Source organism: Cydia amplana, chromosome Z (assembly GCF_948474715.1).
Source record: "Cydia amplana chromosome Z, ilCydAmpl1.1, whole genome shotgun sequence".
Classification (NCBI taxonomy): Eukaryota; Metazoa; Arthropoda; class Insecta; order Lepidoptera; family Tortricidae; genus Cydia; species Cydia amplana.
The window spans coordinates 36,763,917-36,894,774 of record NC_086096.1 but is presented as its reverse complement, the minus strand read 5'-3'; the positions used below and the strand labels follow the sequence as shown (position 1 = coordinate 36,894,774).

Genomic DNA, 130,858 nt, shown 5'->3' with positions numbered 1-130,858 from the left:
TTTCGAAGCCTGCTGAATAAGGCCATACTGTGTTTTTACAAAACGTTTATATTGTATAGATTAAAAAATATATACATATTTAAATACCAATTACATCGTTAGAATGAAAATAACTTTATTTTAAAGTGGTTTTCTATATTGACGATATGCACGTGTTTTTTGGCAATATTTAATATAAATAATATTATTGTAATAAATATAACTTATAGATAATAGTGTCTAATTCTCTCGTACGTGAATAAATGTAAATCAACACATTTTTAATACACTGTAAAGAAAATATAAGCGAATATAATAGTAATTTCAGATTTTCCTTTATAATATTTTGATATACATTTACTAACATTGTGCCAAAATAAAAGGTTTAAAAAGCTTTTTAATATACCGGCTTAGGTTTAGTAATTAAATTGTACCTGTTGTTGTGTACAACGCTTTGCGAATTATTTTTTTGATAAGTTAAGTACGTCAATTAGGCAGGCTGCCAACTACAAATAAGCAAATAATAGTAAAGTGATTCGAAGTTTACGTTACCCCTTTGTCCGCCAAAGACGTCCACTAACGCGTCGGTTTCAGTGTAATTTAGACCTTCATGCATTCCAATAAGGTTTACGATGGCGCGTTATAATAATAGGCGTGGCGTTCAAAGGGTTGAAGGATCTGACAACTAGACTTATATCGACCGGGATATCACGGTTCATATTATCCCGGTCGATACAAGTATAGTGAAACTAACCGTGAATCATTCAAATCTGTTTTACTATTTTGCATTATAAACTTAATGAAATGTGGTGTTTATTTTTTATAAAAGTTAGTTGTAAATATAATTTTAGAGGGATGTTTAAGACCTAGCAGTGGAGGCAAGTCGCCATAGTAAAATTTTGAGGTTATATGCATTTCGCGTCGACGGTTATGTCGTTTTAATACTTTTAATTAATGATAATATTTTTTTAGAAGAATTTATTATTATGTATCTTCTTATTTCCTTATCTTCATATATCTTACTTCCTTCATAAATCGGTTACAATTCTATTTTTTTTTCTCGTATGATCTCTGTATCAATAGCTATTTTATACTAAAATTATAATACTGCTATGGTATGCAGGGTAACGATATACAACAGAAAATAAATGCAAACAAAATATACATGTTTTCGTGATTTTGTTTTATCGAGCCAATTTTAACTTTTAAGGTATTGATTGGAGTCTGCCCTTGCAAATATAGTTTGAGGGCCTATCGCGAACCACGTTCGACGTGTTGCCTCCCTGTCACACTTACGTAGGAATTCACAAGTGCGACAGAGAGGCAAAAAGTCGAACGTGGTTCACGGTAAACTCTCTGGTTTCCGTATGACATTTTTTCATGGCATTGGACCTTGATTAGAACGCGTAAAAATTCAATCAAAAAGTGCGATTTTCGTCATACAAGGTCGGTATAAAGTCTTAGAAAAAATCTCTTGCATAGAATGTGTCAGCTGAAGTAGATGAGCAGCGCGCATGCATATTTCCTTTGTATTCTTGCCTCTGTTGCTACGTCGTATGGGTTGTGGAACAGTTAACGCAAGTTGTGCTCAATTGTGGTTGTAGGTGTTTTACACGCGGAATGTTGGACGCATTTTATATAAAAAAAAGATAAGCCTATTTTTGTCAAGGTCAGAGCACAGCGACTGCGTGTGCGTAGACGTGCACGTGCTTAAAACGCTGGAGCCATGCACGCACACGTCACGGAAGCGGTGTGCCGTCGCTTATAAGGCTCTGTATATTACAACGCTTACGTGCATAAATTCTCCGTTTTGGGTTTGCATAGTAAAATACGTCGAACAAATAAAGCTATATTACTTAGCCATTTATTTACAATTGTGAAAAATGGAGGAATCATGTGAAAAATGCGTTCGATGCTTCTCAATAAATATAAGGTTGTGTTACAAACACAAGTTTATATCACTAGAAACCGAACCGATCGTGTATAGTTAAATAAGGTTTTTGAATTCGATAGTTACATAAATATGGTCATTGGTAGACGTTCGAGTGCCCGTCACTGCCCCAGTACATGTCGTCTTTAAACGTAAGAGTGCCGAAACTGCCGCCAAAAAACCGCTCCCATACAATTGAAGTTACGCTCTCATTTAACCTCCTAAGTGTAAGGCCTGAGTGTACGCTCGAAGCGGAGCGTTCGGCGGGGCGTGCAGCGTGGCGTCGGGCTCACGCGTGATGTGAGCAGCGTGCACTAAGGCCGCTCCTATACCCTTGCATTTGTTTAACATGCACGCCGCACGCCCCGCCCCGCTGCACGCCCAATTCGAGCGTCCACTCATGCCTTACACTAAGGCCCAGCCATACAAAGGTAAAATCCGAATTTTGCTACTGAAATTTGAACCTGCGATGTAGGATAAGAATGACAGACTTTAATACCTGTCCATAGAGGTGAATATCATATCCGCCATATACATATGGCTTCGTAGGCGGTAAATTAAGTAACATAAGGTGGCAGTAGGGTGTCATCTTTTGGGCGTTAGCATGTCGAGCACGGGAACGTTTACCTTATATTTATCTACCTAAAGCCCAAATTGGCCGCTGAAATTTGAACCTATATTGCAGGGAATAGAGTTGGTTTTCATTTGTTTCAAAATTTCACGAAACAAGAAATGCAACTCTGAATTCAAAACTTCCAATTGAATATGGCGTTATAGGTGGACCTTAATGGGCCTTAGAAGCTTAAATTCGAAATGAATATTCTTGCAATCAGCTTAGCTGACATATTTAAATTCATTCCAATAGCTGTCATTGAGGTTTTTTGGTTTGAAATTAAATGTAATTAAGTTTTAAATACGGATTTTGATATATATTAATCAAGTGGTGCTACGAGACAATATGTTTACGGTTTAATTGTAGAATATTAACATTAACCTACTGATCGATTATTTTGGTAATCTTCAATATACGTACCTTAACAATTATTCACCGTGGTTTTATTTCTCTCCAGTCCCCTCGCTTTACTTTTAAGGGGCCCACTGATTAACAGTCCGCCGGACGATATCGGCCTGTCAGTTGTTCGGAGCTGTGAACTTTTTGTTCTAACTGACAGGCCGATATCGTCCGGCGGACTGTTAATCAGTGGGCCCCTTCAGTATATTGTTGGGCATGGAATGGGGTTGGCAACTGTCAAAGGTTTGCATAGATGGCGCCATCATAGCTTGCCCCTTTTTCTATGAGATTTGGCTTAAAGGGCTGGCATCCAGGGCATTAAACAAAAATTTGACACAATTCTAGGGATTGACAGGGCAAGCTATGATGGCGCCATCTGCTAAATACTTCGACCGGCTAACCCCATTAGGACATGGGGTGGGGGATCAAAATGGCTCCCGTCTAATGAGACATGCGATATGCAACGGCGAATAATGCATATCGCACTCAAATTCTCTTTGCTCAAACTATGCATAGCAATAGGTATATGTGTGTGGGGGTGGGGTTGATTTTCGCAAGTCTCTTCTCATCTCCGACTCAGTGGAAAGGCTGCCTAATTCACCTGGTGTAGTGTAGGTAATGAAACCATAAATAATTTAAGACGTTTATTTCCAAAATTCAAAACCAAAAATAAACGAAATAGGATGAAATGTAGACATTTTCGAGTAAGTATTAAACAATTAATACATTCGAGTCGTCCATAACAGTAGATGCATAACAGTTAGTCGCCGCTTGTAAACTGATGTGCTAGTTGCGAAAAGTTTCCAAAAAGTTAAAGGGAATTTCCGGAAAGGGTCTAGCCGCAATCCTATAGTGAAACTGCCCCTGGCTAAAGTGTATAATACCTTTCTTAGGTGCGTTTATTTGTCTTATTATAAGATATCGTTTTACCAAAAGAATTTTTCAGGTAAATTAAAAAAAAAACTTGAAAAATTATGAAAAATATAAATAAGTATATATTTTTTTAATAACTTATATATCATTTACAAATAATGTGAATACAACTACTTATATAAAAATCTAAAAAAAAAATATTTATTTTTGGATTTCATACAACGTTGAAAATTTTCAAAGAGGTTGAGCACCCCCTTGTAGTTGAGATAAAGTTACAAAACATGGTGTACATTATCAGCATAATAAGTGTAACCAAATAAGGGGGTGCCGCTTCTTCTAGCTAGAGTTTTAATTTTTCCCATACAAACGTGAACCACCCTAAAGTACGTAAGAAGGTTGGCCTGTATGCATTAGTAAGACATTTTTACCTTGTTGCTCCAAATGGATTTTTTTTACAAAAAATATATTTTATGCAATAGTATATTCTGCATTAAATAACAAAAAATTGAGGTTGTCACTATCTCACAAGTATAAAAAAAAGTTTAAAGAATTAAAAATATTTTTTTAAGCCGTTACAACCTTATAAACAAGTTACAACCTTGATTTTTTTTTATAAATATACTAATATTAGATGCAATTTACATCCAAATTTCAAAACAATCGAACCACTAGTTTAGCTACAAAAAAATAAAAACGATAAAAAAAAAATTGTTTAACCAAACCAAGGGGATTCTGGCCTTGAAATTTGCTAAAACGATATCTTATAATAAGACAAATAAACGCACCTAAGAAAGGTATACACTTTAGCCAGGGGCAGTTTCACTATAGGATTGCGGCTAGACCCTTTTGATAAGAAAAAATGTACCCATCTAGGAAACGGAATATTTCGCTATCCATACAAAAATATGGAAGTTTCTGAACGACGTGACGTGTGGAAATTTTGGAAATTTTTCGATGGCACAACAGTATTGTAGATAGAACTAGGACTCATCTAAATTTGACTAGGTCAGCTAATCGCTCGATGGGTCAAAATGCAGAAAATTACAATTTTCTAATGTTATTTCAACCAGGAGAATGGATTGGTTTTCGTACTAAAACTTTACAGAAAAATGTTCCGAAATTGGAACTGAGCTCGATTTTTACTTTACAAACAGATGTGCAAATTGCGGAAAGTTTCAAATAGTAATTTGTTAAAGTTCTCAGAAATTTCAAGAAAATCCTAACGAGAAGTTAGAAATTTTTCAAATTTTTTTTAATGTGGTAATTTCGAAACTTACCAACCGCACATCAGTAGGTACCTAGGTACCTACGATTAACCTCGTATATGCCCAGTTTATGCCATTTGGCAGTATACGCCATTATTGAACACAAAACAAAATTTGCTATCATAATTTTTATGAGAGAATCTGTAACCTTAACGGTTAACTTCTGGGAGCATATGATGTCAAACAAATTACTACAATGTGCCCAGTAACCAGGGTACATTTAATGTCTGACCATGTATTATTCTGACTTAGAGAGGTGAATAATATATTGTAGTTCATAATAAAGAACTCTAGGTAACACGAAAACACAAATATAACTTGGCTCTTCCATTCATATCGGTAAATCGTTTTTTAGCAGCTGGGTGTTTGACCCTATTGTGTAGTGACACTAGTGTCCTACAAATTCACCTGTCAGTATTATGGCCAGGCCCCAGTTTCGCCACATTAACAATTGTCGCCTGACAATCCTGACATTGACAATTCGCCGTACATCGCTGGTCCAAGAAGCAAACATTGTACCGTTGGTGTTGTTGTTGTTACTTACTGACCCAGAAATGTACCTACAGGAATTGTCAGTCTCAAGTGACAATTGTCAAGTTTGTGAAATAGACGCTAGACATAAAATGAACCTGTACCTATACTTAGTAATTTAATTTTATTACTTGTTCCATATTTGGAACATGTTTAAATGAAGAATCTATGAATTGATTTTAAGTATTTTGTATATAGTAAAAGTAGTTTGAACACCACAAAGCGTGTAACGTTTTTAGAGGCACTAGATGGCGCACGTGGTAGTTATTAATGTTATTATATTAAGTAATTATTTTCCATTTTAAAAACAATCAGCTTGCATTGCGTATAATTTTTATTTAAACCCCATGACCGCCAAAGACGTCAACCGAGGCGGGTTCCAGCCCAATATCAACCTTCGTGCATTCCAATAAGGTTTACAATGACTCCCGGCACACGGTAGACGTGGCGTTCAAAAAATTAAAGTTTTTTTTTCTTTTTTATAGCCTATATTGATCTAAGACACATTCTTATTACATAATATTAATATTAATACAGACATAAATTATAGCCTGTTTTTTTCGGACGACTTTTGGTCAGATTCCGCATTTGTCAGAATTTTCTGTTCCAAAAACATTTCCTGCACAACTTAACCATACGGAGCCCCGCGAACGGTGCTCCTATTTCTGGGCCCTTCGAGCATCTGAAGCTACCTAACGAACCTAACCTACCTACGCTTGTCTGACTTGTCTCTCCAGTGTAATGTTTTCACGAACGTCACACTAAATCAATAGGTAGGTAGGTTAGGTTCGTTAGGTAGCTTCAGATGCCCGAAAGGCAAAGCGCCCAGAAATAGGAGCCCCGCTGGTTAAGTTGTGAAGGAAATGTTTAAATTGTTCGATCCACTGGGATGCAAGTATTACAGGATAATTCCAAATCTTCCACATTATAGTTAAGTTTTTTTCTATCCAAAGAGTATTTCCGTTTTCGTCCGAAAAAAAAACAGGCTATAATTTATCCAGACGAAAAAAGGAATCTGACGAATGTGTCTTAGATCCCTATATTGTGTCTCACTGCTGGGCAAAGGCCTCCCCTGTCTTTCGCAACTCGTCACGGCTTTGTGTTAAAGAGTAAGATAATTATGTAAACTTAAATGAAATAATCGTTTACAAGCTTCATATTAAATTAAGTAGGTACTTATTGAGATAATCAATCCGGTATTTACAAAGATTCAAAATATTTAATCATTCGCTTGCCTTTATCCCATTAATAGTTATTTGTACAACAAGTGATCAAAGTTTGATATTTCTTCGAGTGCTTATTTAGAGTCCCGTGCAAGCGAAAGATTCTATAATAGATTCACGAGCGTAGCGAGTGAATCTAATTTAGAATCTTGAGCGTAGTAAGGGACTCAAAAGCGCACGAGATGTAAATAACTTTGATCTCGTGTAGTACACAACATTTTTCACCTCAGCGCAGTGAGAACATACCTATTAGACAACTTCAAAAATGTAATCCTTCTTCATCACTTAATACCTGAACTCATGTTTTCTTAAGATATACAAACAATTAAATTTAATTATCGCAATGGAACACAAAAACAAAACGTAATAATAAATTCCATTAAAATAATATAGAAATAACAAACATTAACTGACACTTCAATCGACAACTTTTTTTGTAAAAAAAATCTTTGTAAGATACGGTCCGAATTGCGGATACGTACTATTTGTCAACTATGGTAGAAATTCTTAAAAGTAAAATAATTAATTTTGCGTGATGGTCTGTGTATTTTTTTGTTTTCGTTATTTTAATTGTACAATAAAATACCTAAAATATAGTATTTTATCAGTTTTTATCAAATCTTAAACTTTATTTTTATTTATTAATTATTAAGAATTCATACTCGTACGTGGTTTGGAACGATGCGGTCTGAAGTTTTTCGGGGGTCTATTATAAACCGTGAATATACTGTTGAATGTCGTTTTAACTTTTTTTTGTCTGTTTCTTTTTGCTATCAGTGTGAAAGGGACAGAGATAATAGAACCCAAGTATTTCGAACTTTTATTAGACCCCGCATGTTGAAATGACATTTGACTATAAAGGTCACTTGAATGTCATTTTGTCTCACTCAGTGAGCAAAATCGCATTTTGCTCACTGTTTTTAAGAATCAAAGTACCCTTGTTCGAGCTGCTGAGGTGAAAAAAATATTGCAGAGACGGTACAACAAATTTTAAATTAAAGGATAGTTCTCAGACTCCTTTGCCTAAGATACTACTGACAAAGTCGGCTTATTAGATTACAATGTCCGAGAGTTCGCATTGCCCGAAGCATTTTTTTATCCAGATTCTAAAATCTTTTTCACAGACACATCAGGGGCCCTAGCACAGAATAAGTAATAGCCCTAGCTTAGATGCCAATCGTTTGCGCTACGTCAACGAAACGCTTTCTGTCTCTCTATGACTCTTACATATTAGTGCAATAAAGAGACAGATACATTAAGCTTAGCTAAATGAGCTCCCTCCGTTTTCAAAACGGGGTTTTTATTAGGACGGATGGCAGCTAAAAATTGTATGTGCAGATGAGCTTAGTGCTGCTAATATGCTGCCAATATAATAATTAATAAACCTAACTCTTAACAACACAAATGTTTATAGAAATAGACCACTAATGCCATCTAGCGAGTTTCGTCAAAAACAACAGTCAACGGCGCAGCGAGTTGAAATACATTTATCTAAAACGCAGAGTTTGACACTGACAATTATGACAACATTCTACGAAAATATATTTCTATAGCGTTTGGTAGACCGATTTAAAGCGAATCCGAAAATAAACAAACAAATATTCGTTGCATAAAAACAAGACACATTTTACTAGGATAGGTAACTCAATTATTTTAAGATGACAAAAACCCAGGTCTCAAGAAACAGTGATTGATAGTCTAGTGACAATTGTTAATCTGGCCACTGTTTCACCACGCTGACAATTGCCGCCAGACATGTCAATTTATCGTACCTACATTGCGGATCCGAAAAGTAAACATTGGCTCTACGTTCTGTCGATACTTACCGGCCCAGAAATGTACAGGACAGACTCAGTGTCAATTGTCAAATTGGTGAAATATGCGCCGAATAAAATTTGAGCATTTGTCAACATGACAATTATTATGTGAAGATGACAATTCGTCGTATTTTGGTACGGTGGCAGCTAGGTACCTTAAATAAACTATGACTTGTATCACACACAAATGTTGAAATTGTTAAATATGTATTGTAACGAGAATAAATATAGGGCACGCCAAATTATACAATTTGTAGCATTGTTCACTTTAAAGCTAGATCACAACCAAATTGTTAATAAAATTTGAACTCAGTTTCGGATTAGCAATAAATAAGTTTTTAGTAATATTCTAATAAAATATATAGGTACTAGATGCCACTTCTTTTGTCTGTGTAAAGAAATCCAGACCAGGACCGCTGCTCTATATATCTTCAATTGAGACAGACAATTTCCTGAAAACTTGTCTTTTCCTGTGCCGCAAAACTACAGTCCAGTACTACAACTGTGGTTATCAAGTTTAATACATAATCAAGTATCAATTCCAATGTCCTATTTGGTGTTGTCTATGTTTTTTCTTCCATTTATGAATATATTTTGCCTTAAAATTGCGACACATAGTCACAGATAATAGTCACAGATATTGAAGTAAATTTTGGACTATGGGAACTTTCAGAACTTAGTTGGGTGGTTTTGTTTATGTTTTTGTATCTTTCATATTCGTCAGCAGCCTGGCTTGTAAAGGAAATATCACATTCATATCACATTCAGCAAGTACTGACTCTCGTTATCCCACTTATCAGCAACCATTTCAGAATGATTATATTTACATTGGGAGCAAAAATAGTGGCATCTAACTGTTACTGGTTTCAATACAACATTCAAATGACAATAACATTGATATATTCTGTGTTAGGTAGGTATATGCTTGAATTCAACCACATTGGTACAGTCGCCATCAGATATATCGGAGCGGCCAAGGTTTTCACAATTTCTGAATAAGCAGTCTAACCCCTTGACAATAGAGGCGTGCTCAAATATTTGTGAGCACCTTGTATTTAATAGCGGTTGTACTAAGACACTGAGACACACTTTGCCTGAAGAAAAATCTCTGTTCGCTTTAAATTGACGTTACCAAATAGATGCATTTAACCTGTGATAAAAAGCTGATTTGTCTACATTTATAAATTATTATTTTAAATACCATGTTTTGTGTATTAAACAATTACTTTCGAACATGATTTTAGTTTAAAATTAATAAGCAGAATTACGACAATTAAAATGGACGTATTAAAATACAACATAGTGTGCGATTCGCGGCTTGTTTAAATATTTGAACAAATAACACTGACAAATATGCATCTACAACATTACCTTTGGTAAAATTGGTGTCTTTATGTGTTCCAGTGTTTTTACAATAGGTACCATGAATTGCATACGACAACAATTCCGTTAGTGATAATGGTAGGTACAATAAAATGAATAAACAAGTATATTATTAGGTGAACGATGAGTGATAGAACATTATGCATACACATTGGTGTTTTAGAGACATTTTTACTTTTTTTATACGAACTCCTTAAATAAGGAAGGTACATATTAACATATTTAAAAGACAAAAAAGATGACTCAACACAGCTTTACTCAGAAAGCGTAGAAATAAACGCAATAAATATTTGTTTTCAATTCTCTTCAAACAGTTTAACTTTAGTAATGATTTAAACATGTTCAAGCTAAAACACCATTTCACAAAAACTCCTTAGTGAACAGCAAAGGTCAATACTTAGAGCGTAAAATTTAAAATAGATAAAACACTTATATAATAGTAGGTACATCTATAATATCTATATCAAGCATTAATAGAAAATAGCGTTAAAATTCTAAATCCATTTAACTATGTACAGTTGAGAAACATTAAACCGTACTTTTTGTCATATTTACATCTACAAATAGCCCGAATAATCTATAAATTTATGTTACATAAGTCAGTGATCCCATTTTTACCACAATAATGAGGAAGTTACCTAAACAAAACTGCTTTGTTATTCGTACCTATGTAGTACTATACATAATACTACCTGTATATTATTTAAAAAATTACTATTGTTGTGGTTATCGGTTTACGCAGATTGTTGTATATGACATATGTCATTCAAATGAAAGACAGAAAGACAACTTCCTAATATAATACAAACAACTTGTTTTCAAATAACATTTTCACTTGTATTTCAACGAACATAATTATAATTATGTAATCTTATTAGAGTTATAAATATTTACAAACAAATAAGGTTTCTGGATATATAGCACGGTTTCCCTGCAATGCCAGTTGTTCCACATTCAGTACATACTTAACAAGATACATACGTAGGTATACAGTCCGCAGCAGAAGTTGCTAAGCGAGCGAGGTTTTCAAAATGATCTTGACACGACTTTATTGTTAAGAGAATAAGAACCTGGCAAGGTAATTTTGATCACCACACCCGCTTAGCAACTTCTGCTGCTGACTGTAAGTAAAAGTAACAGAATGTCTAAAGCACTTTAGATCTTTAGATGAATTCAAAAGACTGGGAAGAAGATGGATAGGTATCAAAGTTAAACATTTATACTTATTTAAATAGTCCTATTTAAATAGTTAGTCTCAATGTAGATAAAATAAAGGATCACTGACTAACATTAGATTCTATCTAAGATATGAGTTAGGTAGACGGGTCCCATGCGTCTCTATTTGGCATGTCATCTGGCAACAGTATCCTTAATAACTCTTAGGCTTTACATTTTCCGTAGAGTTACACCACCATACAATTAAACAAGCTTGTGACGAGTGGTATAATTATAGCCACATAATGTTACCAATCAATGTAGACTACACTTGACGTTAGACAATAAGGCAAAATTGAGTCGGTAAATTAAACACGACCTCAACTTATATATTAACAAGCTCGATTAATCGAGAAAATTACTTGGATCTAACGCTTTTTGACTCCAGGCTTGTATTATACCAACATGACAATTGTTACATGACAATGACAATTTGTGCTACATTCATATGAATAATATTATCACCTAAAATGTTTAGCTATTTCTAACCGGACTCATATTATAGGCATTTTTCCATGAAAGTGACTAGTGAGACAACAAACTTGTAATTATTTTTGAGGTTTACTCATTTTTGTCGCTTTAATGAAGCCATCACCTTTATTTCACGCCAGTACAGTATAACCACATTTAAAGTCACTTTTGACGTATAATGTTCGATGTGAACACTTAATCTACAACATGAACACTTTTTTAAACCGTACTAGTAGGTTGTTTCGCATAATTACGTTCATATTTGGCTAACGGAGCCTAGGGACTGTCGTCTTCTAGTGACTTGTTTCCAAAACCTTTTCTCGAATTGCTTCTCCTGTAATAATATTACGTAAAAACCATAAAATCAGTGATCGTCAATGAGTACATAATCCACTAAAAGTAATTTGCAGTCGTTATCACTTATATACACTTAGGTAATTATACCTTTTTAAGGCTTCTTCTCACCTGTGAGTGTTAAGTAAATTAAAATTACTTAAAGTCATCGAAAATGAAATCGTATGTATTTTATTGAAAAATGTTACGGATTTACAACGTAATATTACAACGAATTTACAGTATAATTATAGTACAACCATTTACTTAAATAGTGGACAATTTTAATAAAGTCGTATAAAAGGTACCTTTTAGGTAAAGGCAAATGTTAACTTTCAGTGAAATGTGTTAAAAAATTAGGTCCTTGTTTTAGTGACATTGGTGGTTGGCAGACTATAGGTACTTACACACTTTACTTTTGTGGATTTAGTACTTCTTGACGAACAAAAAAATTACATTAAGTATATTAGTTAAATAGGTACCTACCTACGTATAAAAAAAATATGCTTTGATCATCTTGCTAAGCTTTTGACGTGTAAGTTTAAGTTTAAAGGCCGGCGTCCACTAGACTCGCCGAGGCGAATCGAATCGAATCGCAATAATTCGCCTCCTATATTTTCTATGCAACTGCGTCCATTGACGAATAGCCGCGGCGCGCCGATTCGACTCTCCGCTCGTCAGACGAATTTCTGCGGCTACGCGTTTCGACTCGACTCGGCGAGTCTAGTGGACGCCAGCCTTAAAACTTACTTCTATTCAGAATCAATCATGTTTTTTTGCATGACGATCAAACATTTTCATAGTAAGGATATAATTAACTTACCTTTTAAAATAACTGATATTTATGTTAAATCTTTCCTGATGATTAAAAAGTATTCACCTAATAGCAATAATTTAATTGGTTTCTATATATTTTTATAAGAAAAATAGTTCTTACCTTTGAAATATTAAATTTAAATGCAAAGCAGAATTAAATTAGTTCCCACCAATTCTGGTTTGTTATATATATATTTTGTAATACTTATACCTTAGTAAATATCTGTAAAAATATTGCTATTTTATGGAAACATTTTACATTATGATTTAAAATCAAGTGCGTCAAGTTTAAACAATCTTGAACTTCTACCCATCGACAGTATACAGTGATCATATGCAACGTAGAAATCAAACAGACGAAATATACGGTCTATGATCCGTCTTGTCAAGGACTCAGTGAGAAGGTTGCGTGGCAACGGCTGCATTTGGACAAGGATCTCATTAAAAAACTAACCCAACAAAAAATATCATATAAGATAACGTACTGGTGCTCGACACGGACCCAGTATATGTCACCTTGTAACTATTGTCAATAGAGGTGACAGCAGGGTGTCATCTATTGGGCATTCGCATGTCGAGCAATAGTTTACCTTACACTCAATATGTAGACCATGACATGTTTCTAAACCATAAATATAGCCAACGTTCGCCTGTGATAATCTGATAACTGGCAAAGCTCTTAAAAATATATAAAGAATGAAAGAAAAAGGCGGTATCAATTATACGCGAATTTTGTAAGAATAGTCAAAAACATTCATAACAGCCTTGACGAATGCTCTTCACGATTAAAAAGATCCTTCTCCTTGCCAAAAGCGAGGTGCGGCTGAAATAATTATATAAGGCTATAGAGTTAGACCAAGCTAAGTTGGCAGCCATTTTGATAGCCCAGACCGTACAAGTGTATGAAATTATGATGTTCAAATAACACTTGCACTGTCTGGGTAACTTGGTCTAACCCTAACAAAACTGATGCCAGCACTGCACCAAATTTTCAGTTTTTTTGAAATATTTACAATATCTGTCATTTACACACCATATCCTTAAACTTTAGCCAACTGCCTTTCATAGCACGACCAGCGATAAAAGTGACAATGACAATACTCTGACAATAAGGCACTGAGTGCTTGATATTTTATATGAAATGTCTACTCCATATGAAATTACCGCTCGTCACGTTTGATAAAAGGTTGGCGCCTAATATACCAACATGACAATAGTCAAATGACAATGTAGTATATTTGTGGGTACAATGCGCTAAAAAATTCGCTAAAAAATTGTCAGATTAGTTGTCATCTAACAATTTTTTAGCGATTTTTTTTTGATAGTTGTATCAAGTTGATGAAATACTAATACTGGTTGGTGGTTTCAGATTGTATTCGTCTTAAACAAGGTATTCATTTGTGTTGTGCAGTGATAGCGCCAAGCTGCTGCGGTATGCGGTTATAGAGCTTTTGCAAGCTATTGCATATAAGTAGAAGTATATATGACGTGGCAAATGGTCATGGCAAATTAATTATAATTGTCAAAAGTAAAAAATAAACTCTTTTAGGTAGTTAGGTACTGTCTTGCTGAACTGAACGAACATTCGTTTCGCATCTAACAGAGCCGAGAACACTACTTATAGGAACGTCATTAAAATTGTGCGTAGGTATACTAGGTATTAGTAGTAACGAAAATTTAGCAAGACAGGTCCCGTAGACAACATGCCAATCGCTAACGCTCCATAGCGAACGAAACGCAAGTGTCACTGTCACACTAATATGGAAGAGTGATAGAGAGATACAAAGCGATTCGACGGCGAAGCGCAAGCGATTGTCACCTTGACTAGGCCGGCAATATTCTTTACGTTTGTTTAATTATAATGCCAATGTAAACGCCAAGAAGGAAACAAGGTATACTCAAATAATGAAAAGCTTAATGATTTCAATATAAATATATTTTTCGATCCTTTGAAGTAAAATGGACAGATTTCAATAAACAACAAAATTAAGCTGGATTGAAATTTAGCCTAAGCAAGAACAATTGACATGAGCGTTCAAGGACCCATAGACGATTCAATATTACAGCGCAATATCAAACATCTCACTATTTAATTTGACAAAAAGTTGCATATACAGTTGTTACATGAAATATTTGATCCGTCTGTCGCGAAACGTCAAGTTTAACAATTGACTAAGTAACCAATGCTTATATTCGAGGTTTAAAATTTTAATTATGCTTTATACGCCAGTAGGATAACGGATTAAGATTAAAGTTTTAAAGCACGCCTTCAAAAACGTCTACTTCGTATTTCTAATGCCAATATTGACTTGTTTTAAACAATAAACGATTGACTACGTCGAGTATCGATGATGCTATGTAATTAGGTAGATTCACGTTTCTATTAAATGATTATTGGGCTATGGTTTATGATGACAAATTGGTTTTAGTGATTCTTTTTTGGTACAATATTTCAATTGAGCTTCAATAACCAACGTAGCCAAGCGTCGTAGCAAATATCATCAGCTAACCAACAATAATTTCAAACTTTTACTTACAGTAAATTTATTTAATGAAAACAACCCCATGGTTTAACAATTTAAAATTTATCTAAGACATTGCTCAGTTGGCCGACACGTTTACCGTCGATTCACATTCGATCTCCGTCGCTTCAAGGCAGTATGGCGTTAAAGAAGAGGTAACGAAGACTAATGTATATATTAATTACAATTATATTTTAATTTTTACTTTACTAGTCAAATCCTGAAAACCTTTACAGGCTAAAAGTAAGCTAGAAACTTTATTTATTTTAAATCGTATCTAACCTTTTGGTGTGATGTGGCAAGTACCAACATTTTTACTTCAATTAACGTTAACGTTAAATACGATACTTAGTCCTATATTTTTCCGGACAGTATATATTTTTTTAACAACCCATGTCACAATCAAGCAATTTTTAATTCAGTTTATAGTTTTAATTTAAATAGGTATTCATATATGTATAACATTATGTTTTTTGTTTGTATTTAATATGAATAGTGAAAATGCAATGAATCTAATAACACATTTAAGTCGATGTAAGTGAAGTAAATATAGACAATAACCTGACTTAAATATTGATGAACATTTGAGGTTAATAAAGTAATAATAACGAATCACTAAAAATGTTAATAATCTTACAAAATTTCCTAACAAGCGCTTTCTGACAAGCAAACCTAGTAAGAGTAATGATCAATTTGACAAAAAGTTACAGTGATAATTCTGACAATCTGTAATTGTCACCCCAAATAAACATTCGAGCTTTATAGTTTGAATTACTTTTAATTAATTTATTACTTTTTCACTTGATATTTAAAATACGTGAGGTTATTGTCTTTTTCATAATAGGTACAGTTAATAAAAGGATAGCATAACGCCAATAAAAACGACTAGCTTATGACAGTTCTCAGTAAGGGACAAAGCTAAGCCAGTGCCTGGACAGGAGACCACACATCATGAAAACAATTAGGTACATATTTAGGAGTTTCCCTTTCTTTGTAGAGTGCAAGAACGTCGTGCCGTCGTGAACAACTAACTTTTAAGTGACCATCTTGAGACCCAACGATATTAATAAGGTTTTTAAAATGGTCAGTATGTTTTTGTTTGTGCAACTAATGGTACGTGTAAATCACAAATGGTGTCAACTACATATACGTGTATGAGAAAATTAATTTAAATAAAATATCAAGTATTAATCGTCAACAATTTTCTTCATTATAAATATGACAGAGACAAAATGATCGATGTTGATTTGAACCCTAGTGTGTAGTCTCCAAAAGAGTCATGAACGGCAAACAGATTGGTTTCTAATTAGCTTTTTCTGATAGTTACGGTAGATACCAAGCGTAGAGTGGCCATAAATTTGAAACCGGTCAAATGCTTCAATCTTAAAAAGCTTCAATGCCCGTAATACTTATTCAGAAAAAGGGACTTTTTTAGTTTTCCAGTCCGAATATGACTCGTAATGTCCTCCCATACAGGCACAAGCTAAAGGCGTGCAGGGAATCGCAAAGCTCTTAAAATATCGTCAGTTTCGCACGTCCGTTATGTCAGCCATGTTGATTTTAAACTGATTGATTTACCATTAAGGAACTCGAGGACTTGGACATGTATTAGTTATAATACAACCGCAACAACGAAAAACTATTTAAAGACTCTGTTGCTATTTGTCTAGACATAGTGTTGTAACTTGTAACTAAGTGTATTTTTCATGAATAGCCCTAAGGCGAAAACATTCAGGCCTTGATAAAACCTAAGTCAAGTTTTTCTAATAGTGCCAACAAGCCAGCTGACTATATTTCACCAATGACAGTAATATATTTACTTTAGATCCATTATTATACCGACATGACAATTGTCGCCTGACACTGGCCTAATACTACTCTGAACACGATACTGATTATGTCCTTACATGAATTGCTATTTTTCTTACACTCTGTACGAGTCTTACACTCTGTATGTATGTATATTTTTCGGCTGAAACCTTAATCTGTTAAACAAGAGGGTCGAGAGGCATTGTTTCTTTTATAAGTGCCGCGCGATTAGCTACGAATCCGTTATGAGTGACGCTACAAGCCCATTTAAAAAAGCAATATACTTAAAATGGTCGGACGTGCGACACTGACGTATCGTCCTGTCCCATTCACACATTGCCGTTGACAAAGCAAATCTTATAATAGCCATCATGGTTGCTCACTGTAGATCGTCGGGGGGAGAAGGGGCGAGTACCGAGCAGCAAGGGCTCCCGACGGGGGCTATCGGAGGAGGCTCGGCGGCGGAGGAAACCCAATCTGGAATCAGATTAAAAATGTAAAATTTAAAGCTAGGGTCGTAAACTCGTAAAGTACGTCCGAAATTAGGCAGCAGTATTTTTTTTCCCCTTTTTAATGAATACTCGTTTTAATTAAACCCTCGATTTCGGCTTCGGGCTTCAATTCACACCCGTTGGCGTTCCAAAATTGAAGCGCTTAAATTGCACAAATTGTTTATTGCACTTTTGATGATAAATTTGAATTATCCTGACAAACAAACCGTTAGGTGACAACCACTAAAAAACAATTTAACATAAATCAACCTTATTCAAGTGTGTCCACTAAAGTTATTAACTTGTGGTTGTAATTAGTGAGTTTTGGTTGTCACCTCACGATATAGAATTTAATTTTAGGCAATCAAAACTTTTAGTGGCCAACCATCTCAACTTTTTAATAACGAGAAATTATGTATTGGGTAATATTAAAAGCCACGGGCGGGGTAATTTAGGATACGTGTCCGATAAGTGTCATGTGGACTCACCCTTACCCGCCCCGTGCAAACGCGCCAGCTAGCGGACGCCCTGACAGCTGCGTCTATATTCCATCGGTGATGACGATACTTACAGCTCAAACGTTATCACCAGGCTAGGGGTCGTGGGGTTGGATAACCGCCGGTAGTGATAAAGCTGGCAAGCACCAGATTCACAGCCGTCCCCAAAACGACGGCGAACGACCGACAAGGTGGGGCGTGACCCGAAGCAGGCGTGGCTCACTCCGCGATTTCGTCGCTTTGCTACAGGTAGCTAAAAGTACATCCGCTCCACACCAATTTTGGTGGCTAGCTATAAGCCGCGCGTGGCGCTGTCGCAACCTAGCGGCCATATCTGTGCTGATCGTAACAGACGCGTTTTGTTAGAGAGTGAGTCTTCTGTACCTAGTACTATTATTTATTCTGTGCCCGAAGCAGGCTCCAAAGCAGGGATGCAGAAGAGCCCCCTCACACCCTCCCAAAAGGTTGTCGAATGAAGATACGGCGGCGATACTTACATCTTCCCGTTCTGGCATAGAGAGCGCGTCCGCGAACGCATCGTCTGAGCTTCCACTCGCGCCAGTTGCTCCATCTCCGAAAGTTTCTCGCTTTCTGGAACTGGCACGTGAAACATTACATTATTAGCATAAATGTATACACAAACAAAAACTACCTTATAGGTGGTTCTACCCAGAGGCGTAGCGTTAACTAATCTAATAGGCGTAGGCAAGGCCCTTTTATTTCATCGTGAATTCTCAAGGTGATAAAAACCGGACAAGTGCGAGTCGGTTTCGCCCACCGAGGGTTCCGTACTTTTTAGTATTTGTCGTTATAGTGGCAACAGAAATACATCATCTGTGAAAATTTCAACTGTCTAGCTATCACCGGAGATACAGCCTGGTGACAGACAGACGGACAGTGGAGTCTTAGTAATAGGGTCCTGTTTTTACCCTTTGGGTACGAAACCCTAATAAGGGTTGGCTTCCGCGAGGCCCTAATTAAGTGCGAAGTACCATACAGGGCAAAAGCGTTACGTAAGCGACATTCTAGTGGAATTTCCCTGTAGTGAATGCGATGCGGTGTGGCGTTGCTCGCACACAGAGACAGCACGATCAGTAAGATAATTCACCTTTCCAGGCATATACAGAATTGCGCGAAGTAGTATGCGGCGCGGTGCGGCGGGTTTGAGCGCGGCAGAGCGTCACCGCGTCCGCGCTCGCCACCCGACGGAGCAGCGACCGCTGACAGGCCGCGCGAAACGACCAGGGGTCTGACCCGCCAGCCTGTGGACAGGGGAACAGAGGATAACAACGTAATTTATATCAACGTCTGTGAAATCTAAGTACCTAGTAGTAGTAGTTTTATAAAGACAGCAAACTTCTCACACACCTTTTCGCGTCGAGGGTTAACAATTTGAAATTATAAAAAAGCTTGTTTGTTTGGACTAATATTTCCATTATTTACTTTCACGTATCCAAAAATAATTCAGAACTACTGCTCATAGATCCAGATCTATGAGCAGTAAGTTTTGAATTATTTTTGGATTCCGGAATCTAGATTTGGTAGAGGGCCAAAGTAATGTTTTGAAATCTCTTGTTCTTGGGTAGATCAAAAATTTGCTCTTGAAGGGGAAATTGCATAAAAGATCCCGATAGTTCGAAGAGTATCCGCTAGGGGTCCCGCGAAATAAGATAAGATGTTTTTAAACATAACTGACCTGTTTTCTCGCCTCCTGCTGCGCCAGTACATCCGTCCCCTGGTCCAAAGCGAGCCGCATCTCTGCGCGGGGGCTGAGTCGCTCCTCCGGTTGAGGGTCCGGCGCACGCTCCGATACTGTGACAAAGTTGTTTTATAAAATACTATGGTATTAACTATTGCACGCGTCGATCAATACATTCAATGAGACTGACTAGTGTACCCTAAATGATGTTAAATTTAGTCAGTATTATCCTCTCTCTCCTCGCATATTGTGGATGGCGGTGCACAGAAGGGCGTGCTGAGCTAACGTCGAATACCACTCGCATACACTTGTTTCGCTATTAGTCTTATCTAAAGATTGGTGTGGAATATTGGAAGATAGAAGAAGAGATGGCGTCGAATACAACTCACATACGCTTGTATAACTGTTGGCGTAACCTATACATTGATGAGGAATATTGTGGATCCGTTATTGTTCATGTCTTTATTATTACCTCGAGATGGATTGAGGATGGTAACCAGTGTTATAACAGAGGTTGTATGAAGACTTACGACACAGCCTTTCATTTGATGCTGGAACTGCTGGAATGCAGCGGAGTGGCTCCATACAGGGCAAAAGATCTCGAATCTCTGAGAGATCTCCCCGAGGTCCTACTCAACATCAGGCGTACCTTGAGGAGATAGGCTGGTTGAACTAATCTACCCCCCACCCCCTTCATGAAAAGTAGGCGCCAGTCGTCGAGTTGCAGAAATCTGTTCGTGCTTCAATATAATACAATAACCTGGAGATTGGTGCGGTATATTGTGTATGGCGGTGCGCTCGAGTGTGGAGGGCGTGCTTGCTGAGCTGGCTGAGCCCCGGCGTCCAGCAGCGGCACGCTCCGCATACTCTCTTGAAGCTGAAACACATTGCATGATTGTTATGTGATCTTGGCAGCCTTTCAGGAGTCTCCAGGATTTTATATATCTTTCTTACCAGATTGTAAGAGCGGTAAGGGCGCCTCGTTGGTGGGCGTCCGATCTGGACTCAGATCGGACGCGCCGGCACCTCGGCCCCCGCCAGCCCGCGCGCCACACCCGCCCTCTGCTTCTGTTGGAAAATATACCTTAAGTGCTGGATCATCATCATTATTCGCTTGCCCTTTTCAGAGTAGCATTTGTCTTTTTCCTCCATACTCGTTCGTCATCTCATCACTCACCTGTTTTCATAGCATTTCATCTCTCAGTCTCTCACGTCACCTTATGTGCTATCACATTCACATTATTGTGTGTCACATTGTAAAAGATTGAATTAAGGGTTTGTGTAATTATCATGTATTTATGACTAGAATTCGATTCTGCTAGCCTCGTAACTCTCGTAAGGCCCACCATACAAAAATTTCAGAACGTTTTAATTCGAACCTTGCTGTAGGTATTAAGTAAATTGGGATTAATTTCGTTTGTTTAAAAAGCAATGAAACAAAAGTACTGTTTATTTGGTTCATGAAATGTTCTCATTAGATTGCAACGAAACGTACATTGTTATGTACTCGTATTTATAAAGTATATTGAGCCTCACGAGGCTACGGATTGAAGACTCGACGTATCTATATTGTACTACTTACTTTTAAAAATATGATTGCATTCTTTTCTGTTCTGATAAAGTGTTTTTACAAAGTGATATTCGCCCAGTGTATCAAGTCCGTTCTCTCGGTTTCTATTCCGTGTATCGTGTTCGGTGTGTGTGTTGTGAAACTATTGTTCATGCTTGTTTAATGACTAAGATAGTGCTTTAACAATGTCTCAACGACCAATCACTTGCTTGATATTCATGTGAACTATATTGCTTAGGTAACAAAAGCAAGTGAGTGGTATGTGAATTTTGGATAAGGAGTTCATATCATTTAAAAATAAAATAGATAAAATAAAACTTAACTACCGAATTTACAGTACAGGGGTTCCCAATTTTTTTTATGAACCCTGTCCCTCTTTGGTGTAATATGTTTTTCGTATGATTCCGTGTTTTTTTTGTGCAAAGGAAGAAAATGTATGTGTTCTTCGGCTTTATTTTACAGTTACGTGGCCGAGGCCCAGAGTTTGGAAACTCCTGTAATATTTGTAATTGACATTTGTCATGCACTGTGTTCTCGGAAGTGTCTCACCTCTCTGTCAAGATGTCCATTTTGCTGCCAACATGTATTTCAATGTTAATATGTGTGTACACCACCAACGTGTGGTTAAATAATTAATAAAACTTTTGAAGTAAATATTAGTGATGCCCATACTTATGGACAAAGAATTATTAAGACGCTTAAAGCAAATGCTAAATATTATGCACAGTTTTTACAGCTAAAGTAGATGGTATTAGGAGTCGCAGGAGGGCTGAGGTGAATCGTTATTTCATTATATATATATACAGCTACTGATGCGCCGTCAGAACCACAGAAATTTCAAAAATTTCCAAAAATTCCAGAAACTTCTCATATTTTTATGCATGGGAATCTATAATTTCCATATCCAAGTTTTCTTTGTCCCCTGTAAATTTTTTCCTGAAATTTTCGAGAACTTTTTGGAAACTTTTTAGCACATTTGTATATTAATTGCAAGAAAGATAGAGTTAGATCAAGAAAAGTCTGCAGAGATTTTGACAGCACACGCTTTGCCAGTGTTATTTCTACGTCATAATTTCATAGATGTTTGACGATTAAACACTGCGTGTGCTGTCAAACTCTCTGCAGACTTTTCTTGGTTTAACTCTAGTGAATTATCGAATGAGTGGTCAAATGAGAATTTAAGTGCACGATATTTATTTGAATACCTGGATGAAACTTTTTGGTTAATCTCGCGTTTGGCTCTTGGACTTGCTATCGGTACGAAAAAAGAATACTAATTTCAGTATCCCGATGTCATGTTATTACATGACATGTTGTTGCTGTTGTTGTGATATGAGTATGACTTCAACTCTGGTGCCAATACATATACTGCCCAACGTATATTAAGCTGCCCAACGGTAACGTTTGACAATCGATTTAAGTAAGAACGCTAAGCACAAATAATTTCGTTCATTGACCCGCTGGTTCCTATATCTATCGCACGCGCGTAATTATATTGCTGTTCGCCTACCGCGAACCACGTTCGACGTGTTACCTCCCTGTCACACTTACGTACGAATTTACAAGTGCGACGGAGAGGCAACACGTCTAACGTGGTTCGCGGTAGGCCCTCAGGGGTCGATGACACTGTGCGTGCGAGACAGCAATATAATTATGCGCGGGCAATAGAGATAGGAACAGGCGGGTCTAACTACTTTGGTTTTTATAGCTACGGCTGCAATATTTTGCACTAGGTATTTCACGCGTCTTAATATTTCTTTAGCGATGAAATACGAAATAGGTTTATATCTGATATATACACGTTTGTGGTGATGTATGTTATGTATTGTGTTTAACGTTATTTGTGATAAAAATTTGGGCTTGAATAATAAAATAATATTATTTTCTCTAAACAAATTTTGTCGATTTTTTTAATGAATGGAGTTCATTTTTTTCCTTTTAGTAGGTATATTTTGTTAATATTGAACACAATAAGAAATTTATTAAGCAGAGTATGGAGGTAAATTTCGCTCTCCAATTCATTCTGCGTATTATCTCGGGAATACCTCACTCGAAAGAGTGTACCAGGTAAGGGATTTGGGACTTGCTCTGGATGTGGAGCTAGACTTTCGGGAGCATGTAACTAGCACTTGTAAAACGGCAACCAAAACCTTAGGATTTATAATGAGGGTATCAGCGGAATTTAAAAATACCACAGTGGCTATGATGCTCTACAATGCGTATATCCGGAGCAAGCTGGAGTTCGGAGCCCTTACTTGGGACCCCAGTGAGGAAAAGTATAGGCTGATGATCGAGAGGGTACAAAGACGGTTCGCGCGATATATCTACAAACGAATTTACGGGTACTACCCTTATATGTATCCCTCTCTTTTCGTGCTGGGTATGGTGGGACTCAGCACGCTTAACCTCAGACGCAAACTGCTGCTGTTGATCCATTATTATGGAATTCTCAATGGTGAAGTAAATAACCCCTGTGTGCTGGGGAGGTTGGGTTTATTTGTACCGAATGCGCGCCCCTGTCCTGCAGGGCTGAGCGCGCTGCCGGCGAGGCGCCCGCAGCGGCTCTTCGCGGCGAGCGCAGTGCGCACGCGCCGCGCAGGGAGCGCACCTACCGCGAGGGCCCTGTCTTTGCTTAATGCCATGTCCGTCGACGCCCCACATATAGACGTGTTTGCGGATAGTGTTGGTGGATTTGGTCGAAAACTTTTAATTTATTTAAATAATAACTTTGTATAGTTTATTACAAGGATTTGTTTTAATTCAAAAATGGTTTACAACTTTACTGATTTAATTATTTAAATTGTATATTTTGTGGCGTGTTACTTTTCTAGATTTTATGACATTTGTATTAAGTATTATTATATTTTTTGTGGTTAATTTTATCTAAATGATTAGTCCTAGTATATAAGCGACTTGGTTTCTTTGGACTGTAATGCTTATATATTTCGTAATAAATAATAAACAAATAAACAAATCTTTAACTAAATACTTTTACTTTGCTACATGATACAAATGTGTGTAATTATGAACTTATCAATCAGTGTAATATAATCAATTATGCAAATGAAATACACAAAAAAACATTAAAATCGGTAACATTTCTTTATATCTTTAAAGGGTAGGGTGGGGTTAAAAGAACCGCGAGTAACAAAACCCTCTTACGAGATCTATAAACTACCTTACCCTACTTAGACAACATATTATGTACTTAATATGCTTGGCATCAAAAGTTTACTTTCTGTATTATCATAGAGAAAAAAATACATGGAGTGCTCACTCCATACATCAGTTTTAGTACCAAAAATACTATTAGCATCTAGCATCGAGTAGCGGAACTATCAGTACTGCTATACTTGACAATAGATGTAGCCACCGACCGGAAAGTCTTATGCTGTTGAGATAAGACTTTCCGGTCGGTGCTACATCTATTGTCAAGTAGCAATACTGATAGTTCCGCTACTCGATGCTAGATGTAGACACTGAAATTAATAGTCTGAACTGATGTATGGAGTGAGCACTCTATGTATTTTTTTCTCTATGGTTTTATGTACTGGGAATCTACATTACCATTTTAAAGGGACATGAACATAAACCAAACTCTACTATTTGTGTCCATAGTAGATAACATATAATAAAGCTGTTAATACATATATTTGTGACTTTCCATCACAGAAGGGTCCTTACGCTCCATGTGCACAAGGACCCTTTTGTATTGGAAAGCCACATTTGACCGAAAGCAAAAGTCTTTGTTGCAAAAAAATACAGACGTAACGTTCGGTTACCTAGTTTTAGGGCTAATTTAGACGGCGCGCGAACTCGCGGAACTCGTATACGATTTTAGTTACATTGCGGAACATTGAGGTGACATCAATTCAGCCGACCGATCAAATGACGCAATGTAATGAAACTCGCATGCGATTTCTCGCACCGTCTAAATGAGTCCTTAAAGCTTAAATGCCGGTACAACTAAATTCAAAATTTTACAACGTAATTAAGTAGAAAAGTTTCGAAAAACAAAAGAATAATGCTTTCGGAGAAGACTTTTTAGATTGTGTAAAGTCGGACCAAGCTAACTCTGCATGGCGTTTGCAATGACATAGTGTGGCCATGTCATCATCATAAAACAAAAAACTATGAAAACATGACGCTTTATAATGACAATCCCTCACTTTGTTCTGTTCAAGTCGGTGCAAAGTTAGCCTAGTCGGGCTTTACGCGATTTTCACACTGATACAGATCCACACACCGCTCCAGCGTGTGAACTAAAACAGCGTAAGGTCAATGTGGCTAATTCCGTCAACTTTATAACACCTGTATGTAAAACCCTTTTTATGTGCAAATAAATGATTATGAATGAATGAATGAATGAATAGGGACTATTCCGTCTACCAGCGTTTTTCTCGATCAACGAACAATATTGATAATTTCATCGACAAAGCAGCGATTGCTTTTAGTTTCAGCAATCAAAAGCAGATGGTTTTTTCCTACGATTAAAAATCAAAGAAATATACGCTCGTGGACGGAATAGTCCCTATGATGGTATTAGCCACATTGACCTTATACAGTTTATAGGGTGTCGCTTCCGTATGGATCAAACGAAGACCAATGATTTGACGCTCATCTAATTTTCGCTCATCACATCGGTAGCTCTAATGGACCTCTGCCATTGGCTTTCGTTTCATACTCCGACACCGTGTATAGGATATCCAACCTGCGCTGACGCAGCGTACTACGTAGGCGAACAACACGCGAACGCGAAGTGAACCAATCCTTGTATACCTATAGAAGTGTCCTAGGTACGTGAGCGATCTTTTTGCGAACGCGAACGCCGTGCCGCGTTTCGCTCGCGTTCGCGAGCTGTTAGCTTACGTAAGACGCAGCGTGAGCGGTGTGCGGCTCCATGTGAGGACCACCACAGTAAAATATGAACAGTAAACTCACCTGACTCTAAAGCAGAGGGCGGCCGGCGCGCGTCGGAGCAGCCGTCAGCACCGAGCCCATGCGCGCTGCCCTGCGGCAATGGCCGCGTCAGCGGAACATTCAAATGTGAGACATCGCCTAGCTACCCTTTAGCCAATTAAATGGATTTTGGCCCCTGAGTGAACCCATGCGCGCTGTGCTCAATGTACCTAACGGTACCGGCGTTAGATGCGAGATTTTTGACCTAAAGTTGTTAAATGTGAGCCCGCGCTGCAGACTTTACGAGGCTAGTTGTCTTTGTCTTTTAAACAATGTAGCGGGGCGCCTAGAGATGCAGGGTTTTTGATCTCTTGTGCCCTCTAGCATTTCGGGGTGAGACGTCAGCCCCGGAGTTTTAAATGCGAGCCAATGCACGCTGAGATTTGCCATCAATTTTTGGCCTAAAGTTGTTGAATGCGAGCCCGCGCTGCAGACTTTACCAAGCTTCATTGTCTTTTAGAAAATGTAGCATGTGCCCTGAGCATTTCGGGGTGAGACGCCATTACGCGAAAAGTTTTTGGCCCCCTGAGTTATAGATGGGAGATTTCAATGCCATCAATCACCAATGTATTTAACGGGACGGACCGGCGTTAGATGAAAGATTATTGATCTCAAGTACTAAATAAATGTGAACCCATGCGAACTCCAAGGCTTTCAAGCTAGGTGTCTTTTAGACAATTTAGCGGTACGCATGCTTGCAGGGTTTTTGGTCACAAATAATGCGCCTTCTGGCATGTAAGGATTAGATGCAAGATTTTGGGCCTCAAACTATACAGACTATTGAAATCGTTTCAAATAAGGAGTAGGTAGGTTGCATTATTCAGGGTCGCCTGGTTTTTTATATTGATAATAGTAACATAATGATCTTGTTGATTCAATGTTCGTTACCTTGAAACTCGTTAAATAGGTACTGGAAAAACTATGAAATTCTCGGATTTTGAGAATGTTTCCTACTATTTAGTTATGTTACAGAGTAAGATTTTTTCAGATCTTGTCAAGATACTAATCGAGTTTGATAGCTGGAACTTTAGGTACCTCTACCTACGCATTTATTTTAATATAGTAATAAAATCATAATCATAATACATAGGCAAAGGGGTAGATAATACATAGGTAGGGTAGAAAAGGGGTTTCAATCGAACTTTATGGCCGTACTAAACCGGCATTCTTATTCATTAATATGGTTTTCGGCGTACTTTTGTCATTAAATGTACTTAACATCTAACGCCGGTTTTGACGAAAAGGAATTACGAAATATAAAAGGTCGGTTTGACGAGAGAGACCAAAAAGTAGTTTAAATACTCGTGATAATAAAAAGACTCGACTGGGTACTTAAAAGACTCGCAAGATTTTTAAGCGCTGAACCTCGTTAAAACGAGTCAAGTTCTTCAAACTTAGATTCACAAAACTCTAGTTTCTACAAAACTAACAGTCCTTCTTATCCGACCTTACTAAGTTGATAGTCCGGCACTCTGCCCCAATTTGATCAGTTACTAGCTAACCCCTCAACTGTACAGGTGTAAGGTTCTAGTAATTTGAACAGTAATGGATCATGCACAACGCATGCACCATTCCAGTCATGCTATTTGTGGGCCAGTGTATTAAATGACCATGTTTCAAAATGATTTTACTCTCAAGCTATACACTATAGATTTGAGATGCGTTGAATAACGCTTGCACAGTCTAAGTAGGCTATCAAAATCGCTGCCAAGTTGCCATAGCTTGGTCTAACTCTAGCGTGTTATACTACTTCTACTGAAAGGTCAATAAGACCCTCTGGACCCTCTCCTTTTTCACCTCTATATTATTGTTTATCTGAGGTAAAAATTACTCAAAATAAGCGAGGGTCGCACCATTCAAAATGTGACTGTTCTTGGCAAAGCTTTCCCATAAAATATTATTTTAGTTCTTTAAAATGATTATGGTTTCGTACCAGATATAAAATCAACCAGATTATTATAAATAATATGATTTACTTGTATACTGATAAAACAAAATTTTCGATTGATTTTTGTTTCTGTACCTACATACATACCTACATACCTTCTTATTCTTATTATTCTTATTATACTCGTAGAGCAACGTTATGAATCTTTAATACGTTACGCGCGTGCATATAAATATCATTTTCATTTTGAAACATGGTCCAGGGTTCAATCAATTAATATGAATTATAAACAGAGATACCTACTTAAATAATACGGGGAATTTCTCGGGCTTATTACGAGCTATAATAACATAGTTTTTTTGTAGCAGTCGACTAGATTTTTAATCTAAGACATTGTTACACTAGTACGGTTTATTAACCTGCGAAAGACTACTAGAACGATCTAGGTCCGGGCCGAGGCACCCGACACATCGTTTTCTATGACGGGTGATCGGTGATCACGTGATTTTTTCTATAAAAAACGAAGTGTCGGGCGCCTCAGCTCAGACCCTGACCGTTCTAGCGTGAGTCATCTAAAGGATGGCTAAGATGGAAAGCTACTAGTCGTCCAGTCGAAAAAAAAAAGATCAGTATTTTATTTGTATAACTTGTTCTAGCTATCAAAAGAATAATCAATAAACTGGCCATACTAATGCCTGGTAGTCTGAATTTACTTAAATAGTTGTACCACATTAATATAAGACAGTTTGCTGCAAAACGCATTAAAGGAAGGCAGTAACTCATTCGCAAGTTCATACACATCAAATATATTCATGTCTCTATGGATAAATGCAAAGTTTAGTGCCCTTTTTTATGGGATACCTACTTCATTTCGTGTTCACGGGACATTCTTGTGTCTCTAATAAGGATCTGGGGGTACAAGTCTCGCGCAGCCCAGCGGTGGCAACATGGTTCCATTTTTATCGCCTGTCACTATGCCTGTCACTTTCGCACTTACATACTTGTAGAACGTGATAGGCATGGCGACAGGTGATAAAAATGCGACGGTGCTACGGCCGCTGGTGAAAATGGGTATAAGTTCCATATAGTCTGTGCGGAAAGAGAAGAGTCGTAGAATGTATTGGATCCCATATATTTCACGACTCCATTCTTTCCGCACAGACTCTAACACTCACTCTTTTTCTGTGCTGCGATATATTTGTACCTCTCCTAGAGCCACATAACTTCTGTTTGAGAATCTGTGTATGACCCATAAGCGCTACTTGCACCATCCCATCGGTATTAACCGGTTAAACCGTTAACCCAGTGTAATTGTACTGGTATGGTAACTACAGGTTGAACCGGTTAACCCCGGGTTAGTCAATGGTGCAAGTGACCCTAAGCGCCACCCGCTTAACCCTGGGTTAGTGAGATGGAGCAAAGGGGCCTAAGTGTCTTAACTACTAAGATATTCACCTGGTCTTCTGAATTGGTGGGCGTCTGCTTGTTGTCCTCGCTGCCACTGTCCGAGCATTCCTCCTCCATCAGGGGTTCCAGTCTTCTCCTAAAAATATCCCTACGTTACGTTTCAAGGTTAGTATCTTGTGTAAAATTTTGTTCATCTGCCAATTGGGAGTGAGTAAAGTACCTAAAGTAATATTAATGGGTCTTCCAGCGGGCGCAGCATGGTTCAATTTTATCGCCTGTCACTATGTCCGTCACTTTCGCACCTATATACCTGGTGACAAGCGATAACAATGCAACCGTGCTACCGCCGCAGTACTACGAGTTGTTTAATACCCGTTGTCGGTTAATACCGGTTTTTTTATTCTGGTATCCAATACATAGTTCATTAGATAAACATTTCAGAAAAATATGAGGAAACTAGTAGTACTGTAAAATATTATCTCTTAATGAATGTGCTAATCTAACACAGAAGTAGGCATGCAGCTAGCTATTATAGTGTGACTCAAAGTGGGGACAAGAACAGACAAAAATCAAATTTGATTAAAGTTCACGCTTGGTTCAAGTGACCATCACAAAGACAGCGCTTTGAATTTGACAGCCTAATGTTATGTAGATAGAACTGCCGGCCTAGCCAAGGTGACAATCGCTATCGCTTCGCCATCGAATCGCTTTGTGTCTCTCTATCACTCTTCCTTATAAGTGTGACTGTGACAGTTGCGTTTCGTTCGCCACGTAGAGTTTGCGATTGGCATGTTGTCTACGGGGCCTGTATGGCTCCATACGCCTACCGCAAACTCTGGGTGTCAAAAGTTGACAATCACTATCAATCTGTACAGTGTATTACTTACTTCATCTGTCAAATTCTGAGGCACAGTTTTCCTTAAACTTTCTCTCTTTCACCATCTCTTTGTCTACGTAATGTCGTGTCCCGATCTTAGAATTTCATAATTTCATTAAATGGAATTTTAGAATTGATCTCTTCATGATGGTTAGGTTAGGTATGACTTTTTCATGACGTGGCCAACCGATCAGTTCATGAAATGATTGCCACATCATGAAATGATCAATACTAAGATCTGGCCATGACATCTATAGCGTGTCGTCGACTGTTGGGCTTTGAAAACTGAGCTACTTTTATTATGGCACCAATCCCGAAATCGTAAACGTTTTTTGGCCTCGACAAAAACATCGACATCTGATCAGCCTAAAGGCCTAAAGCCAGCTATGAAACCCTTAAAAGTAGCTCAGTTTAGCGAGCAAAATCCTGCACCTAAAACAGTGGAAGGCACATTGTATTTATATTAAGAACCATGGAATGTTGCGTATATTTACCTGGGTAGCAGCGGCCTCAGCGTCGTAGGTCCAGTGATGGTGGGCGCCATGAGGAGCTCATCCATCATCAGCTCCGTATCGTCGTCTCCGGCGTACGACGATGAAGACTTCGTGGGTGACTGTGAAAGTGAAAGGCTTTCTGTTCAAAAGGCATATGTACCACTGTTATAAAAGTGGAAGTTTCTTTGAAGATTTGTTCTACGTTCTCGCTTTTTTTGTAAATTAGTAAACACTTTGTTGCACAAAACGAATAAGTACACAAGGTAGTGCATGCCAACGAGTAAAAAGACGTACTAAAAGTTTGAACTATCTCTTCCAGTTACATTTCAGAGGTTTCCTTAGATTTTATTACCTTTTCGTAATTCAGAGATGGTGTCTCTCTGCTCAGAGTCCAGCAGATTATTGGACAGGTTCCGAGACGAGGGTATCCCCCACGCCTCCTCCCGTTCACCCCACTACCCCCCACTCCCCACTTAGGTACAGAGAGCGTGCCGTGCTCGGAGTCCGGCAGATTATCGGACAGGTCGCCAGAAGAGGGTGTTCCCCAAACCTCCTCCCCGCTTGCCCCACTGCCGCCAACACTTCTCTTCAACGTTCGACCTACGCCGTTCCACACTTACAGAGAGCGTGCCGTGCTCGGAGTCCGGCAGATTATCGGACAGGTCGCCAGACGAGGGCGTCCCCCACGCCTCCTCCCCGCTCGCCCCGCTGCCGCCAACACTTCTCTTCACCGTTCGACCTACGCCGTTCCACACTTACAGAGAGCGTGCCGTGCTCGGAGTCCGGCAGATTATCGGACAGGTCGCCAGACGAGGGCGTCCCCCACGCCTCCTCCCCGCTCGCCCCGCTGCCGCCAACACTTCTCTTCACCGTTCGACCTACGCCGTTCCACACTTACAGAGAGCGTGCCGTGCTCGGAGTCCGGCATGTTATCGGACAGGTCGCCAGACGAGGGCGTCCCCCACGCCTCCTCCCCGCTCGCCCCGCTGCCGTCGCCCGTCTCCGCCGTGCCGTCCTCCACCGCTGACTTCCACTCGCTGACGCCCAAGCATCTGTGGTTTGAGGTTTTTTAGTCCTTGATTAAACTGGGATGTTTAATATTGTGGAACCGAGTGTTTATCGTGGCTGTGTGCAAGAAGAAGTATATAGGTACGAGTGTTTTATATTTTATATCAAAATGAAAATTTAGAGATTACTTTACAATATTTCTTCTATTGAGGTCAATTAATAAAATCGTGTATAACAGAACAGGCTTAGTATTTATCTAAAAGATAATAAATAACTAAAATAGTTTTCAAAGAACGCTGCCAGTTTCAAATATTTTATATAAACTCTCTAAATTATTAGGACTATCTACTGATATAAACTTTTTGTTTACATTTAAAGTACATAAAGTTTAAAGGCTGTCTAGCAGATATTTATCTATTTCATAATTTGGTCACTTTTCTATGTTGTTAGAGTTAGGTACATAATAATAACGCTATTCTAAAGTTACATTAGACAGTAAATATTTAAAAAACTTCATTGTATGAACATATTACAATTCTAAGACTATGTATGTACCTATTGAACATGTATTTGACAAATTAATAATTCGATTAGGTACTTGTATTAAATTTAATATTAAAATAATAAAAACCCCACATAACCACTTGCATCCTTGCATACTTGAAACGAATATCTACAAAATTTTAATTTATAATTACATGTCTAGATTGCAAGTACAATAGTCTCACATTAATTGACTAAATTTTTAAACTATCAATTGATACTTGACAAAGACTAGCAAAATATTGTCTCTACAATTATTAATGGTTGTCCGTCATAAATATCTTCTCTACAAAATAGCTACAATAGAAAACGGTATCACTAAAAAACGATTTTTAAAATATTATAAAATATATTTCTACAATTATTCAGGGTTGTCCGTCATAAACATCTTCTCTACAAAACAGCTACATTAGAAAACGGTATCGCTCACAAAACGTTTAGTTAAAACATTATTAATAAAATATGTTTTCTACAATTATTCCTGGCCGTCACATAAATATCTTCTCTACAAAATGGCTACAATAGAAAACGGTCTCACTAAGAACACGTTTTTTAATATATTACAAAATATTTATTCCTGGCTGGCCGTCATAAATAGGTGTCTTCTCTACAAAATAGCTACAATGCAAAACGGTATAACTAAATAAACTTTTTGTAACGTTACCTATATTATTATTTTTTCTACAATTATTCCTAGCCGTCATATAATATTCTCTACAAAATAGCTACAATAGAAAACGGTATCACAAAAAAACGTTTAGTTTTACCATACTCATCGTTTCTGCTTCTGCGTTATTCCACCTAGTTGTTAAGGAAAAAGAAGGTTAGTAAGGGAAGTGTATAAACGGGGGACATACAGCGTGGCTGTTTTAAAACAACCGTAAGCTCCCATTTGTTAGATTTAAATTTGTAATAAAACCATTTAAAAAGTATCATTATTTCCAATTTTGGAGCATTTATATGAATAAATAGACATCGGATTTTAAGAAGAAAATTTTAATGACAGGAGTGTAAGTATATCGATAAACTCAACTATCAATGCTTTTCACAAATATTAGTGTTTTACAGGTAGAGAAACTACCTGTCATTAAATTATGGCCCGTAAATTGACATCTGTGTCAGTTTTTTTAAACAACCAAGCAGCGTAGAGTGTTAATACTGGTATAAAGTTCTGCACATTCTAATATATACCTACTTAATACTTACCCTATAACTTAGAACAGGACAACTCACTGGATTCAACAGAAAGTTTAAAATCATTTGACCGCCAAATACGTCAAGTGACGCGTGCCTAACCCAATATTTGTATTTGTTACATTCCGACCAGGTTCACGATATGCATGAACTGTAGACGGCAGTTCAGAAGTCCATTTTTAGATTTAAGCCACTAGATGGCAGCCTACTATACCAAATAGAGCCAGCGTCAAGGGGGCAGCACCTGCTTAGAGGCATGAATTGTTTTCGCTTTTTATTCAGGTCACGAGATGGCAGACCCTCCAGCCAACACGCACGGTTTCTATTGGCAAGGTGCGAAGTCGGTGGAGGGAGAAGTGGCGCTGGTTGTCACAAACACAGGTAATCTTACGGAATGTCTCACATTAGTACTAGCGGCAGCCGCTTGAACTAATTTTACTCCACAAGATTGAACGTAGAAAAGCCGGCAAAATGAGGGCAGCACCAGTAGTGCCTAGCGAATAGGGGTGGCGTTAAACATGTGTGTAAGGGATCCTTCATACCTTTCTAGGAAAGATGGCTGCTTGTGCGCAAGCGCTGTGCTGGGAACGCTCTCCGTGTAGCTGAATATGTTCATCTTCTCGACCACGAAGGAGCCTGCTCTGGCCGTCCAGCCCATTATGCCGCCTGCCGCTCCTGACACTGAAACGGGGTCTTTATTCCAGCGTCTTGCCAACGTAGCCAACCTACCAATCGCTTACGCTTCGTAGCCATCGAAACGCAACTGTCACTGTCGCACTATGGAAGAGTGATAGAGAGACAAAGCGTTTCGTTGTCGTAGCGATAGCGATTGTCACCTTGGCTAGGCCGGCTGATCCGATTCATGTATCGAAATCAAAAATAGTTTTTTGATACAATAAAACTTATGAAAAAAACCGCTAATTAATTAAATATATTCGAGTTTAACACTGCTATATGTTAATGTAAGGATATACAAACAGCCTGTGAAAACTGCACTAGGATTCTCGGATATAATTATTACTATAATATGTACCTAGTTATATCAATGGCATTTGCACATTTTTGCATAAAGTGGCAGCTGGTCTTTACTAAACGAAAATATTAACTAAATCATTTTTAAGTGCGAAAAGTTATTGACGGCATACTTAAATAGTTATCTGAGAAGTATGGGCCCTTTCTTAATTCTTTCTGTCAGTAAATTATCAGCATTTAAAAAAGTGGTATTCGATTTTGATGACGTTTCCAGCTGCTAATTCACTACTAGGAGATAAAGTCCTGTTTTTCGTTACGAATCCATATAGTTATAAAATACTTAATAAATACTGGTCTTACCCGTATTATACGCCTTCGTCGGCTCCGGCTCCGTCCTCACGTTTCCGTCATCCGTCTCGTCGGACGGCAGACGCTCCAGACTCGACATCGTGCCGTACCTGAAATCAATGTTGCCGGATCTAAATCAGACGTAGGTTAGTTGTGTGGGGAAACAGAGGTCGCCATTACGCACGGTGGTAGCCATATGAGGTGCACTGACTGAGGTTAAAAACTATCATAGCTTTCTGTATGACCGTGGACTTTAGATACATGCGACTAGCGGCGTGGCAAGTGGCAAATCAAGGCCATTTATTCGCTGGCCAACTCTATTGTAACGCCTGCAAAAGAGTCTTCAAGACCAAGTTCGACCTGGCCAGTCACATTCGGGCCCATAATAGGCGTAATCCATAATAACTGAGGTCGCCGTCATCGAAATCGATTAGGAGGAATATACTGGTTCTGCTCTAATTTTGTGGGTTTTCTACGTGTGTGTAAACTTGTAAAGGATCCTTCATACCTTTCTAGGAAAAATGGCTGCTTGGCCCTCATTTTGTGTTTTCTACGTTAAATGTTATGGAGTAAAATTAGTTCCAACGGCTGCATTAATGTGCGACATTCCATAAGGTTACGTGTGTGATCAGCCCCACTTTCTACACGCCACCGACTTCGCACCTTGCTAATACATTGCGTTGCGCTCTATCAAATGAACAGCCTTGATTTGCCGGTCGCCGCCGCCGGTTTAGTGAATCCAGACCGCGCTCTTAAGGGGCCCGCTGATTGACAGTCCGCCGGACGACATCGGCCTGTCAGTTAGAACAAAAAGTTGACAGTTCCGAACAACTGACAGGCCGATATCGCCCGGCGGACTGTTAATCAGTGGGACCCTTCAAAGATACGGTTCCACAGATCTTTAGTCCGTATATTAAATATGACTCACGCTTTCGGCAGGGCCGAGGTGTCCTACACTTCGATTTCTGTGATGGGTGATCACGTGTTGCTATAGAAAACGTAGTGCCGGACGCCCCGGCCCGGACCCGGACCGCTCTAGCGTGAGTCATCCTTTATGTAGCGTCCTAATAACCTGCGTTGATCTCTGAGTTTTTAACCTTTTTCTGTTACTGGTGGGTGGTGTGGAGTAGGCGATGTGGAGTGAATAGGAAGTGACATTTGGCTTTGCAGGTGGTAACGATTAGGTATTGATTAATAGTCTGATTATTTATGACCAACAGGACTCAACTTAACTATAGGTTGTGTTGATGTATAATTAACTAATTATTCAATATGTTTTGAATAGAGAGAGGTTGTAAAGTGTATATGTAACAACAAACAACAACAACCTAAGTGCGACATAGATGGGTTACAGGTATCTATTTATTAATTCGTCGAGAGGCAATCATGTTACCGGCGCAAATACTTCTGTTAGACACTCAAAAAATATTATATGGGATATAAACAGAATAATAGGGATTTAAGATGGGTTTTCATTTAGGTTTATTCTTTTTTTTTTTCTCTTAGTCTTATTTAGATACTCCAGGAATTTTCTTTATAAATACCGTAAATTCACCCAACTATTAGTCCATTAAGTTCATTACGTTATCAAGCAGGTTTACGTTATTAAGTAGGCCTTTTGGTGTTGTCTGAGTTTTTTTATTCTATCCATGATACTCCTAATAGCTTGCTTTCTAAATACGACATCCAGATAATTCCTGAACAAAGATATTCGAGTTAGTTTTGAGCCATAGGAGCTTTTCGACTAGCTAGAAAAACTAGTGCCCACGCCAATTACTGGGATTAGTTGCCAAGCGGACCCCAGGCTCCCACGAGCCGTGGCAAAATGCCGGGACAACGCGAGGAAGATGATGAAGATGAGGAGCTTTTCGACTACAGTTGGGTGGTATAATGGTACACGATTCTTCAAAAGCTTTATGGTACAAGCAGGGTTCTACATGGTTCTTCATGACTAAGGATCGGGCAGTGCGTAATGGCTTTCAATATTGGATACAACAGACCTCTTGAGTGACACGTACGGCAGGTCTTCCGGCGCGTCCGGCGATTCGGGAGATTCATCTATTGTATCCTGGAAAATTATTAGAATTTATTGTTTGGTTCAGGACTGTCTCATTTCAAACATAGACAGAGGACAGAGAATCATTTGTCTTTGTCTTGCGCTAGTACTAGCACCCAAAAGAAAGGGATGAACATGATTTTTCTGATTCTTACTGTCAGACAAGTTGTGTTGGCCAGACTAAGTAGGTATAGTAGCCAATGCTACTAGAAATAAAGGCGAAAAATTGTGGAAACACTAATTATTGTATTGTCACAACAATCATATTTTGTGAGCTTTTTGTAAACATGATTTTTATTTTAAAATATTTTTTGATCAAATATTGCATCGAAATGAATGAAACAAAACGTAAACAAGATAACATAAAGCGTGCTTCAAAGGCGCTTTGCCAAAATTTCAAGTTAGAGGATTGTGACTTAGATTAAAGGTGTACCTATGAACAAGAAAGGAAAATTAAAGCTGAATCCGTGTCTGATCTATTAATTCGTGAACAAAAATAATCAATGATTTATTAAGGTCTGCTTCTTGATCAACTTACAGTCTTATCAACAGAATTGTAGTCGGGAGTCGGCGGCACCACCGAGATGTTGACCGGGGATTCACATTTTAAGGAGCCCAGGCTTTCCGGCCTCGAGCTAACGTTTAAGCTAGTCGCAGACGCCTTCTTAAAGGGCTCAACTCGCATGAGATGCGCCGCTGGATTTATCGCCGACAGCCCCATCAACATCAGAGGACCCAGCTCCAAATCATCGTCTGATGCATCATTAGCGTCTTCAGTCTTTTTATTTATATCACCGTTCATTTTCGTAACCGCCGATATACCCATCCTAGGAGACCGTCTTAATCCCCTTTCAATTTTAAAATCATCATCTTCATGCACTGAATCGTCATCTAAAAACACCGATGACGTTTTAAGACACGTTCCAACGTTTTCTCTCTTAGTTATAATGTTCATACCTAAAACTTTATTAAGCACATTTTCAGCCTTTTGTCTTGTTATTTGTTCTTTTCTTATGCTTGCCGGGGATGGATAGTTTGCGTTGTTGTTTGTCTTTGACAATGTTACACTTTCAACGCATTTCACTTCGTTCAGGTATCTCTCTTGGGCTATAACGCATTGGACTTGGTTAGAAATGTTAGAGTTAGACATTCTTAAATCATTAGAGCTAGAATTGAACACCATCGAGCTACAAGTAGTATGGCTAGTGGATAAAGGACTATTATTTCTAGAGCCAGAGGAGGGACTAGGGGATCTAATAGAAGTATCTTTCCTTAACTCTAGTTGGCTCTTATTTGTTGAGTGAATACTTCTGCTAAGTAAGGGGGATTCAGTTTTTAGGTCATAGGACGTAGATTTGAGCATTCTTTGACTTTGCTCTATGGAGTCTATGACTCTCATGGCTGCTTTAGGAGCATCTTCTGGACGTATCTTGATAGCACCTTTACGCTCTAAATGCATGGAGAAGGTTTTCGGCTTCCTGTAATCAAAATGACGTTGTTAAGACATGTCCTTATGAGTAACTTTAATTGTCAACTTTCATCGAGTTAATTGGATTGCAGGTAGAATGAAAAGGAACTATGTTTACTATAATATTATATTATGGCCAGTTTTCGTGAACGTTTTTGACTCAGTCAATGTTATGTAGAATTTTTAATCTTGGACTTAATCCACGGGCTCTTCAAATGATAAAATAAAGAGCGACAACAGCTTCGACTTTGAAAATACAATAATAGTTGAATTAAAAATTTCGTTTGCGTTTTCTATGGACATTACGAAATTTAACGATTTCGCTACATTTTACTGAGGCTCCAATCATACAGCATCTTAAGTAAGTAAGTAAGTAAGTGTTTTATTTGTAAATATAGATAGAATTACAGTGGTGGTCAGTTTATAATATGTACAGTTTCACTATATTTTGCCAAACGGTGTACAAAAAAGTAAAGTAGGGAGTAAAAGACTGAAACATACGAATAACTAACTACCCATTAAGGGTCCGGCGAGTAAATTAGACTTAAAAATCCATTATTTTTATAACGTCCACACAGGAAAGTATACCGTTAACTCATTCTATAATAGTTTTTATCATAATTGGCTTAGGTACCTGTTACCGCAGTTGGCACTGCACGTAGGACTTTTACTCGACGAGTTCTGCGGCGAGGGTGCCTCCTTGGGCTTCGGAGGCTCCTTCTGCGATATGAGGGGGCTGTTGGGCTTCGAGAGGCACTTCTTGTGGCACTGACGGCAAACCGGGATCGTGTCTACGACCACTGGACTTGTGCGGACTGTGATCTAAAGTAGAAGCGTTTGAGGCGTTAGTTGAAAATACTTAGGGCGTCCAGTTTTTTATGCCCAGTATTTAGTCAATCGCCTAGTTCATTTTAGATTCCATCAACTCTCAATCGTCTTTACACCCTGGCGGGTACTGCCTCAGCGTGCGTCCCATGACACGGGAAAGGGCAGCATCCGCTCGGTGTCTACGACCCCTAACATCTCATTAAAATGTCAAAAGAGCCTCTACTCGTCCCATATACGTGCTACTGCTGGTCACAGGCTTCACGCTGAACCAATGCGAGTTGGACACTTCACATACACCTTTCAATTTCTTCGCCGATGTGTGCAGATTTCCTCACGATGTTTTCCTTCGTCGAAAAGCTAACAACCAAGCAAGCAAGCATAGTGGAACTAACAAAGTAATACTTACTTGACTCCCAGAGTTACTGCTCTTGGAGGGGCTGTGGTCCGTCTCCTTCTTCTCGCTCGGTGAACTCTTGTCTCCGTTCATGGTGATCACCTCAGCCACCTCTAAAAGGTTCAGCTCTTTCGACCGTTTCCTCAGTTCTTCTACGCTCCACATCTGCATAATAGATAAATGGAACAGGAACGTGTTATTATCGAGATCCAAAATTGTTTTGTTGTTGTATTTGTAAAGTTGAATTATTAAATAGAGTAAGTGTAGCTTGAGTGGACGCTCGAAGCGGAGCGTTCGGCGGGGCGTGCAGTGGTGTCGGGCTCACAAGTGATGTGAGCAGCGTGCACTAAGGCCGCTCCTATACGCTTGCATTTGTTTAACATGCACGCCGCACGCCCCGCCCCGCTGCACGCTCGAGCGTCCACTCAGGCCTTACACTAAATACGAGTAATATAAGTAACGATATTAAATACAGCATCCAAAAATTTGACTGCTGAAATAAATAATATGGCCCTTCAGCTTCTGGTACTTGCGTCACCATCGTCAGGTGCAGCATCGAGCCCCGATTGCTAGATCTATCTATATGCATGGGGGTTCCTTTGTTTCCCATAAAGTTTGAAGTCATAATGTAATTTTTGTCATATTATGATTAGTCCTAATACTGAAACCGTTAACTTTTCAGGATTTTCTTAAGGTTATCCTATAGGTTAGGTTAGGTTTGTTTTATGGCATAGATACCCATATATATGACTCAAGACTTGCATACCTAAGTGTCTCAATTTACCTCCATGTCAGGCTCAGGTGGGTCCAACTCTTCAGCCTCTGGTAGTTGTGTCATCCACTTCTGGAGATGCAGCGTGGAGCCCCGACTGCGGGAGCTTCGGGCGCCTTCTGTGGCGCTCGCAGCGCCGGTCTGCGTCTCGGCTGAGCTGCGGCGAGTCTATACAAGTAGCCGGGTGGACTTAGTCAAGGCCATACAAGTAAAGAAAGAATGGTAACTCCATACATCTCCTTCTGCTTATAATATTAGTTGTAAATTGTTTTAGTAGTACATTTTTCGTCAGTAGCGAATCTTATGCCATCTGGTGTCAAGTAGCGGTACTGATAGTTCCACTACCTTGACGTAAGATGTCGACTAACTCGCGTAACTCTAACTCGCGTTTTGGTAAGAAAACTGATGTACCTATGGAGTTTATATGGAGTTATATGAAAGAGTGGTTTCTTTACTTATATTTCTCTATGGTCAAGGCTCAAGCTGTTGCGGTCGTTAAAAAAACACACTTTATCAAAAGATGTAAGACTAGTTTGGCAACCTTTCTGATGAAACATTTCAAAGTCTACAGGCAATCGTTAAGATGTGCCCATGAAAGTGAGGCGGTTCAAATGCTATTTTCGTATCATAACTCGATAGGTTAAACTAGTACCTATCGATTGTACGAACTCGAATGGTCCTGGCCGACCGTACAGATGTAGTGCCTTATTGTTTTCCATCGTATTTTCTCGGAAACGTTACTATTTGTCATGCTACTTCAGTCAACCTCAGTACTTTTTGTATCGAGACTGACTGAAATAGCAAGACACGTTCGTACGTTTCCGTGAAAATACGATGGAAAATAATTATGCACTACAGCTGTAATATTGTACGCCCATGTACGATATATTGTACTTACTCGCTGAGCGATCATTGTGATCTGTCCGGCGACCGTGTACAGTTATTTTACTTACTTCAGAAGCTGTATAGGTATAGCAGCTTCTTTTTAGTATAGTTGAAATTTTCCGAGATGTTTTTTGTTCGGGCCCTAGCAGAGCCGTCTTCTTCACGCGCCAAAACAAAAATGTCGTTTAAAAACATAGAAGGTAGCATCCTACGAGGGTGAATCAAAAAGTCCTTAGAACTGGCTGTTTATAAAAAGTTTTTAAATGAAGTTTTTTTTTTTATTTTGAACTGTCATTATAACGTAATATTTGACAGTTGGTTTCATTCGAATTGTTCCCGCCGTTACATGGTAAATCAATATTTTGCGAAATAAGTCGACTAAAACGTCCCATTATGGAAAAAAATGAGTTACGTGCCGTGATAAAGTACTTGTGTATGAAAAAAATGACTACCAAGGAATTTTTTTTGGATATTCAGCAAACCGTAGGCACTAGTGCTGTACCCTATTCCACCGTCGCTTTCTGGGTTGCCGAGTTTAAAAGAGGCAGATCTAGCTGCGAAGACGACCCCCGCTCCGGCCGGCCATCTACCTCAGTTAACGCAAAAACCGTTGAAAAAATTGAGAAAATGGTTTTGGACGACCGGCGACTAACAATTAAATACATAGCAGAGACTCTAAAGATTTCATTTGGTAGCGTACATTCAATACTAACCGATGTTTTGGGTTTTAAAAAAGTGTCAGCAAGATGGGTTCCGCGAATGTTAACGCAGGCTAACAAAGACTTGCGTTTAGAAGTTTCGAAACGGAATCTAAAGAAAATCTTACATGATCCGGACACTTTTTATCGTCGTTTCGTAACAATGGACGAAACATGGGTTCACCATTTTGACCCTGAAACAAAAAAGCAAAGCATGTCCTGGAAACGGCCATCCTCCCCTCCAATAAAGAAATTTAGAGTATTTCCGACAGCAGGTAAAGTTATGGCCTCAGTTTTCTGGGATGCAGAAGGAATCCTTTTTATTGATTATCTGCCTAAAGGAAAAACCATTACAGGTGCCTATTACACCGATTTGATACCAAAAGTGCGTCAAGCAATCAAAGAAAAACGTCGAGGAAAATTGAGTGCGGGAGTGCTTTTTCACCATGATAATGCTCCGGCTCATCGATCACAAATGGCTCTCACTGCAATCCGCCAAGCTGGTTTTGAGATCTTTGATCATCCGCCCTACTCGCCAGACTTAGCTCCTAGTGATTTCCACTTGTTTCCGAAACTAAAGGAGCACATTCGCGGAACTAAATTTGACGACAACAACGCGGTCATGGGTGCCGTAGAGGAGTTTTTTGAGGCTCAAGAAAAATCGTTTTTTTATGATGGATTAAAAAAACTTGAAAAACGGTATAATAAATGTATAGAACAAGAAGGAAATTATGTAGAAAAGTAAAAAAAATAAAAATGATATTCGTTTGTTTTTGACCCTATTTCTAAGGACTTTTTGATTCACCCTCGTATCAGAAGTGGTCTACGCGTGCCTCCGTGAGGGACAAACCATACGCAATGTGACGCTATGATTGGTCGAATTTATTTGTTGCCCACCATAATCCATACTAATTTATGGTGGGGAATAAAAAAATGTGAGACTGTGACAAGGACAAACAATAATAGCGCTTTCGCTGCTACTCCTACTGAAAGATACATAAGACTATCCCGTTCTGTCAGTTATCCCCACCACTCATGCCTAACCCAGTTTAATACTAGATTCATGTTTAGAAAGCAACTATTGTGCTAGTATTAAGGTTCGAATCTATGTAAACTGTTATGTGTGTTGCTTATGTGTGTTGTGTGTGTGTGTGTAATGAGCTGTCATTCGGAGAACAATCAGCAACGTAATTTTTTTGGAGATAATAAAACGTGTTATGTCCGAATGGGGTGTTATAATGAATTGGAACCATGTAAATAGGATGGTAAAATTGGTATTTAACGGGCATGTTCTCGTTCACTTATGACGAGGTTATTAGCAGCGGTAACCACAGAACAAGTAGATTGGCGATGCGAGCAGGGTACGTGTCGCCGCCGGTTATGAGCAAACGCTCGCATGCTAGTACTCGCCCGCGCTGACCGAAAAACGTAAACATGCCTTTTGCGCCACAATTACGTTCAGATTAAGAAGCCAGACATCAAATCTGACACGGACCAATCACGGCACGGGATTGACTCGAAGATGGAGTAACGCTACCGTATGTGTGGCAGAGGGGGTAGCGCGACTATGCTATGTCTAGAGGTTGGATTGTCTGTGTGTGGCGGTAACCACTGCATAAAGGATGACTCACGCTAGACTGGGCCGGGGCCGGGACGGAGCTTCCGACGCTTCGTTTACTTTGGAAAGCGTCTCGTGATCACCGATCAGCCGTCATAGAAGATGACATGTCGGACGCCCCGGCCCGGGCATGGCCCGGTCTTGCGTGAGTCATCTTTAAAGGAATACATATCTACCTTTTGTTTAACAGATTAGGGGTTAAGAAATCACCTCAGAAAATTCCAACTATAATTCACGGGGAATAAATGCGGTCGAGGTGTTTCAAGAAGTTTCATTTACTTTCGCAGTGAAATCTGAGGCACGAATTTGTTTTAAGTATATGTATTTAACTGATCTTTTAGTCTTTGTCTTTTAGGCTTTACACGCGGCACACGCCATCTTGTGGCCTAAATCGGAAGCTTGTAACTTGACATTCACACTTCGCACTCCAGTAAAGCGGGGGCTAGTTTGCTGCCCCATACAGTTCACGCACGGTCCCTATACCCAGTTCAGTTGCACTCAGATATATAGGAGCGGTCAAGGTGCTCAAAAATATCTGAACACGCACTCCAACGCCTAGTCAATAGAGGCGTGTTCAGATAGAGCAAGACAATACTTTTTGGCTAATGTAACGCGATTAGGGCATGAATACCGGATTTGTAGAGGATCAATATCGAAATACCGGTATTGGAACTTTTTAGTGTACAAACTGTGATATTATGACGAAACCTGTAAAACAAAATATGAAAAAGAAGACGATTGTTGGTTTCAATACCGGTATTGAGAACGGTCCGACTCGAACGATACCAGACGGCGACCTTGGTCCGGTCCAAGGCCTGTTCTGTGATCCGCCGTACGTCCGTTAAGGACGCAGAAGCTATACGTGAGAGCGAGATAGAGATACGCCCATGTAATACCTATTAAGTAGACGCGAACGAACGAAACGCGCACGAATGCGTTCGCCTAAAGGGTATTTGACTGTATTTAAAATAAATTATTTTACACCATGCATGAAATAAAGCACCAGAAGATTAATAGGGAAACGTAGACTGGAGTTAATTTTAGACACAATATCTATTTTAAAACCCGCATAAAACTAAAAGAGTAGGTAATTTGATTGTGACGTCACATGCTTGTGTTTCATATAAATTCCATAGTAGCAAAATCGTTTTGACAGTTCGAAAAAAGACGCTGATTTGACTAGTAGTCAAACACCCTATATGGCACCCTACACAGAGCTGACACTTTGACTGCATTCAGAACCGCCAGTGCTACACAGAAAAATGGTAAGTCGGTACAAATAATTCGTTAGCTTCGCAAAATGGGTGTCAAACAAATAAAATTATCTCTCACCATTGACAAACGTCTTTATTTATGACATCCGGTGTAAACACAAAGATACATCTGCGCACTCTACAGGGGACCCAGTCAAAAACTTTTTTTCTCAAAATTATTTGCATTTTTCTTTTATAAGTAATTATTAAAAATTTACACACAGCCGAAAACACCGAAAGATTTCTAGCTAGGATTCTTTTGTAAAAAATTCTCTTTAGCTTAGACATAACAGGACCGGGTAAAGGAGGTTATGTGAACATTTTGCTTTTGCGATGCCAGCGATATTTCGGGTATTGAGGAACTCAAAATACTTTATTATAAATACTATTAGCTACTAACAAAAAAACTATAACTATATTTGTACAATCGACTACCATTTTTCGTTGTAAACACATTTATTCTACGTATAAAGGCGCCAGTGCTTTACATTAATTTCTACAGTTTTATTCGGATTTCGTTTCACTCGTAGTTCAAATTCAATCGTTAACATATACAAACTGTCAGTTTTGTTACAATTAACAATAAAGGTCTCCTTTAAGAGAAAAAAGTGAGTTACGACCTCGTTCTTCGAAGCGACAGTTGAACATACGATCAGTTTTATAACATTAGTTAAGTCCAAAAGGCAATAGTCAAAATTTGAAGCTCGATTTTATCTTAGTCATAAGTCATAAGACATCAGAAAGCAACGATTACTTGAACTAGGAGTTGAAACGTTTAGTAATCCAAACAAAACAGTTAAAACAAAAAGCTTGCTAAACAAAAATGCCAACAAAATATAAGGTTAGTGAAGTTAGTGTCGCGACGCAAATCGCCAAATATCCACATGACCTGTACAATGACTGTAAGGCTATGTACAGACAAGTTACACATTACAAAGACCTATAATTTCTGCACAATATATCTTTCTAATATTAACAACACGATAAATTTGGGGCTATTACGTAAACATTCGTTAAACCATCCCATAAGTCACAAAATCGAGGGACAGTCGTGTCTAACAACGTCGAAATACGTCATAAGAGAAGGACGGAAGACTTACGAAGCCAAATTAAACTCCTGAAACCCCTAGGAATGAGTCCGTATATAAATATTTGCTACTGTTGGTACCCTATTGTTACATCTTTGACACTTAGGCTACCCGGTAAAATATATTGGCATATCTAGACACCTTTCCACATCTCTTAAGCATTGTACAAGGGTTTATCAGTTCTGTAAAATTTAACTACCAGATTTGTCACACCCTAGAAGATAGAGATCGAACACCGAACTAAAATAGGTCAGACTTATAGTATTGATGAAAATACTAAATCACTTCAATACTGCTAATCGAAAATATGTCTCTCAAAAATGTACCACAACCTTATTCTCAACTATAAGCAAATTTTATAACAATCAACAAACGCTCGGGTCTACACGACGAAAGCCTTCTACACCATCCAACACCATCTATCGGGAACGAAGCCGAAACAAAGCTACCCCCAGTCGCTATCACACTTCCGGGGCAAGCAGCTCTCCAAGGCCTTCGCCTCCGTATCGGAGTCAGGGGATCAGAGCTCCAGGTACGCTGGGGGGGTAGGCCGCTCCGGTAGCATCATACACGGGAAAAGCGGGTCGTCAGGTAGGAATATACGCTCTTCAACAGCGTGCTTATAAGACGGGTCCACGTCCAAATCCGCCATGGCTAGATCGGCTTCGAAAGACTCCCATCTACAGGGTGACAAGTCGGAATAATTTTCACCGGCATCCGGTGTTAATTGAGCGCTAGGAGAAGTGGCTTCGCCATTCTTCTCCATGGAAGAAGTGGACACGAAATGGGATGAGAAAGTTTGTGAATCAGCTGGGGAGAGATTGGCCGATGGGGTTTCTGGCGTGGGTGCCGTTCGCCAGACTGAGCTTAATGGTCCTCTAGCAGGTTGGGGAACAGGCGACATGGAATTGGTCCGGACATCGAAGCTAACCCTGACTTCTTTCTCGGGGCGCTCCTCGACAAGCATGTTGAGGTGAGATCGGTAGCTGCTGGCGGGCAGGAGTGCTAGGCTGGAGACCCGCTGGAAGCTGGATGCGGATACCTGGCGCTGCTGCGAGTCCAGCGTGGCCAGGGAGAATGTGAGCTGTGGGTCTGGCGAGTCCAGCGGTGAGCCCAGGGGAGTGCCGGACATCGTGTTTGCTCGGTATCTGAAAGAGATAAATAAGTCTTATTTTATACGATGGACAAGGTGGGTATACTTCTTTTTTATTTATTATTATGATACTAAAATGAACTAAAAGCTTAGGCATTACCTAAATGTTAACTATAGGTAAATTCTACTACAATACAATCAAATCACTAATATGGCTATCTTTGATAATTCATAAAAAATAGGACCCCTACCACAACTAATGAAACACTAGTGATCACTACACAGACTGATGTCTTTATTAATTAACTTTTGTATCATTGGAATAAACTCTTTAGGTTGTTCTATTACAGGAAGTTAAGTACTCACATCTGACGCTGAAGAAGACTCTGCCACACCGCCTTGAGGTCTATCGAAGGAGCCCGCAGCACCACTGTCCTGGTTCGACCAGGAGTGCGGGGTGCGCAGGAGACGAGAGGGCTTTCTCCCCCTGTTCTTCCTAGGATCAGCCTGAATTCTGTTGCTGTAACAAAGAGGCAGGTCAGAAATTAAAATTGATAAGCATTAGGCAAACATTGAAATGTATCATTTTTTGATTGACTCTTGGTGGTAATTGCAGAAATTTTCCAAAAAGCTGATAATGTTCTTGGAAAATTCAGAGTTTTGGAAGGAATTTTGAGGTTTCTCTATTTTGGAAACCTTCTGTCAGCCATCAATAGGCTAAGCAAGAATACGCCTCGTCAGTATCCCTGGTGCAAGATATAGATAACCTCTAATTTTTTTAAACAGTTACAAAGCTGCAAAGCCTACCAGTCGTAGAAGTTTGATAAGTTTCCAAACAACAGGTATACCTTTTTTCCTAAGATTGAACTGAGCATCAGACACAGTAGCCAGCAGCACCGGCTCTTCCGTGACGAAAAGCACCCGATCCCTGGAGACAGTGGCGAAGAGTAGAAGGTCGCTGAACAGCAGAGCCCAGTATGGACGGACGGCGCGCCCCTCCACCCTGGACAGCTCGCCTCCGAAGATCCATTGCCGGCCGGTTGTGCTTAGGATGAAGGGCTGGAAGGAAAACGACAAATCAAGCTATTGTCTTCAACACAGAACAAGTTACAATGGCGATGCGAGCAGGGTGCGTGTCGCCGCCGGTTTTGAGCAAACGCTCGCATGCTACTCGCCGCCGCTGACCGAAAACGAAGTAAATATGCCTTTTTGCGCTACAATAACCTTCAGATTAAGAAGCCAGACATCAAATCTGTCTAAAGGAGGCGTATCCATTCACCAGGCACACAAGTTTTTACTACCGTTGCGCGAGTGTTAGTAAACTTATTATTTTTAAATTTATAATGTAATTTTTGACGATCATGATGAGAAGATAAACATAATTTTGACGAATGTAGCAAATTTATAGTGTAATTTTCATCTTGAAATAAATAAATCTAAAAATCTAAAATCTAAAATCTAAATGTGGAGAGGAACGAGCGGCGACACCGGTTCCGATACTAACTGCGCGCGATAGCCATTCTAACCTCTTTAATAATGTTCTGCGGTCTTCGACCACAGTTCTTATACGGAAGGTAAAGACGGGGTAAATAAGGGAAACAATCTTATGATAGTCTACAAGTTTAGGGTTTACTTTACATTGGACATTTCATACCGTTAGTATTGACAACCGAATTAGCTTGAACCTTAGATGGATCAACAATTAAAGTCTGTGACCGTACCCTCATACAAAAATGATGAATGAAGAAGGTTTTTAAGATCGTAGCATGGGAATATGCCCGCTCTTTGTGGACTTCTCAGGGAAACAGATCTGATTACGTAAGGTGAAATAGAAACCATAACACTGTTCGTAGTCAGTTTCCTGTACAAAGCGGGAAAACGCTGGAATCGGCTACGAGCGTAGCGCTACGATAATGTTGGTAGTGAATGTGTTAACTGTTAACTGACATGTCCGTTTTGTTAAAGTGCAGATTTTACTGTAAGATGTTTTCCATATTTCCCTTAATTTTCTCATATTCGCTTGGGAATCTTTATCTTACCTTACACCTAGTGAAGACGAGTCTACTCTCAAGGTCGGCAACGGAGAGAAGCGGTTTGCCGTCGCCAGCCAATCCCATGAGTCCCGAGCCCGCTGTCACGTCTTGGTATGCGCTCTGTGGAAATTTAAATGCAATGTACAGAGTGCGTTTAAGATATTGAATGGAAGCTGCATGCCTATACTGCTCAGTATTTATACTCTCTCGAAGTAATGATTCATCTATTTCGAATACGCCTTTGAGGCATGGACTGCCATGTATGTACAGACTACAGATTGAGCTGTACGACGCATTTAGATGGTCATTCTCAAAAAATATGTCTGTGGTCTAAATACGAGTAATTGCCGCAACCCATACAAAATGTATGAAAAGAGTCGTGGCAATTAGACGCAAAGGCAGACATATTCTCAGAGAATGACCCCACAAAGACCGTTATTTTACTTAAAATAGAATTTCACGCCATTTTATCGTTACCCCTAGCACTAAATAATATGCTTGTCGATATTTTATAATGGTACAGTACAGTTAGTAAGAGCTAAATATCGGAGAGCCAGTGTATGGTGACCGCGATGAATCTTAAGTACTCGTAGATGACCACACAATACATGAAACATATTAAGACGTACTTTGATTTTGTACCTATCGGATTCAAAAGTACAAATCTGTGGCCTTAGTGACTTGTACTCACGGGTAGCGCAGTTGTAAAAGGGCGTAAGTTCCACGAAACACTGCCCTTTTAGACCTAACCTGCGAGAGACTTGTACCCCTTTTCACTAGGGCCACAGAAATATCGAGGATAACACACCTGCAACTGGTCCACAATAACTTGCAACTGTTTTTTCTCGAGCTGATCATACGGCCCCGCGCCCGCCGACGCCGCAGCCGCCCTCATCAGCCTCAGCAGCTCCCGGAACTGCTCCAGCGGCTTGTGGACCAGGGAGGTGATGTCGGGCCTCCGCCGGGGGATCGGAGGGCTGGTGCAGAAGCGCGAGAAGGCGCCGCTGGGGTCTTTTGACTTTTTTACCTGAAAAATAATATAATCGAATTTATCTTAAACGATTTTACTTACGTATTCCTCGTTCTGTTACTACGCGTGACTCATGTCTCTCTCATGGCGCTCTCATGAGCGTAGTTCTCAATTGAGTCCACGGAAATGCCGCCAACTCGAACCTATATCAGGGGCCTTATCATAATAATAACTTGCTGTCGCTGGTGTGCTCGCAAGTGGCTTTCCTTATTGCGATTTGGTTAGGACCTAAACTGAGTTTCTAAGCGACTTATTATATAGCTCCGTCCTTCAGCAATTCAGTCTAGGTTTTAAACAGAATCGCAATAAGGATATCATGGTAAGGCCCCAGAATTCTCAGTGCTTTAAAAAGGAAATCTACGCTCTCCTTCCCTTCCTATATATATAGGCTTAATTTAAGGAGCGAAGAAAGCAAGAACAAATTTGATTAAAATGATATAGACAGACTGTGTTCGTTTTCGGTAACACCCAAAAATATAGAAGGAGCTGTAAAATGCCTAAACGCTTATGGAAGCCATCTTGAATCAGACAGATCTTGGTTTCAGATCTTAGTCACCGAAATCAAATGTACAAACTCGTAGAGATACTTACAAGTACACAGTCCGCCCTCTTCAACCCGAGGCAGTACTTCTTGTACAGGCTGAGGAACACAGGCGCCTTCTGCAGGTAGACCGCCACCACCGTCGACGTTTGGATCTCGCCATCATCCTGCACTACTTGGTCTAGTATATCCTCGGATAGCCTTAGAATCTGGAAGCAGGTAATTTTATTTTATTAACATATTAACTGCCAATGTTTTTGCAGCGCTACGCTCATAGCCGATCCCAGCGTTTTCCCGCTTTGTTGAGGAAAGCGACTACTAACAGAGAACCTGATGTATACAAAGCAATGTGTTAATCCGTTCTTGACTAATGAGGCAGACTAAAAGTTTTTCTCACTGTTCTACTCCTTTTTGCTCCATCTTTGACATTATTCTTGTTAATAGAAAGCAGTGTTGGCCGAAAGTTAATGCGAATTGAAAATGTTGGCCATTAACCATTATAAATTGAACCTTAAACCGTATCGGACGATTATAGTTTACGATTCAATTTATAATGGTTAATGGCCAGCATTTTCAATTTGCATTAACTTTCGGCCAACACTGATAGAAAGTGATACAGGTTGATGTGCTGTCGGAAAGTTTCCACAATTGTGAAATGTCCAAATGGAAAACATTCGGAAAATTCTCTTTGTTTAGTAGTATGGGGGTCGAAAATTTCCGAAAGTCTCCTGAAATTCCCGAGAATTTTTGCAACTTTGTGGAAACTTTACCAGCTTGCACATCTGCAGATACAACATTCCTTATAATAAGCTGTGCCACAACTGTTCCTCCATGAAACCTAGCAGTGTCTTCAGGTTGCTAACTGCCTTCGTTGTCCTTACCTCTTCTAAGTTCTGAAATAACAGCTGATGGTCGTTCGGGGCTATGAGGTCGGCTCTCTCAGCCAAAGGTGACACGAAGCGAACCAAGCCGAATTGAAGACATGTGGCATAATGCTGTTCACGGGCCACCACGGCTAGGAGGGCGCGCTTCCTGCTGTCTGCTGTGGGGGCCTGGGGGTAGAGAGCCTGTTGTCATTATAGGCTGCCCTTAAGATCGCTCAATAAGATAAGATACAGGCCGCGTAGCCATCATGAGAATCGCTTACGCTCCGTAGCAGTACCTATTGTATTATTTGCTCCGTAGCGAACGAAACGCAACTGTCACTGTTGCACTAATATGGAAGAGTGATAGAGACACAACGCGTTTCTTTGTCGTACTGCAAGCGAATGTCACCTTGGCTAGGCCGGAAGGGTGTTTAGTACATCAATGGCCAAATTAAAATGGGGATTAGGTTAAGGCATTTGCTATCTTCTCATGTCTAGAAAAAACATTTTTCCCACGTTTAATTTTAATAATTCAATAATCCCAATTTTCAATAATCCCCTTTTCTTGACGATAAAAGATTTGGCTTTTTGTGATTTCAAGTATGTAGTTTAGTTCTACTACTCGTCACCGGATGTCGCTAGGTATACCTATGTATCTGTTCTATAAGTCGTTTTACTATGCACCACTAGATGGCAGTAGCAGGTATCTGACATTAATGATAATTGTTAGGTAATTTCATGTAATTTATACACTTATATTTTTTTCCTCGACCGTACTTTCCTTTAACGGTCATAAGATACACTATCTAATTGTGGCAGTTCTGACAAACCTAACCCAAAGTCAACGAGGTTGCGTTGTTTTTTATCACCTATTCCTAAGGCCACACTGACCCTTCGGTTTCCATCATCAGAGCAGCTCGATGCCATGATGGTGGATCAGTATAATAATGCATTGTTACCATTTTATAATTTTGTAATAGTTCTCTTTCAAAATTATTTGCACCAGTCTATTGTTCTGCATATGGGCATTTTCACCAGTTAGCAATCGTTACAAAACTGACGGTCAATGTCAGATCCCATACATTTTGTCAGGAATGTAACGGTTAGACGTTACTGAAACACGACTTAAGTCGCGCTTTAAGGCGCACAGTTAAGTGAAAATGCCCATATACATACGGTCTCTTTTTGGTTATCTTAGTTATGTAGGTTACAGAATGGCAGATAGTTTTGACACGACTGCACTGTCAAGGGGCCCACAGATTACTAGTCCGCCGGACGATATCGGCCAATAGTTGACATTTCCGAACAACTGACAGGCTGATATCGTCCGGCGAACTGCGGCGACGCGGCGGCGGTGTGTGCACGACTGCGCGTTATTTGGTCTAGGACGGCAGCCGCCAGACCAGAGGGCCTACCGCGAACCACGTTCGACGTGTTGCCTCCCTGTCACACTTACGTACGAATTCACAAGTGCGACAGAGAGGCAACACGTCGAACGTGGTTCGCGGTAGGCCCTCAGAGACTGCTGGCGGACTGGTTATCAGCGGGCCTATATGTATAGGTGTTAGTGTAGGTGTGGAAAAATGAATGAGGTGTAAAAAATAAGAAATTAAATAAAAGCAATAAATTTATTTGCACTAACACAAAGGAACATAAATCAGAAACAAAATAAAAATAACAGGAACCAAATTTTTTAAATACACAAGTAAAATAAATTAAATTATAAAAATGTTCACTACGTAAGGTTGTACACACAACGTTATGAAGTTTATTTAAAAAAACTGCTTCAGTTACGCGAGGCATTCGGAGAATTTTCGAGAACTTAGTAAAAATATTATGCATTAGATATTTTTGAGCATGAACCCATTTTCATAATTAGGTAAGGCCGCGTTCTCACTATGTCGTAACGACAGATCATCGTCAATAAATAAACAAGCCACGACAGGTCCATTACCGTTCTATATGTGACCACCTCCATTAAAATGTACCTACAGCGGGCGCAGCATGGTTCCATTTTTATCGCTTGTCATTATGCCCGTCACTTTCGCACTTACATAGGTACTTGTTAGAACGAGACAGGCATGGTGACACGCGATAAAAATGCGACCGTGCTACCGCCACAGGATACGACGCACGACTATCTGTCGTTACGACATAGATAGTGGGAAGGTGACAGTTTATAGACTTATATTTCAAGATTTTGAGCAAGCTAGCAAGATATTCACATTGTTCGATCCTATATCGGTGTTGGATACGACCACAAGGAAGCAAAAAGTAAAAACAAAAAAGTTGTTACTTGTAGGTACCTACATAAAGTGAAGTTCTACAACTTGCAAATATTAAATCGGTACGTAACAAGATTCTGGAAAAATTCTCGTTAGTGCAACGCATAACGAAATGCCTGTACATAATCAAGACATACGTAAAAATGTCTCGAGTAGGTATATTTTATTGTAACACACATAAAAGTATCTATAGTAATCTATAGTTTCAATAGAAAGTTAACACACAAATTATAGAATGCAGAAAAAAAAACAAATGAATAACAATAAAGGTGCTTAAGGCGTAAACGTAACGATTCCCCGTTATAATAACTTAAATACTAATAATAATTTAATTTATTCTTTGTCATTATTTCATATAAACACAAGTTTGCTACGAACATAAATATACATCAAATATCCGTATTACTAATAGGATATTAAAAACAGAAAAAAAAACAACTAATAAAAAAGAGTCGAAAGCACACGCTGTTTTGTTTGCAAGAAATAATTACAAGACAATCATACTAATCTAACTAAACTACCTATACAAAACACGCCCTTAAAATCTACGAAATTACTATTGTTTAATGGAATGTATGAAGATTACATCTAATTTATACAAATAAATTATAGTTACAAAACTACTGTACAAAAGTAACATAATAATGAAATAAATTACAAAAAAAACACAATGCACACAAAATCAAAACTACACTAGCACCTTCCATTAAAATTACAATATTTAAAAATATTTGTCATCATGATTTAAAAAAAAATCCAAAATTACCCCTATAATAAATTCGATCAGAAATTTTACTAACATTTGACTAGTTTGCCACAAAATCAAATTAAATTTATCACGTTTTAGAAGAATATAGAGATACAACATCATGGAATGGAATGGTCGAATTTGTGAGTGCAGAAGTTGTTAGTATTGTTTCTAAAGTAACAAATTAGAATAACAAAAACTATGCTCATCTTCGCATTTGGAATGAAATAGCGATTGTGAAATATTGTACTTTAGTTCATTTTGAATAAGTACTTCATTCAATTACAAGCTATTCAATGATTGTGATACTTAGCATTACTTTTATAACTGTTGTATAATGCGTATTATTCATTATTAGTAAATAATACGAATACCTACGTATATTCTCTATGACAAACTATTGACCCGGACTATAGTGTATAGGTGGCCTTAACTAGATATAATTGGTCAAGCAAATCTTGTCAGTAGAAAAAGGCGACAAATTTGAAAAATGTCGGCGGGAAGGGATATCTTCCCATAGAAAATTTGAATTTCTCGCCTTTTTTACTGACAAGGTTTGGTTGACCAGACCAGTTATCATGGTCGCATTTTTATCACTTGTCATGCTATGCGTCACTTTCGCACTTACATATTTGTTAGAATGTGACAGCCATGGTGACAAATGATAAAGAGCCGGCCATCTTAGCGCTACAGCTATAGTTTTAATATCGCGCAGTACAGCGCCACCTACAGTCAAAATTGTGCGACCAGAATATTGTGACGACTCTTATTATACGTCCATACCGGTGTCAGTTCTATAGTACGTCAAGCAAATCTTGTCAGTAGCAATGTACTGCAAATTAAAGTAGGGTAACACCATGTAACACTCAAAGAGCAGAATTGCGCTAAGAAAAGCAGCAATGTACATCGAACCAAAACATGTTTATTTTTCCGCCCTTCATACGTCAGTTCGAATGAATTATCATAACCTCAAATTTTAGTAATGTTTACCGTCAACGAGCATGATTGTACATTGTAGGCACCTTAGCTTTGCTTGAGGTCATGCATAATCTTGGTATTTAATGGTGACAGCAGAAATTTCTCTTGAAATAGAAACGATTCAGAATGTAAACAATAAGATGATGGCTGTCATTCACGATCCACATTCCACAGATAACACACAGATGACACGCGATTTTGGAATTATTCGAACACAGTGTTGCTAACCCGCGATTTTTCAAATTTGCCGCCTTTTACTACTGACAAGATTTGGTTGATCCAGTATATCTTCAGACCTTTCAAACAATGATCCCACTACCAACCTCTTTCGAGAACGTCACTTGGGGCAGCTGCAGTTTGCGTCGGTCGAGACTCTGACTGGTGGACGAGCAGGCGGTCGGTGGTCGGGCGACGGGCGCGGGCGACGCGGGGGCGACGCGGGGGGAGCGCGGGGCGGGCGGGGGCGTGGACTCCGGGAACGGGATCGTCACTTGTGCTAGGCGAGGTCGCGCCCCTACTCCGTTCTGCGGGACTCTTCGGAAGGTTTCGAGCTGGAGAGTTTGGCCGGCCGATCTGGGTGACAAAAGTTAAATAATGAGAACAGCGAAAATATTAACTGGCTAAAGATTTAAGTTGGTTCAAATAACGGCGAAGAAGAGCATAATGATTAGTTTTATTATTTTTAGTTACTAGTTTCGTTAGTTATGAAAAATGCCTAGCACGGGAATTCACTAAAATGTCCGATAACACTCTACTGCCAATACACGAAGACATGGACAGCCTCAAAAACACCCGACTGAAGTCCCGAAACGCCCCAGCGAAATCCTTTCATACCCATGACCCGACATGGAAGGCCAGTCAAGCTTGGATGAGGGACTGGGAAGCCCAGCAGCACAAAAACGCAGTAAACCCCTTCTTTGAGCTCAGCACACAGGAGCGGCCCAAAGGGTTTAAAGAAAGCCGCCAAATATGGTGCAGGCTTAACCGTCTGAGAACCGGTGTGGGCAACTGTGCGTACCTCTGGCACAAATGGGGGTGGAGCGAATCGGCGGCGTGCGACTGTGGAGATCCGAAACAGACCATACATCATATAGTTTTTGATTGCCCCATCACTAGATACAACGGATCTGTCGAAGATTTTAAAGAACTGACAAAGGACGCGAGTGTATATCTGCAAAACTGTAAATTTTAATTTGATGTAATCATTATTGTAAAAACCAGTGTGTAAACGCCATACGATAAATAAATAATAGTTATGTTACTGGTTTAGCGTACATCAGGCGCTGTGAGTCTTCCGTCTCTGGTAACTGTGATATCCATCTTCTTCCTCGCGTTATCCCAGCATTTTCATCACGGCTCATGGGAACCAGGGGTCCGCTTGACAACTAATCCCAATTTTCCAACCCAGAGGATAAATTAGGCCTTATCGGGATTAGTCCAGTTTCCTCACGATGTTTCCCTTCACCGAAAAGCGCATGGTACCTAAATATCAAATGATATTTCGTACATAAGTTTGAACCCGCGACCTTCGGATTGAAAGTCGCACGCAAGAACCGCTATGCCACCAGCGCTCGTAACTATGATATCCAGATTTTTTTGGCATTATGGAAAGTCCATCACGTTTGCTATACTCACTTGACCAATCCCCGGACTTCGTCCTCACTGGACGTGACAACGTTCTTGTTTCCGACGAACACTATGTAATCCCCCGCTCGGAGGCCAGCGCGTTCGGCCGAGCCGCCGGCAGCAACGCGTTCGACACGCGGCGGACGCGTCCACACCACAGTGAAGCCGAAGCCGCCGTTCGTGCCGCGGGTCAGTCTGCGGAAGCATAGAGAAAAAAACACATAGAGTGCTCACTCCATACATCAGTTTTAGTACCAAAAAGACTATTAGCATCTAGCATCGAGTAGCGGAACTATCAGTACCGCTACTTGACAAATTGACAATAGATGTAGCACCGACCGGAAAGTCTTATGCTGTTGAGATAAGACTTTCCGGTCGGTGCTACATCTATTGTCAAGTAGCAGTACTCATAGGAACTATAGCTACTCGATGCTAGATGTAGACACTGAAATTAATAGTCTGAACTGATGTATGCAGTGAGCACTCTTGTCTTACTATATTTCTCTATGGCGGAAGGAGTTTGGTTATTTAAGAGCCACGTACACCATCCTACTAACCCAAGGTTAAGCAGTTAAACCATTAACTCAGTTTCAAATTGTACTGGTATAACCATGGTAACTCCATGGTAAACTCTGCCAACCCAGGGTTAGTGGAATGGTGCAAGTGGCACTAAGACGTGATAGCCTTCTTTAGAATGTTAGGAATGAATTTTGATGGACGGAGAGTGGATGGTAGACCTAACAAACGATGGATGATGTGAAAGAGGATATGAGAAAGAAAGGAGTGAGTGCTGAGGTGGCGAAAGATAGAGGAGAACAGAAGAGAAAAACATGTTGTTCCGACCTCACATAACGTGCGAAAATGGTAGGAAGAAGAAGACGCCTATGTTACGGTCTACCGCCATCTTAATTTTGATAAGTACCTAATCATCATAGGAGAAAACGACCCATATGAAAGCAAATTAAACAATTATACGGTCAAGGACCATAATTTTCAAGTTTTCCCTCAAGTTCTAGCTTCTGCTTTGCTAATTTAGTGTATCGAGACTAGGCCACAGTTGCTATTGGTAGATTGGGCGGGGCAGTGACCATGTTCAAGAATACCTTTACCTACATGTTTCTCGTATTATCAAATACTCTTCTACTTCCACCATCTGTCCTGTAGGACCATTGAAACCTTGAGAATTGCTTGTTTGGTTGGTCTTGGTCCTGTACTTACTTCCTAGAGGTGGTGAAGGGAGTCCTGCCGTTCCTCTGAGCCCTCCTTGGCGCAGCAGCATCCTCCGGAGGGTCCAGCTCCAAGTATCTGAGGAACAGGTGCTCGTCTGCCTCGCGTTGGAGGGCGGCCGCCACCGCCGTCTGCCCCGACGGGCCGTTAAGGGCTCCTGTACAAAATAAAGGTGTTCAAATAATTGAAAACATGAGTACTGTCTCTTATAATTATAGATTAACGGATTAAGATATCCAGATCTAGATGTACATACGCGCTGCGCGTTGTAAACAGCAACACTCTTAACTGTGTATCGGTGGACCTTATGCCTTTTGTAATATGGTCTACTAACTGTCAGTTAACAGTATGGGCGATGGTACGAAAGACACGCGAACAGTTAGCGATCCTTTCGCGAATGGTTCGCGAATGGCGCACTAGCGTTCGCATTTTCCTGATCTGCCCTAGTAGCACGGTCGCATTTTTATCATTTATCACCATGCCTGTCACGTTCTAACAAGTAGGTAAGTGCGAAAGTGACGGGCATAGTGATAGTGGATAAAAATGGATCCGTGCTGAGCCCGCTGGACGCACCGCACCAAGTTAAAGTCGCCATGAGTAATGTTGTATATTTGTGACTTTCCATCAAAGAAGGGTCCTTATGCGTAAGCACCCTTTAGGCAATTAAACAGTTTTGTATTGTAATGTCTTGCTTATTATGCCCAACTTTATGGACGGATAGCACAGATGTCTTTGTAATAAGGTGCACCCATATTATTACTGTTAACTTTTGTGGTAAGTAACCAGGTAAGTTACCTAATGTTACCATGTTGCACAGTGTTGTTACACAAAAGTTAACTGCGATGTGCATGCACCTGTAGAATTTAAAGTGACCAAGAAATACAATAACCGCAATGCACATATCTAGAATATGAATAAATTCGCTGTAGCATGAGTCAGCCAAGCAAACTGAAATATAGTAAAAAATAACTAAAATGCCTCGCATTTGAAAAGACAGATTCGGCAAAATAATCGGCAATAATGCACATAAAACATGTTGTCTCGCCAAATTGGTCAAAATACATATAAGAATGAATACCACACATCTCTCAGAACACCTTTCCTTTCAAAGTGATTTATCTTTTGATTTAGACATACTGATGGATACCTACATCATCCTCACCTTTCATCTAGCTTAGATATCTCTTTTCTGTTTAAGTTACCTGTTACGTTAATTTAAATGTAATTTTAATCTTAAGTTATATTTTTGTTTCTTTTAACTGTTGCTTTGTTATTGACGTTATTGTACTTAGCAAACCAGTAAGGAAGAGCGGTGTCTCTTGACACAGTTATCTTGTATGCTTAAAAAGAGACACCAACCTGCATATTGTTAAGCTATTAAGTTACTGAATAAATCATTTTTAAATAGATGTTTGTAAATAGTGTAGCTTAGTATTACTTAGTTTTTAGTTTTCAATAATCACGGAAGAGCGGTGCCTCCCAACACAGGCATATACTGCTTACCGGGAGACACCATCTCTCAAATTATATGAAAAGGTTTTGTATGAAATAAAGAATTTTGTATTTTGTATCTTTTTTTGTATTTTTTACCTTTATCATTGCAATTCTCCTTCTCCTCTGTGCTAGTATCAATGTTGTCGGTGGCCATCTTGCTCAGTTCTCTAGCGCATGGAGGCGCGGGCGCCGGCCGCTGCAGGTAGAAGGACCCGGAGACGTCGGCCTTAGCAGCATCTTTTAGCGGGAACGAGACACATCCTAGGAACTCGCTCCGGCTGGAACAAGACAGAAAATATCATTATAACGTGTTCAGGTGTTAAGAGTTCCAGGAGTGTTCATGCCGGAGCAGGCCGGCTGCGCGTCTGTAGATGTGCACGTGCGGTATAATGTTGGAGCCGTGCAAGCACACTTCACGCATGCTGTGTGCTGTCTCTCATAAGCATTTGTATTACAACGGGAACGTGCACGTCTACGCATGCGCATCCGGGGTGCACAATCCTTCAATCCAGGTGTGGACATTTGAGGTTAGAACGTGAGCAGACCTGAAGAATTTTACTGCGGATTTTGAGGTATACAGATGTACGGCGTTATTCATAAACGTCTCTAAATTAATTAGCTGATGATCGTCGTTTGTCCCTCTCTATGGCATAACGACAGATAGGGACAAACGATGATCATCAACTGATTAAGTTAGCACCCGTTTATGAATAACGTCAATAGACTATTCGCCTGGTGTGGACACATCCAGTCCAGTCCGATAAACGTTTACCTACGTTATTTGCCAGTGAGGCAGTGGAAAACATTTGTAGGGACGACTTGTCTGAACTACCGTAGGGAAACCACCCTACTATAGGCCAAAAGCTCCCACTTATGGTCCAAAACTAACTCGAATACCTATCCTATTTTGTATGATTATGTATGGTTTTGTATTTGAATGACGCATTTTCAAGGCACGTTACTGTCATAAATGGAAGAAAAAACACCCAAGATAAATATGCTAGACCGGCTTCGTTTTCTATGGATAGCATCACGTGATCACCGATCAGCCGTCATAGAAAATGGCACATCGGACCGATCGGACGCCTCGGCCCGGACACGGCCCGGTCTAGCGTGAGACATCCTTTATTGAAAACCCATTAATTTACCTTATGCTTGATATTAACATTTTGTTGAAATAAACTCGTTATTTGATCTATTCCTGCCTTTTAATAAGACTGGAATCGCTAACCGAACAAAATACCTACAGTTTGTGGCAGAACATTGTAATATGTACAGTCAAGATCCGTTTGCTGTGTGTACTTTCACGTTCAAACTCGGATTAATTTCTATTCAATCTGATATTGATCTCAATCTTAATGGTTATTAGATTAAGAATAATGCCTTATACACCAATTCCATTTTGAACTTTAACCCGACTAGCTTAAAGTAAATTGTCGAATGGTAAGATTTAGTATTGTAAAGAAGGACATCTTTCAAGGTGTAGATTCCTAGCTCTTACTTCAGTTGCATTCTAGTTGTAATATCTATAGCCATAAGGTACAAATTACGTTGGTCAGTTTTATAGTAGGTGTAGTTCGGAAATAAGGGAGGGAAGTGAACTTTGGGTAGCAGTGATAGCACAAATAATAAGAAGGTACCCGATTGTGTACTGTTTCAATATAGCGGGTCTCTACCTGGTCCGTTGTATTGTTGATTCTAACTATTCTAAGACCTTTGGTTATTACATTTTAGAAGTTATACAATTTCATAAGTCGCTTTTAACATGTAACATGTTACGAATAACGTTTTTTGACATCAAAAATTTGGTATAGAATATATTATTAGTTTTAGAAACCCAGTATGTCATAATGATAAGCTACTGAGTTACTTTAATTGGAGTGGTAATGTTTAAAACAATGTGTTTCTTATAAAGTGACAAATGTTATCGGTATGGGAGTGATAGATTTTGGAATTTTACAAAATTGATCATGAAGTGATTAGGGTAACAATTGATAAACTATATTTACTATAATTTAAGTTATTTTATTTAACTGAGGTCTTGACATAATCTTTAACAGAGTAGATTAAATTGAAAACCAAAACTCACTAGTTTTAGTTTAAAACTGTGTTTTTCTCGTATCACTCATAAGCAAAAACTTTATTTCTTACCTAATTGGTAACTTAATTAAAACATACAATAAGAGGCTGAAATAAAATTAGGCAACGAATAAATTACAATGGTGCTTAGGGTTGTCGTTTACACTATGCACTAGCATTTATTTTATATCTAGGTACAGGTTTATATCTATAAGTGTTCGGGTGTCACAACTAAACATCGAGTTTTGGTGATTTAAGCTTGGTTGATACATTGCGTTATTGGCATATAAGTTATAATATGTATAGACCTGGGTCTAAAAATCGGAGAAATAGGAGACATAAAGCTGCCTAAAATTGTAAGAATAGAAATTTCTGCATTAGATATTCCGCGTTCTTTTGCAGCAAAATAGTCAGATACATTCTTTCTTCTAGCTTAAAGAACTCATCAAATCATACGACGCCTTTCAAAGTCATCTCTAGTTCAAAATGTTTATGTTGTCAAGGATTAATAATTCAATTCAATTCAATATATTTATTTCAGAGCATGTCCATGTACACTTACTTACGATTTTTCTAAGCAAAATAAAATGTTATTTGAAGTAGGTATATGTGTGTAAGATTCTTAGAGAAAATTGTATTTTGAAGACTGACTGTATTTTATCTATGTTGCCCCTTTTTCAATCGTTAGGTACATCAATAGATTCAATAGTTATTGGAGTACCTAGTTTCAAAATCATCATAAATAAGTATGGGTCTCATTTCTACGACCTTATGACTCAACAGTCCATAGGTACACATTTTAAAAAGTAAATCATAAAACGACGTATATCATCATCATAATCCCAATGTTCCTCAAAAATCTTCAAAATGGTGAGTCGTGCCATGTCCATTATCGGTTAAATCAGATGATTGGTCCTCCTTGTTTAACGTTCCGTCTTTGCTTCTCTTGACAGGTAAATAAGGTGTTTATGTCCAGTATTTAATAGCAAATTGTCATCATTATCATATTGTATGTGATGTATGGAACAAGCCGATATCCAAAAAAACTCGTGTTTTCTTTTGTTACCTGCCGCGTGAAACAGTGCATGGCCTCTTTATGAATAAATTCTATTTATCTGTATCCACATCGCAAGATTATTTTCAAGTCAAGTCATGGGGTCAAGGTAGACGTAGTTCCTTCAGTTTATTTTAGTACTGACATGTCTAAGACAACCCGGCCGTGAGTTTTACCTGTACGCTAAACGAAGTCACGCAAGCAGTCTAGCGATTACCAAAGGCAGGGCGGTAATATATTTAAGTGATGTTTATAAATAGAAGAAGAAATTTTCCACAAGTTTGTAATCTAGGTCTTGATGTTTGTTTGTTTCCAATTGTCACCGAAATTGAATAGGATAAGATAACCATATTAGAAGTCTGATGAGAGCTCAGAAATGATCCCATTCCGCGGGAACGTGCCGCGAGCGTCTTAAATAACTGTTTACCACTACCCACTACCCACTGCGCGCAGCTTGGCAACGACAAATACTGTACAAATGTAGTGCATAACTATTTTCCATCGTATTTTCACGGAAACGTCCGAACGTGTCTAAGTGCTATTTCAGTCAGTCACGGTACAAAAAGTACTGAGGTTGACTGAGGTAGCATGACTAATACGAACGTGGCCGGGAAAATACGATGAATTTTTTTTATTCTATTCTAAATACAAATTACCTATGCACTACATCTGTACCGCGCAAGATATTTGACATAGATACATTATTTTATTTTTACCAATTAAAACTATTTTAATAGCGGATATTGTGTGATACCTACTCAAAGCTGCGGGCGGGGCATATTTAATAAGGGATTAACTTTCAGTGATTGTATTAGATAAGTGTCATATAATAAATAAATAAATATTATAGGATAATCTTACACAGATTGACTAAGTCCCACAGTAAGCTCAAGAAGGCTTGTGTTGTGGGTACTCAGATAACAATATATATAATATACAAATACATAAATACATAGAAAACACCCAAGACTCAGGAACAAATATCTGTGTTAATCACACAAATAAATGCCCTTAACCAGGATTCGAACCCAGGACCGCGGCTTAACAGGCAGGGTCACTACCCACTAGGCCAGACCAGTCGTCATATGAACAGTTTTTCGTTCGTTGCTGCTAATAGCAATGTTCGATTGAGAAATTAAACTTCCTTCACATATATTTCTTGGATTAAGAATAATCGCAGCGGCATTTGGAAAATGTCGATATGTCTGTGGGCAACTTTGCGGTGGTTTTCCTTATAAGTGTGTCCTACTGAGTGAGATCTAACGCAATCGACATAATTAAGATCATATACTTTTAGCATGCGTTGGTTTCTCGGATTTTATCGACAGGGGAAGAAAAAGTTATGTTCTTGGAGTAGATAATTTATGTCTTAATCTTTGTGCCAGCAGTGTGATGGTTTTTGACGTATAAGTACAATAGGTACATTTAACATAAAAACGGTGATTCTTAAAGTTCGATGAAATGCACTTGCTTTTTGGTCTTTCAAAATGTCTCGTCTATTTCATCCACCTTCTTCAAACTTCACTCATTTTTTTTAATTCTTCTCAATTAAATTTCCAACATATTATTTGAAGATCGTAATGTTACTTAACATTACTTCAGTTGTCAAAACATTATTTTCGTTGTCTTCCTTTGTGTTTGGAAATATGTAAATACAGTGTATACCAGGATTGTGTTTCTTTCGTATGACGTTGTTCTCAATATCCTTCTTCCCACTGTTCCCATCGCGTCACCCTATAACAATTATATACAAAACACAAAACTAGGAAACGTGCAGGTCTCCTAAGCTAACATGCAAGACCGTCTCAAGATCTCTTCAAGTGCGGGGCCATGCCAGAGGGTACACCAACATCACTTACGGCGGCGACTGTCACTGGTCTTCAGCCACCGTATCCAGAATGTTAATGGGTAGGCTGTTCTTTCTGGCGCGGGTGGGGGGGTCCCATTCGGGCAGGCTGTTTTTTCTGGTCAGCTGTAACTTGGCCTGGGGACAGTATTGGCGGGGGGGTGCGGGGAGCTCTTCCCGCCGTGGCTTACTTAGTCCCGCGACTGTTTGGGACACGAATGACATCCCTTTTGGATGGCTGAAAAAGATGCCTCGGGGTTTAATAGGATTGCGCTTTTACAACTATCTTAACTCTTGCTAAAGGGTTTTTTCTCATTTCTAAAAATTGCCATTTGAATGATGATGCCATCGTACTGGCCAGATAAAGCATTAAACACATTTTTTCCTACCACTGCAGTGGCATAAAAATTGGCCTCATAGTCCTTAATAGCCCTACGTTATACTATAGTAGATAGTTGTACAATGTACATGCAGGTATCTAGAAATAGATAGACGGACGCGTAAATGTCATGAATAATGAATATAGGAGGTCCCTGGTTCGATCCTCAAATCTCAGGGCTATTTTTGACAAAAAAGGCTGAGTTAAAATGGCAACCTGGTTTCTAAAATAGGATGCTGATAATCACTATTATTAGTACGTCTACATTACTAAGCGTCGCATATTACTTTTTTCGTTGAAATTACTTAATTGCAGCTGACATTACTTTGTGAGAATCGTAGGCATCTTAAATTCCCAATCATTGAATCACGACGACATATACACAACAATACCAAAAACCAAAATAGAATATTATTACAAACTACTGCTATGTCGAAACAGCAAAACATTTTACACGGAATTGTTGGTTTCCCGCTTTTCTGCTTGTTTTCATCAACAGTGGTAACAGAAACGAAAATTTTCATTGTCAGTTCAAATTCATGACAGCTTAAAGCGCAGCATACAACTTGTGTCGGCGTACATATATCGGTGCGGCCGAGGTGCTCAAACACATCTAAACACGCACACGCAATTATTTTTATCTAAGCGGAATTAATACGAAACTAAAACTTGTGCCGAAAAAACGTATGTAATTTTCCGTAAGGTTATAAAAATACAGAATAGGGAATTTTAAAAAGTATCAAATTAATCAATTTAACGAATAAGCAAATTGCGCTCTAACTGTCACTGTCACAGAAATTGAAATGTAAATTAAGCCAACCTGACCTTAAATTCCCTAGTCTAGCCGCCAAGGTTAAATAATGGATATCTGGGTGACCGAGCTTCGCTCGGAAAACATATAATAACTCGGAAATGCGCGTTTTCCCAGAGATAAGACCTAGCTAGATCGATTTTTCGCCCCCGAAAACCCCTATATACCAAATTTCATCGAAATCGTTAGAGCCGTTTCCGAGATCCCCGAAATATATATATATATATATATATATATATATATATATATATAAATAAACAAGGATTGCTCGTTTAAAGGTATTAGATTAGATAGATTTAAAAAAATAAGTAGGTAAGTACTAAAAAATTTAAAGCCTGAAAGGAAAGTACTTGTTTTATTAAAACCACCTACTCAAAAATCGTCCATAATAGATGACGTAATTTATGAACAGCCCCTATGTACATTTTTAAATTTTAGACACATCATTATAGAGCGACATAAATAATAGAAATTAAATAAAATGGAAAAAAACATACTAGATTGTACATGTTTAAGTATTGTATGTCAAAAATGAGACAGTTGCGAAAGTGGCGCCCTCATTTAATTTCTACTACCTATTTTATGTTGCATTGTAAGTCTAGGCAATTTTTTCTAGATACGTGCGACAACATGACAAGCGCGAGAAACGCAAATAGTCTCATAATTTCAAACTCATTCCAATTTACATAAACGAAAACAGTTAGACGACCCACAACCGACTGCATTAGCGCGGGCAAATATCAGAGAAAAACCAACTGACTTGTCATTGTGCCAACATTACGATTTGCAATTCAAATTTTAATCCCTGGCAAAACCGACCCCGCAGGGTTTTGAAATATGAACGATATTCCTAATAGACGAAAGCTTTCCGTAGGCGTAAATGAAGTAATGAACCATTGAGGTATATCAAGAGACGACATCTCGAACAAAATGTTTCCGCGCCTCAGAGAAGTGCATGCATGCATGCGAAGCCGAAAATTGTTAATAAAGACGCCACGAGTATTTTTGACTCAGTTAAACAACGTTGCATACAATACTTTTTTTACGACCAAACATTTACTTTGAAAACTAAGTAAATCAACAGTTATTTCATTGCTTACCGGTGAAATGTTATTCCATCCCTTATATTATATTTTCTTGTGCTATTGTTGCAACTTTTTAACACGCACGAAGGCATTTTTTAATTTTTAATTTTTTTTTTAAGTTTTCTGTACATGTGTGGCATCTCGTCAGTGGTCGGTGACGTACTAAAAGCAAAGAAGTGCATGCACTTCTCTGAGGTGCGGAAACATTTTGTTCGAGATGTCGTCTCTTGTATATACCTCAATGAAATGAACCAATGTTACTCGTAGTGTGATACTAGGCCGGATATATGGTTGGTAAATTCAAATTTTAATCCCTGGCAACACCGACCCGCAGCGTTTTGAAATACGAACGATATTCCTAATAGACGAACGCTTTCCGTAGGCGTAAATGAACTAATGTTAGTGTGATATTAGGCCGGATATATGGTTGGTCAAACCAATTTGTCAGTCAGTAAGAACCAGGAATACCATACTCATCTTTTTCTTTTGGGTGCTAGTACTAGTGTAAGACAAATATAGTATGATCCTCTCTGTCTATGTTTGAAATGAGACAGTCCTTTGACAAACTATAGTTTCGTAGTTGGAAGTCCGTCTAAGTTAACTCTGCACCAACATTGACAGAACAAAGCGTAACTATATACTTAAGTGTCATTATAAACTTCGCTTCATAGCAATTTTAAGTTTATGATGACACTCCCATAAACTGAAATAGATGTCTTATAAGAAAAATTGTGACAAGTAGAATAGAATGGTTTGTATCTCCTATTCGAATCAACTATGGCGAGAGAGACGGCGCTCAAAATAATTTGATTTGTTTCCTAGTAACACTGGAAGTAGACAACTTTGGGAACAAATCAAATTATTTTATTAAATATTTTGGTTTGTGTTGTGTGGTTTGTGTGTGTGAGTTGAGAGTTACGTCACTTTTTCTTTAATATATGACATCTATTTCAGTTTATACAACTGGAAGTACTTAGATATTGCAAAGTCCGATTCTTAGGTTGGTTTGTTAAACGATAGCTCTCAAAGCTACATGAACATCAGGTCGAATGTCGAGTAAGACTTACTGTTCCAATTTCAAAAAGCGAACGTACGCCGGCAGCCGAAGGTCCGTACGACTTTTTAAACATCGAAGCCAGTTGGCGTTCGAAATTTAAATTGGAGGCGTTAGCTCGGCGCGCTCTTTTTGTTCCGTCTGATTGAAACAGTTTTGTTCGTTATTTTGATTTCTGTTGTTTTATTTCTTGACAATTTTCTTTCACCCACTAATTAACGTTTTTGCAGTAGTTTTACTACAAAGTGTTAGAATGAATTTTTAACAGACTTTTTAAAATACTCTCAATTCGGCGGATCGGATTTTTTTATTATAGGTATATATATTTTTCTCAAACATGCAATGAAATGTCGTCGCTCCGGGCGTTATATCAGACTTCGAAGTATCACGTTTAGGGCGGAGCAACTCCAGAGAACTGTAAAGGAATTTCATACGAAATTGAAGGCCTAGGCCGGGAAGTAATTTTTTTTTTAATTCTAATGTAAGCATGGGGTCTGTGTCCATGAACAGGCTAAACAGCCGATTTTTTTTTTTTTGTAAATGAATGGTTATCGGATCAAAATATCCGTGTTAACGCCTGTTATACACGAACGTACTGATATTAAGAATACTTACGAATCTGTATGAATCAATGTGTTAATGAATAAATTTAAAATCTTGTCTATACGTAAGTCACCAGAGACCATAGACAATATTTAAAATCCTCTGCATTTATTTTATTTATTGAAATTGAGATTCTTATTATCAGGTTGTGTATAATGGCCCTAATAGGGTCTATTCGAACACTACACACGCGAAATACGGACGACTTCCATAAAAAAAAAGTCATTATGGCAGGATTGGAAGGAAAATTAAAAAACTTTTATCGTGTAGCTATTTGTGGTTGATATTTATAATTTGTTTTTTGAGTGGTGATTTTTTTTATTTCATTGCATATGTTTGAGAAAAGCACTATACATGCCTAGCCGTGAAAAGGTCTTGCCGACTTCGTATCACTATCCGGCCTCCCTACGGTCGGCCGTCTATACCTACTCACCCGGCAAGCCCTTCTTTCCCGGCGTCTGCAGTAATGTACTATACTTGTTGATCTGAGCTGCAAACAAGGGCGATATTGTGGTCGAGGGTAAAATGGGTTTATGACCAAGGACCAAGTCACTGAGATTAGTACAGTCGCCATCAGATATATTATATCGGAGCGGTCAAGGTGCCCAAAAATATCTGAACATGTTACTTTAACAGCTTTGTTCAGTTATTTGTGAACACCTTGGCCGCTGCGATATACCTGATGGCGACTGTGCCCCGTCAATACCTATTTAATATAAATTTGTAGTTATCATTTACGTACCTAATATATGCTTTTCACAAATAAATTCATCTGTGGCTAACCTGTTGTTTCCCGACTAATAATAACCCTAATTAATAGAACGACCCGTCCATTTATAACTGCATTCATTTAAAATTAAATCTAATTGTGTTCAATATTTGCATCGAAATGATACCGTTATTTTGAGTTCACTTCCTAATACAGACCCCTATAGTGTAGGTACACAGGTGATTTTGAACAGCGCGCCAAGTGGGAATTTGGAAACTCAAAATCTCATACAAAATGACACGTAACACAAACGCGTACGTCACGTCACGCTATCGAATGAAATTTACACTAGGGGTACGTGTTAAAAGAATGCGCCAATATCAAATCGCTAGAGAGAATGTCAAAAAGATATACCACAAGTCGCCCTAGCTTGCTTTCAAATGCCTCAATTACCTCCCTAGAAGGTAAAGCAAAGCTTTCCACACACGCGTCTAAACCAAATGCAAAATTATCGATAGTTATATGAAGACAGCGCTTGTTTCTCACGGATCTGACGCAACTCACACTGTCACACTAATATGAAAGAGTGATAGAGAAACACAAAGAGAGCCTGATCTAATATTGAAGAATTAATCGACAAAGTGGTCTGCAATTTTAGATTACTGCGCACAGATACAGAATTACAGACAACGCATTATGAAGACGTATTTACGAAGACAAGGTCACCTAAATAAGGTGTAAAACTTGTAAAATGCTATGCTATGAACAGTATGAACGGTAGATACAGATGTAGTGCATAATTATTTTCCATCGTATTTTGGTAATAACAGTGCGTAAAACGGTATGAGAACCAACTATTATTTGCTTCCAAAAATATTAAACACCCTTCCGAAACATTTACAAGATTTATACCTAACCAATCCTGAATCAAATAAAGATGTAAAAAAATACCTGTTATCGTCAAGTAATTATGAATATATTTTATAAAACGTAACTTTAATGTAACATGTGTACAATTTTATAACATAAGTACCTATGTAGTGCATTTAGTCCGAACTCTAGCTGTAAACAAGCCATTTTTGGCTTAGCAGTTAAGAAACATGAAACTCTGCGATTCATTTAATTGTTTAAAACTTTAATAAATGAAAAAAATATATATTTGTATGTTTATATTCAGCGCCGATTCGAGTTCCAGTTCCATGAATTCAACGCAACGGAACACGGATTAATTCATACATGCATAGGTATAGGTGCACGTTTGGGCCAATTAGCTATCAATTAAGCTTCGACAGACGCGGCTCAACAATTTCAACAACGTCACAGTGACCGGTCACAGGAGGATATTAAGGGGAAACCAGGAATTATAGAATGTATGATATGGTATTGCTCTTAGTATCCACGATGAACAATTTGGAAATATAATAGGTACTTAGTAACAATCATTTTGATGATTTTCAAAAAAATGGAACCGTTTTGTGGAATAATTAAATGTGTCTCCAAAGAAAAGTAAATTTCATCTTTCGTTATCATGTTAACTAAATAATATTGTCTCTAAAATAATAGTCCCGAGAGGTTAATATCATTAAGTAAATTACTCGAAGTACTGAATCGAGTCAGTTCCATGAACTCGACGCTACGGAACACGGGCTAATTAGTACATGCACGCCGAAACGTGTGGCTAATCAGCAGGTAATTAACATTTGATGATCGCCTGATCAATAAGTACATCAAACAATGACACTGTAATATAGTTAATATTTTTAACAGAGAGGAGAGCGTTTGATCATGACGATAACAATGGGACCAACTATGAATTAAAAATTAAAAAGAATTTTCCATTAACAAATCGAGAGATTTCGCAATAAAAATAAATCTTTATTTACGGAACAGTATCTAAATATTATCATGTAGGTACTTAACTTACAAAAAAAATATTATCATATTTTTGGCCTTAGTTACAAAAAAAGAGAGTAGAAGTTAAATAAAATGGAACTAAACAATTTCCATACAAAATTGTTGCCATGTTTTTTGTGACAGTTACGAAGAAAGTGGCGCCCTCATTTAGCTTCCACTATTTTATGTCGCACTGTACATTTAATATGGATTTTACCCACGTAAAGCAAAAAAATACAAATCTTTACTAAAATACAGCTACATTTCAATGATAGAAGTCCAGTGAACTGACGTTTAACCTAATTTTGCGCGCTCAATTACCGTTCAAACATGCGCTTTAATGCCAAAGAACAAGGTTTACAATCGAATGACCGGAACATACGAATGCTGTGCATCCAGTGCTACATAGCTCAATTAACTCCGCAACTAACCAATTTGAAACCCTATTCCAATAACATAAGGTCTACTTCAAGTCAATTACGTATATTGGTGTTAGTACAAATGTTTTCCACGCAGCAATTTTAGGCTTTGTCGCTTATTCAGAATTTGATTCGATTATTAAACGGATTGTAAGTTGCCAAAATTGGGATGTTGGGATTGGGTTTAATGTTTTTAATTTCCTTCTAAAATCTACCTCTAGAAATGAAAAATGCTCGCGTAAAAGCCCGGCCTTTTTTTGAAACTAGTTGTTTCCAGAACTTTTCACGAGGACAGATGATGTGCAAACAAAACAGAGCAAAACCATATAAAGGGAAACCTCAAAGCCGGGAGTTTATTAAATAACTGGAAAGCCTGCCACTTGGCATATAAACTTTTATACCTAATAGGTATATAACAGTTTATATGCCGAGTTTATAATGTCACTGGGGATAGTAGGGAATGTAGGGATATATTTTAAGTAAAATAAAAGCTTGTAAAACAAGAACACATCAGAAACAAAACAAGAAACATAGAAAAACAGTGTTTACGGACATAAAGTAGGTCAAATGTGTACAGAACACTATTTGTATAATTTAGGGGGGCGCGGGGAACGCCCTGCATGGAACTTCGGCAATAAAGGAGTGCGGGGGTAGAGGGCGTTATTTTTAACGTAGAACATACAGTACTCGGCTATTCGCTAGGTGCACGACTGGTGCTGCCCTCATTTTGGCAGACTTTCTACGTTAAATCTTATGGAGTAAAATTAGTTCAAGCGGCTGCCGCTAGTACTAATGGCGGCCATTCCATAAGATTACCTGTGTTTGTGACGATCAGCGCCACTTCCCCCTCCACCGGCTTCGCACCTTGCCAATAATTATTGCACATAGGTAGGTCTTGGGAGAACAATGGGGGGTATTATTGCAATGTTCTGCCGCCAGAGTGCAGCACTAGCGCCCATCGTAAACCATAGACTAACTTATACATACTGTGCCTTAAATTGTTTTTGACAAGTTTTCACAGATAATAAAATATTACATGAATACATTAAGGCGGTTTGTTTACAAAGGCCCTACCGGGAAACGCAAAAATCTAAACTCAGCTATCCGCCTCTTTATCGCTCGAATATGCAAGAGTGATAGAGAGAGAGAATATGCAAGAACAAAATTTCGACTCTCTCGTTTGCGGTAGACACTTAGATTGTGACGGATTGTGGAAGTGGCGCCCCCTAACCCCCTACACAGAGTTTCGCATAATATTGTCTGTTTACGACGAAAACAACAGCGTTACAGCTGAGTTTTTTAACCGACTTCCAAATCTAAAAGGAGGAGGTTATCAATTCGGTTGTATGTTTTTTTTTATTTTTTTTATTTTTTTTTATGTTTGTTACTCCATATCTCCGTCATTACTGGACCGATTTTGAAATTTTTTTTTTGATTGTATGTATATGCATACAGATTGGTCCCGTTTTTGTCAAAACCCAGTTCTGATGATGGGATCCATGAGGAATCGAGGGAACTCCTCAAATCTTAAAGGCATACATATAGTGATTTTTGTGTTTTTATCAACAAATCAAGCATATACATTTAAAAAAGTGACATTTGATGAAGTGGGACTGCTGATGATGATCAGAACGGAACTCTTCAACGACGCATAGTACACGTTTGACGATTTGTCCTCTTCGTTATGTTTGTTAAGCAAGTTAAGTTTTTAAGCCACATTTTTGTCAAGCTCGAGTTCTGATGATGGGATCCATGAGGAATCGAGGGAACTCCTCAAATCTTAAAGGCATGCATATAGAGATTTTTGTATTTTCATCAAAAAATTAAGCATTTTCATTAAAAACTGTCGCATTTGATGCAGTGGAACTGCTGATGATGATCATAACGGAACTCTTCAACGACGCATAGCTCGCATTTGGCGATTTGTCCTTTTCGTTATGTTTGTTAAGCAAGTTAGGTTTTTAGGCACATTTATGTCAATCTCAAGTCCTGAACATGGGATCCATGAGGAATTGAGGGAACTCCTCAAATCTTAAAGGCATACGTATATAATTTTATATATTTTCATCAGAAAATCAAGCATTTACATTACAAACTGTGGCATTTGATGAAGCGGAACTGCTGATGATGATCAGAACAGAACTCTTCAACGACGCATAGTACACGTTTTGTGATTCTGAATTTCGATTTTGACTTGGACTGGGCCCGCCTCGGCCGGACTCGGACCCGTACTCGGACTCGGACCCGTACTCGGACTCGGACCCGGATCCGGACACGGACCCGGACCTTGATCCGGAAAACCACTATGATACCTAAACTAAACAAACCACTATGATTACCATAAAATGTATACATATTACCAAATAAAGTATAAGCGCCGTTAAGTGGGTCCAGGCTAGTAGTTAGAGAAGTCGGTTTTTTTCTATTAAAGATTATTTATAAAACAACTTAGATAGGTACACGAAGGTAGAAAACAACAAATGATAATCTTGGTATGTGTGTTCAATAATATTGACAATTGCAATTTTATCTTAACATCTACTAAGAAGATACTTACCACTGTGTAAAGTCGAATCCTATTAGGTTTTTTTTCATATCCATTTACTAAATATATGCGATGATAAGACGTCATAACGTCAACAAAAAACAACGGGTTGCACTCCGGGAGTACCGACAAAAGTGAAAACTCAATGACATCTTACGTCTTACGTCTTACGGTCACGTGATCGTCTTACGCTGTCTCGAGTTTAAAAAATTTTCCCCACCTCAAAAAGTGCACAGCGCTGCTAAAGAAGTTTTCACATCAAAAACCCACTTATTACTACCACAAGTTTTCAGAGCCATAGTAATAAAACCTTACTAGTAATAAGACAACGATGTTTAATTATCTTTTTGCTATTAGTGACATTTGGCTAACCCCTGACGATAATAATTAGGTAATAAGTAGTGTCGTTAGAAGATCTGTAGTAGTTCGCTATCCATTGCGCTGAAACTTCACAAACATATATGTATAAGTCGGGTGACAATGCAATACTATGGTACCATCGAGGGTCTGATCTGACAGGTGGCCATATTAGGAACTCTGTGATAAAACGACTCAACCTACGGTGGCAGCATGTGTTTCCATTATTATCGCCTCGCCTGTAACTATGCGTGTCACTTTCGCACTTACATACTTGTTAGAGCGTGACAGGTATGTTGACAGGTGATATAAATGTATAAAAAAGTACAGTCAGCTAAAAGCTACAGTTTCAGGACTTTATGTACGGTTCCAAGGCTGGCCCCCGTAGAAGCCAAATACCCACTAACACGAGTTTTAGTATCAAAACACTCTGATAGGTTTACCTATAAGTAGTACTATGCAAACCAAACTGTCGATCGGGGTCATATCTCTATCTCTCTCACCCTACCTACGACCGCGCGAGTGTGAATGAGACGTTTTACGACCCCGGCCGTCCGTTTGGTTTGCGTCTACTAATAGTGGTCACCAGCAAATAAGGGGAGACGTGCTAAGATATATTCGACCCTATCAATATACGTATGAGTTCAAATTGTCTTGAACGAAATTCGGCAGTAACTTTTATGACAGAACAAATGAACTACTAGTTGTCAAAGTAAGTGTTTGTCGGGTGAAGGCGGAAATTTTTGGACTGTGTATTTTATTGTTTGTAGCAAATTTTCCTAATTATTTATTTGCTACGGTGCTCTCACACTGGCTGTTGTGAGTGTGACCGAGACGACATGATAGTATTGATAGTGTTACAACTGTTACATTATTTGCCCCTGTCACACGATGTTATATAACGTTATATAAGTAAAGTGTCGCTTATCGGAGCACGAATAGCACGATTATAATAACTGTTGTGATAATATGTGATAACCTACAATAGTTATTTACGATACAAGTGCGGAAAAGAGGAAATTCGAAACGAGTGGCGAAAAACACGAGATGCAAATTACGCACGCTATTCGCACGTGTAGCGTACTGCGTACAACGTTTTACAGTAATTACATATGGCACTTTAAACTTTCGACATACGCACGGAAAGTGCTCATTCCCGCACTAGTTCGGGAAAGTGGCACCATATGTACTGTAAAGAATATTCCAGCATAGTGATAAAAAAAAATTATGTAGGTATAAGTATTGACGAAGAAAGTATAATTAAAATACCTTCAAAATGACGACCGGTCTGGCCTAGTGGGGTGTAGTGACCCTGTCTATGAAGCCGATGGTCCTGGGTTCGAACCCCGGTAAGGGCATTTATTTGTGTGATGAACACAAATATTTGTTCCTGAGTCATGGATGTTTTCTATGTATATAAGTATATATTTATCTAGGTATATAAGTATGTGTATCGTCGCCTAGCACCCATAGTACAAGCTTTGCTTAATTTGAGGCTAAGTTGATCTGTGTAAGATGTCGCCTAATATTTATTTAAATCTAAATTCAATTCCATTGATTTTATAGCAGTTGGCAAGAAATGAGGCACTAAAAACATTATCATGGACAAATGCCAACTTTTATAAACTTATTCTTTAATGTACTGGAGAAAAATCCATAGTTTTTGATAGATACCTAGTCATTTATAGTCAATATATCGGAGAGTTATAACTTAAAAAACTTTAAGAGTCCCCGATTAAGCACAGACACAAAGACTGATACTTTTAAAACTGACGTCAAATTCAAAGAGGAACACTAAAAAGGAACATAAAACACTACATAAACTGGGGCACTCCTTAAGTTTTTGGACTGAAATGTGTTAATAAAATCCTTTTTATTAACACATTACAACAGTCCAAAAAGCTAGCTATAACAAAAGTAAAAATCATGAAAATTGGCGAGAATTAAACTTAGTGATTTTAAATTGTATAAAATAATACAAAGCTTTTGCGGCAGCAGTTTGTAGATGATATGTATTAACAAATCGCATGGCAGCTAAAGTAAAACATTCGCGTAGCTTAAAATGGTAAATATACCTAATTTATTTATAATAAATTCCAGCCATAAATACTATTGTATATTATAGGAAAAGTCTTAGTGCTCAATATGATAATGCCTAATAGATAGCACCCTAATGTCACCTTTATTGACAATGACTAAAGTTTAAAGATAAAATTGTACTCGGAGGTCTAAATACTTTAGGTATGCCTCAATTTGTAGTAGAGGCTTTATAATTAATTTACAATTTAAGTTAAATTTATTTTTTATTTATGGCTGAATGTTGAAAATCCTACGTACAGTCATCTGCAATAATATGTTACACAACGAAGATGGCAATTTAATATTTGACACGATCTTGTTTATAGAGCCATAAGAGCGTGTCACAGATGTTTGCGGCCTTCGAAAAGTATCATATTATTGCAGGGAACTGTGCTAGCTTAACGGAAATGTCAGTATTTTACAGCAAGAGGTTTGTACCTATAGCTTACCGTAAAACGGGGTGAGTAGGTTTCGCGGGGAGAGGTGGGTTATGAATGGGGAGATAAGATTTGAGAGGGGGGTGAGAAGGGATTTTAAGGCTACTGCTACAAAAATAATGTATTCCAATTTAAATTGGAGCTATAGTAATACGCTTATTAAAAAAAATCGATCCAACAATCTTCCAAAATCACCTTTGTATGAAAACCCCTCTCTCACCCCAAATACGAGGCACTACGGGGTGAGGTGGGTTTTCCTCTTTATCGTCAAAGTTATGAAATGGAACTACCCAAAATAAAATAAAAACTAAAATACAAACGTCCGGAACTCTTATTATATATGTCACCGTAAAATTGTAAACACTCGTCATATTATAATCTCGCTAGTTACATTATAAACTGACGGTAGGGAGATTATAATCTAACCTAACTTACGTTAGATTATAAACTAACGGGTTCACAATCTTACGGTGTCATATATATCGGCGGCCGATCGTAAGATCAGACAGATCGTAATGTTCCTGTGTAATGTTTTGACGATAGTGACATTAAACCAATATATACGTAGGAAGGTTCGTTAGGTTGCTTTAGATGCCCGAAGGGCAAACTGCCCAGAAATAGGAGCCCCGCGTAGCGTAGCGGGGCTCCGTCGACTCAGGGAACGGGTCAAAATTTCACGTTTCACGATATGCCTAGGAATTTCACGATATGCCTGATCTTACGATCGGCCGCCGACATATACACCATTCAGTTTTCATATGTAAAAATAAAATGTTATCGAGGTTCGAATTTCAGTTTTGACCCTACTCACCCCATTTAACGGTACTGGATAAAATTTGTAATAATGATAAACTCGAAACAAAAGACGAACTAAGCGCTAAGAACAACGTAGTTCTCAAACTTTGTTCGTCTATTGTTACACCGCATCCCAAAGTTTTAACTAAAAACAGGCGGTAATCCGATCTGATCTGGTTTCTTGGAACTAAATGCAATTCATTAAATTAAGACCCGGGTTTGCGCAAATTTGTAGTTTTCATAATGTTTTTTTTTATTAATCAAAGGCAAATATCATGAAAAAATTAACACTATATTTGTTACTACTAATTTCCTGGCTTATCACCCTCTTAACCCTTCGTGACGCATATAAAATACCTACTTATACTTATATATATTTTTTTACAATACTCGGGTTCTTCACTGTCTCGATTTGTACGGACTATGTATTACTTATGATTCTTATGAAACCAAAATGTTAATATATTGTCCTTGTGACTTATTTCTTAAAAACGATTTTTAATAAAGACACGGCAAAATTGTGTACCGTTTTTCCAATGCTAAAAAAAATGGTATAACTATTTCCAGTGTTCCATTCATTCTTCATTCGTTCCTGCGTCTTTCTCCCATTATGTTAAACTACTTCAGAAGAAAAGAAATATTTTAAGCATAAAGATAAAATGATATATCATTCTATTGGCAGCTCAACTACATACTTAGTCTGTATCGTCTGTATAAAAACTATGGAGATGTAAATAATATAGTGGACCGGAGCCAAAAATATCAGTCAATCAATACTCCCACTCCTTTAAGCGAACTGATGTATGAGGCTTCGTGTAGACGTCAACTCATAATGAATTGTACATTATTGTCGAGGTTCGGAAGTAGCTACTTGCAGGCTGAGGATTCGTTTTAAACGGACGACCTTGGGAGTCCGTTTAATTGAATCCGAAGCCAGCAAGTAGCCTTCCAGCCGAGTCATATATAGTGCTTTTCTCAAAAATGGTGCAAGAAATAGAAATATTTTACAGAAGCAACGTTCTAATTTTCACAGAAAAAAGTATTTTTCTGCTGATAATACGCCAACGTATTTGAGACACCTAAATAGTCGCGGTACCAACATTATAATAATAAGTGCTGCGGGCTCAGCACGGTTCCATTTTTATTTGACTATCACTATATGCCCGTCACTTACGCACTTACATACTTGTTAGAACGTGACAGGCATGGCGATAAACGATAAAAATGCGACCGTGCTACTAGGGCTGATCATCTGTTTGGCTGTTTAATGGACCTATGCCTTCATTTGATATGGCCATTTAAAGATTTAAAAAGTTTGGAACTCGTTAAATAATGGAATTTGTATGCAACATTGCAGTCCCGAAATCGAGACTGCAATGTTTTTAACTTTTTAATTTTTTTAATGACCATAAACTATAACGCACTTCGTGACCTATTTTTTAACCGGCAACGTCGACTTTGCCGTCCATTTTTGAGAAAAATAATATTATTTATTTTATGGTAATTTTTGTAGACAAATAAGGTAAAAGGTGACTTATAGATATTGTATAAACCTTGGCTTCTAAAATGTAACTTGCAATTGTATTTAAAAAATCGGCCTTTAGATATGTTTTATCTACACACATACATATTTATTAGTGATGTACCGACTATGGTTTTGGCCGAGTAGCCGACTAATCGGCGCTCGGATGGCCGATTAGTCGGCTAGTCGGCCAAGTTCATAAACTTCCCGATAAAGATTGCATTCGTATGGCAACTGAAGTATCTTTATTCAAGTTCGGATGCATTAGAAATACATTTTTTTTGCTCCTTGCGTCGTCACGCTTTCAATATCTACTGAAAGATGTTCTGTGCTACTGCGTCGATACACCCACATAATTACCTATACATTAATTTAATATGAACACAAACTCATTTTGTACTATAATACGTATTTGAGTAAAATGGGCATGTAACATTTGATGTCCTGCTTTCTGTAATAAATAATAGGCCGACTAATCGGCCTTTTTTGCCGACTAGTCGCCGACTACAAATGTGGCCGGATAGTCGGCTTTCCCGACTAGTCGGCGACTAGTCGGTACATCCCTAATATTTATTTATTTGGCCTAGTTTACCCCCTGGGTTGGAAGGTCAGATGGCAATCGCTTTCGTAAACATGAGTGCCTATGCCAATTCTTGGGATGAGTTGCCAAGAGGACCACAGGGTCCACAGGCTCCCATGAGCCGTGGTTAAATACCGGGACAACGCGAGGAAAATGATAAAGATGATGATTTATTTATTAATTAATAGTAACGTAACGGTACGATTGATATAATAATAAGCTCTCTATGGTGTGTTTAGGAGCTGCATGTTACGACCGCCATTGCTATATTTGATTATACACTATAAAATGTCATCTCGACTCATACTAGAAATAAGGTCAAATAAATTTTTTTAGAGCTGTTCGAAATTTGAATGTCATCATAATCGATATCGAACTTATTATTACGCAATAATAACATTTTCACCTCAGCAGCTCGAACAAGGGTACTTTGCTACTTAAAAACAGTGAGCAAAATCGCATTTTGCTCACTGTTTTTAAGTAGCAAAGTACCCTTGCTCGAGCTGCTGAGGTGAAAACTTAATTGCTGGTATATCTTAAGAAAACATGAGTGAATAGGTAAGTGATGAAAAAGGAATACATTTTTCGGGTTCTCTAATATGTTCTCACTGCTGAGGTGAAAAGTTTTGTGAACTACACGAGATCAAAGTTATTTACATCTCGTGCGCTTTTGTGTCCCTTACTACGCTCAAGTTTCTAAGCGAGTGAATCTAGTATAGAATCTTTCGCTTGCACGGGACTCAAAATAAGCACTCGAAGAAATATCAAACTTTGATCTCTTATTGTACAAATAACTATTTCACAGGTAAGAAATTTGTTGTTATAATAGTTTATATCTATATGTTGGCCGTATTTAGGGTAGGTACTACTAATTTGGTTATTCAACACTAAAACCATAAACCGTCGAATATAAAGAGAATCATGGCTTAAAAAAGATGGACATAAACATTTCCTCTTTTTTTAAGCCTTTGCGAGTCCCAAGAAACTTTAATTGTTCTTTAATAGATCGTTAAGAGTGGAACGAAGCTCGAAGCAGCGTTTGCAAGAAGAAAATTCCAACATTCATTTATTTGTGACGTTATCTATGAAAAGGGACCTTATTGTCGATGGCGCTTACGCCATTATTAACGATGCTCCGATATAAATACAATTTCGCGCGACGCTGTGCGGCGTAAGCGCCATCGACAATTAGGTCCCTTTTCATAGATAATGCCCCATTTGTTCTCTTCCCAGATATTGATAATGAAACATCATTATCAATATCTGGGAGACCGAGCTTACCTCGGAAAACATAAAAACTCCAAAATGCGCATTTTCCCAGAGATAAGACCTAGCTAGATCGATTTTCCGCTCCCGAAAATCCCCATATAGCAAATTTCATCGAAATCGTTAGAGCCGTTTCCGAGATACCCGATATAATATACAAACATTGCTCGTATAAAGGCATAAGATTTCCTCATTTTAACTAGAGTAAAACCACAGTTTCGAAACTAACTCTAATATCGTCGTACATGTATAGCTCAGTACGGCTACCATCAGTTTGGCACTGACATAAACGCCGTCGAGAACGTAATTTACTTTCTATACCTACATCTCGCTCGTACTCGCATTTAGTGCAAAGGAGATGTATATGTAGAAAGTAAATTACGTTCTTGATAGCGTAAATGTCAGTTTTGACACTGTCAGTGACTCATGGTACGGGCTCTAGTGTAAATTTCATTCGATAGCGTGACGAGCGTTCGCGTTTGCGTAATGCTTGTTTTTGTATGGGATTTTAGAACACCCTTCATTTTTAGGGTTCCGTAGCCAAATGGCAAAAAACGGAACCCTTATAGATTCGTCATGTCTGTCTGTCTGTCCGTCTGTCCGTCTGTCCGTCTGTCCGTCTGTCCGTCTGTCCGTCTGTCTGTCCGTCCGTATGTCACAGCCACTTTTCTCCGAAACTATAAGAACTATACTGTTGAAACTTGGTAAGTAGATGTATTCTGTGAACCGCATTAAGATTTTCACACAAAAATAGAAAAAAAACAATAAATTTTTGGGGTTCCCCATACTTCGAACTGAATCTCAAAAATTTTTTTTTCATCAAACCCATACGTGTGGGGTATCTATGGATAGGTCTTCAAAAATGATATTGAGGTTTCTAATATAATTTTTTTCTAAACTGAATAGTTTGCGCGAGAGACACTTCCAAAGTGGTAAAATGTGTGTCCCCCCCCCCTGTAACTTCTAAAATAAGAGAATGATAAAACTAAAAAAAATATATGATGTACATTACCATGTAAACTTCCACCGAAAATTGGTTTGAACGAGATCTAGTAAGTAGTTTTTTTTTATACGTCATAAATCGCCTAAATACGGAACCCTTCATGGGCGAGTCCGACTCGCACTTGGCCGCTTTTTTTTAGAAGTTTTGCACAAGACAATTTTGATAGAGATTATTATGTGTTTAGGGTTCCGTACTCATAGGGTAAAAAATGGGACCCTATTACTAAGACTTCGCTGTCCGTCCGTCCGTCCGTCTGTCATCTCATGAATCGCGATAACTAGAGATATTTTCCACAAAGACGTACTTACCTACTTTTTTTTAGTATTACACGAAACAAAAATATAATGCTACGGCCATGGTTGGGCAGTATTTCAATTACATGTATTTGAAATACAAATTAGTATTTTATATTTGTATTTCAAATACTACCTGGTAAAGTATTTTATATTTGGTATTTCAAATACTGCTCTCACATGTATTTCGTATTTTGTATTTCAAATACTCGAAGCTTCCTGCAAAATACATTTTATTAAATTCTATAATCCTAAAATGGAACGTTTTTTTATTAAATACGACTTGTAGGAGGGCATATACAATGCGTGAGCAGGGTTGGGCAAAATACTGGCTTCCACGTATTTCAAATACAAATAATACATTTTTAAAAGTATTTGAAATACAAAATACAAACTACTTTGGTAACGGGTATCGTAAGCTGACTAAAAAGGAAAATTTTGTCTATGAACACCAAACATAGGTTACATCGTACATTGATCACTGGCTACTATAAAAAAAATGTCTTCAGCACAACGGAAAAAAGCGAAAGTTCCTTCTGTCATACTCTATATCGGTTGAATAAAATTAAGATTCCAATTTCGAATTGTCGAGAAAAGATCGCGATGTATCTAATACCGGGCGTGTGAGGTTATTTCATTTATTCTAATAAATACATTTTCAGTAAAACATTGAAAAGTGAAATTCATTTACACATCGGTGGCAAGTAAAATTTTACTTTCCATTAAATAGGTCACAACGTTCAGGGCCAATAATTTAAAGTAGCAGTTTTACACTGCTATAAATTGTAATTAGTTTAAACAATGCGTGACACACTTAATTGTGACAGAAAAAAGTTAAACACAATGCTTAAAATATAACCTTACCGTTCGGTTTGGTCTGACACTGGCACTAAAGAATCGAAATCAATGCGTATTTTTACTTTTAATTTTTTTTACGCACAGACGCTTGCCACGGGAGCAACGGTGCCACACTGCCTGGGCTTGCGGTGAATCGATCCTTTTGCGCATGTGCAATTCGGCGCGTCGGTACCGATATCTTATGTATGAGCATGCTTAGCCAGCTTCTTTTTTTCCTAAAATCCCCAAGAGGACCAAAAAATCCACACAATAAACCCCATTTTTGACGGGCCAACGTTTTAATCGCTCGGTTAACATATTCTGCGGCTTTTTACTTTTTCTTTTTGAATTTGATGGGATGTTGAAAAATGGCGTTCTATTGTTTACTTGCATAATGCATCGGTATTGTTAGCCTTCTCGTCATCTGACGATATTGTGCTCCGATATTGTGCTGCACAATAGGTTTAATTACTTGGCCTTTCTGGAATGACACTTTGATATGGCTATTTCCGCGCATTTCCCAGATTTTCAGTAGCTTATGGATTATTAGTAGTACTTATGATCATTATATAACCACACAGTTTTCCATTCGGATATTATCCCTCAAGGGTATAAAGTTAAGCTCTCTTGAAGTCTATACATACATATACATATACTGAATATAATGTAGCTTTTATTTTATCATATTATACTTCTTTAGTACCTACGTCTACATGTTATACCTATTATTTCTCGTGTTAATAGTTCACAATAAATTGAAAACTAAAGTAAATTTCGTAATCTCTAACTCTGTCTTCTCAGATGCATTCGAAGGATTGATACGACAGTACCCTCTATATATTTAGGTCGCTAGAACTGAAAATTTGTTAAATGCGACCTGCATATTTATTTAAAAGCATGTGCAACCTAAAAGTGTACGGGGACCCACAAGAATCAGGATGCCCGAGTGTAAAAAAAAACTCACCGATATTTCTTGTCTCTATGCCACATGGAGACGTGGAGCATCTGGTTGTCGTAGACTGAAGAAGGGAGGGGCGGTTTCAAGTGCCTCTGGGATAACCGTGCAACCTAAAAGCGTACGGGCACCAACAAGAATCCGGATGCCCGGGTGTTTAAAAATACTCACCGATATTTCTTGTCTCTATGCCACACGGAGACGTGGAGCATCTGGTTGTCGTAGACAGAGGAAGGGAGAGGCAGTTTCAAGTGCCTCTGGAATTCGGGCTCTCTTTTTCCATAGAGCACAGACGTCCGTTGGAAAATTGACCTCTGCGATGGGACGGATTGGCTCTCTGAAGCTCCCCCGATGACCACCTACATAAAAGTGAGATTATAATGTGTATAATTAGTTATCCTAAAAAAGTGAAGCCGAAACTAAGAAATATGAGATGGCGAAATGATCTGGACTCATTTTGTGGCGACTCCCGGGCATGCACAAAGCCGTGCCGAGTTGTGAAAGACTGAGTTTCTACTGAGTTTCTGTGGTACCTAATATTTTCTTAATTAATAAATGCAGCTTATGTATATTGGTGAGCAGTCAACGTGCAGTTATCATACAAAATGCAGTCGGGTTGCAGTCCGTCTGTATCTTGTCGAATTTTTTTTTCTTAGATTTGGATAAAACATTTCTGGTTTGAAAAGCTCTTCATTCTTGGGGAATAAATACGAGATCAAAACTTGTCCCAAAAAAATGTATATACCTACTTTTCCGTTGAGTTACGAAAATATCATACCTGACGTTGTCGTAACTTCTTTTTAGTCATATTTTGAAAGTTTGCTTATAATGTTCAAAATAGGGAACTGAACCAAAGTCTATTAAAAAAAATTACAACAAACTAAACAAAAAACTAAACAAACTAAAGAAAGACAGGAGAGCAGTGGGACACAATATAGGCTATTAAAAAAAAAACAATTATGCAATACATCTGTATAATTGAAAGTTTTGATATTCTAATCGCACCATGCTGAGCCTAAATAAATTAATAAATTAGCATCGTCCCAGTATTCAATACTTCTAAAATATATACATAGTTTAACTGAGAATGGATTTCAAAACCACAGTTCCTTTCTATTAAAATTAAAATAAAATGAAATGCTTACCTTTGCATATGCATTTATGTTTTCCGTGCTCCCGCACGCTCTGCGAAGGTCTCGACAACGAATAACTGGAAATAAAGCGTAATATCAAAATCAAATCTGTATAGTTTTCGATTTTGACAGCATCCAATAAATGTGCTTATTCCTGTCCAATGCTTTTTACAGAATAAAGTGTAACTGATGTTTATTTTAGCGGTTTCATGGGGCACAAATTTTTGAAAATATAACTAAGCCTTGCCGTCCCCTTGCGTCATCGTGAACCTCATCGGGATGCACGAAGGTTAGTCTTTGGTGGCCAAAGGGTTAATGGTATTAATTTAAATTTTATTGTGAAAATATTGTAAACTTTAAATATAATTTTAAAAGAATGTCCATCTGAATTGTTAAATAAAGAAAAAACGGGCGTTTCGATAGTCACCACTCACCGTGGACGTCAATAACGTCATCCTTTGTAATGATTTCCAAATCAATTGTCCCTTTAGGCGCGTTCAATCTTTGACTACTACTGTCCATAGGATTGCTGGCCACACTTCTTCTCTTCTCTTCACTGCTGTTTATACTGCCCTCTTCAGGAGAATACGTTAAACATCTTCTAGAAGACTTGTGTTCTATGACTGGAGTGAACACGTCAAGCGGCTCATCTAGTTTACTAGTTTTATGTGCCCTTTCTTCACTTAAAACATTGCTTGGCCGCTTTAAATTAGGTACTGGAGTGATAGGACTTGGGATCCCATTTTCAAGTGTAAGTCCGAACATTTCTTGTGATCTTCTAGGCTCAACTGTAGATTTTAGACTACTATGCGATACGTTAGACCTTATTGATTTATTCGGTTCAAAGTCTAATCTAAAGGATTCAGTAGATACGCTGTGAAGATCTAACGCTGGACTAGGTATGTCTAACTGCGTTAACGCTGATCTAGAATCCTTTAGTTTCCATTGACTGTCGTTGCTGACTGTTGATTTTTTCCTACGGATGCACCTTTGCCTCTTTAATCTCAGCTTTGAACTCTCTCTAGATATATCTGGCGTTGATTCGGAATTTGTTCGATGTAATTTTGCAGTATCCAGTGACGCTGCGTTCATGGACTGTGACCTGCATAGCGTTCTGCTAAAATTCTCACTAATCCGTATTCTTGACTTAGATTCTATAGCGTTATCTGGTGTACACACTTCTCTTTCATTATAACCGTCACCGTCATCTAGAATGAAGCACCCAATAGGAAGGTTTTTCAGTAGTTTCTCGTTTACCCTATGTACGGGCATTAATTTCTTAGTGGGTGTACTTTTTGGTGACACTGAGTTTTCCCGCGACAGATTCACGTATCGCGCCTCTTTTATTAAATTGGCCTTGTTTTCAGCTTGAGGATTCACGAATAGGTCTTTTACGCACTCTAGTGGCGGAATCTCTTCTTCGATAGATACTTGTATATCTTTATTCAATACTCTTCTCTTAGATTTAATAATTTTAGTACTCTTTATAATATCTTCGATCATTCTTTCTAGAGTCACGTCTCCCATTTGCGTTGTCGATACAGTTGACTCTGTGTTATTTGTTATAGAGTCTTTGCCTAATAAAAATTTGTATTCCATTTCAGTTGCGCTTTCTTCATCTTTTAATGCAATAGGGAACGGATTTTCCACTTTAGGAAAATATTCCGTATCGTCATTTGTAAAAGGAACCCTTTTTGACTTGCTATGGGTGCTTAAAGCGCTAAACCTTAAAGCGGCCAATTTCATTGACAAAGGAGTAACCGAGACAGGTGAGCATGCATCCCTTACGAGTGTATGCGTGTCTCTTTTATCCACACATGGCGATTTGAAGGAGCTTTCGAATTCGTTTGATTTCTTTCTCGTGCGTTTCAAAGGTATACTAAAGCCGTTATCGTTTTTGTTAAAATACAGTGGATTATCTGTGAATATATGATGACCGAAAATCGGCAGCGTTGTTTTTTCTATAACCTTATTTTCGATAGGTTTTTCTACACAGTTGAGGACTAAATCTTCATCGTATACTATTTCGACTATACCTTCACTGGCAGTTTTCGTTGTGCTGATAGGTCCATTATTCTTCGGTAGTTTATTGGCCGCAAAGGAAAACCTACTGCTAGTCAAACTAAGTCTATCAGAAAGTTCGTTAAGAGAAGGTTCCGAGGAGCAGTGGGATAAACCTGAACTTAGTAGGCTTTTGTCAATAGGTCTGATCCTTCTTTCTGATTTGTAAACGGTACTGTCTCTTCTAAAGTTTTCTTGGGACATCTCTAGTTTCCTCTTTTTCGCTTCTCTTACTCTCCTACTATACGTAGGAGGAGTCGGAGGTAAATTGGGAGGGATGTCATCTTTAGAGCCGTTTACATAATAACGTCTTCTATCGAAATTTTTGACAGGTGTTCCATTGGTCGGGGTTATGTTGCTGACGTCCTTGAGAGCAAGGATTTCTGTTTTCTTGACGAAGCCTTCTTTGAAATAGTTGGGAGTGTTTCCTATGTAGTTGAGGTTTTCTTTGTCGACAGTTTTGATGTTTTTCCTAGCTGCGGAAGGTCCTAGTGATCGCCTCTGGTATCGGCTGGGTTTTTTGCTTTTCTTGATGGATTGGGCGTCGAGGGAACGTCTTACTGTATTGTTGTAAGGTCCATCGTATTCTTTTTCTTCTGATTCGGCGTCGCTTTTCACTTCTTGATTCTTTTTGTAAACCGCCCATTTAAGCATTTTTGGTCTGCAACAAATAATTTAACTGTTAACAACACTTACTGCAATAGCTCTGTGTTACGGATTAAATCAATATTGTAAACAGACAATCCTATTGAGAATTACATTAAATTGCCTTCACAAAATATCGCAGTAAATCAATATTTGGCAGTTTAATTAATATCGTCAACAACATCCGTTGACAATTTTCCATTGACAAATAATAGAATAAGGGCCAGTTGCACCCATGAAGTTATATTTTTTAAACTGGAGCGAGTTGTCACTTTTTTTGCCATACTAATTTGAACCTTATCACCGAGACAGAAAGTTGTTCGTACCAGACTAGAGAAAACGGTCCACTTGAGATAGAAAAACCCGAGCCCTGTGTCTCACTCGCACATGTTGCCAATGTTAAAAAGATACCATTATGGTAGAAATTATATCAATAAACTACTGAATTTAATTACCTTCTTATACAATTTTAGTGCTATATTCAGACTACAGTTCTGATATCTTTTAAGTAATTTGTAAATAATTATGATGCCAATATTATTAACTGATTAAACCAAGCGCATACACAGCAAAAAAAAAACTAAATTTTAGTATGGTAGAAGTTGTAGTAACTTTAAATATTAATTGGTATCCCCAACTTGATGACATTTCTTTAAAACACGTGAATGCGAAATTTCTTAAAAATTGTGAAGAAATGTTGTGTTAAAGGTTGTTGGAGTGAAATAATTGCTAATTGTGGAATATTGTTTCACAAGAAAGCCACAATTATTACATTTTACTATAAAAATACAAGACAACATTGTCAAACTCATTAGCAGGCCTCGGAGTTTTTTTAGCACGGTAAGACTAAGGAGAGCTATGGAGTCTTTGTTAACATTAAAATTAAATTCATACTCATACTCATCCTCATTAATTAAGTTCGTCCGAATCGTTTTATAAATACTTAGACTACTTATATGTAATTAATTCTGTTTACATATATTTAATTAAATGTTATATTATAAAAAAGTAATAATATGTATATGTGTATGTTAATATTATTATATTACCCATATTGCAGTGTCATCGCTCCAATATTTTATTTAAGTACTTAACGTACCTACATACTATAATTACTGTTAAGATATCCTTATCTTGGTGTCTTGAAAATGATGCCCAATAATATAATATGTATATGTGTATGTTAATATTATTATATTACCCATATTGCAGTGTCATCGCTCCAATATTTTATTTAAGTACTTAAGGTACCTACATACTATAATTACTGTTAAGATATTGATATTGGTGTCTTGAAAATGATGCCCATGAATGCGACTTACGACGTTTATACTGCCCATTATGTGTGAACGAACTAAGGAAGAGTAACGCATAACTATTCTAAAATATTGTAGCTCTATATCAACCTTAATGAATAATAAACAGTTTTAATATCTATGGAATATCGTTTTAATATGTCGAATACGTATTACCAATGTTTATAATCATAGGTTGCATGTCTTAAGTACTTTTTTAAGTGATAGGCCACTTATGATTAAACCTCTTTACCTAAATATGTGTATGAGTAAATCAGATGTCACATTATGTCATGAATATATAGTTACGTATTTCGTTATTGTGATGATCGCTGATATTTATTAGGTCTAGAGCTGTACATAATTTACTTGTACTTAATTAATGAGGATGAGTATGAGTATGAACTTAATTTTAATGTTAACAAAGACTCCATAGCTCTCCTTAGTCTTACCGTGCTAAAAAAACTCCGAGGCCTGCTCATTAGGGTGACTATGATGTCGGCACGTTTTGAATCGGTCTCACAGAATTCTTATTAGTTATTATTAACGTCTCTCATTGAGAGACATTCTAAAAAACCAAGATTTACCATTGTCTTGCAAATCAAAGGTATTTGATATGTGTGTTCTACCATGTATGACGTACGGATGTCAAACCTGGGCAGTAACTAAGAAAGATCTCCAAAAGTTAAAAGTTTGCCAACACAACATGGAAAGATCAATCTTATCTGTAAAAAGGAAAGACAAAGTAAGACTCACAGATATTAGAAAGAAAACTAAAATTAAGGATATATCAGCGACTGTAAAAATGTTAAAATGGAAATGGGCTGGACATATGGCAAGAGAAGGTAAAAATAAGTGGGACAGAGGTAGTGGAATGGTATCCTAGAGATGGAAAGAGGAGAAGAGGGAAACCAATAAGGAGGTGGTCGGATGACATCAAGAAGCATGCGGGAGTAAACTGGATTGGGACAGCACAGAATAGAGAGCTATGGAGAGAGCTGGAGGAGGCCTATGCCAAGAAGGCAGACTAAATAAGTAATAAAAAAAAAAAAAACAATAACATTAAAAAATATATTTATTAAAATTACTTAACAAAAATGTTAAATGAAATGTGAATCAATTTAAATGTAATGTAATGAATTTTATTTTTTTTGGTCAATAAAGGCTATTCTTATTCTTATTCTTATTATTAACGTAGGTAATGTAAAAGTAAGTTTAACATAATAGGTACCTTATGTCTTTATTTCGGCATGTTTAATTTAAGATTTGTTGTAGAACAATTGAAGGGATGTTTACAAAAACAACATAACTGCTTAGACCGGTTGACACTTTTTTAAGAACATTGTTAATCGTTTCAGGTGTCAACCAGTGTAGTCAGGTATGTTGTTTTTGTAAACATCCCTTCAATTGCCAAAATTTAAAACCAAAGTGCTTAACTCCTTAAACATTACAGACTCTCATTTATACATAATATTTTGTTAGGTGTGTTAAACTGTTTATATATGACATCGATTCTTTATAGGTAGGACACATTTCCGTCAATAGAAAAAAGGCACCAACTTTAAAAAAAAGCGGCCAAGTGCGAGTCGGACTCGCCCATGAAGGGTTCCGTATTTAGGCGATTTATGACGTATTAAAAAAAACTACTTGCTAGATCTCGTTCAAACCAATTTTCGGTGGAAGTTTACATGGTAATGTACATCATATATTTTTTTTAGTTTTATCATTCTCTTATTTTAGAAGTTAGGGGGGGGGGGACACACATTTTACCACTTTGGAAGTGTCTCTCGCGCAAACTATTCAGTTTAGAAAAAAATGATATTAAAAACCTCAATATCATTTTTGAAGACCTATCCATAGATACCCCACACGTATGGGTTTGATGAAAAAAAAATTTTTGAGTTTCAGTTCGAAGTATGGGGAACCCCAAAAATTTATTGTTTTTTTTCTATTTTTGTGTGAAAATCTTAATGCGGTTCACAGAATACATCTACTTACCAAGTTTCAACAGTATAGTTCTTATAGTTTCGGAGAAAAGTGGCTGTGACATACGGACGGACAGACAGACGGACAGACAGACATGACGAATCTATAAGGGTTCCGTTTTTGCCATTTGGCTACGGAACCCTAAAAACGTCATATTTGCTAAACAGATCTTCAATGACGCTTATACTTAAAAAAACTGAAGTGGACAAAAGGGAAGCCTACCTTTATGAACATACCATGAGTGAGTGCGAAAGAGGCCGACTACAAATGAAAAAAAAACCTGACCACTTAAAATTTCACTTTATTTAGAAACTGACACACCCTATTGATATATTCCATGTTATCCTAATATCCCACATACAGATGTCTTATGGTCACCCTAATTAGAACGAGATGCAGGGCTCTAGTTTGACTTCTCATGTGGACACACTTTTTGGTCAATGTACTCGATCCAGTTTATTAACTCTAAATCCGTGGTTGCACCATCCGCACTTGACAGACTGATCAACGTCACTCAGCAGTGAACTATGAAACTTCCCATACAATAAAATTAAACGAGCGATTTAACGGTGACAGGCGGTTTGGAGCAACTGACACTAAATAGGTTAGTAAAGAATTTAAATACAACCGATGATTTGAGGTTTATTCTATTTAAATAATATTGTATAAGTTTAAGTAGTAAATATGAGGTATTTTATGTCTAGCCGTGAGGAACGGGTATTACGTGTAGAGTCTGTGCGGAAAGAGAAGAGTCGTGGAATTTATGGGGCCCAATACAATCCACGATTCTTCTCTTTCCGCACAGACTAAAACTAAATCTTTCAGACTTATTTATAGATTTTTTTATTAACTTGTATTATATTGCTCTTTACTCGATTTAAAAAATAGGCAGATGTCAAAACTGACAAACTGAAAGTCTATGGAAAGTCTTTATATTCCTGACAATCTCGGCCTAGCATAGATTTTTTATTTAGCATTTAATAGTCGGATTAAGATTCATATTCAGTTATTTAGTATTAAAAATACGTTACACACTATGTTCTTACATTTGCAAAGCTATTCAAAGGTGCGTGTGAAGACCCAAACCCTTATAGGGCTAGCGCGGGACTATAGTCCAAATCCTTGTACAAGGAACCCTATGCCCACTAGTGGGACATGTGTCGGGACGTTGAAAAGCTCGTGGTGATAATGATAGTGATATTGATGTTTGTGTGGTGTTACTGGTGTCATTAGTACGATATAAAGTTACAGGCGTTTTAACATCGTTCCTTGAGAATATTTGAGCTACGATATGTACGATGGTATCTGTAAGTAATCTGATCTCTATAGGGACCGTGCGCGTTGGAGGGTCTGCCATCTTGTGGCCTGAATCGCTAACATATGTGCATGTGCATGTGCACATGTGTACATTGCCAAAGCAAGCAATCTACCGTTCTCGTCGGTATGTTTCCTTGTGCATATCAGGTTCTGCCATCTTGTGGGCTACATCGGAAGCATAAACGGCACATTTACGCCCCGCGCCAAAAATCTGACAGCTCCTATGCTGCCCTCTATAGTTCATGCACGGGGCCTTTAGCTTGAAGGCACTTCAAGTGTATCCAACAACAAGATTAAATTAGTATACAAGTAGGAATAATGTTAACCACTAAAATGTTCCAAACTCGCCAAAGAGTACTTGTACCTGACGATAAACAAGATTAAGGCATTTATGTACAACTATGATGAAGTAGAAGTAGGAATGTGTGTAAACAAAAGTTAGTTTATTAAGACGGTATCGGTAATCTCGTGAAATAGGTATTAGGTAAATACACGCCTGCAATGGGCTACATGACATTTTCAACAAGACAAAATTAGTCCAAATAAGTAACATACCTACGCATTATTTGTTTCTTTTTCGTAAATGGATTTGAGTACCTAGACGTAACATTTTAAGAATTTATTTATTGCCCAAATGTATAATTATGCTGTCAGTTTACTATTTCCAATTCCATGTACATACATACCATAACACTTTGTCACGATTTGAATCGTCATAACCAAGTACTCATTAACACAAAAGCTGCCATCTCCAATACCGTACATTATGGCTGGTCATTTTATGTGAACAATCGGGTATGTAGGCTGCCAACGGTATAGATATAGCTTGTAGCCAAACGGTCAAGTTTCACACTAGTTAAAATGGAACGCGTTTCTAATGACGTGACGGTGACGACTGCTTATGTGTATTAACAGTTACAGGCGTATTCTAATTTTAATTGTAGGATATGAATTCGATCTGGATTACATGTGGATCGGATCTGCCAGTGTCAAGAGATATTTCTTCAACCAATTACGTCACTTTTGACACTGACAGATCCGATCCATATCTATAGGTAAACCAGAACTTTGGGAGTATTGTCAAGAGGGCGCTCGTTTTGAATTTTATATAGCAACAATTTGTATAGTGGGGACAATGGAAATTGGCAGATGATTTTTGTTTTATTCCGACAACTTTAATAAGTGCGAAGTTTGATGTTTGGATATTTCTTCGGTTTTTACGCTTAAATGGCTGACTCGATTTAGATAAAATGAATAGCGTAAAGTCAATTTTCTTTTTTTTGTTTTCTTTTTTTTAGGTTTGGTCGTTTAATTCCGCCCTAACGCCCTTCGCTAGCAATCCGTGATACCGATGCATGCGATACACCTAATACACAAATCAAATGATTACAAGACATCAACCAAATCGTGACGACCTGACTATAGTGACATTTGTCCATAAGTTTGAAACTTACCCGTCAATTCAGATGCTAATTTCGTTATGTTTTCTAATGGAAGAAATTTCTCTCCCGCACGTTTTTTTTTCCAATAAATAACTATATACACTATTTACAACTTTTTTCTCTGTAAAATCTAAAACTTTCGGCATGATTATTGCAGTCTAATAATAATTCACACGAAACTAGACAAAGCAATGTTTACATTGTCAATATTGACAACTATCATAGAGAAAATTGTTGCCATTGCTAGAAATTAGTACCAACAAATTTCCGTAACATGGCGCACCCTCAATAGATCCTGGTTCACCTATAATCCAGATCGAATTCAAATCCTATAATTAAAATTGGAATAGATAGGCTTAATTGCTTGTGAGTATTTAAGCGAGGCGAACGCAAAATTGTTGTTTTTGATATAGACTTTTTACACGTTTTAATCAATCACTTAGAACGTACCTACTTTAACTATGCAAGAGTATAGACTTCAATCAAAAAAGTTGGAAAATTCTAAAAATTTTCAGAAACAGTTACTTAATAGAAATCAAAGGAATCTTTCATTTTGGAAATGGAAAATTTCGATTCCCATACAAAAATGAGAGGATTCCGAAATTTTACCATGTGTAAATTTCGCCATTCTGGAAACTTTTCTTCATTGTGCGAACTGTTCCACCGTAGCAACTTTTGAACGTGTTAGATTCTTTAAGTCACCTCAGAAAATCTCACTTCCTGGCCAAGGCAAGACGTAAAACGACAAACCACGGGCGGTAATTCGTAAAGCCCCAGATCGCATATTTATGGCCCTCACCTTCGGTTCGGGCCACAAACACCTGCGATCTGGAGCATCCACGAATTCACCTCCCTAGGTATGTAATGTATTATTTCAACGGGAACTTTTGTAATTTCCTATTCGTAAAACTATTACACCGTAACAGATACTTTTTGCACGTTGTTCCATGGGACACTATTGATTCTGACTATACCTTTGTAATGATTAACAGCGCGTATTTGACCTACTAATTCTTTACCAAGTAGGCTATTCTTTTCACAAATCGACTTCACATTGTCGATAGCCACTTGCAATCCACTCGTAACGGTAGCCGAGTCGAGAAACGTGTCGATTTGATTCTTGACACGCCTGTCGAAAGCCTATGACACGGTGCTATATATGCCGTTACCATCTCATCTACACTGTTAATTGACCAGTTTTGAACCTTATAGCAACGATATAAGATACATAAGTGGTCAGGTACGATTGTTGCTGCATTAAGATGAAATTTGGAGTACCGCAAGGAACTGTAATGGGGCTGAATTACTACATTATTTAATATTGCAAAAAATGAGTACCTACTATCATCAATAAATCTTAAGGGAAATTTGAAGAGTCCCACTAAATTAAAGTAAAATGTATTGTCCTATTTAAACTGCAAAAATAACATCGTCTCTCTTCAGGTGTCACAAGTGCACTGTTTACATTTATTATTTAAGTTTAATAAAGGTAAAAACTTCGTGAAATTTCGTGAAAAGTTTGAAGCGAGAATTTGTGGGGAAAACCCAAAGGGGCGGTTACGGTAAGAAGATCTTCTAGCCGAGGTTTGAACCCACGATTTTTGAGCACCACACAAATCTGAAAGGTTAGAAGTTATTATATAAAGGGGCCCACTGATTAACAGTCCGCCGGACGATATCGGCCTGTCGGTTGTTCGGAACTGTCAACTTTTTGTTCTAACTGACAGGCCGATACCGTCCGGCGGACTGTTAATCAGTGGGCCCCTTAAGTAAGTTATTGGGTGACGTATACGTAGAAAATTCACAAGAGGGCCGTCTAAAATTAGCTTTTACCTTCTGTAACTATGTCCAAGTGTGTTAAATGTCAATAAAGGCCACTAATTATGGCCAAGCCGTGGTAACACGGGCCAAGCAAACAGGTAAAATAAACTAAATAATTCATGAAGCCACCTGCCGTATTAGGAATTCCATTATACATTTCCCTATTACTAGCCCTGTTTTTGGGGAAATGGGTGTATACCACACCCATGCCATATTTGTATGGCATATTTACACACATTACTTATTACATTATTTTATTTTTCGCGTCTTGGTAGACATCGCAAAGTTAAGGGGATCCTTGGGTACTTAATTTTTTGCGAATAGTTATTTTCGATACAAATGCGAAAAAAAGGAAATTCGAAACGAGTGGCGATAAATGCGAGTTACCTATTCGCATGTGTATCGAACAACGTTTTACAGTACATATGGCACTTTAACGTTTCGACATACGCACGAAAAGTGCTATTTTACGCACTAGTGCGGAAAAGTAGCCCCCATATGTACTGTAAACATTTTTTTAGACTCAAATAAGTATAAGTTTTTGGCTATCTGTAAAATACTTCGATCGGCTAATCCCATTCCACTTTTTCTTTAATAAACAGATCGGCGTTTGGCTCTAGTCACACCATCAGCTATAGTAGCACGGTCGCATTTTTATCATTTATCACCATGGCTGTCACGTTCTAACAAGTATGTAAGTGCGAAAGTGACGGGCTTAGTGATAGTCGATAAAAATGGAACCGTGCTGAGGCTCAGCTGAGCCCGCTGAAGACAGAGCCTAAGATGGAGCTTTCTTTCACCGCGACCAAAATTGTCTATTACAAGGAACAAAACGTATATTTTTCTAGACGTGTTAAGAAAAAGTTACTAACTAGACGTAAACAATACTATAATGTACTAATTGCATAATTAGTGCGTTTAAAACACGCAGCTGCGTAAAACGACATATTGACTCCATTTGCATTTCCACGTCTGAAATACGACTTTATCACTATAATGTTAAGGTTGGAATTAAGTTACGTTTTAAGCAAAGGTGGTGAGGGTGGGTATGTTGTATTTATAATGCGTTTTATTAACAGTTAACACTTTTTAAGTGTTTTATTGGAGGAATATTTAGTACTATAGTTAAACTGTTTTACGGTGAAATTTTATTCCTATTATAGGATCGAAAAAGCTCGTGATTCTGAATAGTTATAACATAATAGTTATTTACGATACAAGTGCGAAGAACAGGAAATTCGTACGTGTACGTGTATAACTGTGTATCGTACAACGTTTTACAATACATATGGCCCTTTAAGTTTTCGACGTAATAGTTACATAATGAATGTGCTTATTATATTAGCACAGGGTGTCATAATTGAGCACCATTATGTACTGTAAAAATTAAAAAAAGTGTACTTAGTGCAAGACTAAATAAATGGGGTCGTACATAGGTGGATAAGTAAAAACATCCAAGTCAGGAACTTTCAAATCCGACCTAACAAAAACTCAGGAACAAACGTTTGCTCTCGTCACACACCCTTACCGGGATTTGAACCCGAACTTTGTATAAACATGGAACTACTATTCAGAACGACTTAAAAAAATCTGGTTACAGTACTTACAGTGGTCATGTTCAAAGGAAGATTAGTGTGTAACTTATTAATAATAGGTAGGTAACTATCATTGCAATTTGAACCATAACAGCTAAACAATAAGGTATGTATTTAATAATAGGTTTTACGTGAAATCTTCATCAATTTCGAGTATGTGAAAAACTTTCTTTAACTCATAGCAATTTCTATCTTTTTAGTAAGTCAATAAAGTTCGTACTTGAATACCTACTGCTATAGGGACTAATGGGAAAAATAAATACCTACTATTAATGTAATTTTCATCTTGTTATCTAAGCAGCAAGGTTGGTATTTAGTTTGATCTGATATTTGCGGCTTAGTTGTATTTAATAATTGTTGATATGTTTTTTTTTGCTGTATGTAAAGTCCATGTTGACGTGTAAAAGGGCCTATTTGCTGAATAAATGTTGATGTTTGATGTTTGGTATTTGAATAAGCAACTATGAGAAAAATCTTTAAATAAATTTCGAGCCTGAAAAAAATAAAAACTCATTGTAATTTGTACCTTATCAGCTAAGTAGTGAGGTTGATATTGGAATATATATACCTATATTATCCCCTGAAAAATCTTCGTCAATTTGAGTAAGCAACAAACAAAACTTGTCGTTGCAATTTGAATCCTCCAAGCTTAAAAATAAGGTTGAGTTTTGATTAGACCTAATTCCCTAACTCCACGGTGTGACGCTTCTTTCAGAATCGCGTGCTACACCAGTCATTCGAATCCATTTAGTACACATAATCTTTATGCCAATTTCTAAAGAACACTAACAATAAGAACTGGAACTCAGGTCCCCTAGACCAGTTCCCGACAATAAAAAAAACGTTGATGTCTGAGATTTGCTCGCAATGAAATTGCGGAGCTTTTGAAAGGACCCTCGGAAGAGGTTAGTTTTTGGGGTTCCGTGTCTGAATTGATGGCGCCATAATATCCCGTAGACAACATGCCAATCGCTAACGCTCCATAGTGAACGAAACGCAACTGTCACTGTCACACTAATATGGAAGAGTGATAGAGACACAAAGCGATTCGATGGAGAAGCGATAGCGATTGTCTACAGATTACGAAAATAAACTACATAGTTCGAATAGTAAAACATTAGTAATATTTTAAGCGACATGAATCTATTGAGGGCCCGGCCACATGTCCACGGTACGGTGCCGACCACCGTGTAACGGCGCGGTGCCGCCACCGTGAGACGGCACGGCGCCGTGCCGTCGCGCCGTGCACGGCACCGTACACGGCCCCGTCCGCGACACAACGCCGTGCCGTCGCACCGTGCACGGCACCGTACACGGTACCGTGCCACGGCACGACGCCGTGCCGTCTCACGGTGGCGGCACCGCGCCGTTACACGGTGGGCGGCGCCGTACCGTGGACATGTGGCCGGGCCCTGATTGGACATACGATAAAATAAATACTTATAAAAATAGTGTACGGTATCTTTGCTGCAAGCCCGACTCGCACTTGACCGTATTATTAAGAAGCCTGCACCCCATCTCAAATTGAATAGAAAATGGCGACGTATACGCGATTTCTGCATATTGTATTAAACATTGGTTAGGCACAGCATGCCTCTTTGAATGCGCCAGTACGTATAATCATACAGTCAATTTGGCACGGCGAAATTTTGTATTAAATCGAGCAACCAGAGTGAAATCGGGCATTATGTTTATTATAATAATATGAGATTGGCGTATAATGAGTTTTAGAATGAATAATTAGTCTATGGATGATTAGTTCGCGATTTGTTATGTTAATTGTTTTGTTTGGAAATTGGAGTGTTTGTGAATTTAATTGGGATTAAGAGGGTTTAATTATGATTTGAATTTTATCTGAATAATTTCGGGGATAAAGGGCCCCACAGATTACCAGTTCGCCGGACGATATCAGCTTGTACGTTAAACGCAATTGGTGACAGCTCCGAACAACTGACAGGCTGATATCGTCCGGCGGACTGGTAATTAGTGAGCCACTTAACATTTTATATAGCCTTTGCCATATTACGGATATTAGTACTAATTTATGTCACTGGAACCCTAGTGTAAATTTCATTCGATAGCGTGACGAGCGTTCGCGTTTGCGTTGTCTATTTTTGTATGGGATTTTGAACAGCGCGCCAAGCGGGACGTTTTGGAAACTGAAAATTTCATACAAAATTACACTTGTGGTATCGGTGGAACTTATTATTATAGTTAGTCATAATTGTTAGTCATAATTTTATTCTTAAAAATTGAATGACATGTAAAATAAAAATCTGTATACTTATGTGTAGGTATTCTTGTTCATTGGGTAACAAATGGTAACATACTTTAAAGTTAAGTCACATTTCATGTTCCACCCAAAACGGATGTTCGTCAAGTAAGTGATATCAACACAGTTGTTAGAGACACTAGTTATAACTAGTTTTTCCGCGTTTACCCCCACTTCGAGTTAACCCCCTCACCCCAATGGCGAACTTTTAAGTGGGAAGTCTATGCAAACTGGGTGCAAGTTTGCATTTTGAAATTTCCTGTGCAAATAAATACATTTGAGATGAAAACGGGACACTTTATTTACCTTATACACGGGTTGTTTTCACCTTCTTTAGGGTTCCGTAGTCAACTAGGAACAACATACTCTTGGCCGGTTTTTATTATTTTAATGGTCATTTTGGTTAGCCCGCAGATCATTTTAGTTACAGATGTAGTGCATAATTATTTTCCATCGTATTTTCTCGGAAACTTTCGTATTTGTCACGCTACTTCAATCAACCTCAGTACTTTTTGTACCGAGACTGACTGAAATAGCAAGACACGTTCTCACGTTTCCGTAAAAATACGAAGGAAAACAATTATGCACTACATCTGTAGTCAGCGCTGTTGCGCCAACGTTGCGTCGAGCAGCGGCCATAGAGTTGACTAGACGCCGACGCTCAGGAGATGCTAGTGTGTGGCGGCCTTTAACCCCATTGTTTACAAAGTTAGGCCCAGTAAGCTCACGGCGGCTGGCCGCGCGGCATTCGGCTAATTAGGACATGTAGCATAAAATTAATGAGCGATACGAGCTAATTAACGTGGGAAACGCTGTTTGATATTATTGTTGTTTTAGCAAACGTGCGGTTAATCTAGTATCCCAATGTGTATATAGACCAATCAAATAACCTAGATGTTTTCGAAGAATTAATTCCTAGCAAGCTGGAAATCGTTGTAATACATTCATTTGGTCCTAAATGCGTGTTATCCGATTTTGCTCCATCCCAGCCCAGGTGTGTATACATTTTGGGAGCCATGAGAGATAAATGTATGTATACGTGAAGAGGTAACAGACAGACAAACAGACAGAATTACTATCGCATTTTTAATATGTACAAGTAACCTGCAATAACATGTTATACAACGAAGGCTGCAAAAATATCTGAAACGATCTTATTTGTACGACGACAGACAGTGGAGTCTTAGTAATAGATTCCCGTTTTTACCCTATGGGTACGGAGCCCTAAAAATGAAATTTTTGAAAAGCTCTTTATATCGCCAATCGTATTAGAAGGTACTTTATAGTCACCATGGTTTCCTACTTTCCAATAGGGGGAGCGTCTATCTTTATCTATGGTATAATCTATGACATGTGGTCGCGGTAACCATGCATCGTCGTTGGCAGCTTGCCACCCGTGTTGTGTTTTCGGTTTTTTAACTAAAAAAGGTTTAATAGAAATTGATCGAAAATCAAAACTATACAAATCCATAAAGAAGTGAGTTTAGTCAATGACAAAGTGAGGTTAAGTCATCATTAATATCAACCTTATATGAAAATATGTTGTTAATAATGACACTATATACCTCATTCAAGTTGAAGCAAAGTTAGCTAGAGTTAGACCAAGGTCAGTCTGCAACGATTTTGATAGCATACGCAGTGCAAGTGTTATTTACACGTCGTTGCATACTTTTCTTGGCCTAACTCTAAACGGATTCTAGCCTTTTTAGGGTTCCGTAGCCAAATGGCAAAAAACGGAACCCTTATAGATTCGTCATGTCTGTCTGTGTGTCCGTCTGTCTGTCCGTCCGTATGTCACAGCCACTTTTCTCCGAAACTATAAGAACTATACTGTTGAAACTTGGTAAGTAGATGTATTCTGTGAACCGCATTAAGATTTTCACACAAAAATAGAAAAAAAAACAATAATTTTTTGGGGGCCCCCATACTTCGAACTGAAACTCAAAATTTTTTTTTTCATCAAACCCATACGTGTGGGGTATCTATGGATAGGTCTTCAAAAATGATATTGAGGTTTCTAATATCATTTTTTTCTAAACTGAATAGTTTGCGCGAGAGACACTTCCAAAGTGGTAAAATGTGTCCCCCCCCCCCCCTGTAACTTCTAAAATAAGAGAATGATAAAACTAAAAAAAATATATGATGTACATTACCATGTAAACTTCCACCGAAAATTGGTTTGAACGAGATCTAGTAAGTAGTTTTTTTTATACGTCATAAATCGCCTAAATACGGAACCCTTCATGGGCGAGTCCGACTCGCACTTGGCCGCTTTTTTTTACATATGGTTCGCGCTGGGCAATACGAGATTTCTCGAAGTTTTATCGATGCTATATTAAAAACTGGGGGGCCATGAGCATTCCCAAATTTATTTCCCTAATAATAATATCGGTTAATAATAAAGGAGGCTGATTTATTTTTAAAATTCTCCAGAAAAAACCGGCAGATGTCAAAGATATAGCACCCTCTTTAAATTAAGCCATTGTTGTGACGATCGCGCTAGCATCCGAATTGGAGTAGGCCGAACAATTGTTGTACAAGTCGAAGAAGGTTTATTGTTAACCTTATAATTCAGGATAAGGAAGTGTGCGAAATTGTCCCTTACCAAAATTACAAGCTAAAATACACCCTGTCACTAACGCGCAGTGTCGGCTTTTGAATGAGCGCGCGCGAACGTTCCTGATCTATTTTTTTTAATGCCTTGTATGACTTGATTTATATTTACGTGGGAAACTGAGACTGAGGGGTGGCTGATTACTTATTGATATTTATAAGTTCGGCCGGGTCGGGTGTCTTGGCTGTTTGAATTATTTCCTATCGTGGTCTTGCAATAATTTAAAAAGCTAAGCGGTTTTTTTAATACAGTTCGCTGGGCGTTGGCGCGCTGACCTTTCGGCCAGGTATTATATGAAGGCTGGACATTGTAGAATGTATAACTTATTTACTCGTAGTTTACCGCACCTATGTATGACTTTTAAAAGTATAATTATATTAATTTATATGATTTTTAAAAGGCTCGGTATAAATTTGCCGTAAATTTACCGCAACGCTGGTTTTTGGTCAGACACTTGTATTTAAAGCTGGTCAACCAAATCTTGACAGTAAAAAAAGGCGCGAAATTCAAATTTTATATGGGACGATATCCCTTCGCGCCTACATTATTCAAATTTGCCGCCTTTTTCTACTGTCAAGATCTGGTTGACACAGTATATGTTGCGAAAGAGTAAAACGCTCGTAAACAGAAATACGCCACAAGTTTTTAATTAATTAATTTTTGAGACTAAAACAATTATCAATTACATAGGTTTTTAAAGTAAATAAGGTACTGTTTACTTGTCTAATAACGTTAATGTCTAATTAAGTATAGAAAATGGTCCAAAATAGCGTTAGGACGAAAAAATGGAAATTAATCTGTCAGCTCAAATCAAATTGTTGTTGGCCACGCGTCGGTAATAAAATAAAAATTCTAAAATGTAATAAAAAAGTCATCAAACCTCAGCATTTACACATATTTAAGATGTTATAATTTTATTATTGTTATAACGCCATAAAACTTTACGACTTCATGATGCCAAAAGCAAACTGAGTTACAGTAACTCAATAATATAACAGTAAAATATTTAACTACCGTTTTTTAGTCCACAACCGCGATCGAAACGCAATGTTTTTTCCCGAAACTCCCCTTAAGATCGATATATTGTTGGCTGTATGCCCCTGTTACTAAGTCATTTATTACGCAAAAGAAAAAGTTTGTCTATTGTCGTTTTTGAAATAAGAACTCGTTCCGACGTGGTGCGATTTTTCAACTTTTTTTTTTGAAAAAGGGTTGACCGGTATTTGTTATTGTGTCGAAAATAGGAATTGTTATTTGTTATTTCACAAATATTGACTGCGCGAATGGAAGAGCGTGAACTGGTTCAAAACAATCCGGATCGGTCTGTTAGTGCTTTTCCAGGTTTTGTTTGCGGGGCAGAGGTAATTCATTTAGGCTGTTTGAATTTCGAATGTCCTGGATAAAAATAACAGCCATTATGTGGCTACTAGGAAAGAAGCAATCAGATATTTCTTTCATAAGGTTAACACGAGTAACGTTGGCAATCTGGCAACTTCAATGTTTAAGGGGCCCGCTGGTTAACAGTCCGCCGGACGGTATCGGCCTGTCAGTTAGAACAAAAAGTTGACAGCCGAACAACTGACAGGTCGATACCGTCCGGCGGACTGTTAATCAGTGGGCCCCTTTAAGCTTGGTAAAATTGTATTTTTGAGTACTTACCCAACTATGGTCAAAAAATAACTGTGTTTTTCATTCAGGTGTGTCTTTTACTGTATTTTTGATAGTTCTAATTCTAAGGCAAGGTAATATGTTTTAGGGATGTAACGATACATGATTTTGCCGATACGATACCGATACCTATATTTAAAGTAAATAATCGGCGATACCGATACCGATACCGATATCGATAGCCTGGTAGTTAGTTAATAAATCAAATAAATTAAGAATTATATCCTTTATATGCATAAAACATACTTATGTTTAGTAGCTACACTCGATTTTAAGAAGTGTGAACAACTGAAAAATAAAATAAAGAAAAATATATTCCTATTAGCAAAATAGCGCGATTATAGCAGCTTCACTGTTACGTTGAGTAAGTAATTATCGTAGTAAAACTTACGTAAATTTTGACACATCAAGTTAAAATTGAGGTGAATAATATTCTTGCCCAATAAAATACCTTACTGTGGGTTGTTTAAATGTTGTTATGATATCGGGTGTATTAAAATCGGCGATGCCGATATATCGGCCTGCCGATTATATCGGCCGATATATCGTATCGGTATCGGTATCGTTACATCCCTATATAGTATATTTAATGGAAGAAAAAACTCCGAGTACCTACACCAAAAGGAAAATTGGTATTGATACTTAATTTTCTTTTAAACTTCAGTATTGGACTATAGTTGTGAGGTTTTACCTCAAAAATATATCCCATAAGTTCTTAATTCGCTGGTATAGGAGCTATGGGACATATTATTGAGATGATTTGCGCACCCATATTTTTACACTTGAATGTAACTAAACCAATTATACACGATTACCACTGAACTGTAAGAAATTATATTACATTCCCAACCGTAAGTCCCCCGAAGACTTAATCCAAAACAAATAACTCTGGGAACCAGGGTCCCATGAGCTTACGGTCAGAGGTTAAGGGGACCGTGCACAGTTGCTATCAGAGTATATCGGGGCGGCAAAGGTGCTCACAAATATCTAAACACGCCTCTATTGCCAAGGCGCTAGGGTGCGATTTCAGAATTTTCCGATATTTTGAGCACCTCGGCCGCTCCGATATGTCTGATGGCGAATGGCGATAGCTGACCAAACATGAGTCTTGTTGCAATGACTTAAGGTTGAGCGAAAGGCAGTTAAATGTGGCGATGTTTACGATGACCATGGTACTGACACGGGCTTGTTAGCTTGTATGGCTGAGGTATGGGCGTAAAGTGACAGTAGAAGAAATATGGTCAATTATTTAAAATTATACACAACTTCTTTTAAACTTTTAGTTCTGTCAAGTTATGTGCACGTTGTATAAAATACCTAGTAGATAATAATTATATTCTTAGTGAATTTGGGCAAACTAGTAAAAAGTATTTCTTTGAAAATATTTTATTTCCGCAAGAGGATTAAAAATTTGCATTTAAATAGTTGGTTCTAACTTTAGCTGCTACCATCCGTGACTTCATACATAAATTGAAAGTCTGTGTGTTTTTTTAAACGTTTGTTCCAAAGACAATTTATTTTTTTGCGCGCCAACCCCCAAGTAATCTTCTAATCAAAAGCGCGCTCCGTTTTTGAATATTAAACAAATAAATTACAAGACTACAACATTATGTATGCGTGTGGCGAAATATGGAACTAGCTTCATTCCTTAACAATTTTAAAGAGGTTGTAAGCTGCAGCGCCTTATACAGCCGCATCATGTTTATTTGTCTTGTATTTAAACTTTTATTCTTGACAAATTGACGTTTGCGGTTCGAAAAGGCGCTATATCTTACAACCACGTTGAAATTGTTATGGGATAAAGTTCGTTCCATATTTTGCCACTCGCATGAATAATTTTGTAGTATTATTAAAAGAAATAAAATTTCAATGACAATGAGATTTTACGATTTGCTTGACGCAAGGAAGTGTCATCATGAAGTGAATGTTCTTGTTTTGAATGTGGCACGATTTGTTTTTATTTTTTTATGGAGTGACAGTTGTCTAATTGTTTATTTGTAGGGAGTGTCTGAGTTACTACAGTGTGTAAATTCAATACGGGCGAATATTTAAACGGTGGTTAGCATAGGACCTAAAAAGTATATTGAGATACATTTTACTTAGAAATGCAATGAAAATTTTAACCATACAAAATAATTCGGCCCGCAATGTAATACACTACACGTTACGGGATACGAGCTTTTTAAAGTAACTGTCAACGTTTGTTAGCAGTTACAATAAAAAGCTCGTATCGCGTAATGTCATGTCATCTTCTGTTTCTTAATGTTTGCAGTACATTGCTGCTTGGTACATGTGAAAAAAATTCATTACGGAGTCATATTAAGTGTAACTTTAAAAAACTTCTTAATTAATGATTAGACGGGTAAATTCTTATATCTAGTTTAATTTATTGCCCGTATTGGACTTACTGTATACTTTCAATTTTTATTTGCGGTTTAAGTGTGTGCTGTGCTCATTTTGTCTATTGAAATAAAAATTTATTAACACTTCAACAGATACTTAGGTATAGAATATAACTATGTTAAATTAAACCGATATTCATTTTGTTATTTGATAAATTGTGTTTGTCACCCGATTCTATATGAGTTAGTTAGTTCTAATTATATTTTACCATTTAGGCACATGGAATTTCCACGGTATTTCCAGACCGGTACGACCCTCAAACCTTCAAGAAAAGCTGGTGTCGCGGTGTCCATGGGCGTCGGCAATGGCTTAACATTAGGCAATACCTATATAGGAGGCATATTAATGATAAAATGGAAGAACTGTGTGAAACCTATGTGATAAAAAATCTTGTTTCAAAATGAATCACCTACAAATCCTACGATGCGGTGCATTTTTTTTTTGCGCTGATTCTATCCCTAAAAATATTATAAGAGTATGGCGGTGAACTTTTCGCTTCGAACCATAATCTTTCAAACAAAGGCCATTGTCTCTATTATCGCAAACCCGCTAGCTCGAGCGTTAGCACGTGCCAGTACAACATTCATATTGAAAAACAACCGGTATCGTCATAGTATTAAGGTTCAAATTTAATGTCACTGATATTCTAGATATTACGTTTTGGTAGTGTAGGACCATAGACCGCCCCGAAGCGATACGGCACTCATATTATTTTGATACTTAGTGTGGTGTTAAAAATGAAACGTCGTTATCTAATCTAATCTAATACCTTTAATAGGTATGTACTTTTTACTTGTGAGAAAAATATTGTACAGTTAGTCATGTTATCTAACAAGCGTTATAATTACGATCCTATATCGATTTTATATTATTATTATTGGACCTTATGCAGACCATATAAAGCTAACATCCGCATAGAAAAACATCCTTTGCGAAATTGCTAAACGCGACTATAAAAAACCTAATGAGTCTCAGACCCACTAGACTGTAAAGCAGAATTCTCACAATAAAAAACCTACTTTCAAATGTGCAAAAAAATCAACACGGTTCGTTGACTGCAAAGGGTGCCTTATTAAAATCCATCGCGGTCCTTTTCGCGCTCGCGTGTTTTGCGCATCTCCCGTCTCTTTCCCACTAATTAAGGGCCCCGGTGACCCGTGAAGGTAAGAACTCGTGAGAAGGCATGATCCTTTGTTTTACTTTTTAAGTGCATTAAAGGGCTCTTGTATTGGTTGCGGTTGATAGGTTGACTTTTGCGATGTGTTTTGTATGATCGGTTTAACAATGACTCTTGTGAGTCTTTTGTTTTGGCGATCTATAACAGTGTAATAATGAATTTTAAAAAAACAACCCTTGTAATGTATACTATCATCTATATATATAAATGTACGTGTATTATATACGTACATGTGTATTTTATTGAAGTATTCTAATAGTAGTTTATGCAACAGTGATATAATAAGGGTTCTTAAAATTCAAGGGTCGAAGTTACAAAACGAGACGTAGTCGAGTTTTGTAAAAAAAGACCCGAGAATTTTAAGAACCAATTATGAGCTGTTGCATACATTACTTTTTCTATGACAGCTGCAGCAAAAAAAAAAAAAAAAAAAAAAAAAAAAAAAAAAAAAAAAAAAAGTTATTATTAAAAAAAAGTTATTATTAAAAAAAAAGTTATTGTTAAAAAAAAAGAGTTATTATTTAAAAAAAATTGAGTTATTATTTAAAAAAAAAAGTTATTATTAAAAAAAAAAAGAGTTATTATTGTAAATGAAAACATACCTCTTTCAATCAAGATGATCGGAACTTGTATCTTTAAAAAAAATAAAGCAGTTGTATTATACTCATAAGATGACTGCTAGCAGTCATCTTATGAGCCTATAGACAAAGCATTCAAATGACATTGCTTTAGATATCACTGTCAGTCATTTAATTGACACATTTAAGTGCTGGAGTAGAAAAAAACTATAGGGTGCTCGGACAGTGGATCGATATTACTAGAGCGCAATTTTTGGTTTAAGTACTTAGATCTTTTTTTTTCGTTTTAATTTACGTTTCGTTTATTTTATTTCTAGTTTTTTTTGTTGTTTATTGTCCAGTTAATTTACTTGTAATTATCTTAGGTTTCGTAGGTTTGATTGAATAATAGAATTCTTTATTTAATAAAGAACAGTGAAAGAATTTAATTTTAATACCATTTCATACCTAGTCACTGTCACATAATTAAAGTCCGTCAACCAAATCTTGTCAGTAGTAAAAGGCGGCAAATTTGAAAAATCGCGGGTTAGCAACACTGTGTTCGAATAATTCCAAAATGCGTGTCATCTGTGTTTTATCTGTGGAATGTGTATCGTGAACGACAGCCGTCACCTTATTTGTTTTCATTTGGTTTTCATTCTGAATCGTTTCTGTTTCAAGAGATATTTCTGCTGTCACCATTAAATACCAATACATTAAATAAGAATAAGCAAAGCTAAGGGGCCTACAATGTACAATCATGCTCGTTGATGGTAAACATTACTAAAAATTGAGGTTATGACAAGTACATACTGGAAGAACTCTTTCGAACTTTTAAGATTATGTTCAGTTTTTTTGTTTTAGGGTTAAAAGGCATAAATAAAATTAAAACGTATGCCTAAATCTATCCAACAAGACCATAAATTGTGTCCTGGAAACCGTCCATAGGCCCACATGTCTAATATTTTCAGCAATCAGTTGTGACTATTTACAAAGATGCAATAGAATACTACAGAGTATTATGCTTGGTTGAAGTGACCCGGTAACATTGGTAACTTCATTATATTTTTTCAATTAATGACCTGAATTATAGTGTAAGCTAAAGTGACCCTTATCTTATTTACCTTTAAATTAAATAAACACCCAAATATCAGTTGTTTTATTTTTAATATGTAATCCTATTGTACAATATATACCAATCAAAAAAATTACACAGGTATGTCATATTCATCCAGAAGAGTACACTAATTTACATTAACAAGTGGCATATTATATTGTAAATAACAAATATATGCACTATCTAATTATCTGCATTTTGATATGATTTTATTTTAGTAAACATAGAAGACATAGATAGGGAACAAAGAGAATATAAGCACTACCATAGGGAGTTGTTTTTGATATCTTCAAATTTGTTCATCATTTTGATTAACATTGTTTTAACATCGCTTTTAAATTGTCCGTCCATGTTTCAAATTTTTTCAATAAACCGCGAGTGACAATTTGAATTGACGTACGCAGGGCGCGCTCAGCGGAAAAAAAAATCTTTTGGTTCGATGTACATTGCTGCTATTCTTAGCGCAATACTGCTCTTTGAGTGTTGCCCTACTTTAGTTTGCTTTACATTGCTACTGACAAGATTTGGTTGACGGACTATAGTAATAGTAATTCACTGTGTCAAGGTATGAAATGGTACTGAAATTAAATTCCTTGGCCGTGTTTATTTAATGTATTTTTTTCGTCATTATCTCTATGACAAACAAAATAAATAATAGTATTTTATGCAACCGTTGTTTAAGAGAGGTCAAAAAAGGCGAGTGGCGTGAGTAACAATTTGAGGCGAAGCTGAAAATTGTTAATAAAGACGCCACGAGTATTTTTTGACTCAGTTAAATAACGTTGCATACAATATTTTTTCTACGACCAAGCACTTACTTTGATATAAAATTGTAAATTTAACATATATTTTTAATTCAAGAAGTAGCAAAAATGGAGGGTACGGGCGGAAAAAGAATGAATGAATGAATGAAATTAAAAACAAAAACATGTCTATGGTTCACTTATTTGTCAGAGATGACATTTAAAATAAGGTTGGCAACAATGTATTTCATTCAATATTTTTTGAGTGTCATTTACACGAAGTATCGAAAAAGTGCCAAAAAGATACTGCGTGTATGCACAAATGCTTTTTTGCGGAATAGACTAAAGACTTGTCTTGACAACTATAAGGTAGGGTTTTAAAGATGTGTGCACGACCCTTTAAATGACAAATAAAAGTACGGGAGTAGAAAAAAATAATTACGTAGCTCCAAAGTAATCAATTTAAAGCAAAACAAAATCATGCAAAAAAAAATCGCTGTGCAAAATCGCCAAGCTGTAAGTAAAAAAATCGCTTTGCTTGTCAAAAGTTGATATTATAGGTTCTATTACCTTAATGGAAAATATCAAACACACAAACATGTCGAATTGTATAGGCAAAGTTAATTAAATATATGTATAAGACATTTATACATTATGTTCTCATTCTTATTATTAAATAGGTATGCATGTATGACAACTGGCGTTTTCCTGGTTAAAACGTAACAATTACGCCATTTTTAAACATTTTCACCGTACATTAAAAAATATGTATATTAATTATTATATTTTTATGTTTGTCAATAAATAAATACACATATAAATAAACATCAGATACATAATAACATTTGTATAATAATAAAATAACTAGAAAAAAAAAGACAAAACCTATATTTGGACTTGCCTGACCGCTGTCACAGGAACAAAACGATAATGAAACCATAATAAGTAAATAATTATAATACATTATATATAAACATCTAGTAAACTCTCTAAAATAATAGATGGCGCTGTACTTAAAATTCCATACTTCGTTTGGGTAAATGGGTACTCACGTCTGAATGTCAACGGTTTATTAGATTTATGAAAATTTCCGGTTAAACATCAAAATAGCGAAGGCGTCTTGAGTTTTTTTTTGTTTTCTGCTCATTAATGTTGCATTAAGTGTAATGTTGATAGGTTATTATGCAGTAAACTAATGTGGAAATTTACCACAGAATTTCAGGCGGTCTAGCATGACTTGCATTCTCGCGCTAGATGTATTCTATGGAGTCGCGCGCGAGAACGTAACTCATGCTAGACCGCCAGGTCCATTTAAGATCTGTGTGTAACTAACCTATTACAAGTTTGCCCGATGTACGCTCGAAATATATTACAATATGTCTTATCAAGTTATCATATACCAATATTCAGTGAACATAATTATGAATATTAAAGCCGAAGTCTGGACTCCGATGGTTACAGAGATAAGGAAACATATGCTTATGACAAACACTTTTTAAGGTTCCGTACCCAAAGGGTAAAAACGGGACCCTATTACTAATGACTGCTGCTGCTGCGCTGTCCTTCTGTCTGTCTGTCTGTCTGTCCGTCTGTCTGCCTGTCACCAGGCTGTAGTAACTCATGAACCGTGATAGCTAAAATAAATTTTCAGAGATGATGATTAAATGATAAACTCGAGACAGCGTAAGGCGATCACGTGACCGTAAGGCGATCACGTGACCGTAAGGTTTAGATGGCCACTCATTTAGACTGCATTTAAATCAATAAAGAAAAACTCAATGACATAATTCAATAAAGCTACATCTTGATGAAATCGCTAATGAAAGTGAACTCTAGTACTGGTGAATAAAACTCAAAATATCATAACCAAATATATTTAGATGCGAGGTCTGCAAGGTAACTTTACAATTTCTATTCGAATTTTAAATAATTAACGCTACAAATTTGAATTTCGAATTTTGAACAAGCTCACCAGCAACCAGCGACCAGCAATTTCGGAACTAAAGTTTTTCAATAGAAAGGAGGATGGATCAATTATACATAGCACTGCAGACTTTTTGGGCTAGTCATTGAGTTTTCACTTCTGTCGGCACTCTCGGAGTGCAACCCGTTGTTTTTTTTCTTTCTTCATAAGTGCTTGTTGCTAGGCCTACATGAATAAAGTATATTTAGACTATTTTAATAGCGCACGCGCACCTATCTACGTATACCTACCTACTTTTTTATGTTGACTTATAAATTATCCTACAGATTACAGATATCACCCGGTCCGTAAAAAAATATTGACATCTGCCATAAAAATATAAGTTAGTAGTACAGCTAGTACAGTCACCTGCAATAATATGTTACTCTTCGAAGGCCGCAAAAATATGTGACACGCTCTTAGGGCTCTAAAATAAGATTGTGTCAGATATTTTTGCAGCCTTCGTTGTGTAACATATTATTGCAGGTTGTATAGAATATATTGCTAAAATTAGATTTTAGCCGTAGTAGTTAGGGTAAAAAGTGAAAAAAGGACATATTTATCTAGGTATTTATGTTACCAATAAAATGGACGCGAGTCAAAGGTCCTCAAACTTTTCGGTGATTAGGAGAAAAATATTCCTTCGCGTTAATCCATTGAAGCAATTTAAAAATGTGTATATCTCTACTTGATGTACCTACGATTTCGTAAATAATAAATAATCTAATACCTTTAAATGAGCAATTATTGTTTATTTATTTATTTAATTATTTATATATATATATTTCGGGGATCTCGGAAACGGCTCTAACGATTTCGATGAAATTTGGTATATAGGGGTTTTCGGGGGCGAAAAATCGATCTAGCTAGGTCTTATCTCCGGGAAAACGCGCATTTCCGAGTTATTATGTGTTTTCCGAGCGAAGCTCGGTCACCCAGATATTATTTATTAAAGGTCGTTCATCGTTCATACGAGTATATTTAAATAGTTATTTGTACAACAAGAGATCAAAGTTTGATATTTCTTCGAGTGCTTATTTTGAGTCCCGTGCAAGCGAAAGATTCTATAATAGATTCACGAGCGTAGCGAGTGAATCTAATTTAGAATCTTGAGCGTAGTAAGGGACTCAAAAGCGCACGAGATGTAAATAACTTTGATTTCGTGTAGTACACAACATTTTTCACCTCAGCAGTGAGAACATATTAGAGAACCCGACAAATGTATTCCTTCTTCATTACTTACCTCTATTCACTCATGTTTTCTTAAGATATACCAACAATTAAATTTTCACCTCAGCAGCTCGAACAAGGGTACTTTGCTACTTAAAAACAGTGAGCAAAATCGCATTTTGCTCACTGAGTGAGCAAAATCGCATTTTGCTTATTTTGTCCCACTCGGTGAGCAAAATGCGATTTTGCTCACTGTTTTTAAGTAGCAAAGTACCCTTGTTCGAGCTGCTGAGGTGAAAACGTAGATAACGTAGTACTATTGAAATTAATGTAATGATTTTAATGTACTGTTACTGAATGACATATATGTACAAAATTATTTTTTCGCATATCCTTACACATATAACCTCAGAATAATCAATTTTAGCATTTTTTTTTTTTTTTTTTGAATAAAGATCAATTTATTTCAGCAAATAGGTTACAGATATACCAGGGGTCTCCGCACTAGGCAATGCCTGTATCGCGGGGAACCAAATTACAATTAAATATCGGAGCTGTTACATGTAAGTACCTTAGAGTATATTTTATAACCAGGGGTCGGACAAAAAGAGCCGATGACGTAAAAATGACGTAATCTTGCACACAGGATGATGTTTGAGTTTGTATTTAAACTTCCGTGTGACATGTAGTAACAAAGTAGTATTAATGAAGTAACAAAATAATCGCAAATAAATCCATGGAATTAATAATACAGGTGGTAGGGTGATGTAGTGAATAAAATAAATTTCTTCGTTGGTATATCTTGATTACAGCAAGAGCAGTATACGTGTTTGTCACGTACCTCCAAAAACGGAAAATTGCCACAATATTCGAGTACAGATGACATTTTAGAGCGTTTTCTTATACATTAGTAAATATACATTTTAGCTAAATATAATCGTGAAGATACAATAGCTAAACAATAACGAAGTCAATTTATTGTTCATCTGATTGACAATGTGTCAGTCAAAAACGTACTTACTCATTTCAAGTGGCGATATCGTTTAATAAAGAGGTTGATAAATGATAAGTGATAATTGTTTATGAAAATCAAAAATACTATTTGAAATCATCCTATAAGTGGTTTGACGTCATCCGCACTTTTTGTCCGACCCCTGTTTATAACTATATTTGCATGTGAAAAGCAAATAAATGATCTGATTCTGATTCTGACTCGAGAAATGCTGTTCATTTGTAGGTTTTCGCATACAAAAAAATAAATAAAAAATAAAAAAAACATTACAAGACTACTAGTACTAATTAATTCAATCCCAAATGTTGGAATACCCTCAATAACTGAACACGTGGTAAACTTAGTATAATCTTTATAAATAAAACCACACACGAAAACCCCCTCTAGACCATTCAAAAAATTAATTTATCACATTATTATGCGTCAATTTTACATTAGAATGCTTTAAGATGATTTAAGATTCAATTTAATCTCAAGCGACGATTAAAGCAATGGTTTCCTATTTTGAACAAGAATTTTAATTGTAATTTAAATTAAGTGACTTACCTACCTACTTTTTAGGGTTCCGTAGCCAAATGGCAAAAAACGGAACCCTTATAGATTCGTCATGTCTGTCTGTCTGTCTGTCTGTCCGTCTGTCCGTCTGTCTGTCCGTCCGTATGTTACAGCCACTTTTCTCCGAAACTATAAGAACTATACTGTTAAAACTTGGTAAGTAGATGTATTCTGTGAACCGCATTAAGATTTTCACACAAAAATAGAAAAAAAACAATAAATTTTTGGGGTTCCCCATACTTCGAACTGAAACTCAAAATTTTTTTTTCATCAAACCCATACGTGTGGGGTATCTATGGATAGGTCTTCAAAAATGATATTGAGGTTTCTAATATCATTTTTTTCTAAACTGAATAGTTTGCGCGAGAGACACTTCCAAAGTGGTAAAATGTGTGTCCCCCCCCCCCCCCTGTAACTTTTAAAATAAGAGAATGATAAAACTAAAAAAATATATGATGTACATTACCATGTAAACTTCCACCGAAAATTGGTTTGAACGAGATCTAGCAAGTAGTTTTTTTTTTAATACGTCATAAATCGCCTAAATACGGAACCCTTCATGGGCGAGTCCGACTCGCACTTGGCCGCTTTTTAATTTTTAATGCGTACCTACGAAAGTAAATAACTGTTAAATACTCACGAAATTTTCAAAGCTAATTTAAAAAAAAATCTTAACGATAACGTCTGTCTCTTTATATCACTTTGTAAGTGCAAGACAACCGCCAACTATTCAAAAGTCGCATTATAAAAACCGGCCAAGTGCGAGTCGGACACGCGCACGGAGGGTTCCGCACCATCAACAAAATAGAGCAAAACAAGCAAAAAAACGGTCACCCATCCAAGTACTGACCCCGCCCGACGTTGCTTAACTTCGCTGAAAAATCACGTTTGTTGTATGGGAGCCCCACTTAAATCTTTATTTTATTCTGTTTTTAGTATTTGTTGTTATAGCGGCAACAGAAATACATCATCTGTGAAAATTTCAACTGTCTAGCTATCACGGTTCGTGAGATACAGCCTGGTGACAGACGGACGGACTGACGGACGGACGGACGTACGGACGGACGGACGGACGGACGGACAGCGGAGTCTTAGTAATAGGGTCCCGTTTTTACCCTTTGGGTACGGAACCCTAAAAACCACAGTATTCACTAAAATAAAACTTACCAAAAACTCGCACTTTCCACAATAACAATCCTCATATAAACACACACGCAACATTCGAAACTGGCCGCACGTTGAAATTAAAAGTAAAAATTAAAAAGTTGTCCGCGCATGCGTACCGTGCTTACGCGCGCAATGCCCGCGCTCGAATAATTCAAATACAGAACAAAACTTACCTGGCTGCCTGTTGTATTGCTTATTTTACGCAATAGAGTCGAACGCTATAAAGACCAGTGTTAGAGTGGCCTTTAGATCTTAAACAAGTCTTCATGATAATAGCACGTGTTTGTACTGGTTACGTTCGTGTTCGACTCAGTATACGATTGGAACTATAACCGAGGATGTGACATGCCACATGTTCTCTTATCCCACTTACGCTTTTATATTTTGTATAGGTGTGAGGGAGAATGAAGTAGGTATTGTGAAGGTGGAACGGTCACGATGTTTTTTTTGTCTCTTGTGCGGATTTTTGATATGAGATACTATTGAAATGGTAAGTAAAGGTAGATCGTAAAAGTCTGGAGACACATGCTATAAGTGTCTATAAAATTATGTTCAAATGTAATTTAATATTTATTAGAGATGCCCCGAATAGTGGTTTTGGCCGAATACCGAATACCGAATATTCGGCGACCGAATATTCGACATGACATGCGAACATTTTGAGTCACAATTATTATGAAAACTGATCGCTAACAAAGCTCAACGTTAGATGACGTTAGCTAAGATATATTTTTGTTGAACAGCATTAATGAATAGAGTCAAACAAAACAGACTCATGAAAAAAAAAATGTTTTTATCTACATATGCTCAAAAAAGGGTCTTCGTATTTAACAACTTTCCAAGAACACATTCTAAATATACCTACTTACATAGTTTTTGGTTATTTTTATTGCAATTTTTCTTTTTAAGTAGGTGCAACAGATATTCGGTATTCGGCCGAATAGTAGGATACATTCGGCCGAATAATGAATATTCGGCAAAGTGGCCCAATAGGCCGAATACCGAATAGTTGCCGAATATTCGTGGTATCTCTAATATTTATTGTCACAAAAAAAATTTAATATCAAGAACATGTCACCAGAATAGCAGTGTAATTAGCCAAAAAAATTTCTTGAACGGTACTCATTATTGCGTATTTCACTCCATCAAACATTTTTTTTAATTCGCGTAAATTCAGATTTGATTGAATTGAACGAATGATGCACACAATCCGTGACGAACGAATGAACAGTAAATTTAAAAAATACTTACGGTAGTTTATTTTATTTATTTTGCTGTGCATTTCTCAGCTTCTTTGTTAAAAAGCTTAACATTTGTTACAGTCAGAGTTTTTAGTTTACGTTTAATAACAACGTATTTTTTGTATTTTTCGTAGTCAAATATGTACACGTCCATATTTATATACTTACTTTTTTCTAGTTTTCATAGGCACTACAAAAAAATTATGCAGATCCGAAGAAAAAGAAGCTGAGGGGATCGAATTTCGCAAATTGCAGGGATCTTTCTCTTTTACTCCAATGAAGGCGAAAAATGCCCGCAATTTGCGAAATTCGGTATTCGCGGTAGCCCCTCTGATTTGACCAGTCAGTCAAACGTCCTATTGCGAAAGATGGTGTCACGTAGCTTGCGATTTGACAGAATAATCATGCTATAGTCTGTAAAACAACTTTGTCATTAGAAAAAGGCGCGAGATGCAGATTTTCTATGGGGGGACGATAAGCAGTCACGCCTACATTGATTAAATTTGCTGCTTTTTTGTTAAGGTTATATTTTAATTAAAATAAAGTAAGTAAGTACTCTCAAGAGCTTCCCTATAGACTTTAGACTCTTCAAATCTAATAACGGCATAGATATCTTTTTTTATTTGTTTAATTTAAATATACTTAAACACATTGTTTTCACATGTTTTATTTTAATCGGCCACATGTCTCGGAAGGCGTGCCCGGGCCGATGTTAGTCGAAAAAGGAAAACACTCTAAATGGTCCGGATATCGGCGTGTGCGCACGTTACGCACCTGCCTTTAATAACATTACGGTTCTCAAACTTGACGCGCCTTCACTCCCTTAAGGTGCGAGGCCTAATACCTAGCCAGCTACTAGATGAGTACCTAAAGTCTAAGACAATTTCGTGTTTCGAATTTTACTGCCATACGAGATGTCGCTGTACGGCGACACAAGCTCGTTCGATGAATAATTCTATGGCGGTTAAAAGGTTAATTATGCGGTGAAGCTGGTTGTCAAAAATTTACTTTTGACAATTCAATTAGGTACAAAATATACGGACAGTACAGGTACATCGCCGTCTGTTTCAGCTGAAAACCGCCACCACCAGGGGCACGTTTATTTATTATTAATAAATAATTTACCTCTCTGTTACTATCAATAATTTAGGCCCTAGCCAAGTGACAAGAAAGCGCTAAACGAAACCTACGCAATGACATGTTTAAAATCATAAATGCTTAGAAATTGACAAGTCAAAATAATGAATGAATGAAATCTTTATTTCAGGCAACTAGTGGCCCATACATAAATACCTTAAAACTAGCATACATATTATAAAAATATAACCTAAACACTAAAAATAACATTACGAATGCGAAAATAATGTTGCGTTCTCCACTGTGCAATCAGAATCCATGGAAGTTTGAGAACCGCCGTAGCCGGCAACTAATGTACGTCAGTTCAATCCTAATTATACAACAAGGACGACAGGTGAAATCGCTCTGTCATACAAGTTTTTTGCACTTTTAATTGTTTTCAGGAAAAAAACTTTTTTTAATTCCTTGTTCTGACAATCTGATAAAAATATTTATTTATTTAATTATTTCAAATAATAAATTGCACCAAATTGCATATTGGTGCTATTGGAGATTCTGACACTATAGTCTGTCAAGCCATTTCCGTCAGTAGAAAAAAACGGCAAAAAGCAATAAGGTCCTTTTCATCTGAAATTCCTACTGAAATTCTAATAAAATAGTCCTTAGTGATTGTTTCACCGGATGGTCTCACCGGAAGATCAGCACTCCTCTCCTCTATTCTATTCTCTTTCAACTTCTCTCCTCTATTCTATTCTCTTTCATCTTTTACTCTTTCATCCTTTCCTTTCTCTCTAATTTTCATACTTGGCAGTGTCGCGGCCCTTCAGGCTGATCCCACTCATACCACAAGCTGTAACTGGCCCCAGGAGAGGCCAAACAGCGTAAGTCATGTTAAAAAAAAACCGGAAGATCAGCGGTGGAAGTCGTCAGCAACATGCTGAGGTGAGACCATTTCGTGGCACTTTTTTTAATGTTTTTCTGTTTTGTGTAATTTTCCACTTTATGTGTGTGCTAACGAATAAATTATTTCTATTCTATTCTTATTGCACATGAAGCATAACAAAGCACCCTTCTGTCACGGAAAGCCACATGTATATTATACGGTGGGATAGATTAATCTGTCCTCCAAGTCTAGATAACCTAGTTTCATATTAGCGAAGTCATTAGTCGCCCTAACTAGATACTACGCTGTGCCTATTACAGCCTGAGCTTAATAGTCTAAGAGCTGTCCCCGGAAAAAGGTAGGTAGGGTAAAGGCTGCAGTGATAGCATCCGTTGGCATCATGTCACATAGGTACTGTTTTGTGTTTGGTGGGATTATTGTGTTTTCCAAGCACTCTGTATAGATAACCTAGTTTTGATATTAGCGAAGTCATTAGTCGCCATAACTAGACACTACGCTGCGCCTAACTGAGCTTAGTAATAGTCTAAGAGCTGTCCCGCGATTCGTATGCTTGTTTGTTTCCTATATCATAAAAAAGGTCAAATGCCCCCGTGTGGTGACTTTGCTCAATTTTTATGTGACTATTTTCTTGTTCCAATTAAATATAATATTATATGCCTCGACTGCCATATATTAAACACTGTAACAAATATAACACACTGTATTAAATATTGTAACAGGTAGTACAAAATAATTAAGTAGATCTGTAGGTAATTAGGTGTATCTGTTTTAATTTGTACTTACTTTTAATTTTTTAGTGAATAGTAGGTACAGTACTTAGTAGGAATGTTGCAATTATAGACTAACACTTAATTTATAGGTTCCTTAGTTTAAACACTAACAAAATGTGAATTTTTTAAATCTGAATGAAATCATGTTTATTTTTATTTTTATGCAATATCCACATTGCTCCTCTATTGTATGTACCTAGGTATGTATGTGCTAAGCGCTGTCTCGCTCACACACAGTAATGGTGTCGGATCCGCATCAGCGTAGCCCGGTTAAACAATTTGACCGTTTTGTTTCGGTGGTATAGATCAACCTTTCATCAAGATCGAGATAAGGCACACGATATTACACGCACCTGTTGGACTATATGGCGGTTAATATAATTAATATGTTGATTAGATTAATATTACACAACTTTAGGAACAAATCAAATTATTTTATTAAATATTTTGAATTGTGTTTTTTAAGTATTCACACTAATATATAAATTAAAATAGGATAATTCGTATAGGAAGGAGGTGCAAGCGCATATTGCTTGCCCTTAGAGTTGGTCAAAAAGGCGTAGTCTTAGTTAGATGGAATATAGTCGAGAAATTGGGACTGGTCCACCGTAGCGGGGTGGCCAAGGGGTTCAAGGCGTTAGCCCGGATTGCTAGACGCCGGTTCGAATCCGGCCTTCACCACTGAAGGGATTCGTCACTTTTTCTTTCTTTAATATATACCTATGCCATCTATTTCAGTTTAGATTATTATTATACATATTTGCCGTAACCCTATAAGTCCCGACTTACTTGTATGTACAACTTACAAATTAAATTCGAGTTTTTAATTCTTATAGAAACAAAAGAAAGTGACAAATTTGAAAGAAACTACTTACCAAATTCAAAATCGCAAAAATCTTGACTCTTATGCCTTGGTAATAAGGCTTACGAAAGATTTAACAAACATTTGTTATCTAACACCACACCAGTTGTGGGAGTTAAACATCTGTTGCTAATCCAATTTGAAGAAACGGCTTTAAGCCTATAAAAATAAATAATATTACGCCCATTATATGAGGCATTATCTATGAAAAGGGACCTTATTTTCGATGGCGCTTACGCCGCACAGCATTGCGCGGCATGGTATTTATATCGGAGCATCGTTAATAATGGCGTAAACGTCATCGACAATAAGGTCCCTTTTCATAGATAACGTCACATATATATATATTTGTCTGTTGTAGTGGGCCATGGGCTGTCTAAAATTTCGTATTAACGTAACGTGCTACAAATTTTCTAATTTATCACAAATTAGCGACCCGCCCCGGCTTCGCACGGGTTACACTAAACCTTAACAAATGACTAACCTTCCTCAAGAATCACTCTATTGATAGGTAGGTGAAACCGTATGAGAATCCGTTCAGTAGTTTTTGAAGTTATCAAGAAAATACATACATACAAACAGACACGGCGGGGGAATTTGTTTTATAAGGTGCAGTGATGAGCTCTTAATAACCACTTCATAATCTGGTGTACAGACACCGCATTTGAAATGTTGGTAGTGTGTAATACCGTGTACACTATGAGGAGTATTAGTATAGCTCCAAACAAAAAAAAAACAAAATATACTTGGTCAAGCAGATCTTGTCAGTAGAAAAAGGCGGCAAATTTGAAAAATGTAGGCGCGAAGGGATATCGCCCCATAGAAAATTAGAATCTCGCGCCTTTTTTTACTGACAAGATTTGCTTGACCAGCTATAAGTAAAATATCAGCTCAAGTAGCTCAAGTGGGATTGGGCGGGACATATCTGTCGGATGCACCCGGACAGATGGGCTTAAATAGCGACCGAATGGGCACAGATCACCCGAGGCAGTGGCAGACCAAAAATGAGATGGCGAGACGACCTGGACTCATTCTCGGGAGCATGCACAAAGCCGTGATGAGTGGCGAAAGACAGGGGAGGCCTTTGCCCAGCAGTGGGACACAATACACAATATAGGCTATAAAAACAAAACAAAAAAGTAAAATAAGTACATAAATCCCATACCGAATGTCACCGTCACGCTACGTGCGCGCACGCAGGTGAATAATTCGATTAATTACCGGCCACGTGAGAAATCGCCCAATTTACAGTTTTAACACGACACCTGTTGTTCCAATGTGATCGTTACATGGCCAAATACTTTAGGGCGGCCCTAGTTAAGGATAACTCACGCTAGACGTGCGACATGTCATTTTCTATGACGGCTGAACGGTGATCACGTGGTGCTTTCCATAGAAAACGAAGCGCTGGAGGCTCCGGTCCCACCCCGGTCCGGTCTAGCGTGAGTCATTCTTTACACTAGTACGGAAATCGTTGTACGCGGTTATTACCATGAATGCGGATCCATATACATCGTTCAGATGTGCTATTGGGAATTTGGGACATGGCTATATACAGGATGCTTTCGTTAGGTCTGACCATACTCTCATCATCATCATCATCAGCCTACTCTCGTCCACTGCTGGACATAGGCCTCTCCTATTGCACGCCATTAAGCACGATTTGCGGCAATTGATCCAGCTCTTGCCAGCCGCCTTTTGCAAAGGTCATCGCTCCATCTAGTTTGAGGGCGTCCTACGCTACGTACCATGCTCTCAGGGGAGCATATGCGGGTCATACTTAACCAACCCCAAAAAGAAAGAAAAATAGCCGTCTCATACATTTCGATCAATCACATGTCAATGTTTTCTACGGCACAGATAGACAGGCTAACCTTTTTTCAAAAAGCGATTGTCCACTATACTCTTAAGCTGTCAACAGTTCAAAACACTATCTGCAACCATTAAGGCTACGTGACAATTAACAAAATGACGTTTTCATCAAAAATCCCCACAATGGCGAGCATATGTTATCAACACAATAGTCTCATTTCCATTCAATCAGAAATCATTAAATGATTAACACTGCAGCACTGCCCCTTAATGAACATGCGCACAATCCTCTCTTTTATTTACACTGCGAATTTCAACTTTAAATCAAACCTAATACAGTTGAAAATAGAAACACAAAGTTTTTTAGCCGCAAAATTGAAGTATCAAAATTTCGACCTTAATGTAGTTTTCAAATAGGTGAAAATTGTATGGATTTTTTTTTTGTATAATTATTTGCATTAACCCTTTTGTCCGGTCGGGGGTGGAATGCCCACTGTGCGCAGCGGGAGTTCGCACAGTGGTGCGCGTGGGCATGAAGTGAAACGTAATGAGGATGGGGGCTTGGTAGATTTATACTGATACCTACTCGATAAGTAGTTTTTAACAAATTATGATATGTTACAACTTAAAACAGAAATCAAGCAAACCAGGAAACGATTTTTTATAAGTTTTATTTTGCTAGCAAGATTTCTACATACCAAATTATATATGTATTACCTACTTAATATTTAAATTAATTTATTAATTATGTTCTTGCTTACTTGGGAATAACTGAGTCGCTTAACTTCAAACTCGGATAAATCCATTCGACCCTCTTAGGAAATATCTACCTTATGACCTTATCTTAATAAAAAATACCCAATTTTACAACATTTTTTTTCTTCTGTCAAACTGCAAGACTGTTGACTCCCTTAATACATAGATCTCATAAGTCTCCGCGAACAGTTTTGTGCGGAGCTTTTAAAATCGCAATCGCAAGACTCTTCTCTACATAGATAGTATAAAACAAAGTCGCTTCCCGCTGTCCGTCTGTCCCTATGTATGCTTAGATTTTTAAAACTACGCAACGGATTTTGATGCGGTTTTTTTAATAGATAGAGTCCTTCAAGAGGAAGGTTTATGTATAATTTGTTAACCCGTGCAAAGCCGGGCGGGTCGCTAGTTCTAAATAATTTAATTTTTAACAAGCAGAATCGTCTGCTACCGATGCTATTAAGCTTAGAATAAATTTAAAAGTGGAAAAATTACTGCCTTGGTTGAGACTTGAACTCACGGCCTCTGGATCGATACTCCAGCGCCCTGCCATCCGAGCCACCAAGGCCTCATCCTTAGCCAGGAAATCTTTCTACCATATTATGGGTGTAGGGCACCCTAGCGACATCTACCGTAAGAGCGTTACACTTCTCTTTCTAAATAGTTCTAAAAATCTACCCTTTCGACTGGTCGCTAGTCTCAATTTTGACCACGCGTATGCGCGCGTGCAGCCAACGACGGGACGCCACGTTTGACGCCTAAGGCTATTTTGGCTATACTAAACTTTAGGTCATTTTATACCGCTATTAGTGTTTACATCTGTAGGGTTTGATGTTTTGTCGCCGCAGGCTTTTTTTAGTTATTTGGGCCATTTTATTTAAAGTTGTCCCCTACACTTTTTTTTATTTGTGAATTTCTATGTTATTTCTACTCAGAATCACGAGCTCTTTCCATCCTAATAGGAGAAAAAGTGTCCCAAGGTTTTTTTCCATTCCGTTACCATTTTTCATAGACTTTGTATGACGGTCACGGAATGGAATGATCGAAAAATGGGACACTAATTTTCTCCTTTTAGGATCAAAAGAGCTCATGATTCTGAGTAGAAATAACATAAAAAATCCCAATTAAAAAAAAAGTGTAGGAGACAACTTTAAATAAAATGGCCCAATTATGCCGCTGTTTCAGATCGCACGGCACATTTAAACCGTTTAAGGCCCCATGGGTTCAGGCGGCCTAGCCAAGGTGACAATCGCTATAGCTTCGCCATCGAATCGCTTTGTGTCTCTCTATCACTCTTCCATATTAGTGTGACAGTGACAGTTGCGTTTCGTTCGCTACGGAGCGTTAACGATTGGCATGTTGTCTACGGGGCCAGCCGGCCTAGCCAAGGTGACAACTCTATCGCTTCGCCATCGAATCGCTTTGTGTCTCTATCACTCTTTCATATTAGTGTGACAGTTGTGTTTCGTTCGCTACGGAGCGTTAACGATTGGTGTGTTGTCTACGGGGCCAGGGGGCCGATTTTTGAATTTCTATCGCTCGATTTCGTCACTCGAAAATCGGAGGAAAACGGCGAAAAGCTGATTTTTGAAATACGAGCGATAGAAATTTGGAATCTAGTGGTATTGACCACTCATTTCAATTCTAATAGTATAATTTAAATGCCTAGTAGTGGAGATATTATTGAATGAAATACACAAAATCGAGTGGTCGAAATTCAAAAATAGGCCCCCTGGTTCTTTTCTTTTCTCACTTTTACCACAGTCTATAAAATAATAATTTACTTTTTACACTGTGCTTTTACTGAGCGTAAGCGTGAGCAAGACGCCGTGCTTGCTCTGAGGGCCTACCGCGAACCACGTTCGACGTGTTGCCTCTCTGTCGCACTTGTAAATTCGTACGTAAGTGTGACAGGGAGGCAACACGTCGAACGTGGTTCGCGGTAGGCCCTCTGGATCTAAGATGTCATGTTTAAATTACGCATTTTTAGAAGCAACTTAAATTTTTTTAGCGTTTTTGTCCAAAAAAGTTACAAATTTTAAGGTGTTTTTTCTATCGAGCGAAAGTTACTAGAGAAAGACCTCAAGCCCTCCTTTTTGGAAGTCGGTTAAAAATAAATACATAATACCTTCATCAGCTATTAACCGTTTCAAATTATGAATCTTCATAGACCTAATTAAAGTTCTTGAAGTAGAACAAATCTAAACTGAACTTTAACGCCATCATAATAAGATCTAGTAGTTGATAATAGAAAAAACCTGCGTTCGCGCAAAAGGTCACGATCGTTACATTCGATTGGTGTCAAAAGGGCGTAATCTACATTAGACCTCGTAAGGCCCACGGTACTACCCGTAGTACTAGTACTTCGATTTAATTTGAATCATTTTCCATTGGAACAGAGTTCAAATTCCAATGAGAACTTTTTGTATGGTGGGCCTTAGGAGGATAGGACGCCTGAGTAATACTACTATAGTGTGAACTCTTATTACACACATCTATAACGATTTTAGAGATCATTGCGTTGGTTTTACAATGTAAAGGTGTTTTTAACGTTGAAATGTTTAGCGCATTCCATACATGTTTTTGTATAGGTAACCTTATGATGGTAAAGTGACGTTTGTCACGCATGTGGGAGATCTAACGGGCGCGATCCAGTGTGGCTACCATCAGTTTGGCAGTTTTGGCACTAACATAAACGCTGTCGAGAACGTAACTTACTTTTTATGCATCTCGCTCCTGCTCGCATAGAGCGAGATGTAAGCAAGTAAATAAATTACGTACACGTTAGCGTATATGTCAGTTTTGACACTGTCAGTGACTCATGGTAGTCATGGTACGGGTACAGGAACTTCCAAACCGGACGTACATTTCACATTATAAACTTATGGCTATACTATACTATACCTAACCGTGTAAAAGTTTCGGCGAACTGTTCGACGACCGCAAGTTCTACAGATATCGGAGCGACCGAGGTGCTCAATAATATCTGAACACGCACTCTAACACCTTGACAACAAAGTCGTGTTCAGATATTTGTGAGCACCTTGGCCGGTGCGATATATCTGACGGCGACTGTACCTACATTCTTCTATAACACATTGTTAGTTGTCTGGAAGAGACCGCCTGTTGTTACATAGTGTTAAGCTTGTATTTCTATGTACCTATTTATTTTATGGTGCACATGCACAATAATAGTAGGTACATTACATACCTAGGCTAGGGAGGTGAATTCGTGGATGCCGCAGATCGCAGGTGTTTGTGGCCCGAACCGAAGGTGAGGGCCATAAATATGCGATCTGGAGCTTTATAATTACCGCCCGTGGTTTGTCTAAAGTTTTACGTCTTGCCTCCTCGCGTAGCGGGGAGAAAATCCCACTTACGGGCCTAGGGTGACGTAAAGAATATTTAATTATTTACTTACTTGAACAACTTGTCTTGCAATTAGGTATGAGACCTGTGGTTTCCGACCCTTCCTTTTACAAAATATTTAACTCGGAATTTATTTACAGATTTAAATAAATTATCGAAATGACTTCGATTACTTGGCATATTTACATAATATTACATTTATTACACAAATAAATCAGTAGGTACAACCAACTTTACGACTAGTACCAATTACTACATAATTATGCACATAATGTTCAATTTACCATATCAATGAAACTTAGTAGAAATCGGCAATAAAGTTATATTTTATACTAGTAAAAGTTATTGCATTGAAAATAAGGGTCTATTTTGTGTGACATATTGTTTAAGAACATCTTTTAAATGTTGTTATCAATTCAAACTTTATCGTCAGGGCGTCTCAAAGATTTAAACCTAACAAAAGTTTTCTGCTCCTAATACATCCAACTGTCATATTAATTCATAAAAAAAACTCACCCCTACTTTATTTTTTTAAATAAAAAAACGTGGGTAAGACGAAGACGCGAAGATAAAAAAAGAATTCGCTTCGCTGAATTTCTTGTTTATAGTTTCTAAAACGAGTTTATGATTTATTATGTTTTTTTTTATTGCAGGGCTTTGTAAGTTTAGTACTTATAGACGGTCAACCAAAGCTTGGCAGTAGAAAAAGGCGCGAAATTCAAATTTTCTATGGGACGATATCCCTTCGCGCCTACATTTTTCAAATTTGCCGCCTTTTTCTACTGACAAGATTTGGTTGACCGTCTTTACCTATGTATAGCTTACAAAATAACCCGAAAATCGGCCAGTGTCCTGGGGACTATGCCCAGTGCCGGCCCGAGCCCTTGATCAGGGTAGAGCGAAATCGGGTTTTGGCGCCCTTCGTTGAAGTTTTCAAGCGTATTTTCCACCCCCCCCCCCTCGCCACACTCGCGTCTTTAATTTTTCATATGCCATTTTGGCGCCCCCCTTGCCATCCGGCGCCTAGAGCGGCCGCTCCACTCGCTCTACCCTAGATCCGGCCCTGACTATGCCCCAGGTGACATTAGGTTTCGTCTCGTTAAATAATATATAGGTATTGTAAATAAAAAATAAAATCAAAAATTGTTAGAATGAAAATCGGTTGAGAATTGCGAACTATAGAGGAGAACATCCGGACATACGAAAGCATTTTTGCCCAAGCAGAAACGGAGACCTTCGCTTACGCTCGGCCAACCAGAAGCTTAAATGTTAAATGGCTAAGAAACCTCAAGCAAGATGTCACTATTGCTGCGAAGCCGTCTTGAAGTACTTATGGATCCAGGAAATTGTGATTATGTATCTCAATATTTTTTAAATAAAATGAACCGTATATTTTAGGGTTCCGTACCCAAAGGGTAAAAACGGGACCCTATTACTAAGACTTCGCTATCCGTCTGTCTGTCTGCTGTATCTCATGAACCGTGATAGCTAGACACCTGAAATTTTCACAGATTATTTATTTCTGTTGCCGCTATAACAACAAATATTAAAAACAGAATAAAATCAATATTTAAGTGGGGCTCCCATATAACAAACGTGTTTTTTTTTGCTGTTTTTTTATGTAATGGTACGGAACCCTTCGTGCGGAAGTCCGACTCTCTCTTTGGCCGGTTTTTTATATAAAATATAAGGAATCGAATGAACCGTTATGTTCTTGGAAGATTCAAAACAAATAAAACAATTTTGTTTGAAGCTTCGTGGTTTTGTATTTTTTTCTCATTTCCATCCAAACACAGACGTCCAATAGTTATTGGTACAACAAGAGATCAAAGATTGATATTTCTTCGAGTGCTTATCTAATTTAGAATCTTGAGCGTAGTAAGGGACTCAAAAGCGCACGAGATGTAAATAACTTTGATCTCGTGTAGTTCACAAAACTTTTCACCTCAGCAGTGAGAACATATTAGAGAACCCGAAAAATGTATTCCTTCTTCATCACTTACCTCTATTCACTCATGTTTTCTTAAGATATACCAACAATTAAATTTTCACCTCAGCAGCTCGAATCTAAAAATTTTTTTTGACCTCAGCAGCTCGAACAAGGGTACTTTGCTACTTAAAAACAGCAAAATCGCATTTTACTCACTGGGTGAGCAAAATCGCATTTTGCTCATTTAGTCTCACTCAGTGAGCAAAATGCGATTTTGCTCACTGTTTTTAAGTAGCAAAGTACCCTTGTTCGAGCTGCTGAGGTGAAAAATTTTTTTTAGATTCCTCACATCGTGGGCTATCAGAATATACCCCATGTAAGTTAGCCGATTTTTCGTAGTTTTCGATTTTTTAATTTGTTAAGAAATTCCTCGATGAACATATTAATTTATTTAAAAAAAACGATTGAACATTTTTGAATGTTTTGTAACCAGTTTGTAACATAATCCTTTACAAACGGCGCAGTTGTTAAATAAAAATCAGAATCCTCACTTGACTGCCAGTTGGAAAAAAAGACTAAAGTTAAGTTTTTATGTGTTTTTAATTGTTATTGTGATAAATTGCTAATTTTCTATCTATTAAACTAGATTTTGCTATAAAATTCCACACGTATCTATTCTCAACTTGCTGTTAGACTAGTACGTGTAATATAATTGCTACATATTTCTAAAATGCCAACCACAAGGTGCGCACCATCCGTTGGCAGATGTGAGCTATATTTGCGGAGACGCGTGCCGATCCTGACCTTTTAGTTAAAAAATAGCTTTTAATTAAAGTGTGATATGTGATATGTACCTATGTACATGCAAAGTTCAACGGTTGATAAATACCATCACCCACACTATTAACTGACAGTTCGTAAACGTTATTACATAAGGCATAAGGTCCACCGATGGAAAGTTAAAAGTGCTGCTGTTTACGTTGTTGTACGGTGGTGGTTACAGTTTTATTGCCTTTCGCAGGGGTGTGCAAACTTTTTTGGCTCTACACGATGGCCCAGCGCTGGACCAGCGAGATGGCCATGCGATGGTTGCGAGCACGCACTATGGAATGGGCCACGTGTTGATGCGTACGCACCATCGCTGGCCCACTACCTTTGATGTGCGGATGAAAAACCGACACCGTGGCCATCCGGCCGCGCCATAATAAGCCATCCGACACCACTACCCTCTCTACACGCTGGCCCATCTTAGTGGGCCATTATGATGACCCATCGTGTAGAGGAACCTTTATTGGTAGCGCAGGGGCGTACAAATGGTTTTTTGGCTCCTCTACACGATGGCCCAGCGCTGGACCAGTGAGATGGCCATGGGATGGTTGTGAGCACGCATTATGGAATTGGCCACGTGTAGATGCGTACGCACCATCGCTGGCCCACTACCTTTGATGTGCGGGCGAAAAACCGACACCGCGGCCATCCCATCGTCAACCCGCCGCGCCATAAGCCATCCGACACCACTAGGCCCATCTTAGTGGGCCAGTATAATGGCCCAACGTGTAGAGGAGCCATTTGATCGGACCACAGCCACTGCACTAAGGGCCGATACAGACGGACTGCAACTCGGCTGCAATTTATGGGAACTGCACGCCAACTGCAACGTCGGCAGTTCCCATACAACTTTCAGTCGTGTTGCAGTCTGTCTGTACCGGCCCTAATTCG

The 130,858-nt window shown here is 37.9% G+C and overlaps 1 protein-coding gene across 1 annotated transcript; it reads right to left on the bottom strand.

Annotated features, from left to right (window-relative positions):
- Positions 1-11,955: 11,955 nt before the first annotated feature.
- On the bottom strand, positions 11,956-116,590 carry LOC134661244 (uncharacterized). The gene is made up of 33 exons (XM_063517231.1): positions 116,422-116,590; positions 86,276-88,563; positions 85,854-85,918; positions 84,880-85,067; positions 60,204-60,385; positions 58,605-58,770; positions 57,396-57,581; positions 56,084-56,333; positions 51,765-51,950; positions 50,934-51,092; positions 50,121-50,339; positions 49,319-49,432; positions 48,128-48,338; positions 47,646-47,799; positions 47,229-47,334; positions 40,657-40,812; positions 39,885-40,037; positions 39,285-39,472; positions 37,721-38,660; positions 37,127-37,194; positions 35,139-35,236; positions 34,349-34,487; positions 31,960-32,113; positions 31,062-31,180; positions 29,739-29,838; positions 26,378-26,447; positions 20,821-20,934; positions 20,627-20,743; positions 19,864-19,979; positions 19,276-19,429; positions 18,665-18,764; positions 17,563-17,656; positions 11,956-12,033 (listed from the first exon to the last, which is right to left on the bottom strand). Exons 2-33 carry the CDS (start codon positions 88,554-88,556, stop codon positions 11,956-11,958), a joined length of 7,425 nt encoding a protein of 2,474 aa, XP_063373301.1. The 5' UTR covers positions 88,557-88,563; positions 116,422-116,590.
- Positions 116,591-130,858: the final 14,268 nt, after the last annotated feature.

Excerpts from the sequence above, each read along its gene's own strand:
- LOC134661244 (XM_063517231.1), bottom strand. The coding sequence starts at position 88,556 with ATGCTTAAATGGGCGGTTTACAAAAAGAATCAAGAAGTGAAAAGCGAC. Across the intron at positions 47,800-48,127 it reads GTTCAATCTTAGGAAAAAAG|CAACAGAATTCAGGCTGATC; the intron begins GTATACCTGTTG and ends TCTTTGTTACAG. Across the intron at positions 20,744-20,820 it reads CTTACCGCTCTTACAATCTG|CTTCAAGAGAGTATGCGGAG; the intron begins GTAAGAAAGATA and ends AATGTGTTTCAG.